Source organism: Chrysemys picta, chromosome 7, assembly GCF_011386835.1.
Source record: "Chrysemys picta bellii isolate R12L10 chromosome 7, ASM1138683v2, whole genome shotgun sequence".
Lineage (NCBI taxonomy): Eukaryota > Metazoa > Chordata > Testudines > Emydidae > Chrysemys > Chrysemys picta.
The window spans coordinates 1041298-1162259 of record NC_088797.1 but is presented as its reverse complement, the minus strand read 5'-3'; the positions used below and the strand labels follow the sequence as shown (position 1 = coordinate 1162259).

The window sequence follows — 120962 nt, the reverse complement described above, 5'->3', positions numbered from 1 at the left end:
CCCGCGCCTCAGGCAAGGCACCCCCCTCAAGGCCAGGGCGCAGTGCCCCTCGCCGGCTCTGACTGCGGGTCACAACTAAGGCGGTCTGGGGGCTGCTTGGCCAGTCCTCTAGGTCCCCCCGCATCAACACCTCAGTGGGCAAATGGTGGTGCACTCCCACGTCCTTGGGGCCCTCCTTGGCCCCCCATTTCAGGTGTACCCTCGCTACGGGAACCTTGAATGGGGTCCCGCCCACCCCGGTCAGGGTCAGGAAGGTGTTGGGCACCACCCGATCTGGGGCCACCACCTCGGGCCGGGCCAGTGTCACCTCTGCGCCCGTGTCCCAGTATCCATAAACTTTCTTCCCATCCACCTCCAGGGGAACAAGGCACTCGCTCCGCAGGGACAGCCCCGCGCCAACCCTGTAAACGGAGAACTTTGAATCCGGAGCATCTGGCCCCCCAGAGAAGCTGGCCTGGGGCCCTTCTCTCTCTTGAGCAGTTGATAAGCTGCCAGCCCCTCTTGCGTGAGAAGCCTGCCCCCCGTCCGTCTGGGCCTCTACCAAGTTAACCCGGTGCGGGTTCGGTCTGCTCAGTCTGTCCTTGAGCTTGGGGCACTGGGCCCGAACGTGGCCTCTTCGGCCGCAGTAATAGCAGCTCAGGTCCCGTGGGTCCCCTCGAGCCGGTCGGTTGTCCCTGATGCTGGGCATTTCCCGGGGGAGGGGATTCCCAATATTCCCCCTTTGGGAGGTCCCAGGGTAACTCTCTCTCTGCATCGCGGCGGGCCTGTTCCTTTGGGGCTCCTCCCTGCCACCCCCTGACCGGCTCTTTACAAACTCATCAGCCAGCTGCCCGGCGTGTCGCGGGTTCTCTGGCTTTCTGTCCACCAACCACAGCCTCAGGTCGGATGGGCACTGCTCATACAGTTGCTCCAGTACCAGCAGTTTAATCAGGTCCTCCTTCGTCTGGGCCCCACCAGCCCACTTGCTGGCGTATCTTTCCATGCGGACGGCTAGTTGCAGATATGAGACCTCAGGGGTTTTATCTTGACTCCGGAACCTTTCCCGGTACATCTCAGGAGTCAGCCCAAACTCACGTAGCAGGGCCTTTTTGAATAGTTCGTAGTCCCCTTTCTCTGCCTCTCCCAGTTGGCGGTACAATGCCACGGATTTGGGGTCCAGTAAGGGGGTAAGGACCCGGAGTCTGTCCGCGGGATCCACCCGGTGCAGCTCGCAGGCCGTCTCAAAGGCCTCCAGGAAGTCATCCATGTCCTCCCCCTCCTTGTATGGGGCCATGATGCACTTATCAAAGCTCCGTGCAGTCCTGGGTCCCCCCTCACTCACCGCAGCCGGGGGTTCGCTGCCCTTCAATCTCGCCAGTTCCAGGTCATGCTGACGCTGTCTCTCATTCTCCTGTCTCTGTCTCTCTTTCTCCTCCCGTTCACGCTGATGCTGTCTCTCATTCTCCTCCCGTTCATGCTGTCTCTGTCTCTCTTCACGCTGATGCTGTCTCTCTTTCTCCTCCCGTTCATGCTGTCTCTGTCGTTCACGATCCTCCAGCTCTCTCAGTTTTAGCTCTTTCTCCCATTCCAGCCAATTCCGCTCCCCGGATGCCGAACGTCGCCGGGAGGATCCTCGGCTGGCCGGCGGGCTTCGCCGGGGGGACCCCCTGCTGGCCGGGGGGTTCACGGCGCCTTCGGTATTTGCTGGGCTCCTCCCCACCCTTCCCCTAGGCATAGGAAGGAGGGGTCTCGGGAAGCCCTCAGCAGCCGGCTGACCACTCCCAGCTGGGGCAGACACTGGTGCCTGCGCTGCATTTGCCAGGCTGCTTCCCTGAGACACAGGGATCAGTTCATTCGCGCGATCTTCCGCCTCCAGCTGGGCAATGAGCTGTTCTTTGGTGAGCCTCCCAACGCGCAGCCGCCTCTGCTTGCACAGCTCCACCAGGTCGCTCTTAAGCCGCTTGGCATACATCTTCCTGCTGGCCACTCACCGGCCTGTGTGCTCACAGCTCCCCACAGTTCCCAGGGGGCCCCCTAGTGTGCCAGCCCTTCTCGAGGTCACCACCTCTCTGCCAGGGTCGAGCTGCAGACTCCTCCGCCCCTGGGACCACTCGCTGCGATCCCCCCAGGGGACCCTGTTACTGCAAAAGTCCTTCTCGCTGGTCACACACTCCCAGGGGTAATAACCGTCTCTCTCTCACTCTTCAGCACGCCTGGTCCCCGTCAATCCCCCTTCGTTTTACTGCTCCCCAGTCACTTACTGCAGGAAGCGCCGTCCACGGGGTGCAGTAGATCCCACCGCTAACACCAGTTGTCACGGAGTATTGGGGGACTCAGGGCCCTGCACCCCCGGCTTCCTGCGATTCACCATGACTCTCAGCCAGCCAGTCAAGCAGAAGGTTTATTTGGATGACAGGAATACAGTCCAAGACAGGTCTTGCAGGCACAGACAACAGGACCCCCTCGGTTAAGTCCAGCTTGGGGTCCCAGGGCATCCCAGCCCGCCCCCCCTTCGGGGGGGTCAGAGCCATCTCTGTCTCCCAGCCATCTCTCCAGCTCGCTTCCAGCACACTGCCTTCAGCGACCCCTCCCACAGCCTTTGTCCAGTTTCCCGGGCTAAGGAGTCACCTGGCCTTCAACCCCTTCCTGGGTTCTCATGTTACACTCCCAGGAATGCGCCCCCGGGCCGATCCCATCCTCCAATGCAGACTATCCCAGCACACTCCCCTGTCAGCATTCACAGACCACAGTGAGAACAGGCCCAGTTCGTCACACCCCTAACCCAGAGTTTCCAGCTCAGACCCGCTCCCACGGCGTCATTAGCGCAGGCTAGAGGCTGCCAAGGTGCCATGCCCTGAAGTCAGGGGAGATGAACCCAGTCAAGGGCCAAGGGGTCCCCCCCAAAGCCGAGCAGTGAATGTGCTAATGCGACTCCTACAGAGAACCAGAGTGGTTAACCACGGGAAGAGCGGAGGGCTAACCACTGAGAGGGGGGTTGGCAAATGTGATACTAGCCCCCGGGGCAGGTCCCTGCCAGCTGAGGAAGCAGGGGCAATTCCTGCCAGCCAGCGACACGACCTGGAAATGTGACATGCTAGTGTGTCGTGCTGAGGTGATGCAGGCACATCAGAGAGTGTGTGTGTGTGTGGGCGCGCGCTCCCACCTGAGCGGCTGCAATAGCTGTGGGATGGGGAAGGGTTCTCAGCTCCTCACCAAGCTCTCACAGCGCGAGGTGTGCGGGGCAATGCAGCAGGGTGAGTGCATCTTTTAGACGACTTCCCTGGGCTCAGAACGACACCCTAGTGAGAGCAGGGCTGCCAGGAGAACCTGCCTCGTGAGCGGAGACTCAAAGAGCTTGGCTTGTTTAGCCTGACAAACGCAGGCGAAGGGAGAGCTGATCGCTGGCTATAAATCCAGCCGAGGGGTAACACCAGGCAGGGAGAGGAGTTAGTTCAGTTAAGGGAAAGTCTCGGCTGGAAATTAGGAGAGGGTTTCTAGCCATCTGTGACAAAGTGGGACTGTTCTTAATGTTTTCTCTGAATACTGTGTGGGTGCCTCAGTTTCCCCTGTGCCTTTCTTAAGTATCTAGGTGGTGGGATAAGGAGGTGTGATTGCTGCAGAGCCCTAGAGGGCCAGTGTGATGCTGTCTGCACAGAGAATGGCCGACACCCTGTCTCCTGATGGCCTGGGCCCCGCCCCTGCAAGGTGCCAGCTGAAGGTGTGGGAGAACAAAGAGATCAGGTGACCTCCTGGCCTGGGAAAGAGACAAAGGCCAGAGGAGGGGCTGAAGGGAGTCTCAGTTTGGAGCTGGCTGGGGAAACGGAGGGAGGGCTCCCCCTCCCCCCCATGGACCTGACTGAGGGGTCCTGTTGTCTGTACCTACAAGCTCTGTTTTGGACTGTGTTCCTGTCGTCTAATAAACTTTCTGTGTTACCGGCTGGCTGAGTCACGGTGAATCGCAGGAAGTGGGGGTGCAGGGCCCTGACTCCCCCATACTCCGTGACACCATCAGAGAAGTGACGTTCTGGAGCAGCCCCCCAAGGGGTGCAGAGGGGGCAGAAAACCTAACTGGCTTCAAGCCTGAGCTTGATACGTTTTTGAGGGGATGGTGTGATGGGGCTGCCTCCGATGGCACGTAGCCGATCTGTGATTGCCAGCAGCAAGGATGCCCCGGGCCGGCCGGAGATGGGACACTGGCTGGGGAGGGCTCTGAGTCTCTGCAGAGAATTCTCTCCCGGGTGTCTGGCTGCTGGGTCTTGCCCATGTGCTCAGGGCCTAACCCAGGGGCGGGCAAACATTTTGGCCCGAGGGCCGCGTCGAGTTTTGGAAATTGCATGGAGGGCGGGTTAGGGGAGGGGGGTTGTGGCCCGGCCCCACCTCCTATCTGCGCCCCTCCCCGGGACTCCTGCCCCATCCAACTCCCCAGTTCCCTGACAGCCCATGGAACCCCTGCCCCCCGCTGCCCCATCCAACCCCCCCTCCTTCCTGACCGCCCCCCAGGGACCTCTACCCCATTCAACCCCCTGTTTCCCTCCCCAACCCCTATCCACACCGCCCCTGACCACCACCCCGAACTCCCCTGCCCTCTATCCAACTCCCCCTGCTCTCTGCCCCCTTACCACGCTGCCTGGAGCACTGGTGGCTGGCGGCGTTACAGCCGCACCGCCTGGATGAAGCAAAGCCACGCCACCACCACCACCATGCAGCACAGAGACCGGGTCAGGCCAGGCTCTGCAGCTGCGCTGCCCCAGGAGCTCACAGCCCCACTGCCCAGAGCGTTGCTCTTGGGGCCAGGAGCTCAGGGGCTGGCAGGACAGTCCCGTGGGCCGTAGTTTGCCCACCTCTGGTCTAACCAATCACCAGAGCTGGGGTCAGGAAGGAACTTTCCCCTGGGTGAGCTTGGCAGAGCCCCTGGGGGAGTTTCGCCTTCCCCTGCAGTTGTTTTGAACTAGTGGCAGTGGTGGACTCTCTCTCATGGGAAGGCTTTAATTAGGATTTGAGGACGTCAGTGACTCAGCCAGAGGCTGGGGTCTAGCCCCGGAGGGGGTGGGTGAGGCTCTGTGGCCTGCGCTGTGCAGGGGTCAGGCTTCATGAGCTGCACGTCTGTATGATAGGGCTGTTTGTGGGCACAGGGCCACCCAGGAGTATCTGGCCTTCGGGGGGCTGGACAGAGGGGATGTGCTATGTGGATAGAAAGCTGGATAGATCGTCGGGCTCAACGGGTAGTGATCAATGGCTCCATGTCTAGTTGGCAGCCGGTTTCAAGCGCAGTGCCCCAAGGGTCGGTCCTGGGGCCAGTTTTGTTTAATATCTTTATTAATGATCTGGAGGATGGTGTGGATTGCACCCTCAGCAAGTTTGCAGATGACACTAAACTGGGAGGAGTGGTAGATACGCTGGAGGGTAGGAACAGGATACAGAGGAACCTAGACAAATCGGAGGATTGGGCCAAAAGAAACCTGATGAGGTTCAACAAGGACAAGTGCAGAGTCCTGCACTTAGGACGGAAGAATCCTATGCACTGCTACAGACTAGGGACCGAATGGCTAAGCAGCAGTTCTGCAGAAAAGGACCTAGGGGTTACAGTGGACGAGAAGCTGGATATGAGTCAACAGTGTGCCCTTGTTGCCAAGAAGGCTAACGGCATTTTGGGCTGTATAAGTAGGGGCATTGCCAGTAGATTGAGGAACGTGATCGTTCCCCTCTATTCAACATTTGGTGAGGCCTCATCTGGAGTACAGTGTCCAGTTTGGGGCCCCACACTACAAGAAGGATGTGGAAAAATTGGAAAGAGTCCAGCGGAGGGCAACAAAAATGATTAGGGGGCTGGAGCACATGAGTTATGAGGACAGGCTGAGGGAATGGGGGGAGGGATAGCTCAGTGGTTTGAGCATTGGCCTGCTAAACCCAGGGTTGTGAGTTCAATCCTTAAGGGGGCCACTTAGGGATCTGGGGCAAAATCAGTACTTGGTCCTGCTAGTGAAGGCAGGTGGCTGGACTCAATGACCTTTCAAGGTCCTGTCCAGTCCTAGGAGATAGGATATCTCCATTAATTATCATTATTATTTAGTCTGCAGAAGAGAAGAGTGAGGGGGGATTTGATAGCTGCTTTCAACTACCTGAAGGGGGGTTCCAAAGAGGATGGATCTAGACCAGTGGTTCCCAAACTGGGGTTCATGAACCCCTGGGGGTTCACAAAATGTTACAGGGGGATCTTGGGAAAAAATTCCCTAATGGCGGACAGAGCTGTCCCTAGGGACCCCAGGCAGCACTGGGCCAGAAGCCCAGAGTCCTTGGACTTCCAAGAGCTAAGCAGATCAAAGGAAGCATATCTATCACACTGAGGAGATTTAAACTTCAAGACTCCTTATAAGAAATGGAAAGGAAGGTGGATATTTTTTGCTGTTTTTAAAATTAAATAGGCAGCTAGTATTGTTATTAAAATTATTATGAAGAACAAGTTGTTTGCCTGGACTGCTCAAGACCTGAATGCTTGTGTAGGAGGAACTCTTTGAATAGGCTTCTTAAATATCTTCCTGCTATTTCACATCTGATACTCCTTGATGAAACATAGGAGCCTTGTCTTATAACAGGCTTATTCAAAACCCTGGGTTTAGCAGGCCAATGCTCAAACCACTGAGCTATCCCTGGAGGGATAGCTCAGTGGTTTGAGCATTGGCCTGCTAAACCCAGGGTTGTGAGTTCAATCCTTGAGGGGGCCACTTAGGGATCTGGGGCAAAAATCAGGCTTATTCAAAGTGATACAAGCTACGAAAGTGAGATCTTGGAAGAGTGTTGCTGTTTTCATAATGTAATAAAAATACTGTAATGATAAATAATAATTAATAATAAATAGTGTGTAATAAACATGTCATAAAAACAAATTTTATATTTCCAAGATCACTGCTTTTATAATTTATACTCAGGTAAAAGAGAAAATCCCTGGAAATATTCATTTTGAGGAGGGGGTTCGCGAGACTTGACATTTTAGTGAAAGGGGTTCACAGGTTGTTAAAGTTTGGGAACCACTGGGCTAGACTGTTCTCAGTGGTGGTAGATGACAGAACAAGGAGTAATGGTCTCAAGTTGCAGTGGGGGGGGGGGGTCTAGGTTGGATATTAGGAAACACTATTTCACTAGGAGGGTGGTGAAACACTGGAATGGGTTACCTAGGGAGGTGGTGGAATCTCCTTCCTTGGAGGTTTTTAAGGTCCGGCTTGACAAAGCCCTGGCTGGGATGATTTAGTTGGGGATTGGTCCTGCTTTGAGCAGGGGGTTGGACTAGATACCTCCTGAGGTCCCTTCCAACCCTGAGATTCTATGATTCTAGGAGAGGATCTAGAGGGCCCAGAGGAGCTGGGGTGTAAGGGCTGCCCTCCCCCACAGCCAGGCAGCTCCCCGCCGCCCCCCGGCTGGGGCAGTCGTGTGCCCGTGCTGGCTGTGTGCAGAGTGCTGTGGCCGGGTGGCCCCATGGTGCACAACCGGCAGCTCTGCTTCCAACCCACCATGTTCCCTCCCCTCACATGTGCCCAGGCCGGGCCCGGGTCCAGCTCCGAGCAGCCTGGAGCAGTGGTGGAGGACGCAGTCTGCCGGCTGCCTTGGTTTGCGTGAGAGCAGGTGGGGGCAAGGTGGGCAGTGTGTGCCAGGCGCAGGATTGGCCCTGCGGGCGTGCCAGGGCAGCGTCTGCCTGGGACCCAGCGGCACGGCAGTCCTGCACCGTCTGTCACCGGCCCATGAACCACAAAGAGAGGCAGTGAGTGCCAGGCGAGGGCTTTATTCACACGCAAGCTGCCCCCACCATGTGCCAGGGCAAAGCACCACAGGCTGCAAGACCTCGTCTCGTGGACCTTGTGCCCTGCCTGCTGTGGAGGGTGCGAGTCCCCCTCAGCCCCCAGCCTAGCGCTGGGCCAGGGTCCTGGTGCCCCCGGCTGGAGGCAGCAGCAGCGCCCTGGGCTGTGGGAAGGGCACCGTGCCAGCCCAGGACAGGGGCCCAGGATGCCCCGAGGCTGTGCAGGAGGGAGTCCTGAGCACAGCCCAGCAGTGACGGTGCCGAGGGGGCAGGGCTCTCCCAGGAGGGCCGGAGCCATGCAGGGAAGCCCAGGCCCTGGCAGACATGGAGAGGGGGCTGGACATGGGGACGGGCTGGCTGGGTCGGGGGACGGGGGGGGACAGGCCGGTGGGCACTCGGGGTCACTGGCAGGTGTTGTAGATCTGGATCTGCTGGTTGATGGCACCCACAATGCCCTTCACCTTGGCCTCTAGCCCGTCTAGCTGGGCTGCCTTCTCCTCCAGCACCCGCTCGTTCTCCTGGTACGACCCCTCCAGCGCTGGGGAGACACAATGCAGGGTGAGCCCTCCCCTGCTGGGAGCCTGGTGTGGGCAGTGCCCAGAGCTGTTCCCGCAGTGCCCCTGCCCCACTCCTCACCTGTCAGGTGCTGCAGCTTGCCCTGAGCATCCCGCAGGAGGGCCTTGGCCTCATCACGCAGCCGCTCCGCCCGGTGCCTGGCCTGCAGCGTGCCACGCGCCTGGCTCTGCACCAGCTCCTGCGCCGCCTGGTACTCGGCCTCCAGCCGCCCCTCTGCCAGCTGTGTACATCCAGACACAGCCAGTCAGAGGGCACCCGAGTCATGAGTGATGTGGAGAAAGTGAATAAGGAAAAGTTATTTACTTGTTCCCATAATACAAGAACTAGGGGCCACCAAATGAAATTAACGGGCAGCAGGTTTAAAACAAATAAAAGGAAGTTCTACTTCACACAGCACACAGTCAACTTGTGGAACTCCTTACCTGAGGAGGTTGTGAAGGCTAGGACTATAACAGCATTTAAAAGAGATAAATTAATGGAGGTTACGTCCATTAATGGCTATTCGCCAGGACGGGTAAGGAATGGTGTCCCTAGCCTCTGTCTGTCAGGGGGTGGAGATGGATGGCAGGAGAGAGATCACTTGATCATTGCCTGTTAGGTTCGCTCCCTCTGGGGCACCTGGCATTGGCCACTGTCGGCAGACAGGATACTGGGCTAGATGGACCTTTGGTCTGACCCAGTACGGCCGTTCTCATGAGGGCCAATGGGGCTCCCCCCAAGGCCAGCACAGACCCCCAGACAGAGCCAGCGCACCTCCTCCTGCAAGCCGTACATGGACCCCAAACAGCGCCAACGCAGCTCCCCCCAGGCCTTACGCGGCCTCTCCCCCACCTGCAGCCCGCAGGGCCTGGACCAAAGAGCCAAGCCCCCTCCCAGTCCCTGGGCCCGCAGCTGGGTTTCCTCTCCTTTGCCCCCACTCACCTGCTTGACCTCCCCGGCCCGGGCGTGCGCGGTGCTGGCCGTGTCCTGGGCCCGAGTGGCCACCAGGCTGTTATTGGCTCGTTTCATCTTCAGCGCACCCAGCTGGCTGTCCAGCCGCTCCACCTGCTCCATCGCGCCCTGCAGCTGGCGCTCTGTGCTCGCCGCCTGCAGCTGGATCTGTCCGGGGGGGGGGGGGGGGGGGCAGGTCAAGCTGGGAGCCCCCCATCCCTGGCAGGGCCCCCCCAGCGCTGCCCGGGCTGGCTGTGATCGTATGAGCGCTCTGTGCCCAGCCCTGGCATTGCCCGGACCGAGGGGGCTTGTCCGTGATACTGGTGGGGACGGCGTACCAGGCAGGTTTGGGCATCGCTGCCCCGTGGTGCAGAAGGGTTCAAATGCCCCTGGACACCGCAGGAGGCAGGAGCTGTGGGGAGGTAACTGGCTGGAACCGACCCAGAGCGACGAGAAAGGAGGAAGGAGGCCAAGCTGGGCTGGCCAGGACTGGAGCCCGGCACGGGCTGTGTGGCACAGGGGGACGCTCAGAGCAGGGGCCTGGCTGGACTGAGCTCCCGGGGGCAGCAGGGGCTGCAGCCCGGCGCCTCGGGCTCAAAGGTGGGGAGGCCACATGACCCCAGGGGCCCGGCCCACGGAAGGGAAGTGCGCAGGCTCAGCCCATGGGGAGGACAGCGCGGCCCGTGGGGCTGGGGGTGCCCGGCCGAGGCTCCCCCGTGCTCACCGTGCTCAGGGTGCCCTGTGTGTGGCGGATGTCGTTGCTGGCACTGCGGATGGCGCTCTCGGCGGCGCTCTGGGCTCGCCTGGCATCCTCCAGCGCCCGCCTTCCCACTTCAGCCGCGTTCTTCACGCTCTCAGCCCGCGACCTGCACCCGGGCACACGGCAACACATGGGTCCCTGGGCTCGCCCCACCGCTCACCCAGCCGCCCTTCCCTGGGGCCGGAGCCCAGCCCACCCTCCCCTGCCCATTACAGCAGGCTCCCCACAGCGTCGTTGCAGGCATGGGGGGCTGTGCAGGAAGTGGGCGTCGCCGGTGGGTAGCCTGGCACCCCGCCCCGTGGTCTCACCTGGCCCTGCGGGCGTCCTGCAGCAGCTGCTCCGCCCGGCGCACATTGCCTGCCGTCTGCTCCAGGATGGCATCCACGTTGGCCAGGCTGCTGACCCGCTCCTTGATATCCTCGGCCAGGTGGCGGATCTGGTCGGGCGAAGCCGGGATGGAGAGCGCCAGCACCCGCCCGGCCACCACCTCAATGCTGTCAGGGTCGGCCCCCTCCTCTGCAGGGCGGGGAGCGGGTCAGCACTGCCGCCCCTTCCCCACCCCCGCGGTGCCCGCCCCGCCCCCACAGTGCCCACCCCATCCCCCAAACAGTGCCCCCAGCCCAGACACCGCCTGCGAGTACTGGCCTGTTCCCCAGACAGTGCCTGCCCCCCATTCCTTCCCCTCCCCACACAGTGCCCTGCCATCCTCCATCCCTGCCCCACACCAACACCCACCCTGCCCCGTGGTACCCAGGACGCTGGCACAGGGGAGGGGCGGGCGGGTGGGGCCCGGCACTCACGGCTCAGGAAGCTCTTGATCTGGTGGATGAGCTCGCGCAGAGCCATGTTGGAGCGCTCCACCCGCGCCCGGGTCTCGTTGGCCTTGTCCAGCGCCGCCTGTGCCCTCAGCCGGGCCGAGTCAGCCTTCCCCTTGGCCTCGGCCACCTGCCCAGAGATGTGAGAGCCACGCGCCGCCCACGGGCACTGCCCAGGGACGGGGGAGCCACGCGCTGCCCACGGGCACTGCCCAGGGACGGGGGAGCCACGCGCTGCCCACGGGCACTGCCCAGGGATGTGAGAGCCACGTGCCGCCCACGGCCACTTCCCAGGGATGGGGGAGATATGGGCACTGCCCACTGACGGGGGAGCCAGGCGCCTCTCATGGGCACTGCCCAGGGATGGGGGAGATATGGGCACTGCCCACTGACGGGGGAGCCAGGCGCCTCTCATGGGCACTGCCCACTGACGGGGGAGCCAGGCGCCTCTCACGGGCACTGCCCAGGGATGGGGGAGCCACGACCCCACACTACCCACGGACGGGGGAGCCACGCACTGCCCAGAGGCACTGCCCAGGGACAGGGACCCCCGCACCGCCCACGGGCACTGCCCACAGATGGGGGAGCCACACGCTGCCCACAACCCCTGCCCACAGACGGGAGCTGCAGCCCACGCCCTGCCCCTTGGGTCGCTCTCCATGCCAGATCCCCCCTGCTGCCCGCTCCCATCCCCGCCCACACCGCGTACCTTGTGGAAAAGCTCCTCCACCTCACCCACGGCCCGGTGCAGCTCGGCCTGGGCGTGCCGGGCCCGCTCCCGCGCGTTGCTGGCCATAGCCACTGCCCCCTGGCAGTTGAGGCCCCCGCAGTGGCGCCTGCCGTCCTCGTCCCGGCAGCCGGCCCCCCCGCAGGGGCTGCTGGCGCAGGGGGCATCCCCGGGGGCACCACACACCTGCGGGCAGCAGGGCACTGTGGGCCGGCCACCCCAGGAGCTGGGGGTAGCTGCCTGGAGCTGCTGTGCCATGGGCTTGCTGCCCCCTGCCCCTGCTGCCCTGCCCCCCCCATCCTCCGCCCCCCCCACTTCCCCCTCAGCCTCCATCCCCTGCCCGGCCCACATTGCCCATCCCCCGTCCCCCTCAGCCCCCATCCCCCGCCTGCCTTGCCCCACTGTCCCCCCACCCCTCAGCCCCCATCCCCCGCCTGCCTTGCCCCACTGTCCCCCCACCCCCCAGCCTCCATCCCCCGCCTGCCTTGCCCCACTACCCCCCACCCCTCAGCCCCCGCCCACCCCCACCTTCTCGTTGATCTCCCGCAGCTGCAGAGTCTGGGCCCTGGTGGCCAGCTCGCTCAGTGCCCGCCGGTTGGCCGCGCTCTGGCGGTTGAAGTCGTCTCTCCTCCGTGCCATCAGCTGCTCCGAGCGGCGCCGGGTGGCAGCTGAGTCACTCACAGCGCTGGGCACCGCCAGGCTGGAGGCATTGGCATCATGCGCAGCCGCCCGTGACTGGGCGTGGGACTGGCGGATGCTGTCGTAGGCACCTGGGGAGGAGCAGACGGGCAGCGTGAGACACCTACCCGGGGCAGGGAGCCTCCTGCTCCCTCGGCGCCAGCCCCCCACAGCCTCCGTCCCGGGGGCCCCCTGCTCCAGCGCCCCCCGAACCCTCCAGCGCCAGCCCCCCCAGAGCCTCTGCTCCCAGGGCCCCCTGGTGCCAGACCCCCCAGAGTCCCCCAGTGTGACTCCTGCCTCCTCAAAGCCCTCACCGCCTCCCCCCCAAACCCCTGGGGCTCCTCGGTGCCGCCCGCAGGGAGACTCTTGCCCCTGTGGTGCCAGCCCCAGAGCTCGCTGCCAGGGCCCGGCTCACCCAGGAAGTTGGAGTTCTTGAGCAGGTGGAGCTGGCGTGCCAGGTCGTGCAGGGTGAGGTTGAGGCCACGGGCACCGCGGTCCAGGGTGCCCAGGGCGCGCTTGGCGTTGTAGTTCTCGTCCTGTGCCGTGGTGAGCTCGCCCTCCAGCTGGGTCAGCGTCTCCGTGGCTTCGCCGATGTGCTGCCTGTGGGCAGGGCAGGGTGAGGCCCTGGGGCACAGCGCCAGCCTCGCTCCTGCCCTCCCCACCCCACCTGTGGGACGCCGATCTCAGCCTGGCCTGGGGCTCAGCCCCACCCCCAGGGCCCTTCGCCCGCTCAGCCCGTGGCCCCGGCGTCCCTGCATCCCCCGCTCACCGCAGCTCCTCCATGGTGCGCAGCAGCTGGGTCATAGCCGCCGCGGTGGCGTTGCGGGCGTCCACGATGGCCCGGGCCGTGCTCAGCTTCTCCTCCAGCTGGCGGAAGTTCCTCTCGAAGGCGCCTGCGACGCCCGTCTGCTGGATGTGTTTGGCACGCAGTGCCAGGCCCCGGATGCGGGCAGCCAGGTCCTGCACCACACGGTCCCAGTCCCCAAAGCACTGGTGGCAGGGCTGGCAGTCGGGGAAGGCGCCAGAGAAGCCGCGGGCGCACTGGTCGCAGCGGACGCCCGACACCCCCTGGCGGCAGGAGCAGTGCCCGGTGGCGCGGTGGCACTGGGAGCTCTCGACCCCGCGGGCGTCGCAGTCACAGGCTATGGAAAGCAGAGACACGTCAGCCTGGCACCCTCGCCCACCTCTCCCCAGTGCTTTGTGCACTTGGCCGGCAGGGAGCCCCCCGCCCCCACACTCACCTCGGCACTGCAGGCTGGGCTCGCCCCAGTGGTTCTCCTGGCAGTCGGCGCAGGTGCGGCCCCCGAAGCCCGGCTGGCACGGGCACTGCCCTGTGAACTGAAGACAGACACTGGCTATGGTCAGTGCATGCGAGTACACGTCGGTGCCACCCTGGGGGCAGGCCTGTAGGTGGAGGGGCAGGGGCAACTGTGATGAAGTGGGACTGTTCTTAATGTTTCCTCTGAATACTGCGTGGGTGCCTCAGTTTCCCCTGTGCATTTCTGATGTCTCTAGGGGGTGTAATTGTTGCAGAGCAAAGGGTCGACACTCTGTCTCCTGGCAACTAATGGCCGGAGTCCTTCCCCCCTGCAAGGGGATGCTAAAGGTGTTGGAGAACAAAAGAATCAGGTGACCTCCTGGCCCGGGAAAGGGACAAAGGGCAGAAAGGAGGGGCTGGTCGGGGGTTCAGTTTGGGGCTGGCTGGGGACGTGGAGTGAGGGCAGACGTGGGTGTCTGGCTTGCTGGGCCCCAGAATGGACCTGGCTGAGGGGTCCGGTTCGTTGTACCTACAAGCTCTGTTTTAGACCATGTTCCTGTCATCGAATAAACCTCTGTTTTACACTGGCTGAGAGTCACATCTGACTACGGAGTTGGGGGGCAGGGCCCTCTGGCTGCCCCAGGACCCCGCCCGGGCGGACTCGCTGTGGGAAATGCACGGCGGGGCAGGGGAGGCTGGATGGTCCGAGCTCAGACCCAGGAAGGTGAAGCCGTGAGAGCTTCTTGCCCTGGGGACAGTCTGCTCCGAGAGAGGAGGCTCCCCCAGAGTCCTACCTGGCTTTGTAGGGAGCAGCTCCAGAGCATCGCCCGGGTGCGTGACAACAACTCAGCCAGGGGGCGGGGGGGGGGGGGAGGGGAAGGACCTTTTCAGCTAGGGGTCCCACCACCTCGCCTCCTCCTCTGGGTGCCAAGGTCTCTTCATCATACCAGCCCCTCACCCATTCCAGGCCCCGTCCCCCCTGCCCCAAACCCTCTGACAAACGTGAGAATATTTGGTCATGTTTTTATGGGGCCTGTCCATGCCTCGGTTTCCCCGCGGTGCTGCCTGGCTCCCCAGTGGGTGGGGAAGGGCTGATTGCTCTCAGGGTAGGGGAAGCAATGTGGCCGTCTGGGCCTTGCTCCCCATGTCACTGGGGCATCTGAGAAAACACTGGCGACTCCACTCGCCAGGACGCTGGCACCGAGCACGCAACACCCCAGAGGGACCTGAGCTCCCTGCCTCCCCTGGGGGGCTGGACAATCCCCAGCTGAGATCAAAGCACTGGGGGGGAAGAGCTGGGGGCTGGCAGGAGCCGGGGCTCTCCCCGGGGCTCTGCCGAAGGAGGGCAGACAGACAGAGCCTGTACCAAGGGGCTGGGCGCTGGCTAAGCAGGATGGCCGATGCTGCAACCTTCACTTCTCTGGGCTGCCCTAAGGACTCCCTGTGCCGCGCCAGGGGACAGCGCTGGGGGAGTCGCTGCAGGCGCTGGGCGAGGGGCATCGGTCCCTGTGCAGTGGGCAGGGCTCTGCCCGGCTCTGTCTCAGGGGCACTCGCTGGGCAGAGCTCGCAGGGCGGAGCAAGGGCTGGAGCCCAGAGCGCCAGTGTAAGGGGGCGGGGAGGCCACATGGCTGACCCTGGAGGGAGAGCGAGACCCCTGGGGGTCTGGTCCACTGCAGGGGGCCCCCAGAGCCGGTCCCAAAGCTGCTGACTCCGGAGGGCATTCTGCGCCAAGTAACTACAACGTGGCGGCTGCAGCCTGCACTGGGGGGGCGCCCAGGCCCCTGGCTGCAGCGAGGTGGGAGATCGCTGTGCCGCTCCCCCCGGACACGGACTCCGCGGTGAGGCTGCACCCGCCCCTGACACCGCGCAAGGACCCGGCCTGCCCCGAAACACCCCAGGGCCCTGCGCCTCCATGCCAGGTGCACCAGTGTGGGCAGCCAGGCGGGCTCTTAGCGGGGGGGATCCAGGAGTGGGGGGAGAGGGTTCTGTGTGGGACAATCTGGGTGTGGGCGGCTCAGGGGGGATTCGGGTGCGGGGGGATCTGGATGCACACCAGGTTGTTGGGGGATTCTGGGTGCGGGGGGATCTGGATGCACACCAGGTTGTTGGGGGATTCTGGGTGCAATGGTGATGGGACTCTGCAGGGGGGTCCAGGTGAAGGTGGTTGGGGCTCAGTGGGGGGGGGTCTGGCTGGGGGGGCTCAGTGGGGTGGGGATCCAGGTGTGGGTAGCTCGTTGGGGTAGTCCGGGTGCAGGGGGAGTGTGGCTCATCGGGGGGGGGGGGTCTGGGTGCAGGGAGGTGAGGCTCAGCAGGGGGGTTGGGCGGATGGGGGAATCAGCTCCCTGTACAGGGATCCCTCCCCCTGCAGCTGAGGAGCGATGGACGCAGGAAGCGGGTGGGTGAGGGGAGGGAAGTGGGCAGAGCTTCCTACAGCCAGGGGAAAAATCTGGGGGTGGGTCTGACACAGCCCCGGATGCCATGCAGGGAAGAGGAAGTCCCATCCTCCCCAGCCCAGCCAGGTCTAGCAGCTGAGCCCAGAGCAGGGTAGGAGCCACCAGCGGGGTCTTCCCCAGTCCCGCTCCCTGTCCCACGGTGATTTACCTCTCTGCTGGCTGCCCTGGGCACCCAAAACATACTGCTGGGAAGGGTCACATGACTGCTCTTGTGGCTTCCCTTTGCTTCCCCATCAGAAAGTCATTTTTCTGCGGGGAAGCAAAGAAATCTGCAGGGAACATAAATTCTGTGCATGCGCAATGGCACAGAATTCCACCAGGAGTAAAACCTGGGGCCGTAGACCTGCTTCTGGGAGCCATGACACACCCCTGCCCTGCCCCTTGCCCCTACCCTAGCCCAGCGCCCCTCGCCCCTTCCTCCCGCTGGCTCTCACCTGGTTGCAGGCTGGGCCCAGCGAGTGCTGGGGGTGGCAGGCACAGGGCTCACAGCCCTTCCCGCTGGCCAGGTTCCAGAAGTTGGGGGCGCAGCGGTCACAGCTCTGCCCCTGGACGCTGGGTAAGCACTGGCACTGCCCGCTACGCCGATCACACTGGCATTCATCCTGTGCACTGCACTTGCTGCGCTCCGTGCCCAGGACGTTACAGGAGCAGCCTGGGAACCCAGACAGCAGGGGCATCAGCAGGAAAGGGGGGCCCAGCTGAGATCCTGGCTAAGGGCATGGGATGGGATGGGGCCCAGCTGCATGGCACTGGCACTAGTACCCATTGGGAGGACTGTGCACCCAGTCCCGGGGGCGAGGGGGGGTCTGTGCACCTGGTCCCGGGGGGGGGGGGGGGGGGGACGACTGTGCACCCGGTCCTGGGAGGGCAGGGGAGGTCTCTGCACCCAGTCCCTGGAGGTGGGGGGAGGAAACTGTGCACCCGGTCCCCGGGGTGCTCAGATGCGAGGGTGACGAGCGTGCTCCAGGAGGAGGGATAGCTCAGTGGTTTGAGCATTGGCCTCCTAAACCCAGGGTTGTGAGTTCAATCCTTGAGGGGGCCACTTAGGGGTCTGGGGCAAAAATCTGTCTGGGGATTGGTCCTGCTTTGAGCAGGGGGTTGGACTAGATACCTCCTGAGGTCCCTTCCAACCCTGAGATTCTATGACTGGCTGGGCAGAGCCAGGGAGGCCGGGCGGGTCCCCCCCCCCCCAGGCCAGTGCCCGCAGTGCCCGAGCCCGGTCTGTACTCACGCCGGCAGCTGTGGCGGGTGGCGTCACCGTAGTAGCCGGCCTGGCAGTGCTGGCAGTGCCCCCCCTCCGTGTGATGCAGGCAGCGTAGGCAGCGCCCCGAGCGCCGCTCACACGCCGCCGCGTCCAGCAGGTCAATGTTGCCATTGCACTGGCAGGGCTGGCAGCGCCCGCCGGCCTGCGAGGGGTTCCCATAGTGACCAGGGGCACACTCCTCGCAGCGCAGACCTGCGGGAACGCCGGGGTCAGCACCAGGGACACCGCAGTGTGGGCTGGAGGGGCTGGCAGCCCCCCTCTGGGCAGCGCCCCCCAGCCTGGCCGGCGCCCCTTCTGGGCAGCGCTGCCCCCAGCCAACACCCCATCCTGCCCCCCACAGGGCCACCAGCTGGTAGATGCTGGGCTGGAGAAGCCAGCAATACCCTCATTAAGTAGAAACAGGATCCCTGTGAGAAGGTATCATCTCAGGCCTGGGTCTCGGGGCTTCCTTGGGAAGGAAAGGGGGTATGGCCATGTGGGGGGGCGGCAGAGAAGGGGGTACAGATTGTGACAAATTGGGGGGTTCTCTTAGTGTTTTGCAGGAATATGGTGTGTGCCTCAGTTTCCCTGTGTGCTGCGTGTGTAATGAGGCGACAGGAAAGGGTTTGTTGTTCCAGGGGACCAGGTGTGACCTTGCCTAGCAGCCAGGATCCCAGACAATGGCCTGGAGATGGGGGACCCAGCGACTGGTGCCTGGGAGGCCCCCTCAGCTCTGGCCAGTGGGAGGGCTGAGGAGCAAGGGGCCGGTTCCAGTGGGGGGGACAAAGGGTGGAGGAGGGGCTGTGGGGCAGGGGATATGGGGGCTCGTCTGGAAGCAGGGGGTGGCTGGATGTGGGACAAGGAGCAGCCGGAGCCCATGGGGATGGGGACAGACCCAGCTGGCCGGGGCTGACACTGGCCAGGCCCGAGGGCCCTGAGAACTGCCTGGGCTCGGTCCAGACGCTCAATAAACCTCCTGTGTGACGCTGGCTGAGAGTCACTGCAGGCTAGAGATGCGGGGGGCATTGCTTCTGGGGGGCCGGGGGGTCCAGCGGGAGTGGTCTCCTGGAAGGGGCCCAGGGCAGAGTCCGGCTGCTGACGGCTCTGAGAGGTGTGATTCCAGGAGGCGCTGGAGCCCAGAGGCTTAACCCCCGAGAAGGGCTGGCACACTGAGAGGGGCTCCTCCCAGGGACCGTACGGAGCCGGGAGTGCAGGAAAGGGGGCCCAGCTAAGAAGTGGGGGGAGGGCAGAGAAGGGGGCTCAGCCGTGCGGGAAGATGGGGGTGTGACCACGTGACCACGTGGGGTTTATTCACCTTGTTATGTTGCATGTAAGTCTCACTGTCCTGTGCTAATACTGGGTGTGCCTCAGTTTCCCTGCGTGCTGCACCAATGCCTCGGTGGTGGGAACTGGGGTGTGAGTTTTGTTGAGGCCCTCAGGGCACGTGAAGTGGCTCCAGCCGCCTGCACTAGGCGATGGCCGATGCCCTTCCTAACCTAAGACCCAGGAGGGGGATGCGACCAGGTGACTCTTGGCCTGGGAAGCAGGACAAAGGCCGGAGGAGGAGCAACGGGCAGGGCAGGGCCAGGCAGCTGGAAGCGAGTCGGTCTCGGCTGGCTTGGGGCGCAGGGGGAGGCAGAGCCCTGGCTCTGGGCTCCCCTTCCCCAAAGATGGTCTTGGCTGAAAGTCACTGATTTCTGTGCTAACAAGCTCTGCCCTACGCTGTGATCCTGTCGGCTAATAAACCTTCTGTTTTACACTGGCTGAGAGTCACGGCTGACTGCGGAGTTGGGGGGCAGGACCTCTGGCAGCCCCAGGACCCCGCCCAAGCGGACTCGCTGCGGGAAGCGCACGGTGGGGCAGGGGATGCTGGGTGCTCGGAGCTCAGACCCAGGAAGGTGAAGCCGTGTGAGCTCCTTGCCCTGGGGACAGTCTGCTCCGAGAGAGACTTCACCAGAGCTCTGCCCAGGTGTGTAGGGAGCAGCTCCAGGGCATTGCCCGGGGCCTCCATGATGGGGTACAATGGTGCGGAGGAGGGGAGGGAAGGGGGGTACGGCCAGGAAGCGGGGCAGGGGAAGGAAGGGGGTACGGCCAGGAAGCGGGGGAGGGGGTACGGCCAGGAAGCGGGGGAGGGGAAGGGGGTACGGCCAGGAAGCGGGGGAGGGGGTACGGCCAGGAAGCGGGGAGGGGGTACGGCCAGGAAGCGGGGGAGGGGAAGGAAGAGGGTACAGCCAGGAAGCGGGGGAAGGGGGTACGGCCAGGAAGTGGGGGAGGGAAAGGAAGGGGGTACGGCCAGGAAGCGGGGGAGGGAAAGGAAGGGGGTACGGCCAGGAAGCGGGGGAGGGGGTACGGCCAGGAAGCGGGGGAGGGGGTATGGCCAGGAAGCGGGGCAGGGGAAGGAAGAGGGTACAGCCAGGAAGCGGGGGAGGGGAAGGAAGAGGGTACAGCCAGGAAGCGGGGGAGGGGAAGGAAGGGGGTACAGCCAGGAAGCGGGGGAGGGGAAGGAAGGGGGTACAGCCAGGAAGCAGGGGAGGGGGTACAGCCAGGAAGCGGGGGAGGGGAAGGAAGAGGGTACGGCCAGGAAGCGGGGGAGGGGAAGGAAGGGGGTACGGCCAGGAAGCGGGGGAGGGGGTACGGCCAGGAAGCGGGGGAGGGGAAGGAAGAGGTGTGGCAGATACCCTGACTGATGGCAGTGAGGGGGGCAGCAACCAGACAGAGAGTGCCTCTCAAGATGGATCAGGTGAGGGTTTGTCTGAAATATCAGAGATGATTCTGAATCCAAACAAAACCCAGAGTGAATTCATTGTGGCTCAGCAGAGTGATGTATCTCTAGAGAGGGCCAGGAATGATGCTCAGAGTCAGGTCCCGGCCTGTGAAGAGAGAGGCAGGTTTTTTATGCAGGATGGGCTGTTGTATAGGGAACCACCTAGGGGAAGGAAGAATTCCCAAGCAGCAGCTCGCAAACAGCTTGTGGTACCTGAGAGTTACCGCAATGATTTGTTGAAGTTGGCTCATGATAGTCCCTTTGCAGGACATCTGGGTATAGGCAAAACGTGTGACAGGCTAGAGCAGAATTTCTACTGGCCTCACCTTTCGGGGTCAGTGAGAGATTACTGCAGGAGCTGTGAGCTGTGCCAGAAGCGTAAGGGGTTAAGGGGGCCTAGCAAGGTGCCCCTCCAGCCTCTGCCCATTATTGGGGAAGCTTTTGCCAGAGTAGCTGTGGATATTGTGGGGCCACTCCCTAAACCTTCCAGAAATGGGAAGAAATACATCCTGGTGTTGGTAGATTTTGCTACCAGATATCCGGAGGCTGTAGCCTTGGCTAATATCGAGGCAGAGACAGTGGCAGTGGCCTTGTTCTCTATTTTCAGCAGAGTGGGTTTTCCCAAGGAAATATTGTCTGACCGTGGGTCTAACTTTATGTCTGTATTTCAAACTTATGCTATGCTGCTGGGTGACATCCCAGACAACATGGTGTTAGCTCTGCCTAGCCTGCTTGATGGCTGTGACGAACTGGGACTGTTCTTGCTGGGGTGTGTGAATGCTGACAGGGGAGTGTGACTAGGATGGTCTGCATCGGGGGATGGGAGCCGGCCCAAGGGAACATACCTGAGCGTGTAACATGAGAACCCAGGAGGGGGTTGGAGGTCAGATGACTCCGGGGCCCGGGAAACTGAACAAAGGCTGTGGGAGGGGTCGCTGAAGGGAGAGTGCTGGAAGCAGGCTGGAAGGAGGCTGGAGAGATGGCTGGGAGGCAGAGATGGCTCTGACCCCCCAAAGGGGGGGGCTGGGATGCCCTGGGACCCCAAGCTGGACCTAACTGAGGGGGGCCCTGTTGTCTGTGCCTGCAAGACCTGTCTTGGACTGTGTTCCTGTCATCCAAATAAACCTTCTGCTTTACTGGCTGGCTGAGAGTCATGGTGAATCGCAGGAAGCCGGGGGTGCAGGGCCCTGAGTTCCCCAATACTCCGTGACAACTGGTGGCAGCGGTGGGATCTACTGCACCCCGTGGACGGCGCTTCCTGCAGTAAGTGACTGGGGAGCAGTAAAACGAAGGGGGATTGACGGGGACCAGGCCTGCTGAAGAGTGGGAGAGAGACGGTTATTACCCCTGGGAGTGTGTGACCAGCGAGAAGGACTTTTGCAGTAACAGGGTCCCCCGTGGGATCACAGCGAGTGGTCCCAGGGGCGGAGGAGTCTGCAGCTCGACCCTGGCAGAGAGGTGGTGACCTCGAGAAGGGCTGGCACACTAGGGGGCCCCCTGCAAACTGTGGGGAGCTGTGAGCACACAGGCCGGTGAGTGGCCAGCAGGAAGATGTATGCCAAGCGGCTTAAGAGCGACCTGGTGGAGCTGTGCAAGCAGAGGCGGCTGCGCATTGGGAGGCTCACCAAAGAACAGCTCATCGCCCAGCTGGAGGCGGAAGATCGCGCGAATGAACTGATCCCTGTGTCTCAGGGAAGCAGCCTGGCAAATGCAGCGCAGGCACCAGTGTCTGTCCCAGCTGGGAGTGGTCAGCCGGCTGCTGAGGGCTTCCCGAGACCCCTCCTTCCTATGCCTAGGGGAAGGGTGGGGAGGAGCCCAGCAAATACCGAAGGCGCCGTGATCCCCCCGGCCAGCAGGGGGTCCCCCCGGCGAAGCCCGCCGGCCAGCAGAGGAGCCTCCCGGCGACGTTCGGCATCCGGGGAGCGGAATTGGCTGGAATGGGAGAAAGAGCTAAAACTGAGGGAGCTGGAGGATCGTGAACAACAGAGACAGCATGAAGAGAGACAGCATCAGCGTGAAGAGAGACAGCGTCAGCATGAACGGGAGGAGAAAGAGAGACAGCATCAGCGTGAACGGGAGGAGAATGAGAGACAAAGACAGCATGAAGAGAGACAGAGACAGGAGAATGAGAGACAGCGTCAGCATGAACTGGAACTGGCGAGACTGAGGGGCAGCGAACCCCCGGCTGCGGTGAGTGAGGGGGGACCCAGGACTGCACGGAGCTTTGATAAGTGCATCATGGCCCCATACAAGGAGGGGGAGGACATGGATGACTTCCTGGAGGCCTTTGAGACGGCCTGCGAGCTGCACCGGGTTGATCCCGCGGACAGACTCCGGGTCCTTACCCCCTTACTGGACCCCAAATCCGTGGCATTGTACCGCCAACTGGGAGAGGCAGAGAAAGGGGACTACGAACTATTCAAAAAGGCCCTGCTACGTGAGTTTGGGCTGACTCCTGAGATGTACCGGGGAAGGTTCCGGAGTCAAGATAAAACCCCTGAGATCTCATATCTGCAACTAGCCGTCCGCATGGAAAGATACGCCAGCAAGTGGGCTGGTGGGGCCCAGACGAAGGAGGACCTGATTAAACTGCTGGTACTGGAGCAACTGTATGAGCGGTGCCCATCCGACCTGAGGCTGTGGTTGGTGGACAGAAAGCCAGAGAACCCGCGACACGCCGGGCAGCTGGCTGATGAGTTTGTAAAGAGCCGGTCAGGGGGTGGCAGGGAGGAGCCCCAAAGGAACAGGCCCGCCGTGATGCAGAGAGAGAGTCACCCTGGGACCTCCCAAAGAGGGAATATGGGGAATCCCCTCCCACGGGGAATGCCCAGCGTCAGGGACAACCGACCGGCTCGAGGGGACCCACAGGACATGAGCTGCTATTACTGCGGCCGAAGAGGCCACGTTCGGGCCCAGTGCCCCAAGCTCAAGGACAGACTGAGCAGACCGAACCCGCATAGGGTTAACTTGGTAGAGGCCCAGACGGACGAGGGGCAGGCTTCTCACGCAAGAGGGGCTGGCAGCTTATCAACTGCTCAAGAGAGAGAAGGGCCCCAGGCCAGCTCCTCTAGGGGGCTGGATGCCCCAGACTCAGGGTTTTTGGTTTATACGGTGGGCGCGGGGCTGTCCCTCCGGAGAGAGTACCTTGTTCCCCTGGAGGTGGATGGGAGGAAGGTCAATGGATACTGGGATACGGGCGCAGAGGTGACGCTGGCCCGGCCCGAGGTGGTGGCCCCAGATCAGGTGGTGCCCAACTCCTACCTGACCCTGACGGGGGTGGGCGGAACACCAGTCAAAGTGCCCGTGGCAAGGGTACACCTGAAGTGGGGGGCCAAGGAGGGCCCCAAGGATGTGGGGGTACACCCGTATCTGCCCACTGAGGTATTGATGGGGGGGGACCTGGAGAACTGGCCAAGCAACCCCCAAAAGGCACTGGTTGTGACCCGCAGTCAGAGCCGGCGAGGGGCCCTGCGCCCTGGCCTTGGGGGGGGTGCCTTGCCTGAGGCGCAGGACCCTAACCTGGTGGGGAGGGAACGCCCAGGGACGCGGCTCAGGGAGGCTGCAGCTTCGGACCCAGCGGGCGAGAAAGAGCAGGTGGCCATCCCTGTCCCAGCTGCTGAGTTCCAGGCCGAGTTACAGAGAGACCCCTCCTTGCGGAAGATAAGGGACCTGGCCGACCTCAATGCGGTACAGACCATGGAACGAGGTGGCCGGAAAAGGTTCCTGTGGGAGAAGGGGTTCCTGTACCGAGAATGGGCTCCCCCAGGGAAAATGGAGTCAGGGGGGATCAGGAGGCAGCTGGTGGTACCCCAGAAGTATCGCCGCCAGCTGCTGTGCCGGGCCCATGACATTCCCCTCTCAGGGCACCAGGGAACCTGGCGTACCCAGCAGAGGCTGCTACGGAGCTTTTACTGGCCTGGGGTCTTTGTTACTGTCCGACAGTACTGCGGATCCTGTGACCCCTGTCAGAGGGGGAGGAAGGCCTGGGACAAGGGGAAAAGAGCTTTAGGACCCTTGCCCAGCATAAAGGATCCTTTCCAGAGGGTGGCCAAGGTTAAAAGGGCGGCTCTAAACCAAGAGAGCCCAAAGCACAGACCTCCAGACTGGAGCGCTGGGAGAAGACCACAGCCCAGTTGGAACCCCAGAGGTATGGGGGTGGGAAAAGGGCACAGGCCGCATAAACCTTCCCACATGCGAACTGCGAGTGCCATCAAGCACCCCCGACCTAAGGGGGGGCGTGGAACGGAAGGGGCCTGGTGTAATTCTCACCAAGGAACTGGAGGGATGCGGGGGCATCCATGGGAACGGGGGTAGGTTCGAACTTCCCCGGGTCACTGGCTAAAGTGACCCTGCTCAGTTCGGTCTCGAAGGGGGGAGAGATGTGACGAACTGGGACTGTTCTTGCTGGGGTGTGTGAATGCTGACAGGGGAGTGTGACTAGGATGGTCTGCATCGGGGGATGGGAGCCGGCCCAAGGGAACATACCTGAGCGTGTAACATGAGAACCCAGGAGGGGGTTGGAGGTCAGATGACTCCGGGGCCCGGGAAACTGAACAAAGGCTGTGGGAGGGGTCGCTGAAGGGAGAGTGCTGGAAGCAGGCTGGAAGGAGGCTGGAGAGATGGCTGGGAGGCAGAGATGGCTCTGACCCCCCAAAGGGGGGGGCTGGGATGCCCTGGGACCCCAAGCTGGACCTAACTGAGGGGGGCCCTGTTGTCTGTGCCTGCAAGACCTGTCTTGGACTGTGTTCCTGTCATCCAAATAAACCTTCTGCTTTACTGGCTGGCTGAGAGTCATGGTGAATCGCAGGAAGCCGGGGGTGCAGGGCCCTGAGTTCCCCAATACTCCGTGACAATGGCCCATTAAGGACCATCAGCTATACAATGGACCCATTGAGAGAAGGCAGATACGCCTTGTAACTCAGCAAAGTATGCAGGGACTGGCCCATGTGACTCCAGACTCCATTTTGCTGTAATTTTCCACGGTAAGAACAAAGGTGTTCTTACACTTGGAAAAGACTATATAAGGCTGATGCCTCATCTCCATCTTGTCTTCAATCCTGCTTCTTACCTCTGGAGGGACTTTGCTACAAGCTGAAGCTTTGAACAAAGGACTGAGGACCCATCCCAGCGGGGGATGTTCCAGAGACTTGATTTGAACCTGCAGTTTATTCCATCGCTGCTGCAAGCCTGAACCAAGAACTTTGCCATTACTGTATGTAATTGATTCCATTTAACCAATTCTAACTCTCATCTCTATCTTTTTCCTTTTATGAATAAACCTTTAGATTCTAGATTCTAAAGGATTGGCAACAGCGTGATTTGTGGATAAGATCTGATTTGTATATTGACCTGGGTCTGGGGCTTGGTCCTTTGGGATCAGGAGAACCTTTTTCTTTTACTGGGGTATTGGTTTTCATAACCATTTGTCCCCATAACGGGTGGCACTGGTGGTAATACTGGGAAACTGGGGTGTCTAAGGAGATTGCTTGTGAGACTTGCGGTTAGCCAGGGGGTGAGACCGAAGTCCTCCTAGTCTGGCTGGTTTGGTTTGCCTTGGAGGTGGAAAAACCCCAGCCTTGGGCTGTAACTGCCCTGTTTGAGCAATTTGTCCTGAGTTGGCACTCTCAGTTGGGTTCCACCAGAACCGCATTGTCACAAGAGGGTACGGCCAGGAAGCAGGGGAGGGGAAGGAAGGGGGTACAGCCAGGAAGCGGGGGAGGGGAAGGAAGGGGGTACAGCCAGGAAGCGGGGGAGGGCCGGGAGAGCAGCATTGAGCTGTAGGCCCAGGAGGACAAAGGCTGTGCAGGGCTATGCCCCTTGTGCCCCCAGCCCGGCACCTCCCTGCAGGGGGCTGAGCTGCCCCACGGCCCTGGGGGTCCGCAGTGCAGCTGGGCAGATTGCCAGGTGTTGGCACAGCCACGCCCACCACTGGTGCCGCCCCAGGGCAGAGGAGCCGGGCAGATGGGGGCCCGGGCCGGAGGAGCCGGGCAGACAGGGGGCCCCAGGGCCAAGGAACCGGGCAGACAGGGGGCCCCAGGGCCGAGGAGCTGGGCAGACAGGGGGCCCCAGGGCCGAGGAGCTGGGCAGACAGGGGGCCCCAGGGTTGAGGAGCCGGGCAGACGGGGGTTGGGGAGCGGCTTGGCCCAGCTCCGGGCAGGGAGAGGCTGGCACTCCAGACCCCAGAGCGGTGCTGCCGGCGGGTGCCTGAGGCCAGCGGGGGGCACTCACCTGTGTAGCCGGGGTTGCAGTTGCAGATCACCTGGCGGGAGCGGCTGTCCTGGCGGCAGGAGGCGGCGAAGTGGCGGGCGCTGCCGGGCCCGTCGGGGCAGGGGCAGGGCCGGCAGCGCTCCCCCGAGGCCAGTGTGGGGTTCCCGTAGTGGCCAGCTGCACATCTGTGGGGGAGGCAGTGAGATCCCGGGGGCAGCCCAGACAAGAGCACCAGGCCCCACAGCCCTGGGAACACCCGACTGCACCCCTTCCCCGAGGGGGGCCCGTGTGGCTTTGCCCCACCCTCCCTTCCTGCCGCTCAACAAGTCAGAGCCCTGGCCCCACGGAGCCAGCACCAGCCGGGGTATGAACCGTCCGTGTAACTCTGTGCCCAGCTGTGCCACAGCAGGGCGCGGGGCAGATTGACCCATGTCGCAGGGGAGTTTTACTGGGACTGGCTGCATGGGGGTGGGAGACACTCCGTGAGGGACGATTAGGGTTACCATATTTAAAAAATAAAAAAAAGAGGACACTCCACGGGCCCTGGCCCCGCCCCAACCCTTCCCCAAAGTCCCCGTCCTAACTCCCCCTCCTCCCTCCCAGCCACGCGGAAAGGGCTGCCCAAGCGCTACCGGCTTCACAGTTTGCCGGGCAGCCCCCAGACCCTGCGCCCCCGGCCGGCGCTTCCCCAGCACAGCTGGAGCCCGGGAGGGGAAGCGCCCAGCCGGGGGTGCAGGGTCTGGAGGCTGCCCGGCAAACCGTGAAGCTGGTAGCGCTTGGGCTTCGGGCAGCCCCTTGCCTCCAGACCCTGCGCCCCCAGCCGGGCACTTCCCCTCCCGGGCTCCGGTGGCTGCCCGAAGCCCGTAGCGCTCGGCTCTTAAGCAGAGCCGAAGAGTCGGGGAGGAGCAGAGCCGCCGCGGCCGGAGGCTCTGCTCCTCCCCTGACTCTTTGGCTCTGTTTAAGAGCCGGGCTGCCCGAGCGCTACCGGCTTTGGGCAGCCCCCATGCCTCTGGACCCTGCGCCGCCGGAGCAGAGCAGCTGGAGCCGGGGAGGGGAAGTGCCCGGCCGGTATTTTTCCCGGACATGTTCGGCTTTTTGGCAATTCCCCCCGGACGGGGGTTTGATTACCAAAAAGCCGGACACGTCCGGGAAAAACCGGACATATGGTAACCCTAGGGACGATACCTGAGCACGTAACGTGTGAACCCAGGTAGGGGGCTGGGGCAGGTGACACCTTCTACCCAGGAAACTGGACAAAGGCTGGAGGAGGAGCCGGATGGCGTGGCTGGAGGGGGTTTCAGTTTGGAGCTGGCTGGGAAATGGAGGGAGACCCAGGGCCGGGGTCTAGGCTCCCAGTCCCCCAAGATGGACCGGACTGAGGGGTCCTGTTCTCTGTACCTAAAAGCTCTGTTTTGGACTGTGTTCCTGTTGTCTAATAAACCTTCTGTGTTACCGGCTGGCTGAGAGTCCCGGTGAATCGCAGGAGGTGGGGGTGCAGGGCCCTGACTCCCCCATACTTCCTGACACCAGCCCCTTGGCACTGCCACCCATTGGGGGGGGAACTGATGTTCTCCCTGGTACCGTAGCCCCTGCCCCAGGAGAACCCGTCTGGCACCACAGCCCCCATCCTGGGAGAACCTGGCCAGCACTGTGGCCCCTGCCCCAGGAGAGCCCCTGGCACCGCGGCCCGTCACCTCTGGCATCTGTCGCCATCCGTGTGGTCGCGGCAGTGCAGGCAGCTGCCGGTCCGTGGGTCGCACTCCTCCGAGTGCCCATTGCACTGGCAGGGCTGGCAGTGGGGGAAGCCCCAGGAGCCAGGCTGGCAGCGGTCGCAGCGGGGCCCAAAGGCGCCCGGCCGGCAGGGGCACTGCCCACTGAAGCTGTCGCAGAAGCTGCTCAGGGCCCCGTCACTGTTGCACTGGCAGGCTGCAAGGGAGAGGCCATGAGAGGGGCTGGGCACTGCCCGGGCACTGCCCACCCAGCCTGGCCAGAGCCCCAGGGCACTCACTGGGGTACAGGGCAGGTGGGAGAGATGCCCCCAGTGCAGAATCCATCTCCTGGGAACCGGGGACCCTCACCCCAGAACAGAGTCCCCCAAACAGGTGTGAGGGGAAGGCCTAGGACCTGTCCTCTGGGGAAGCCTGTTGGGGGAGAGGCAGGGAGCCCTTGTCAGGGGAGGGGTGGTCATGGCGAGGCGCCCCCATTGGGGGAGGGGTGGACAGGGTGAGGGTGGGGAGCCCTGGGCTGGGGAGGGGTGGTCAGGGCGAGGGGGGGGGGGAACCCTCATCAGGGGAGGGGCGGGCAGGGCGGGGGTGGGGCGCCCTTGTTGGGGGAGGGGCAGGCGTCACTCACCTCGGCATCCGCTGGGCCCAAAGCCAAAGGTGCCCGGGGAGCAGTGGTGGCAGCGACGCCCCGTCACGCTGGCCTTGCACTGGCACTGCCCCCCGTTGGGCTCGCACTCAGCGCTCAGCGAGCCCTGGGGGTCGCACAGACAGGCTGGGGGCAGACAGACGAGCGCGTGACCCATGGGCAGAGGGACGGGGGCAGCTTCTGCACAGGCATCCCAGCCCAGGCACCGGGCACACCCCCCTCCCTGGAATACTCCGCCTGGAACCGGGGACCCCCCCAGAATACACTGCCTGGAACTGGGGACCCCCCAGAATACACCAGTGTGAGAAAGTGGGAATGTTCATAATGTTTTCTCTGACTACTGTGTGGGTGCCTCAGTTTCCCCTGTGCCTTTCTTAAGTATCTAGGTGGGGGGATCAGGGTGTGTGATTGTTGCAGAGCCCTAGAGGTCCCCTGTGATACTGTGTGGACAGAGAACGGCCGGCAACTCTGTCTCCTGGCAACTAATGGCCTGGGCCCCGCCCCTGCAAAGGTGCCAAGTGAAGGTGCTGGAGAACAAAGAGATCAGGTGATGACCTGGCCTGGGAAAGGAAAAAAGCCCAGAGGCAGAAGGGCTGGAGAGTTTTCAGTTTGGAGCTGGCTGGGGATGGGGAGTGAGGGCAGACGGGGGTGTCTGGCTCACTGCCCCCAAAATGGACCCGGCTGAGGGGTCCCGTTCTCTGTACCTACAAGCTCTGTTTTAGACCATGTTCCTGTCATCTAATAAACCTCTGTGTTACTGGCTGGTTGAGAGTCACGTCTGACTGCGGAGTTGGGGGGCAGGACCCTCTGGCTTCCCCAGGACCCCGCCTGGGCGGACTCGCTGTGGGAAGCGCACGGTGGGGCAGGGGAGGCTGGGTGCTCTAGGGTCAGACCCAGGAAGGTGAAGCCATGTGAGCTTCTTGCCCTGGGGACAGTCTGCTCCGAGAGAGACTTCACCAGAGCCCTGCCCGGCTTCGTAGGGAGCAGCTCCAGCATCGCCCGGGGACTCCGTGACAACCACCCAGACCCGGAGACCCCCCCAGAATACATTGCCCGTAACCGGGGACCCTCCAGAATACAGTGTCTGGAACTGGGGACCCCCCTCGATATAGACCACCTGAAAACCCCACCCCCCACCCTAGAACCAGGGCAGCAGACAGCAAGCATCTTTCCCATCCTGGGACTGGCTGGCGCTGCCCGGGGAGCGCATGGCAGACGGGGCACTCACGCAGCGCCCCCCCGTGGATGATGGCTGACATGCTGGTGAGCAGGCTGGTGCACACGTCACTGGTGGGCGCCTTGCCCACAGCCCAGGCGTGCTGATCACAGCGGTACCGCTCGAAGGCCTCCCTGCGCGCCATGGCGCCTGCGTCGCCCGCGATGAACATCTCCATGGAGGAATAGCGCGGCACCAGCACCAGCTGGAGGGAAGAGAGGTCAGCCAGCGCTGGGGCACACAGCCGGGCCTGGCCTGGCCCTCCCTCGGCGCGGCCCTGTCCTACCGGCACACAGCCAGGCCTGGCACGGCCCTGTCCCCCGCCCCCCTGCACGGCCCTGTCCTACCGGCACACAGCCAGGCCTGGCACGGCCCTGTCCCCCGCCCCCATGCACGGCCCTGTCCTACCGGCACGGCCCTGTCCCCCGCTCCCCTGCACGGCCCTGTCCTACCGGCACACAGCCAGGCCTGGCACGGCCCTGTCCCCCGCTCCCCTGCACGGCCCTGTCCTACCGGCACACAGCCGGGCCTGGTGTGGGCCATTTCCCCTCCCTCCAGCGCAGCCCCGCACCCTCCCCATCACCCACAGCCGCTGTGGCCCCATCCAGCCTGGCCCCCCCCCAGCTCCGCGGGCTCACCGAGTCGAGCAGGACGCTGGCACCGGGCACCGCCTGGCGGGATGTGTAGCGGGTGAGCTCCAGGCGCAGGGTGTAGCGGACGCCGCGCTCCAGGCAGACGGGCTGGGGCAGGAGCACGTACCTGCGGGAATGGGAGCCACGGCTCAGCTGGCCTCAGCATAGCCCCGGGATGGGGGCACCCCCCACTCCAGCACCCCCCAGGCTAATTCCTCCCCCGTGCCTGGCCCCAGCACCAGGGACAACCCCAACCCCACCCCCTCCTCCCCCGGGCACCCCGCCCACCCGCTCACCTGGCCCTGGGCGGCAGCGCCGTGGCCAGCCGGTCGTCAGCAGGGATGGTGTTCCCACAGGGGCTGCCGGTGGGGATGGGCCCGGGGCGCAGCACCCACAGCTTCACCTCCTCCCACGGCTCCGGGAGCTGAGAGCCGGGAGAGGCCAGTCAGAGCGGGCAGGGGGTATGGGCCTCGGGCCGGAGGGAGGAGCCGGGGGGAGGCAGGGCTGGGCCAGGGCTGCAGGCAGGAACCCACAGGTGGCGGGGGGGCAGTGGCCCAGGGCAGGAGCCTGAGGGGGGGGCAGTGGCCCGGGGCCGCAGGCGGGAGCCCAAGCGGCAGGGGGGGGGGGGGAGTGGCCCGGGGCCGCAGGCGAGAGCCCGAGAGGGAGGGGGCAGTGGCCCGGGGCCGCAGGCGGGAGCCCGAGGGCGGGGGGGCAGTGGCCCGGGGCCGCAGGCGGGAGCCCGAGAGGGAGGGGGCAGTGGCCCGGGGCCGCAGGCGGGAGCCCGAGGGTGGGGGGAGCAGTGGCCCGGGGCCGCAGGCGGGAGCAGTGGCCCGGGGCCGCAGGCGGGAGCAGTGGCCCGGGGCCGCAGGCGGGAGCAGTGGCCCGGGGCCGCAGGCGGGAGCAGTGGCCCGGGGCCGCAGGCGGGAGCAGTGGCCCGGGGCCGCAGGCGGGAGCAGTGGCCCGGGGCCGCAGGCGGGAGCAGTGGCCCGGGGCCGCAGGCGGGAGCAGTGGCCCGGGGCCGCAGGCGGGAGCTGGGGGGCGCTGGCCCGGGGCTAACCTGGGGCTCGTAGCGGATCACCACATCATACTCCATGGAGGCGGGCACGTCGCTGATCAGGAACTCCACGGCTCCGCCCTCTGGCACGTGGGCAAACCCTGCCCCCGTCCACGTGGCTGGCCGGTCCGTGGGCTGCGCCCGCTCCACCACCACACCCTACGCGAAGGAGCCGTCAGGAAAGGCCCCTCCTCTCGCCAGTCTCCAGGGGGCCCCGCCTGGCCCCGCTCTCCCCAAGGGCTGCTGAGCGGGCACAGCCGGGGGCAGGGCTGGGCCCCAGGCCGGCCTGGGAGCTGGGCTCAGAGGCAGCCGGGGTCCCAGTCCCACGGCTCCCAGGGCTCTGGATCCCTGGCCCAGATGTTGCGGGTGCTGCTGGGGGCTCGCCCCCACCCCCAGCCCAGGTTTCCCCAGGGGGCCCTCCCCGGGCAGGCTGTGACGGAGCAGGGAGCAGGGCAGATTTGACCTGGGAATGTTGCAGGGGGGTTGCAGTGGGGATGTGGGACTTCCCTTGAAGGAAGCTACCTGAGCTGTAACCTGAGCCAGGAACGGGGGTGGGGAGAATTAACACCTTCTGCCCGGGAGACTGAACAAAGGAGAGGAGCAGCGGGAGGAGTTTGGAGTTAGTTTCGGTTGGGGCTGGGTGGTGCAACGCAGGGAACCCCAAGCTGGGGTCTAAGCTCCCTGAACCTCCCAGAGGGACCTAATTGAGGGGGTCTGGTCGTACCGACACGCTCTGCTTGAGACTGTGTTCCTGTCCTTAAATAAACCTTCTGCTTTACTGGCTGGTTGAGAGTCGCAGTGAATCTCGGGAAGAGGGGTGCAGGGCCCTAACTCCCCCACAATCCGCAACACAGGCCCAGCCCCACCCCGTGCGCTGGCGGCAGAAGGCCGGGGCTCGCCCCCTCACCTGGCGCAGCCGGGCCTCCTCCGCCTCGTAGGTGCAGTGGTCCAGGCGGGAGAGGTAGAAGCCGGGCTCCACCTGGCTGCAGGTCCGGCCCACCATGTGGCTGCGGCAGTGGCACTGCCCCGTCTCGGCGGCGCACCTGGCAGCAGAGCGGCGTCAGAGCGGGAGCGCCGAGCCCCGCTGCCCACAGATGAGGGTGTGACCCCCACCGCCCCCCAGCCCGGCCCTGCCCCGCCCGTGAGCAGCTCCCCAGCCCCACGGGTTCATGCCCGGGGTGAGGCCGTGGGCCCCAGGCCCAGCACCCACTCACTGGTTGTTGTGGGCACCTCCCACGTCGCAGTCACACGAGCGGCAGCCGAGCAGGTCGTGGCTGAGAGCCCAGTGCTCGGGCTGGGGACAGAGACTGCGTTAGTGACCGGTCCGCCCGACCCACCCGCCTGACCCCTACTCAGCTGGGCCCCACCCGACTCCTGCCCGGCCCCGCCCCACCCGCCAGGCCCCACCCAGCCTGACCCCTGCCCGGCCCCGCCCCACCCACCAGGCCCCACCCAGCCTGACCCCTGCCCGGCCCCGCCCACCTGACCCGCCCAACCCGTCAGACCCCGCCCAGCCTGACCCCTGCCCGGCCCCGCCCCACCCACCAGGCCCTACCCAGCCTGACCCCTGCCCGGCCCCACCCCACTGGCCAAGCCCCGCCCAGCCTGACCTGCCCAACCCCAGCCCGGCCCCACCCCACCCACCAGGCCCCGCCCAGGCCGACCCCTACTCAGCCCGGCCCGACCCACCTAACCCCGGCTCGGCCCAGCCCAACCCACCAGGCCCCGCCCAACCCGACCCACCTGACCCCACCCAGTCAGCCTAGGCCCTGCCCCCTGGTGTGACGGAATACTGTGGGTGTGCCTCAGTTTCCCCTATCTGTTACTCAAGTGTTTAGGGGGTGGGTTAAGGGTGTATAAGCCCCAGGAAGGGGGTCCAGTGGGGCAGCCCTCAGGCACCCCCGGCCTGTGACACACCCTTGGGAGCTGAGGCAGCAGCCGTGGAGCGGCGTTGCCCGTAAGGCCGGCACTCACCAGGCACTGGTCACAGCTTCGGCCGGTCACCAAGCGCTTGCAGAAGCAGTTGCCGCTGACGGGGTCGCACTGGGTCCCATCCGACACTGTCCCCTGGGGGTGGCACTGGCAGCCTGACATGGAGAGCGGGTGAGAGGGTGGCACTGGGCAGCACCACCCCACAGCCCTCACCCCCCCTGCCCCCACAGCACCCCCTGATGCGAGCCCCCCCAGCCAGCGACCTGCCCTGTCCCCCCAGTGCCCCCTGCTGGGAGCCCCCCCAGCCAGCCCCCTGTCCTGCCCCCCCAGTGCCCCCTGCTGGGAGCCCCCCCAGCCAGCGCCCTGCCCCACCCCCACAGCGCCCCCTGCTGGGAGCTCGGCCCCCCAGCCAGCCCCATGTCCTGCCCCCCAGACCCCTGCTGGGAGCTCCCCCCAGAGGCCTCCCCCCACCCAGCTCCCCCGAGCGCCCCCTGTTGGCAGAGGCAGGAATGGCAGCTGGCCATGTGCCCGGAGATACCCACGCTGGCAGCCCTGGGGGTTGTCCCCGCTGAGCCCGAAGAACCCCGGCTGGCACTGGTCGCAGCGTGGGCCCCGCGTGTGCTCCTTGCAGCGGCACTGCCCGGCCAGGAGCCCCAGCGCCGGGTCGTCGTGGGCATCGCAGATCCCACCGTCCAGGGCGCCAACTGGGTCACAGTCACAGGCTGCGGAACCCCAAACGGACAGAGTCAGACGGGCCCAGCACCCCAGGCCCTGCCCTCCCCCACGGGAAAGGCCTCCCTGCCCCCCTACCCGAGACAGGACTCAGTTCTCCACCCACGGCCCCGGGGCCCCTCACCTCGGCAGGCCCCGGGGTCCCGCAGGTCCCGGCTGGGGTCCCTGTAGTAGAAGGGTTTGCAGAGCTGGCAGCTGCGGCCCATGGTGTTGTGCTGACAGTCGTCACAGACGCCCCCGCTGGTGTTGCCCGTGGCCAGGTACACGGCCATGTCGAAGTGGCACCGGCGCGAGTGCTGGTTACAGTTACACCCTACGAGACACCGGTGCCGTCCGGTAACCCCAGCCACGCCGTCCGGCCCCCAGCCACGCCGTCCAGACCCCAGCCATGCCGTCCAGACCCCAGCCATGCCGTCCAGACCCCAGCCATGCCGTCTGGCCCCCAGCCACGCCATCCAGACCCCAGCCACGCCATCCAGACCCCAGCCACGCCATCCAGACCCCAGCCACGCCGTCCAGACCCCGGCCACGCCGCCCAGCCCCCGGCCACGCCGCCCAGCCCCCAGCCTGGCCCCCAACCACGCTGTCCAGACCCCAGCCATGCCGCCTGGTGCCCGGCCATGCCGCCCATCCCCTGGCCACGCCGCCCGGCCCCCGGCCACGCCGCCCAGCCCCCAGCCTGGCCCCCAACCACACTGTCCAGACCCCAGCCACGCCTCCCATCCCCCGGCCACGCCTCCCGCCCCCAGCCACGCCGCCTGGTGCCCAGCCACGCCTCCCATCCCCCGGCCATGCTGCCCATCCCCCAGCCACACCGCCTGGCCCCCGGCCATGCTGCCCATCCCCTGGCCCAGCCCCCAGCCCTGCCACCTGGCCCCAGCCACACTGTCCAGCCCCCGGCCATGCCCCCACAAGCCCAGCCCCCAACCATGCCGCCCGGCCCCCAGCCCTCAACCATGCCTCCTGGCATCCAGCCCCTAGCCCTGCCCCCAGCCCTGCCACGCTGCCCCCAGCCACACTGTCCAGCCCCCAGCCCAGCCCCCCCGCCCCCCCCGGCACTCACTCTTGCAGGCATTGGTGCTGCGCCCCTCGGCCGGGCGCCAGGGTAGGTCATTGTAGAAGCTGTCGCACTTCTCGCAGTTCAGGCCCTGCGTGTTGTGTTTGCAGGCACACCTGCCATGCACCTGCCGAGGGGGCGGGGCGTGAGAGCCGTGCCACGGCCCTGCTAGCCCCAAGCTCCGCCCAGCCCGGGCCCAGAGCACGCAGCGCTGTCCCTGCTGCCCCAGCCACACTCCCAGGGGAGCATGGCCTCCAGCCCCGTTCAGTTCTCACACTCCGCTCTGCACACAGGGGGCCACACCGCGCCGGGGCACGCCCTGCCAGCTGCGAAGGGGACCGAGACCCACTGCCACCACGGGCCAAGCCAGCCCACGCCCGTCAGCAAGGGGCTCGGATCGGGGCGTTCCCAGCGTGGGGGAAGGTCGCGAGGATGGGCAGCGCAGCCCCTACCATGCCCTCCACGTTGGCCCGGGCGCCGGGGGCGGGCGCGCACTCGGAGGCGTGGCCGTAGCAGAAGCAGCTCCCGCGCAGCACCAGCTCGTAGAGGGCGTAGTAATACTTCTCCTGGATCTCCCGCCGCGAGTCCAGCAGGTTGTCGCCCAGCGTGTGCAGCCGGGTCAGGTTCACCCGCAGGTTGGTGACGCGCAGCAGATCTGGGGGCAGACATCACGCACTGCCGGGTGGGGGGGACCCAGCCCATCTCCTAGGGGGCGGCCAGGGAAGCCCGGTGTGGGGAGGGACCCCAGGAGCCCAGGGCGCAAAGCAGCAGCAGCCGCAATTACCCCGAACAGAGCAGAGCAGCACAGGTCCAGGGGCTGGATCCGTCTGCCCCTCCCCAGGACCTCCCGCACTCCCAGGATCCCCCCACCCCACCCCAGGACCCCTTGTACCTCCCCGGGAACCTCCCAGGAACCCCTCCGCCCCCCCCAGGCCAGGCCCGTGGTGCTCTGAGATCTGGGCCGGGATCTCCCAGCGTCGTCCCGCTGGGGCAGACCCGTGACGTGAGCTGGACTCACCCTGGATGGCCGGGCTGTAGGGGTCTCGGATGGGGATGGCTGGGTCCAGGACTCGGTAGATGACCTGAAACACGAGAAAGGCCCCTCAGTCCCAGTGCCGGCCGCGGGACAGTCCAGGGGCCCTCGGCGGGGGTGGGGCGCAGGCCTGTCGTGCTCATTTCACGGGCCCCACGGGGCCCGAGGGTGCTGCCCGGCGTTGCCAGCGGCACACCAGGAACGGGCTGGCCCAGCCCCTGGCTTGGCTTGGGCCCCGGACCAGACGCACCCCGGGGGAGCAGGCCCAGCCCAGCATGGCCCCTCGCCCATTAGCTGGGAGGTTTGGAAGGAAAAGCTCCCAGGTTTGAGCGTCTCCCCCTGGGAGAAGGGACGTGGTTGGGGCTGAGCCGTCCCCCAAAGCGCCCAGGAGGGGATGGGGAGACCGGGCTGGCAAGGAGAAAATGCAGCTTTTGGTTCGGCTACTGACTTCCCGGGCCAGCGGGGAAACAGGCCCAGCCGGCCGAGCAGCCGAGCGCAGCCTCAAACGGCCCAGCGCCAGGCGCTCCGAGCCCGGCTTCCACCCGCCTCTCCCCGGGCCCCCAGGGAGCCTCTGGTTACACAGAAGGTGGGTGAAGAAAAACACATAGGGTGGGCGGGTGGGGCCAGGTTTCCTTTCCCCTTGTTGTTTGGGATCGAGCTGGAGCCGGTGGAGGTGACGTCCTCTGGCTTCCTCCTTTGTCTGGTCAGGACGGCCCTCGGGACTGGGACTGGGATTGGGATCGGGTCGGCCCTCGGGACCGGGACGGCGAAGGCCCAGTGACGTTACGGCGAAGCTGGGATCCCAGGACATGGAGGGGATGAAGCTGACTCCAGGAGCCAGGTTTTCCCCCAGCATCTCTCTTGGAGGACCCCAGAGGAGAGCTGGGGGAACAGTCCAGCCCCATTTCCCACCCCTGATTGGGACTCACTGATTTCCCGCCCCTCCTCTTCTCGTTCCCATGCGAGAGCTCAGCAGGACTGACCCCCAGTGCCTCTGCCCAGTCACTCTCGGGGAAACGTCCACGCCCCGCGCAGGATCTCAAAGGCTCGCGGTCAGCGCAGCATTCGCCCAACCCCCGGACACGGGCCATGGCCAGGCGGGGCCACGTCCAAGGCCCCCCACTCACCTCCCCCTCGCTGGATGGCTCGATGTCCGAGTAGCGGGACTCGCAGATGACATCGTCCACCCTGCGCAGGGGCGCGGGGGCAGCGCTGGGGAAGGCCGAGGCGCAGTCATAGGCGAAGTAGCGATAAACCTGCCAGGTGCGGCCGAAATCCGCCGAGCGCTCGACCAGCATGGCCGCCGGGCGGAAGGTCTAGTGGGAGAGACATGGGGGAGCTGGGTGCCCTGCAGCATGGCACTGGCGGGGCGTCGGGGAGGGGGTGAGCCCACAGGGTGTCGGGAGAGGGGTGTGTGCCCCCAGCATGGCACGGGCGGGGTGTCAGGGGAGGGGGGTGAGCCCCCAGGGTGTTGGGGGAGGGTTGTGTGCCTCCAGCATGGCGCAGGCGGGGTGTCAGGGGAGGGAAGTGATGTCACGGAGTATTGGGGGACTCAGGGCCCTGCACCCCCGGCTTCCTGCGATTCACCATGACTCTCAGCCAGCCAGTAAAGCAGAAGGTTTATTTGGATGACAGGAATACAGTCCAAGACAGGTCTTGCAGGCACAGACAACAGGACCCCCTCAGTTAAGTCCAGCTTGGGGTCCCAGGGCATCCCAGCCCGCCCCCCTTCGGGGGGGGGGTCAGAGCCATCTCTGTCTCCCAGCCATCTCTCCAGCCGGCTTCCAGCACACTGCCTTCAGCGACCCCTCCCACAGCCTTTGTTCAGTTTCCCGGGCTAAGGAGTCACCTGGCCTTCAACCCCTTCCTGGGTTCTCATGTTACACTCCCAGGAATGCGCCCCCGGGCCGATCCCATCCTCCAATGCAGACTATCCCAGCACACTCCCCTGTCAGCATCCACAGACCACAGTGAGAACAGGCCCAGTTCGTCACATCTCTCCCCCCTTCGAGACCGAACTGAGCAGGGTCACTGTAGCCAGTGACCCGGGGAAGTTCGAACCTACCCCCGTTCCCATGGATGCCCCCGCATCCCTCTCATTCCTTGGTGAGAATTACACCAAGCCCCTCCAGTTTCACGCCCCCCCTTAGGTTGGGGTGCTTGATGGCACTCGCAGTTCGCATGTGGGAAGGTTTATGCGGCCTGTGCCCTTTTCCCACCCCCATACCTCTGGGGCTCCAACTGGGCTGTGGTCTTCTCCCAGCGCTCCAGTCTGGAGGTCTGTGCTTTGGGCTCTCTTGGTTCAGAGCTGCCCTTTTTACCTTGGCCACCCTCCGGAAAGGCTCCTCTATGCTGGGCAAGGGTCCTAAAGCTGTTTTCCCCTTGTCCCAGGCCTTCCTCCCCCTCTGACAGGGGTCACAGGATCCGCAGTACTGTCGGACAGTAACAAAGACCCCAGGCCAGTAAAAGCTCCGTAGCAGCCTCTGCTGGGTACGCCAGGTTCCCTGGTGCCCTGAGAGGGGAATGTCATGGGCCTGGTACAGCAGCTGGCGGCGATACTTCTGGGGTACCACCAGCTGCCTCCTGATCCCCCCTGACTCCATTTTCCCTGGGGGAGCCCATTCTCGGTACAGGAACCCCTTCTCCCACAGGAACCTTTTCCGGCCACCTCGTCCCATGGTCTGTACCGCATTGAGGTCGGCCAGGTCCCTTATCTTCCGCAAGGAGGGATCTCTCTGTAACTCGGCCTGGAACTCAGCAGCTGGGACAGGGATGGCCACCTGCTCTTTCTCGCCCGCTGGGTCCGAAGCTGCAGCCTCCCTGAGCCGTGTCCCTGGGCGTTCCCTCCCCACCAGGTTAGGGTCCTGCGCCTCAGGCAAGGCACCCCCCTCAAGGCCAGGGCGCAGTGCCCCTCGCCGGCTCTGACTGCGGGTCACAACTAAGGCGGTCTGGGGGCTGCTTGGCCAGTCCTCTAGGTCCCCCCCCATCAACACCTCAGTGGGCAAATGGTGGTGCACTCCCACGTCCTTGGGGCCCTCCTTGGCCCCCCATTTCAGGTGTACCCTCGCTACGGGAACCTTGAATGGGGTCCCGCCCACCCCGGTCAGGGTCAGGAAGGTGTTGGGCACCACCCGATCTGGGGCCACCACCTCGGGCCGGGCCAGTGTCACCTCTGCGCCCGTGTCCCAGTATCCATAAACTTTCTTCCCATCCACCTCCAGGGGAACAAGGCACTCGCTCCGCAGGGACAGCCCCGCGCCAACCCTGTAAACGGAGAACTTTGAATCCGGAGCATCTGGCCCCCCAGAGAAGCTGGCCTGGGGCCCTTCTCTTTCTTGAGCAGTTGATAAGCTGCCAGCCCCTCTTGCGTGAGAAGCCTGCCCCTCGTCCGTCTGGGCCTCTACCAAGTTAACCCGGTGCGGGTTCGGTCTGCTCAGTCTGTCCTTGAGCTTGGGGCACTGGGCCCGAACGTGGCCTCTTCGGCCGCAGTAATAGCAGCTCAGGTCCCGTGGGTCCCCTCGAGCCGGTCGGTTGTCCCTGATGCTGGGCATTTCCCGGGGGAGGGGATTCCCAATATTCCCCCTTTGGGAGGTCCCAGGGTGACTCTCTCTCTGCATCGCGGCGGGCCTGTTCCTTTGGGGCTCCTCCCTGCCACCCCCTGACCGGCTCTTTACAAACTCATCAGCCAGCTGCCCGGCGTGTCGCGGGTTCTCTGGCTTTCTGTCCACCAACCACAGCCTCAGGTCGGATGGGCACCGCTCATACAGTTGCTCCAGTACCAGCAGTTTAATCAGGTCCTCCTTCGTCTGGGCCCCACCAGCCCACTTGCTGGCGTATCTTTCCATGCGGGCGGCTAGTTGCAGATATGAGATCTCAGGGGTTTTATCCTGACTCCGGAACCTTTCCCGGTACATCTCAGGAGTCAGCCCAAACTCTCGTAGCAGGGCCTTTTTGAATAGTTCGTAGTCCCCTTTCTCTGCCTCTCCCAGTTGGCGGTACAATGCCACGGATTTGGGGTCCAGTAAGGGGGTAAGGACCCGGAGTCTGTCCGCGGGATCAACCCGGTGCAGCTCGCAGGCCGTCTCAAAGGCCTCCAGGAAGTCATCCATGTCCTCCCCCTCCTTGTATGGGGCCATGATGCACTTATCAAAGCTCCGTGCAGTCCTGGGTCCCCCCTCACTCACCGCAGCCGGGGGTTCGCTGCCCTTCAATCTCGCCAGTTCCAGGTCATGCTGACGCTGTCTCTCATTCTCCTCCCGTTCATGCTGTCTCTGTCTCTCTTCACGCTGATGCTGTCTCTCTTTCTCCTCCCGTTCATGCTGACGCTGTCTCTCTTCATGCTGTCTCTGTTGTTCACGATCCTCCAGCTCCCTCAGTTTTAGCTCTTTCTCCCATTCCAGCCAATTCCGCTCCCCGGATGCCGAACGTTGCCGGGAGGATCCTCTGCTGGCCGGCGGGCTTCGCCGGGGGGACCCCCTGCTGGCCGGGGGGGTCACGGCGCCTTCGGTATTTGCTGGGCTCCTCCCCACCCTTCCCCTAGGCATAGGAAGGAGGGGTCTCGGGAAGCCCTCAGCAGCGGGCTGACCACTCCCAGCTGGGACAGACACTGGTGCCTGCGCTGCATTTGCCAGGCTGCTTCCCTGAGACACAGGGATCAGTTCATTCGCGCGATCTTCCGCCTCCAGCTGGGCAATGAGCTGTTCTTTGGTGAGCCTCCCAATGCGCAGCCGCCTCTGCTTGCACAGCTCCACCAGGTCGCTCTTAAGCCGCTTGGCATACATCTTCCTGCTGGCCACTCACCGGCCTGTGTGCTCACAGCTCCCCACAGTTCCCAGGGGGACCCCTAGTGTGCCAGCCCTTCTCAAGGTCACCGCCTCTCTGCCAGGGTCAAGCTGCAGACTCCTCCGCCCCTGGGACCACTCGCTGCGATCCCCCCGGGGGACCCTGTTACTGCAAAAGTCCTTCTCGCTGGTCACACACTCCCAGGGGTAATAACCGTCTCTCTCCCACTCTTCAGCGTGCCTGGTCCCCGTCAATCCCCCTTCGTTTTACTGCTCCCCAGTCACTTACTGCAGGAAGCACCGTCCACGGGGTGCAGTAGATCCCACCGCTGCCACCAGTTGTCACGGAGTATTGGGGGACTCAGGGCCCTGCACCCCCGGCTTCCTGCGATTCACCATGACTCTCAGCCAGCCAGTAAAGCAGAAGGTTTATTTGGATGACAGGAATACAGTCCAAGACAGGTCTTGCAGGCACAGACAACAGGACCCCCTCAGTTAAGTCCAGCTTGGGGTCCCAGGGCATCCCAGCCCGCCCCCCTTCGGGGGGGGGGTCAGAGCCATCTCTGTCTCCCAGCCATCTCTCCAGCCGGCTTCCAGCACACTGCCTTCAGCGACCCCTCCCACAGCCTTTGTTCAGTTTCCCGGGCTAAGGAGTCACCTGGCCTTCAACCCCTTCCTGGGTTCTCATGTTACACTCCCAGGAATGCGCCCCCGGGCCGATCCCATCCTCCAATGCAGACTATCCCAGCACACTCCCCTGTCAGCATCCACAGACCACAGTGAGAACAGGCCCAGTTCGTCACAAGTGAGCCCCCAGGGTGTCAGGGGAGGGCAGTGAGCCCCCAGCATGGCGAGGGAAGTGAGCCCCCAGGGTGTCAGGGGAGGGCAGTGAGCCCCCAGCATGGCGAGGGCGGGGTGTCAGGGGAGGGGGGTGAGCCCCCAGGGTGTTGGGGGAGGGTTGTGTGCCTCCAGCATGGCGCAGGCGGGGTATCAGGGGAGGGGAGTGAGCCCCCAGGGTGTCGGGAGAGGGGTGTGTGCCCCCAGCATGGCGCGGGCGGGGTGTCAGGGGAGGGGGGTGAGCCCCCAGGGTGTTGGGAGAGGGCAGTGAGCCCCCAGCATGGCACGGGCGGGGCGTCGGGGAGGGGGTGAGCCCACAGGGTGTCGGGAGAGGGGTGTGTGCCCCCAGCATGGCGCAGGTGGGGTGTCAGGGGAGGGGGGTGAGCTCCTAGGGTGTCAGGGGAGGGCAGTGAGCCCCCAGCATGGCACGGGCGGGGCGTCGGGGAGGGGGTGAGCCCACAGGGTGTTGGGGGAAGGTTGTGTGCCTCCAGCATGGTGCAGGCGGGGTGTCAGGGGAGGGCAGTGAGCCCCCAGCATGGCGAGGGCGAGGTGGGGCATGGGGACATGCGAAGGGACAGGGCGGGGAGCTCCCAGGAGGATGGCATGTCCCCCATGTCCCGGGGAGGATGGGTCTGGGCGAGGGGCCCCATGCCCGCAGGAGGGTGTCCTGGCCCCGCAGGACGCCCCAGGCTCGCCCCAGACAGGGACCCACCTTGAAGGTCATGATGAGGTGGGTGAAGTGGAACTCGGCCTCCAGGTCCAGGCGGATGGTGACGTGCTCCACGCCTGCAGAGACGGGGCTGTGAGCTCTGTGGGGTCGGGCCCCGGGGTGTCCTCGGGGGCATCTGTCCCAGGCACTGGGGCTGCTGTGGGGCCGGGGCAAGGGCCCCTCGGATCCTGGTCGCTGCCAAGGACTTGGCCGCCTCCGCCTGGCAGGGGGCCCGGCGGCAAAGAGCCAGGCCAGAGTGGGTCCGGCCAGTGAGTCAGCACTTCCCTGCGTGGGAGGGAAGGGAAGGACAGGGCCCCAGGGACCCCCAGACCCACACGGCCGCTGCAGCCGGCCCCATGGCCCCCATGCTGGCAGCCGGCCCCTCTCCTGGCTAGGGGAACATGGGCCATATGGAGTCGGAGCCTGGCCTGTCTCTGCGGTGGGGGGACCCCATGGCCCAGCCCCGCGAGGGGCTGGATGGGGATGGCTTGGCCCAGGGGGGCAGAGCGGGTCAGGGCTCCTGAGGGAGCGGGCAGAGCCCAGCCCCACATACACGGGCCAGGCAGTCTAGGAAATGGGGCTCTCTGCAAGGGAGCTGGGGGCCACGTCGGGTGACAGGGCAGGGCCTGGGGGCAGGGCTGAGGGGCAGAGGGGCTGAGCCAAGCAGGGGGGGGGGCACTGAGCCAGTGGCGGGGCTGAGTCAGAGTGGGGTGGCCTGGGGGACAGGGCTGGGGGGGCAGGGGGCTGAGCCGGGGGGGGGGTCTGGGGGATGGTCTGGGGGGCTGAGCCGGGGTGGGGCTGGGGGATGGGGATGGGGGGCCGGGGGGCTGAGCCAGGGGGACCTGGGGGATGGGGTTGGGTGGCTGAGCCGGGGGGGGGGCTGGGGCGGGGCTGGGGGCAGGGGGACTGAGCCGGGAGGGCTGTGGGGCTGAGCCGGGGGGCTGAGCCAGGGGGGCTGGGGGCAGGGTGGGGCTCACCGTTCTCCGACTGCCACCAGGCCTTCCTGCGGTGGGGGATGAAGGAGGGGACGGCGTTCTCGATGCGGTGGCTGACGGGGTTGGTCAGGGGGGAGTAGGGCCGGCGTGAGTCACACACAAAGCACTTCTTCTCCTCCTGCAACAGAGCCGCTTAGCGTGCCCCCCACCGCCTGGCACCTGCCCCACTGCCTGCCCCAGTACCTCCCGCCCCACAGTGCCCCCCACCCCACAGTGCCCTGCGCCGCTTCCCCCTCCCCAATGCCTGCCCTAGGCCCCCGCCCCAGCGCCCCCCGCCGCCTGGCACCCGCCACCTCCCCCACCCCACTGCCTGCCCCAGCGCCCCCCGCCACCTGGCACCCGCCACCTCCCCCACCCCACTGCCTGCCCTAGGCCCCCCGCCCCAGCGCCCCCTGCCGCCTGGCACCTGCCGCCTCTCCCACCCCACTACTTGCCCCAGCATCCCCCACCCTGCAGTGCCCCCCACCCCACAGCACCCCCGCCCCACCTGCAGGTGGCTGACGATGCAGTAGGGCTGGGGTCCCTGCAGCCCGCATGTGGAGGAGGCTTTCAGCCGCTCCGCTCGGCCCACAAGCAGGTCCCCGGTGACTGGGTGGCAGCTGCCCATGGAACAGCCATGCGGGGGCTCGGGGTACTGGCACAGGCCCCCCCCCAGCACTGTGGAGAGAGGTCAGAGCTGAGAGGGGAGCAGCTCTTGGTTGCCCCAGCAGGGAAGTGCGGGGTCTGCACCCCACCCCGGGCGAGGGAGCTGGGGGTCCGTGCCCTGTCCTGGGGCAGTGGGGCACCTCCCTGCCAGCCACGGAGGACAGTGGGTCCATGCTGCTTCGCCTTCCTGGGGAGCCCAGGACTCCCAGCTGCCTTTGCTTGGGGACGGGGGGGAGGGCGGTGCCCCAGCATGGGACAGGGGCTGCCCTGGTGGGGAGTATGCATGGGGCGGAGGGGGGCTGCCCTGGCACTGTGGGGGTACAGGCACTGATGGGCACCGGGACCGCGCTGCTTCTCTTTGTTCTGCCATCACCCAGGAACTGGGGCTCCCTGGCGCAGAGCAGGGCCGGGGCCGGGGCGGGCGGTCACACAGACGGGGGTGGGGGCTGTGCCGAGGGTCTGGCTCCTGGCTGCTCTGAGCCCCCCCTTGGCCACCTGCCCCTGCCCCTCAGGCAGGGCCAGGAATGGAACAGGCCGAGCCCCTTCCGCTGGCCGGGGCGGAAACAGCTGCCAGCTAGAAATAGCCGGGCCCTCGCCCAGCCGGGCAGGCAGCCAGGGGTGGGGTCTTTGGGGGTGGGGGCTAGCAAGGCCCTGAGTCTGCGTCCCGGGGTCCCAGGGCCCCGACCGCACTGCCCCAAGCAGGGTGCCGGCTGCCCAGCCAGGAAGAGGGACCAGGACAGGAGGTTGCCGGGCCAGGAACCCAGGAGTCCGGGCTCCCTCCTCCCCAACCTGCGACGCTACTGCTCATGGGGAGGGCTGCAGAGGAGCTTGGCCCTCCGGGCCCCAGCACACTCCCTGCCCTCCGGCTGGGGGGCTGCTCACCCTGCCCCCCCACCCCCAGGGCAGGCTGCGTTCTGGGCACCCAGCCAGCTCCGGCCAGCCCCCTCCCCCGCCCCATCCCCTACCACTGAGCTTCAAAGACAGATGAGAACCGGCTGCCCTGGGGTGTGGCCTCGCCACCGCCCCCCAGCACGGGCACAGCATGCACCCCTCCCCCCAGGTCATGGCAAGGGGGCAGCACAGAGCCAGCCCGGCAGGGTTCTGATACTTTATCGAACTCAGGGGCCAAACTGGGGGCGAGGGGTGGCTGGCAGCTGGCACTGGGCACAGAGTAACAAGGGAGTGGTGGCCAGTGCCAGGCTCAGCTGGCAGAGGGGCAAGGCAGAGGGCACAGCTGGGATTGGACCCAGGAGTCCCGACTCAGGGAACGGGCCAAAGGCCTGCAGCTCCTCCCCGCCCCTCAGCTCCCTGGAGGGGATGGGGCCAGGCCCCGGGGGGACGGGCCAAAGATGAAGCACGAGCCCCAGGAGTGCCAGCGGGGAATGACCCGGCGCGACCCCCACCTGGTAGCCCCACCGCAGCCCCCACTGCCCCCTGTCTGGGCGGTGCCCCATGCGGGTGCACAGGGGGGAGGGCATGTGTCATCTGCACAGGGGCCGCCGGGACCGGGGGCCCACAGGACCTGGGGGAATGGGGGGATGGGCAACTGAGGGGCAGGGGCCAGGGGAGGAGCTGCCCTGCCCCAGATGTTCCAGGAACCCCCCCACCCTCTAGCCAACCTACAGCTTTCCTACCCCCACCCCCCAGGAGACAGCGCATCTGGGGCGGGGCGGGACCAGGCTGCACATCTGGGCGGGGCGGGGCCAGGCTGGGCATCACTCAAGGCCCCTTGGCTCCCAGTGCCCGCCCCCCCCCCCCGGGACTCACCCGCCAGCAGCCAGACCCACAGCCTCATCGGGGCAGCCTCGGGTCCCCTCGTCCTTCGCCGCAGGCTCCTCTTCACCCTGCGGGAGAAGCCGGTGAGCGGGGCCGGCCCGGGCCGGATCGGATCCCGCTTCCCCCGGGGACGCGCCCACCCGGCCCCGCTCACCTGCCCGGCCCGGCTCGGCTCGGCCCCGCTCTGCCCGGCCCGAAGTTGGCGAAGTTGGCGAGCGGCCGGAGGGAAAGTGCGGGGCGGATTCGCCGCTGGGATCCGGGGCCGCGGCCAGGGGAGGAGCCGGCCGGGGACTCCCGGGGGCGGCGCCTCGTAGGGGGGCCAAAGGGAAAACGGGACCCCCGGCTGCTCCCCCCCTCGGCCCGTTCCCGGCCCCGGGGCTTCAGAAAGGGCCTGTCCCGGCACGTGCCAAGGGGCCCCGTGCGGCCCGGCAGCGGCGTGTCCCTGTGCCCGGGTTGCCCGGGGCAGCGGGCCGGCGGGCGGGGGGCGCAGAGGGGCCGCTGGCAGGGACAGTTCCCCTGCAAGCAGCCGCCGGCCCCGCCCGGGGAGCCCAGGCCAGGTGCTGGAACTGGGGGTGCAGCACCGCTGGCCTGGCGCGTTTCCATCCTATCGGGGTTTGCAGTTTGGTTCCCCGGCTCAGCCCCGTACACATCGCTCCAGCGACCCTGGTCAGCAGGCGCAGCCCAGGGGACCTGCTGGGCACAGACGCGGGGAGCCGGCGGGCGCAGGCCCAGGGGAGCTGCCGGGCACAGACGCGGGGAGCCGGCGGGCGCAGCCCAGGGGATCTGGCGGGCACAGACATGGGGAACTGGCGGGCACAGGCCCAGGGGAGCTGCCGGGCACAGATGCGGGGAACCGGCGGGCACGGCCCCAGGGAGCCGACGGGCGCATGCCCAGGGTAGCCGGCGGGCACGGCCCCAGGGAGCTGCCAGGCACAGATGCGGGCAGCCGGCAGATGCAGGCCCAGGGGAGCTGTCGGGCACAGACGTGGGGAGCCAGTGGGCGCGGCCCAGGGGAGCTGCCGGGCACAGACGTGGGAGCCGGTGGGCGCGGCCCAGGGGAGCTGCCGGGCACAGACGTGGGGAGCCAGTGGGCGCGGCCCAGGGGAACTGCCGGGCGCGGCCCAGGGGAGCCGGTGGGCGCGGCCCAGGGGAGCCGGCGGGCACAGACGTGGGAGCCGGTGGGCGCGGCCCAGGGGAGCTGCCGAGCACAGACGTGGGGAGCCAGTGGGCGCGGCCCAGGGGAACTGCCGGGCGCAGATGCGGGGAGCCGGTGGGCGCGGCCCAGGGGAGCCGGCGGGCACAGACGTGGGAGCCGGTGGGCGCGGCCCAGGGGAGCTGCCGGACACAGACGTGGGGAGCCAGTGGGCGCGGCCCAGGGGAACTGCCAGGCACAGACATGGGAGCCGGTGGGCGCGGCCCAGGGGAGCCGGCGGGCACAGACGTGGGAGCCAGTGGGCGCGGGCCCAGGGGAGCTGCCGGGCACAGACGTGGGGAGTTGGTGGGCGCGGGCCCAGGGGAGCTGCTGGGCACAGACGTGGGGAACTGGTGGGCGCAGGTCCTGGGCCTCAGCTCCTGTCCAGGCGGCTCCGGCTTTTCCCCCGCGCTGGCAGGGCCGGGCTGGAATGCACGTCCGGCGGGGGGTGGGGGCTGCAGGACAGACGCTGGCAGCCAAGGCCGGATTTCAGTCAAGGGTAGCTGGGCCAAATCCCGCCCCCACCCCACCCGCTACAGCCCAGCTGCTGGGTTTGGGAAGCTGCTTCCTCAGGCCCCCCTCCCCAGTGAGCCTGTCTCTGCGCCCAGCCAGGGGTCCCTGTAGAACCAGCCCCAGTGCCCTGCCACAGAGCCAGCTGCAGCCCCGCAGTGGGCAAAGGGTCCCTGTAGAACCAGCCCCACCCCAGAGGCAGTCGCCTCAGTGCCGAACGAGGGGGTTTGGTGAACTAATGTGGCACTGATCGCTCGGTTCAGCCTCACCTCTGGGCCCCTAGCTACACCGTGGCCCCCGCCGGCTTCACACTGTCCCCCGCCCCGTGCCAGGGGGCTGGTGCTGCCCTGGCTGGCTGCAGCATATGTGGGGCGGGGGCGGGGGTTGGATATTCTCATTACAAAGAGCAGCAGCGAAGTGGATCCCAGCCGTGCCGGCCGCTGTTGTCCTTGGGGGTCAGTGTTAACCCCCGTGGTGCTGGAGGGGGCTGCCCTGGGCTATTGGCTCAGACTGGCAGCAGGCCCAGGCAGGCCGTGTGGCACCGGCCGCGCTTGGGCAATGGCCGCTGGGTCTGGGCCCCAGTAAATATCCCTGCTCGGAGCTGCTCCATGCACGGGCCCTGCTCAGCACCGATTCGGGGCCCTGGCCGGCCTGTGACCCCTCCCTGGAAGGGGGGAGCATGGTGGCACCCCGCAGCGATGCAGCTCACGCTGCCTGCAGGGATGTGGGGACTCTGCAGGCTGCCCTTGGTGGGCACAGCTTGGGCAGCTCAGTCCTTGGGCAAGGCAGCCTGACCCCCATGCCAGGCCCGGCCCTGCCCACCCCGCTCACGCCGGCCCAAGCAGGGCCAAGCCCTCGCGCTGGAAGCAGATGGCCCAGCCCAGAGCTCCCTGGTTCCCCCTCAGGAATGGACAAGCTCCTGGGCTTTGGACCCTGCTCCTGCGTGGGCCCGGGGCTGCCCTGGCACTCCCCAAGCAGTGATTGCCCCAGTCCTGGGCCAGCCTCTGGCCCTGCCACCAGCCAGGCTGCCCCACGGCACCTGCCTCCCTTGGGCGACTCGGACTCCCCCCAGGCTGGAGGGGCTCGGAGCGGCCTGGGGAGGAAATGTGCTGGGGCAAAGGGGGGGCTCGGGCTGCCCCTGGACAGGGTGGGGGCAGGGTGTTCCAAGAGCCGGTTCCACCCCAAAGGGACCGTTCAGTCATTGAGCCCGACCCCCACCTAGTCCAGGGCGGAGCCCCGTGTCCAGCTCACAAGGGCTGCTAGCTCTCGGCCAGCCCCTCGGGGTACAAACCTCTGGCTGGGGGAGCCGGCCCGGGGACAGATCCGCTCCCTGACTGCGTCTGCCCTGAGCTCCTTGCACCCCCTGCTGGCCACTGCTCCCTGGGGGCGCTGACGGACCGGGACAAGGAACCGTTCCCCGGACCTGCTGCCCGGCCCAGTCCCGCTTGCCCAGGCCTCGGCTCCCCACAAAGTGCTGTCCCAAGCCCCTGCTGCGTTCTCACCCTCTCCTGGGTGCATGGGCCCCAGATCTGGCTCGTGCCAGGGCAGGCTGGCTGGGTTTGGGACGGGGCCCGCGGGTGAAGGGGACACACCAGTGTCCGCATTGGCCTGTGACGAAGTGGGGTTTTATTCCTCTGGTTATGTTGCATGTGAGTCTTACTGTCCTATACCAATACGGTGTGTGCCTCAGTTTCCCTGTGTGCTGCACCATACTGCGGGGGTGGGAACTGGGTGTACGATTTTTGCTGAGGCCCTTAGGGCAGGTGAGGCTGCCCAACTGTTTGCACCTGTGTAACCTGAGACCCAGGAGGGGGGATGTGACCAGGTGAGACCTTTGGCCCTGAAGCGAGACAAAGAGAAGGGGGAGGGGCAACAGGGGGTGTCGGAGGTGGGGTGGCTGGAGGCTGGCAGTCTGCGTGGGGGGACTGGCAGGGGGGGAGGCCAGGCCGCCTGGCTCAGGATTCCCAAGATGGACTTGGCTGAAAGTCACTGATTTCTGTGCTAACAAGCTCTGCCCTACACTGTGATCCGGTGGGCTAATAAACCTTCTGTTTTACACTGGCTGAGAGTCACGGCTGACTGCGGAGTTGGGGGGCAGGACCTCTGGCTGCCCCAGGACCCTGCCTGGATGGACTCACTGTGGGAAGCGCACGGTGGGGCAGGGGAGGCTGGGTGCTCAGAGCTCAGACCCAGGAAGGTGAAGCCGTGTGAGCTTCTTGCCCTGGGGACAGTCTGCTCCGAGAGAGACTTCCCCAGCGTCCTGCCCAGCTGCGTAGAGAGCAGCTCCAGCATCGCCCGGGGACTCAGTGAAAATTGGTGGCAGAGGTGGGATAAAATTGCACCCCGTGGCCAGAGCATCCTGCAGTAAGTGGCTGGGGAGCAGTAGAACGAAGGGGGATTAGCAGGCGGGCTGAAGGCTCCTAGAGGTGCGGTTCCAGGAGGCGGAGGAGCCTACGGCTTGACCCTGAGAGAGAGTGGACCCCTGCGAAGGGCTGTCACCCTGAAGCGGTTCCTCCCAGGGACCGTGGGGGGCGGAGAGCACAGGCTGTGAGTCCATGACCACGTGGGGACAGCGTGGAGACGGCCTGTAACCATCTCCTTAAGAAGGACGCCGTAGAGCTGTGCAGAGAGGGCTGCGCATTGGAAAGCTCACTAAGGCACAGCTGATTGTCGAGTTGGAAGAGGAGGATCGCTCTAAGGAGACCGTTCCTCACCCAGCTGGGGCCACGAGGGGCTGAGAGCAGCCAGGCAGCCCCAGGACCCACCTATCCGACCAGCAGGGGATCTTTTATGAATGGAGATCTCCTAGAACTGGAAGAGACCTTGAAAGGTCCTTGAGTCCAGCCCCCTGCCTTCACTAGCAGGACCAAGTACTGATTTTGTCCCAGATCCCTAAGTGGCCCCCTCAAGGATTGAACTCACAACCCTGGGTTTAGCAGGCCAATGCTCAAACCACTGAGCTCTCCCTCCCCGCATCTTCCCGACCGAGTTCCCCATCGGTGGAGCTGAGACGGTTGGAGTTGGAAATGGAGCTGAAACTGAGGGCGCTGGAGGACAGTGAGAAGGAACGGCAGGACCGGGAGAGTCAGAGGCAGCATGAACTGGCGACGGCGGAGCTGAGAAGCAGAGAGACCCCTTCCGTGGTGAGTAGGGATGGGCCCAGGGGGGCTAAGCCCACAGGGACCACCGATATCAAAGTGCTGCCTCTGTTTAAGGAAGGGGATGATATAGGCGCCTTCCTCACTGCCTTTGAGAAGGCTGCAATGTGCACCAGGTTGACCCTGCAGACAGGCTTCGGCATCTCACCCCCTTACTGGGTCCCAAGACCACAGGGATGTTCATCCAGATGGATGGGATGGAAGCAGGGGACTATGAACTGTTCACACTGGCCCTGCTGCGCAGGTTTGAGCTGACCCCCGAGGTGTACAGGAAACGGTTCCGGGGTGTGCAGAAGACCCAGGGGATGACCTATCTGGAACTGGCCATGCTGATGGGGTGAGTGAATGGGGCCGGGGCCCAGACCAAGGAGGATGTGATTGAACTGGTGGGGCTGGAGCGACTATATGAACTCTGCCCCCCTGAGCTGAGGACGTGGCTGGTGGACAAGAGGCCGAAGGACCTGCGCCGGGCGGGGCGTCTGGCTGACGAGTTTGTAGCCAGCAGGTCGGGATATGGAGTCCCAGGGGGACAGGCCCACGTCAGTGCAAAAGGGGGTCACCCAGGGGCTCCCCTGAAGGGAGTCTCGGATAAATCCCTCCCGAGAGGCACAGCCAGTACCGGAGCCGACCGACCGGCCCCAGGGGACCAACGGGACCTGAGGTGTAATTACTGTGGGCAGGGGGCCGCAGATGGGCCCGGTGCCAAAAGCTCAGGGACTGGATGAGCAAACCGACCCCTCACAGGGTTACCTGGGCAGGGGCCCAGCCGAAGGAGGGGCTGGCAGTTTAGCAATGGCCCAAGAGGGAGGAGTCTCCCAGGCCAGCTCCTGGGGCGGTGGGATGCTTGGGATTCAAAGGTCTCAGTCTACCGGGTGGGCGTGGGGCAGCCACTGAGGACTGAGTGCCTCGTTCCCCTGGAGGTGGATAAGAAGCAGGTCACAGGGTCCTGGGATACGGGCACGGAGGTGACGCTGGCCCAGCCCGAGGTGGTGGCCCCAGACCGGGTGGTGCCCAACACCTACCTGACCCTGACGGGCATGTGCAGACCCCCATTTAAGGTACCCGTGGCGAGGATACATCTGAAATGGGGGGTGAAGGAAGGGCCCAAGACGTGGGGGTGGATCATCAGTTGCCAAGGTGCTGTTGGGGGGATGACCTGGCAGATTGGCCGGGCAGCCTCCAGAGCGCCCTAGTCATCACCCATAGCCAGAGCCAGTGAAGGGCTCTGCCCTGACACTGGGGGCGGTGCCCTGCCAGGGGTGCAGGTCTCTACCCCAGCGGGAAAGGAGCCACTGGGGACAGGACTTGGTGGGGCTGCGGCCTTGGGCCCAGCCACTGAGAGGGAGCAGGTCCACACCCCTTCCCCAGACCGAGCTGCGGAAGGATCCCTCCCTAGAGAAGCTGAGGGAACTTGCTGGCCACAGCGTGATGACTCCCCTGGGGGAAGGCTGCTGGGAGAGAGTCCTGCGGGAGAAGGAGTTCCTCTACCGGGAATGGGCTCCCCAAGGGGAAGTGGAACCGTGGGGGATCAGGAGGCAGCTGGTGGTCCCCCAGAAGTATCATCCCAGGCTACTGTACCTGGCCCACAATGTCCCTCTCTCGGGACACCAGAGAATCCAGCGCACCAGACAGAGGCTGCTACGGAACTTTTACTGGTCCGGGGTCGCGGATGCTGTCCAGCAATACTGCAGGTCCTGCGACCCCTGCCAGAGGGTGGGGAAGGCCCAGGACAAGGGGAAAGCAGCTTTGAAGCCCCTGCCCATCATAGAGGAGCCTTTCCAGAAGGTGGCCGTGGACATAGTGGGGCCCCGCAGCAGGGGAGAAATACATCCTGATGGTGGTAGATTTCACTACTCGCTACCCCGAGGCGGTGGCCTTGTCCTCTATCGAGGCAGACACTGTGGCAGACGCGCTGCTGACCGTTTTCAGCAGAGTGGGGTTCCCCAAGGATGTCCTTACAGACCAGGGCTCCAATTTCACGTCAACTCTGCTCTGGTGCTTGTGGGAGAAGTGTGGGGTCCGGCACACCTGGGCCTCAGCCTACCACCCTCAGTCCAACGGGCTGGTGGAGAGGTTCAAGGGGACCCTAAAGATGCTGCTGAAAACCTTTCAGAACCAGCACCTGCAGGACTGGGACCAGTACTTACCTCACCGGCTGTTCACGTACAGGGAAGTGCCCCAGGAATCAAACAGGGTCTCTCCTTTCGAGTTGCTGTACGGGAGGAGAGTGAGGGGACCCCTGGACTTGGTGAGGGACGAATGGGAGGGGAAGGCCTCCCCCGATGGAGAATCAGTGGTGGAGTATGCACTGACCTTGCGGGAAAAGTTTGCTGAGCTCACGAACTTGGCCAAGGAGAATCTAGCCAGGGCCCAAGGGAAGCAGAAGGTCTGGTACGACCGCTCAGTGTGTGCCCGCTCCTATGCCACCGGGGACCAGGTGATGGGTCTCATTCCCGTGAGAAAGAACAAACTACAGGCTGCCTGGGATGGGCCATTTAAGGTCATCAAGCAGCTGAATGAGGTGAACGATGTGGTGGAGCTGTCTAACCGGGCTCACAGCCACCGGGTGAACCATGTCAACATGAAGCCGTACTGGAACAGGGAAAATTTGGTACTGGCCGTGTGTGGCCAGTGGGAGGAGCAGGGAGATGACCCCCTGGTGGATCTGTTCCCTGAGATGGGGCCGGCCCTTCGCTGGAATCAATTCCCCTCTCAGACCCACTAACCCCTGCCCAGCAGGCAGAGATCCGAGGGGTGCTGGGTTCCTACCAGCAGCTGTTCTCCAACCAGCCTGGGCTCCCTAACCTGGCTGTCCCCCAGGTGGAGACAGGAGCCCACCCCCCTATAAGATGCTCCCTGTTCCGGGTCACTGGAAAACAGCCCAGAACCTGGAAGGAGAGGTCAGTGACATGCTGGCTTTGGGGGTGATCCAGACATCCTCCAGCCCTTGGGCCTCTCCTGTGGTGTTGGTCCCCAAGAAGGATGGGTCAATCCGGTTTTGTGTGGATTACTGGAGGCTTAATGCCATCACCAAGTTCAATGCCTACCCCATGCCTAGGCCTGACGAGCTCCTGGACAAGCTGCAGGGGCTCGTTATCTCACGACTATGGATCTCACCAAGGGCTACTGGCAAGTACCTTTGGATCCGGATGTCCGACTGAAATCGGCTTGTATCACCCCTCTGGGGTTATACGAGTTCCTGGTCCTGCCTTTCGGCCTAAAGGGGGCACCTGCCACCTTCCAGCACCTGGTGGATCAGCTACTGAGGGGGATGGAGAGTTTTGCCCTGGCGTATATTGATGACATCTGTGTTTTTAGCCAGACCTGGGAGAATCGTGTGTCCCAGGTTAGACAAGTGCTGGGCCGGCTCCGGGACGCAGGTCTGACTATAAAAGCAGTTGGGAAGTGCAAGGCGGGGATGTCAGAGGTGTTCTACCCGGGCTACAAAGTGGGGAGAAGCTGCCTAAAGCCAGAGCGGGCCCTGGTGGAGGTGATCAGAGACTGGCCGCTCCCCAGGCTAAAAAGCAGGTCCAGGCTTTCATTGGGATGGCGGGGCACTACCGGAGGTTTGTGCCCCACTTTAGCGCCATAGCCGCCCCCATCACCGAGCTATGCAAGAAGAGAAAGCCGGACAAGGTGGTCTGGACCGAGCAGTGCCAGGAGACTCTCTGGGCGCTGAAGGAAGCTCTGGTCAAGGGCCTGGTGCTGGTAAACTCAGACTTGACAAGCCCCTTATGGTGTTCCCCGACAGACACGGGGCTGGGGGCGATGCTAATGCAGGTTGACGGAAAGGGGGAGAGACACCCCAGGAAGCTGCTGCCCCGGGAGCAGCACTATGCAGCCGTCGAGAAGGAATGCCTGGCCATGGGGTGGCAGCGGTATCGCTTTGGGCGGCGCCTCACCGTGCACACCGACCACTCGCCCTGACGTGGCTGCACCAGCTGAAAGGGGCCCATGCCAAGCTCCTGAGGTGGAGTCTCCAGCTTCAGGATTATGAAATGCAGGTGGTCCACATTAAGGGGAGTGCCAACGTTATAGCCGATGCTTCGTGCCAGATAGGGGGGCCGGAACTTCCCCAGGCCACTGGCTAATGGGACCCCGTTCAGTTCGGTCTCAGAAGGGGGAGAGATGGGACGAAGTGGGGTTTTATTCGTCTGGTTATGTTGCATGTGAGTCTTACTGTCCTATACCAATACAGTGTGTGCCTCAGTTTCCCTGTGTGGTGCACCATACTGCGGGGGTGGGAATTGGGGGTGTGAGTTTTGCTGAGGCCCTCAGGGCAGGTGAGGCTGCCCAACTGCCTGCACCTGTGTAACCTGAGACCCAGGAGGGGGATGGGACCAGGTGACACCTTTGGCCCGGGAAGGAGACACAGAGAAGGAGGAGGGGCATGAAGGGGGTGTGACGTTATTGACATAAACTGGGACCATATAGATCATTGTTGCAACCAAGGTCCTGTAGTGGCACCCAAATCTTGTATAAAGGGGGTCAAATGGGGTGTCTAAGACAAGGTTATGGTTTACTGGTTATGATTATGCTGTCTATATGTGTGTATCAGTTTTGTAGTCGAAGTTAGGAATATTGGCTCTATACTGTCTGTATGGCAAACTTATGCTATGCTTCTGGGTGACATCCCAGACAAGCTGAGATTAGCTCTGCCTAGCCTGCTTGATGGCCCATTAAAGGACCATCAGCTATACAATGGATCCATTGAGAGAAGGCGGATACGCCTTGTACCTCAGCAAAGTATGCAGGGACTGGCCCATGTGACTCCAGACTCCATGTTGCTGTAATTTTCCACAGTAAGAACAAAGAGGTGTTCTTACACCTGGAAAAGACTATATAAGGCTGATGCCTGATCTCCATCTGGTCTTCAATCCTGCTTCTTACCTCTGGAGGAACTTTGCTACAAGCTGAAGCTTTGAACAAAGGACTGAGGACCCATCCCAGCGGGGGATGTATTCCAGAGACTTGATTTGAACCTGCAGTTTATTCCATCGCTGCTGCAAGCCTGAACCAAGAACTTTGCCATTACTGTATGTAATTGATTCCATTTAACCAATTCTAACTCTCATCTCTATCTTTTTCCTTTTATGAATAAACCTTTAGATTTTAGATTCTAAAGGATTGGCAACAGCGTGATTTGTGGGTAAGATCTGATTTGTATATTGACCTGGGTCTGGGGTGTCACGGAGTATTGGGGAACTCAGGGCCCTGCACCCCCGGCTTCCTGCGATTCACCATGACTCTCAGCCAGCCAGTAAAGCAGAAGGTTTATTTGGATGACAGGAATACAGTCCAAGACAGGTCTTGCAGGCACAGACAACAGGGCCCCCCTCAGTTAGGTCCAGCTTGGGGTCCCAGGGCATGCCAGCCCACCCCCTTGGGGGGTCAGAGCCATCTCTGCCTCCCAGCCATCTCTCCAGCCTCCTTCCAGCCTGCTCCCAGCACTCTGCCTTCAGCGACCCCTCCCACAGCCTTTGTTCAGTTTCCCGGGCCCCGGAGTCATCTGACCTCCAACCCCCTCCTGGGTTCTCATGTTACAAGCTCAGGTATGTTCCCTTGGGCCGGCTCCCATCCCCCGATGCAGACCATCCTAGTCACACTCCCCTGTCAGCATTCACACACCCCAGCAAGAACAGTCCCAGTTCGTCACATCTCTCCCCCCTTCGAGACCGAACTGAGCAGGGTCACTTTAGCCAGTGACCCGGGGAAGTTCGAACCTACCCCCGTTCCCATGGATGCCCCCGCATCCCTCCAGTTCCTTGGTGAGAATTACACCAGGCCCCTTCCGTTCCACGCCCCCCCTTAGGTCGGGGGTGCTTGATGGCACTCGCAGTTCGCATGTGGGAAGGTTTATGCGGCCTGTGCCCTTTTCCCACCCCCATACCTCTGGGGTTCCAACTGGGCTGTGGTCTTCTCCCAGCGCTCCAGTCTGGAGGTCTGTGCTTTGGGCTCTCTTGGTTTAGAGCCGCCCTTTTAACCTTGGCCACCCTCTGGAAAGGATCCTTTATGCTGGGCAAGGGTCCTAAAGCTGTTTTCCCCTTGTCCCAGGCCTTCCTCCCCCTCTGACAGGGGTCACAGGATCCGCAGTACTGTCGGACAGTAACAAAGACCCCAGGCCAGTAAAAGCTCCGTAGCAGCCTCTGCTGGGTACGCCAGGTTCCCTGGTGCCCTGAGAGGGGAATGTCATGGGCCCGGCACAGCAGCTGGCGGCGATACTTCTGGGGTACCACCAGCTGCCTCCTGATCCCCCCTGACTCCATTTTCCCTGGGGGAGCCCATTCTCGGTACAGGAACCCCTTCTCCCACAGGAACCTTTTCCGGCCACCTCGTTCCATGGTCTGTACCGCATTGAGGTCGGCCAGGTCCCTTATCTTCCGCAAGGAGGGGTCTCTCTGTAACTCGGCCTGGAACTCAGCAGCTGGGACAGGGATGGCCACCTGCTCTTTCTCGCCCGCTGGGTCCGAAGCTGCAGCCTCCCTGAGCCGCGTCCCTGGGCGTTCCCTCCCCACCAGGTTAGGGTCCTGCGCCTCAGGCAAGGCACCCCCCCCAAGGCCAGGGCGCAGGGCCCCTCGCCGGCTCTGACTGCGGGTCACAACCAGTGCCTTTTGGGGGTTGCTTGGCCAGTTCTCCAGGTCCCCCCCCATCAATACCTCAGTGGGCAGATACGGGTGTACCCCCACATCCTTGGGGCCCTCCTTGGCCCCCCACTTCAGGTGTACCCTTGCCACGGGCACTTTGACTGGTGTTCCGCCCACCCCCGTCAGGGTCAGGTAGGAGTTGGGCACCACCTGATCTGGGGCCACCACCTCGGGCCGGGCCAGCGTCACCTCTGCGCCCGTATCCCAGTATCCATTGACCTTCCTCCCATCCACCTCCAGGGGAACAAGGTACTCTCTCCGGAGGGACAGCCCCGCGCCCACCGTATAAACCAAAAACCCTGAGTCTGGGGCATCCAGCCCCCTAGAGGAGCTGGCCTGGGGCCCTTCTCTCTCTTGAGCAGTTGATAAGCTGCCAGCCCCTCTTGCGTGAGAAGCCTGCCCCTCGTCCGTCTGGGCCTCTACCAAGTTAACCCTATGCGGGTTCGGTCTGCTCAGTCTGTCCTTGAGCTTGGGGCACTGGGCCCGAACGTGGCCTCTTCGGCCGCAGTAATAGCAGCTCATGTCCTGTGGGTCCCCTCGAGCCGGTCGGTTGTCCCTGACGCTGGGCATTCCCCGTGGGGGGGGATTCCCCATATTCCCTCTTTGGGAGGTCCCAGGGTGACTCTCTCTCTGCATCGCGGCGGGCCTGTTCCTTTGGGGCTCCTCCCTGCCACCCCCTGACCGGCTCTTTACAAACTCATCAGCCAGCTGCCCGGCGTGTCGCGGGTTCTCTGGCTTTCTGTCCACCAACCACAGCCTCAGGTCGGATGGGCACCGCTCATACAGTTGCTCCAGTACCAGCAGTTTAATCAGGTCCTCCTTCGTCTGGGCCCCACCAGCCCACTTGCTGGCGTATCTTTCCATGCGGACGGCTAGTTGCAAATATGAGATCTCAGGGGTTTTATCTTGACCCCGGAACCTTTCCCGGTACATCTCAGGAGTCAGCCCAAACTCTCGTAGCAGGGCCCTTTTGAATAGTTCGTAGTCCCCTTTCTCTGCCTCTCCCAGTTGGCGGTACAATGCCACGGATTTGGGGTCCAGTAAGGGGGTAAGGACCCGGAGTCTGTCCGCGGGATCCACCCGGTGCAGCTCGCAGGCCGTCTCAAAGGCCTCCAGGAAGTCATCCATGTCCTCCCCCTCCTTGTATGGGGCCATGATGCACTTATCAAAGCTCCGTGCAGTCCTGGGTCCCCCCTCACTCACCGCAGCCGGGGGTTCGCTGCCCTTCAATCTCGCCAGTTCCAGGTCATGCTGACGCTGTCGCTCTTCATGCTGTCTCTGTCTCTCATTCTCCTCCCGTTCATGCTGTCTCTGTCGTTCACGATCCTCCAGCTCTCTCAGTTTTAGCTCTTTCTCCCATTCCAGCCAATTCCGCTCCCCGGATGCCGAACGTCGCCGGGAGGATCCTCTGCTGGCCGGCGAGCTTCGCCGGGGGGACCCCCTGCTGGCCGGGGGGGTCACGGCGCCTTCGGTATTTGCTGGGCTCCTCCCCACCCTTCCCCTAGGTATAGGAAGGAGGGGTCTCGGGAAGCCCTCAGCAGCCGGCTGACCACTCCCAGCTGGGACAGACACTGGTGCCTGCGCTGCATTTGCCAGGCTGCTTCCCTGAGACACAGGGATCAGTTCATTCGCACGATCTTCCGCCTCCAGCTGGGCAATGAGCTGTTCTTTGGTGAGCCTCCCAATGCGCAGCTGCCTCTGCTTGCACAGCTCCACCAGGTCGCTCTTAAGCCGCTTGGCATACATCTTCCTGCTGGCCACTCACCGGCCTGTGTGCTCACAGCTCCCCACAGTTCCCAGGGGGACCCCTAGTGTGCCAGCCCTTCTCGAGGTCACCACCTCTCTGCCAGGGTCGAGCTGCAGACTCCTCCGCCCCTGGGACCACTCGCTGCGATCCCCCCGGGGGACCCTGTTACTGCAAAAGTCCTTCTCGCTGGTCACACACTCCCAGGGGTAATAACCGTCTCTCTCCCACTCTTCAGCAGGCCTGGTTCCCGTCCATCCCCCTTCGTTTTACTGCTCCCCAGTCACTTACTGCAGGAAGCGCCGTCCACGGGGTGCAGTAGATCCCACCGCTGCCACCAGTTGTCACGGAGTATTGGGGAACTCAGGGCCCTGCACCCCCGGCTTCCTGCGATTCACCATGACTCTCAGCCAGCCAGTAAAGCAGAAGGTTTATTTGGATGACAGGAATACAGTCCAAGACAGGTCTTGCAGGCACAGACAACAGGGCCCCCCTCAGTTAGGTCCAGCTTGGGGTCCCAGGGCATGCCAGCCCACCCCCTTGGGGGGTCAGAGCCATCTCTGCCTCCCAGCCATCTCTCCAGCCTCCTTCCAGCCTGCTCCCAGCACTCTGCCTTCAGCGACCCCTCCCACAGCCTTTGTTCAGTTTCCCGGGCCCCGGAGTCATCTGACCTCCAACCCCCTCCTGGGTTCTCATGTTACAAGCTCAGGTATGTTCCCTTGGGCCGGCTCCCATCCCCCGATGCAGACCATCCTAGTCACACTCCCCTGTCAGCATTCACACACCCCAGCAAGAACAGTCCCAGTTCGTCACATCGGGCTTGGTCCTTTAGGATCAGGAGAACCTTTTTCTTTTACTGGGGTATTGGTTTTCATAACCATTTGTCCCCATAACGAGTGGTACTGGTGGTAATACTGGGAAACTGGAGTATCTAAGGAGATTGCTTGTGAGACTTGCAGTTAGCCAGTGGGGTGAGACTGAAGTCCTCTTAGTCTGGCTGGTTTGGTTTGCCTTAGAGGTGGAAAAAACCCCAGCCTTGGGCTGTAACTGCCCTATTTGAACCTGTCTGGTCATTCAGTGACAGACCTGCGGGTGGCTATATTACAACAGAAAAACTTCAAAAACAGACTCCAACGAGAAACTGCTGAGCTAGAATTGATATGCAAACTAGACACAATCAACTCCGGTTTGAATAAGGACTGGGAATGGTTGGGCCATTACAAACATTGAATCTGTCTCCCCTTGTGGGTATTCTCACACTTGTTATCTAACTGTCTGTCTGTGCTGGGCTAGCTTGATTATCACTTCAAAAGTTTTTTTTCTCTTAATTAATTGGCCTCTCAGAGGTGGTAAGACAACTCCCACCTGTTTATGCTCTCTGTATGTGTGTATATATATCTCCTCAATATATGTTCCATTCTATATGCATCCGAAGAAGTGGGCTGTAGTCCACGAAAGCTTATGCTCTAATAAATTTGTTAGTCTCTAAGGTGCCACAAGTCCTCCTGTTCTTCTTTTTGCGGATACAGACTAACACGGCTGCTACTCTGAAACCTGCCCTATTTGAGTAATTTGTCCTGAGCTGGCACTCTCAGTTGGGTTCCGCCAGAACCGCATTGTCACAGGGGGTAGCGGAGGCTGGCAGTCTGCGTGGGGGCACTGGCAGCGGGGGAGGCCAGGCCGCCTGGCCCAGGATTCCCAAGATGGACTTGGCTGAAAGTCACTGATTTCTGTGCTAACAAGCTCTGCCCTACGCTGTGATCCTGTGGGCTAATAAACCTTCTGTTTTCCTGGCTGGCCGAGAGTCACAGCTGACTGTGGAGTTGGGGGGCAGGACCTCTGGCTGCCCCAGGACCCCGCCCGGGCGGACTCACTACGGGAAGCGCACGGTGTGGAAGGGGTGTTGAATGCTCCGAGGTCAGACCCAGGAAGTTTCTTGCCCTGGGGACAGTCTGCTCCGAGAGAGGAGACTCCCCCAGAGCCCTGCCCGGCTGCGTAGGGAGCAGCTCCAGCATCGCCCGGGGCCTCCGGGGCAGAGTGAGCATCGGGCCGCGGCTCCCTTTGGGTGCTGGGGCAGAGCCCGGCGCAGGCACGTGACACGGAGCAGCCGGGGGCACGGGCTCAGGCCTTTATTTGCAGAGTCCAGGGTTGCTACAGACGCTGGCTGGGGCAGAGCCTGGAGCCGCATGAGGGGGCCCCTGCCAGGTAGGGCCCGCACCTGGCTGCCCACTCACTCCCTAGCTCACTGCTGGGCCCCACGGCACTGCCCGCCCAGGAGCCCAGAGCACCCTGGCTGGCTGGCAACTGGCACAGCCCATGGCCAGGGTGGGCACCGGCAGGGCACAGAGCAGGCTGCCAGCAGAACTCCTGGCTCCCCCTATGGGGGGCAAAGGGTATGGGGCTGTGGGGTGGCTGGGCCATCCCTGCCAGTGGAGGGGCCTGCATGCCAGCGCTGAGCCCCACGGCAGCACGGGCACTTGGCTCTGCCCTCCCTGTGAGGCATTGCCAGCCCCATCTGCTGGGGTGTGTAGGAGGGGCAGGAAATAATCCCATGACTGTCTGGGATGCGGGGGCAGGGGCCTCATCACACCATGAACCTGTGTCCCCAGGGGGGGCCCTGTGGAGGGGGGGTGTCCTTGGGGGGCCCTGTTAGGGATGTCTCTCTGCCCCGGGTCCCTGTGGAGGGGGGGTGTCCTTGGGGGGGCCCTGCTGGGGGGGGTGTCTCTGTGCTGGGGGCCCTGCTCCCTATTTCGATTCAGGCAGAGAAGGGGGACGAATGGGACCCAAACCCCTCGGCCATTTGTCTGGTCTGCATTGCAGGGGGAAGGGGGCAGGCACCGCTCCCCCAGGGGAGCCCCCAGCTGCTGCCAGCGGCCCACTGAGCCCGTCCAAGGGTGGCCAGTGCCCGAGGTCACAGGCCCAGCCCAGCAGGCATGGTCAGCCCCCAGCCCTGGGGGGACAAGGCAGCCCGGCGGGGGAAGGGGGGAGCAGGACACTGCAGCCCAGCGGGGGCACCGCAGAGGAAGGCGCGGGGGTCCAGACTGGCAGTCCGGACTGGGGGAGGCACCGGGGGGGTTCAGACTGGTGTGGGGGAGGGGGCCACCGCGGGGGTCCAGCCTGGCTGTCCGGCCCGGCAGGCGGCATCCTGGCACTAGCAGGTGGCGTAGGCATTGGCCTTCTCCCGGATCTCCTCCAGCAGCCCAGAGACCCGTCTCTCCAGCGCCTGCAGCTGCGTGGCCTTGGCCTCCAGCACCTCCTCGCCGGCCTCGAAGCGCCGCTCCAGCTCTGCAGACAGGCGGAGACAGCGGTGAGCCCCCCGCCACGGACGCAGCACCTACGGGGACCCTGCCCCCCCATGCCGGGCCCTCCGCACGCCACAGCCAGCCTGGCCCGCAGCCCCACGCGGCACGTGCCCATACCCCTCCCAGAGCACCCGTCTGAATGGGGCCCGCAGGGACCCTGGCGAGTGGGGCCAGGCACTGCTCCTGCCGCCCAGCCGCGCGCCCCGGGTACCTTCCAGCCTCCTCTGGCTGCCGCTGGCCTTGTCCAGGAGCTGCTGGGCGTCCTGCAGGAGCCGCGTCGCCCGGAGCAGGGCCTCGCCCGAGGCCCCGGCCAGCCCACCCACCTGGCTCTCCAGTGCCGCGTACCGCTGCCTCACCGCTGCCAGCGCCTAGGGCAGAGGGGCACAGGCTGACACCCGGTGCCAGGCTTGGGGGGGTCCTGCCCCCATTGCCCAGTGTGCACTTCCCCCATTGCCCAGTGCTGCAGTGAGGGGGAGGGGGGCGAGTAGATGCTGGGCATAGGGTGGGGGAAGGGCGTGGGCTAGCAGGTGGTGGAGAGGGTGCCGTGTGGGGGAGGGGCACCAGCAGGCAGGCGGGGGAGGGTGTGGCCTGGGGGAAGGGTGCTGTGTGGTGGAGGGGGGGGGAGAGCAGGGGCTGGCATCCAGGGGCCCAGGGGAGGGGTCACATGCTGGAAGCAGCATTTCCAGGCTCTGCATGGCGGGGCCGGGGGCTCTCACCTGGCCCAGCGCCCCCGTGGCCGACACGGCTCGCTCAGCGTTCTCCTTGGCCTCCTTGGCCAGCCCCCGGTTGGCCCTGGACTTGTCCTGCAGGTCAGCCACCTGCTTCGCCAGCGCCTGCAGGGGTCTCAGCACCCGCGCCTCCTTCTCCTGCAGCCCCCGGAGCCTGCGTTCGGCCTGCGTGGGACACAGGGGGATGGGGCCGGAGCCAGCGGGACGGGGGTGCCCAGGTCCCACCCGTCCCTGCAGCGCGGCCGCTACAGGCTGCCCATGGGGCTGTGGCCTGGTCCAGCCCGTGGAAGCCCCCCTGACCCCCGCCTCCAGGCTGAGAGTCCACACAGCCCCAGCGAGTCCCCAGCCTGGCCCGGCCCCGGGGAGAGCCGCTGGGGACGGGAGGGGAGGGCTCCAGCCAGCGGAGGTAAGTGGGGTTCAGGGCGTGGGGATCAGGCCGTTGTCTGCAGCCAGATGAAAAGAGCAGCCGTGCAGCAGGAAGTCACGGCCGCACCGTCCATCGATTGACATTGAACAACGTCCTGTCGGGCTGGCGGGACGGAGACCCCGTCCTACTGCCCCCACCATCACCAGAGACAGCCACAGCTTCAGCTGGCCACGAACAGCGTCTGTCCGCTCAGCGGGTGTGGGTGGGAAACCCTTGTTCCCCCGTGCGCTGTCAGCGCCCCGTGCCCTGGCGTTCGCTGGCTCCTCTCGGGCTGTGCCGGGATTGGTTGGGAACGTTGTCGCGCTGGGCTAGGATTGGCTAGTAAGATGTTAGGGTAACGACTGGCTACGGCAGAGCCAACCAGAACTAAGGGCACTCCATAAACTGGGCTCCCAAGGGAGTTCTTGGGAACCCATCCAGGCCCCAGCCCCAGGGGAGAGCTGCCCGAGCTCAGCTCTCTGCCCATGACACCGGCAGAGACCGGAGCCCCCCAGATGGCCCTGACCCTGGCTGGCCGCAGGGAAAGGCGCTGGGCGTGGGGAGTGGGAGTAACCGGAGGGTAACACTGGGTGAGGCTCTTTCCCTGGGAAAAGGTCCTGCCCCCCGGCAGCAGCCGTGTGCACCCGGAGCCCCACGCACTGGGAACGGGTGGGTGCCTGAATGTGTGCGGATAACTGCGGGGCAGGACACAGCCTGGCTTGGGGGGGCCACGAGGGTCCCCAGGATGGCAGAGCCCCTCACCTCCTTCACGCTGCTCTCCACGCCCCGGACCGCCTCCTTGGTGCTCCTCAGTGCCTGCCCCGCCATGGACACCTGGACCTTCACTCCTGCCAGCACCTCCTGCGTGGCCGCGATCACCCCCCTCACGCCCACCGCTCGCTCCCTGGGGGGCACAGGACAGCGTCAGCCTCAGAGCCCCTCCCCACCACTGCCCCCAGGCAGCTGCTCCGCCCTGACCCCACAGCGGGAGCTCCCCCCACAGCCACCCCCTGCCCCACTCCCACAGCACCCCCTGCCGGGAGCTCCCCAGAACCGCCCCCTGCCTCGCCCCCACAGTGCCCCCTCTGGGAGCTCCCCCAGAGCTGCCCCCTGCCTCACCCCCACAGCGCCCCCTGCTGGGAGCCCCCCCAGAGCCAGCGTCCTGCCCTGCCCCCACAGCCAGCCCCCATCCCCATCCCCACAGTGTCCCCTGCTGGGAGCTCGCCCCACAGCCACCCTCTGCCCCGCTCCCACTGCACCCCCTGCCAGGAGCTCCCCAGAACCGCCCCCTGCCTCGCCCCCACAGCACCCCCTGCTGGGAGCCCCCCCAGAGCCAGTGCCCTGCCCCGCCCCCACAGTGCCCCCTGCTGGGAGCCCCCCCCAGAGCCAGCGCCCTGCCTTGCCCCCACAGCGCCCCCTGTTGGGAGCTCCCCCCCCAGCCAGTGCCCTGCCCTGCCCCCACAGCGCCCCCTGCTGGGAGCCCCCCACAGCCAGCGCCCTGCCCCACCCCACAGCGCCCCCTGCAGGGAAAGGCTGGGACCAGAGTAGCCAGAAATTCCCCCCAGGCGCTCAGCAAGTGCCCCATGCCTGCTCCCGGCCCCAGTAACTCACCTGGCCTGCCCTGCCCGTGTGAGCAGCTCCCTGGCGGCAGCCAGGCCGTGGGCCGTGCTGTTCAGGACTGCGTCCACCCCGTCCAGCTGCTGGATACTGTCCTGGATTTCCTGCAGCAGGTGCCGGATTCTGCTGGGGCTGCTGGGCAGGGAGATGTTCAGCACCTGCCGGGCCACCAGCTCGATGCTCTCCGGGTCGGCTCCCTCCTCTGCAGACAGGGACGGCCCTCAGCGGGGGCGGCAGCCCCAGGCATGCCAGCGGGGGCAGGCCAGGGCATGGCTGGGCACCCGCAGGACTGGAGCAGCCGCCAACTTGGGCCCCGGTTCACCCCATGCCTGCCCGTGGCTGGGCCTGGCGTAGCGGTGCCCTGGGATGCCCACCACGCCAGGCCGCAGAGGGCACCGGAGCTCCTGGGAACCCCGGCCCCACCCAGCTCCGCTCCGGCTCCTACCTGCCAGGAAGCCCTTGATTTTCTGGATGAATTCTCGCAGCCTGGCTGTGGCCTCCTCCATGTGGCCTCTGGCTGCCTGGGACCCATCCAGCGTCTCCTGGGCTCGTCTCCTGGCGCCCCGGGCCAGCTCCTGCATCTCCTGCACCTGGAAGGGCCTCACAGCTGATTGCGCCAGGCTGGTGCCAGCTGTGTGCCACACCCAGTGTGGGGGGAACAAGCAAGGGGGTGCCCAGCTGGTAGCACAGGCCTGTGACTGGCACATTTGTGTGCGCACAGGGCTGCGTGGGGCGAGGGCGGTGCCCGCGGGCGTGCGAGGCTAGCAGACCCTGTGAGAGACACCCTCAACGGGACCCCTGCAGCTTAAATCACAGGCCTGATGCCCGAGACCGTCCCCGCCCCTGCCCACGCCGTACCTTAAGGGCGATGGTGCCCAGCTGCCCGGCCGTGCTTTCCAATTGGCGTGAGACATCCTGGGCGGAGCGCAGGGCCTGCGTGGAGACGGGGAGCGCCCCCCTGCAGCCTGGGCCCCCACAGCGCCGTTGCCCGGAGTCATCCTGGCAGGAGGCCCCTCCACAGGGGGCTTGTTCGCAGCCCTGATCTCCCTGCGCCCCACAGATCTGCAGGGCAGAGAGCGCATGGCAGGGGGTCAGCCGGAGAGCCAGCTGGCCCCAGGGGAGGAGGGCAGAACCCTGGGCTTGCCATTGCATTCGCTGAGGGCCCCACACCTGAGAGGGAGGCGGTGACAAAGGGGGAATGATTTCTATGACTCCAGGGTGTGCCTCAGCTTCTCCCTGTGCTCCACATGGCTACCGGGGGCGGGGAGGAGGGTTCAGTTTGCTCCCAAGGTGGCCCAAAGCCTGTTCTACACTAGGAAATGAAGTCAGTGTTACCACATCGCTCAGGGGTCTGAAAAATCGCCCTCCCGGAGCGACCCGAACTGAGCCCGGTGGAGGCAGCACTAGGTAGATAGGAGAGTTCTCCCAGCGATCCTGCCACCCCTCTAGGGGAGGTGGATTGGGACAACGTGGGAATATTTGGTCATGTTTTTATGAGGCCTGTCCGTGCCTCAGTTTCCCCGTGGTGCTGCCTGGCTCCCCAGTGGGTGGGGAAAGGCTGATTGCTCTCAGGGTAGGGGAAGCAATGTGGCTGTCTGGGCCTTGCTCCCCATGTCACTGGGGCATCTGAGAAGACCCTGGCAACTCCTCTCGCCAGGATGCTGGCACCGAGCACGCAACGCCCCAGAGGGACCTGAGCTCCCTGCCTCCCCTGGGGGGCTGGACAATCCCCAGCTGAGATCAAGCACTGGGGGGGAAGAGCTGGGGGCTGGCAGGAGCCGGGGCTCTCCCCGGGGCTCTGCCAAAGGAGGGCAGACAGACAGAGCCTGTACCAAGGGGCTGGGCGCTGGCTAAGCAGGATGGCCGATGCTGCAACCTTCACTTCTCTGGGCTGCCCTAAGGACTCCCTGTGCTGCGCCAGGGGACAGCACTGGGGGAGTCGCTGCAGGCGCTAGGCGAGGGTCATCGGTCCCTGTGCAGTGGGCAGGGCTCTGCCCGGCTCTGTCTCAGGGGCACTCGCTGGGCAGAGCTCGCAGGGCGGAGCAGGGGCTGGAGCCCAGAGCGCCAGTGTCAAACATACAGCTAAGGGTAGCATAAAATCCCTCCTTACCCTTTAAAGGGTTAAGAAGCTCAAATAACCTGGTTGGCACCTGACCAAAAGGACCAATAAGGGGAGAAGATACTTTCAAATCTGTGGGGGAAGGTTTTTGATTTGGGTTCCTTTGTGTTCTCTCCGGTCAGCGAGGAACCAGGGCAGGGAAAATACATCTCCCTTAGCCATATCTGAACTAAGCATCTAATATTACAGAAATAGTAAGTAATAGCAAGGAAATGCATTGGATTGTCCTTTGTTTTAGCTTGTGAATTTTCCCTGTGCTAAGAGGGAGGTTTATCCCTGGTTTTGTAACTTTAAAATTTTGCCTAGAGGGGAAATCCTCTGTGTTTTGAATTCATCCTTCCATCCTGATTTTATAGAGGTGCTTCTTTTATTTGTTTTTCTTTATAATAAAGTTCTGTTTTTTTAAGAACCTGACTGGGTTTAATGTCCTAAAACCCCAAGGGTCTGGTCTGTGCTCACCTTGGTCACTCTCAAGCCTTCCCAGGAAAGGGGGTGAAGGGGCTTGGGAGGATATTTTGGGGAAACAGGAACTCCAAGTGATCCTTTTCCTGAATCTTTGTCTAACTAACTTGGTGGTGGCAGCAATACTCATCCAAGGACAAGGAAGGATTTGCGCCTTGGGGACGTTTTTAACCTAAGCTGGTAGAAATAAGCTTAGGGGGTCTTTCATGCGGGTCCCCACATCTGTACCCCAGAGTTCAGAGTGGGGAGGGAACCCTGATAGCCAGTGTAAGGGGCCGGCAAGCCACGTGGCCGACCCTGGCAGAAGGGTGGGGCCCATTGTGGGACTGGCCCACAGAAGGGCTTCTCCCAGGGACTGTTTAAAAGCTGGGACCTCGCACCGACCCTGTGGATCCATGACAGAGGGACACCCAAGCCCTGCCCCAGCTCTCTCCCTGGAGGGGCTCCTTGTGGTAACCCTGCCCTGGCGCTAGCCCCTGCAATGCAGCAGCCCAGAACGCTATCCTGGGGCGAGACGGCCAAGGAGGGGGCTCGGGATCCACCCGAAGGGGCAGTTGGAAAGAGTTGTAGGGGAAGGAGAAGGATGTAGAGGCTGAGCTAGTGGGTGGAGCTGGGGAAGGGATCAGATGAGAGAAGAACTGGGAAGTGAGAAGGAGGAAAGGTCTGAGGTCGGGAGAAGCAGGAAAGTCAGACCTGGGTCTGGGAGCAGACACTCAGAGAGGGAAATGGAGGGACGCGCGGGAGAGAGCGTCAAGGCAATCCGCCCGGTGAAAACGGGACCGACGCCAAAGGCAGTTTTAGCTTAAACCAGATCCTGCAAAGGGTCAGCGAGACGCCCCCCGCCTCCACAGAGCCTGAAGCACGTGACCAGAGACTGACCGTCTAGTGAGGCAATACAGGTCAAAGGGGCCCAGTGCCCAGGTGAAGAAACCTGCTTGGGGTCGAACTGGGTGCAAGGGACAGCCCCAGGAGCAGCCAAGCCAAGGAGAGGCAAAGAACAGGCCAGCGCGAGCGGAGCTGCACTGCCAGCCCAGGAGAGGAAAAGCTGTCCAGGCTGCTGGAGAGAGATCTCTGCGGCGAACGCCACGGCTTTGCACCTAGCTGGGCAGCGGGGCCAAGGCCCCACGGGCCCTGAGCGGGGAGCCTAGAGCTGCCCGTTCTAAGCATCATGCCTTGGCCACGGGCTGTCCAATTTCAGCTCCTGCTACCCGTGGGGCTTTCCCGGCTCGCTTCTAAACGTGTCAAAGGAGCCCTTGTGTCCTGGTTTGCTCCGCCTCCCCTCCCAGTTAGCCCAGCCAGGTCAGCCCACTCCTCCCAGCAGGCCCCCGCCCCCACCCCACCTCTCCTCCCCAGGGGCCCAGCCCGACCCCCATCCAGAGCCCTACCCATACCTGGGCTCCTGCCCTGCCCCCATCTGGTCTCTCCTCCCAGTTAGCCCAGCCGGGTCAGCCCACTCCTCCCAGCAGCCCCCCATCCCCTCCCCCAGCTAGGGTGACCAGATCGTAAGAATAAAATATCGTGACTCATGGGGGCGGGGAGCACAAAGCCGTAGGAAGCTGCGGGTCGGAGGTGCACTGCCCTGGCTCCGGCCCCTGCTGCAAGGGGGAGTCTCTGGGCTGGGGCAGGAGGTTGGGGCCCGGGAGGGGGTTCAGGGTGCTGACTCCAGGAGGGAGTTTGGATGTGGGAGGGGGCTCAGGGTTAGGGTGCGGGGTGCAGGCCCGGGCGGCGCTTAACTCAGGCAGCTCCCTGGAAGTGGTGACATCTCCCTCTGGCTCCTAGGCGGAGGCGCGGCCAGGAGGCTCTGCACACTGCCTCGCCCACAGGCGCCGCCCCCGCAGCTCCCATTGGCCACGGTTCCCAGGCAATGGGCACTGCGGAGCCGGCACTCGGGAGCAGCGTGTGGACCCCCCCGGCTGTTCCTGCGCCTAGGAGCAGCAGGGACATGTCGCCACTTCTGGGGAGCTGCACAGAGCTGGGTAGGGAGCCTGCTGGCCCTGCACCAACCGGACGCCTGGCAACCTTTCAATATGGGGACAAATGGCATCCCGATCGTCCATCGGTCGGGACGCAGGACAGGGAGTTAAATATTGGGACATCTGGTGATCCTACTCCCGGCCCCGCCCCTCCTGGGCTCTGGTCCTGCCCCATCTGGGCTCTCTTCCCCAGGGCCCCAGCCCAACCCACAGCCAGAGCCCTGCTCCGTCCTGGGCTCTCCCAGCCCCGTCCCACCCTGCTCACCCTCTCGTTGAGCCTGGAGACGCTGAGCGCAGCCGCCCGTTTCTGGGCCTCCCGCAGTGACCTCCTCTGCGCTGCCAGGGTCCGGCGGAAGGCGTCGCCGGTGTCGCGCAGCAGCCCCTCCACGGCCTGCTGTGTGCGCTGGGCCTGGCCCACTGGGCTGGCTGGCCCCTGCACCGAGGCACTGGCCCGCTGCGCCGCCTGCCTCGAGTTCTCTGAGGAGGACTGGATGCTCCGGTAGGACTCTGCCAGGGCACAGGAGCAGGGCATCAGGCCGGGCCGTGGAGAGCTCTGCCCCTGTGTGGCCAGGGAGACGTGGCTGCCCCACCTGGGGGCAGGGCAGGGCAGGGCTCCCGTGGGGACTCTGTCTCCCTTACCCCAAAAGTTGGCCTCTTTCCAGTTTGCCAGCTGCTCCTGCTGGCGGGACAGGGTGCGGTTCAGCTCCTGCAGCTCCCTGCTCAGGTTGGCCAGGCGGCCCCTCTGCTCCGCGTCCGCCCCAGCCATCCCGTCCAGGCGCCCCTCCGCGGCCTGCAGCTGCTTCCAGACCTCGTCCATGTCCTCCCTAGGGGCACAGCTCAGAGTGGGCACAGGGCGGGACCTGACCCCCCCGTCCCAGCCACCAGGCCCTTCTCCCCAGCACAGCGGCGGGCGCATGGGCGCAGGAGGTGGACGTCCCGAGGGTTGGCCGGCGCAGCTGCTGGCAGTTCCAGGCACAGGTGCAGGAGTCTGAGCCGGCACCCTCGTGCCAGCCTTGGCAGTGGGGCTCAGCCCTGCACCCACACGGGGTCTCCATCTCCTTGGCCTCTGCTGGGCCTGCTCGCGAGGGGCCGGCCAGGCCAGCTGGGGCAGCAACATGGGCATCTGCCCCCAGCCCAGCAGGCTGGAGGGGGGCCCGGGCCAGTCCTGCCGGGTGCTCAGGGGGAAGGGTCCTGTCGCCGAGCCCCTCCCCACCACTGCCGCCCCCTTGCCTGGTGTCGTCCAGCCGGCGGCTCAGCTGGCGCAGGAGGGGGGCACCCTGGCTGCTGCCGTCCCCGACCAGCCGCTCCGTGCGCCTCAGCTTGCTCTCCAGGTCCTCCAGGCGGCTGTCACTGAGCTCGGGACCGGGGCCTCCCTCCTGCAGCGCCCGCGCCTGTTCCTGCAGCTGGCGCAGCCGGCCATGCAGCCGGGCCAGGGCCAGGTCCCACTGGGCGAAGCAGGGCGGGCAGCGGTCGCAGCGGGGGAAGTTGTCGTGGAAGCCGCGGAGGCAGCGGTCGCAGCGCTGCCCTGTGAAGCCGGGACGGCAGGCACAGCGCCCGCTGAGACGCTCACACTGCAGGCTCTCCGCCCCGGCCGGGTCGCAGTCACAGGCTGCCGGAGCAAAGGGGGCATGTCACAGCCCAGCCGCCCGCCGGGACGCCTGCCTGAGTCTGCACACAGCCTGGCACGCCAGCTGCCGGGCCTCGCTCTGTGTGCTTTGACTGCTGACCCCTCCCCAGCCGCTCCCATGGCAGGGGCCTGCTCGCCAGCCGTGCCCCCCACTTAGCTCCTACAATGCAGCGAGGCTCCACAAACGCCCAAAGCCCCACGCCTTTCTCTGGGGGGCAGGGGGCTCAGCAAGGGCCGAGCAAAGCAGCCTGCCCAGCGTAGGGACCCCCCCATGGCTCGCACCCCACCCCCCCCAGGCTCACCCCCATCCCCCCGGACTCACCACCATCCTGCTCCAACTTGCCCCCACCCCTCCGGACTCACCCCCACCCCCCTCCAACTCGCCCCCACCCCTCCGGACTTGCCCCCACCCCCCTCCAACTCGCCCCCACCCCCCTCCAACTCGCCACACCTCCCTGGGCTCACCCCCACCCCCCTCCAACTTGCCCCCACCACCCTGGGCTTGCCTCCCACCCCCCTCCGGCTCATCCCCCACCCCCCCAGGCTCCCCCCCATCTCCCCTCCAGGCTTTCCTCCTGCCCCTTCTTGGTCTAGCCCCCATCCCCCATCCCAGCTCTCCTCCCATCCTCTGTGCCCCCCTCCTGGCTTGCCCCCCCCACTCCCCTCCAGCTCACCCCTCCAGCCCCTCCACATTTCAATCCAGACTTTCCCCCTGCCCCAGATTTGCACTCCAGGTCTCTGCCCACGTACCCCCGCCCCCGCTCACACTCACCCATGCACTCCCGCTCTGGCTCGCCCCAGTGCTCCTCCTGGCAGTCGGCGCAGGTGCGGCCCCCGAAGCCTGGCCGGCAATGGCACTGCCCTGTGAACTGGGGGGCAAAGCTGACACTTAGGTGGAGCAAAGGGGGCCCGGGTACCCCCAGGCACAGGCCTCCCTGGGCTCTGCACAGCCCGATGGCCCCACAGCACAGGGGCCCGTGCAGCGCCCAGCTCGCCTACCTGGGGCCGAGCGCCAGGCCCTGCCGGACGCCCGGCGGCACCCAGGCCCCGCTCCCTGGCACGGGGCACTCACCATGTTGCAGCTCTGCTGCAGGGAGTGGGCCGGGTGGCAGCTGCAGGGCTCGCAGCCCCGCTCCCCCCCGAAGCTCCAGAAGCCGGGGGCGCACTGGTCGCAGTTCTTGCCCACCACGTGGCCGCGGCAGGCGCAGCTGCCCGTGAGCCGGTCACAGGAGCAGGAGCCGGAGGCGCAGTGGGTGGGCAGCGTGCCCAGATGGTTACAGGTGCAGCCTGGGAACAACAACAGGATTGGAGGAGCGGGGGGGGGGGGGACAGGATTCAGCCCCCTCCCCACAGATACCCACAACCCCAGGGCACTGCCCCCGGGTGCCCCCATCTCCCACACTCAGGAACAGGGGATCCTCTCCCCCCAGGCCTTCGCAGTGCCAGGCCCTGGGACCCCAGCCCCGTTCCCTGTGATGTGATGCCAGGGCCAGCCCTGCCTCTCCCCACGGCCCCACCCCACCGGGCCAGGCCCAGCCCAGCCCCAGTTCCCCCACCCCCACTCCAGCTGGAAATTAGGAGAGGGTTTCTAGCCATCTGTGACAAAGTGGGAATGTTCTTAATGTTTTCTCTGACTACTGTGTGGGTGCCTCAGTTTCCCCTGTGCCTTTCTTAAGTATCTAGGTGGTGGGAGCAGGGGGTGTGATTGTTGCAGAGCCCTAGAGGGCAGGTGTGATGCTGTCTGCACAGAGAATGGCCGACACCCTGTCTCCTGATGGCCTGGGCCCTGCCCCTGCAAGGTGCCAGCTGAAGGTGTGGGAGAACAAAGAGATCAGGTGACCTCCTGGCCCGGGAAAGGGACAAAGGCCAGAGGCTGGAGAGTTTCAGTTTGGAGCTGGCTGGGGAAAGAGAGGGGGGCTCAGAACCAGGGTCTGGGCTCCCCACCCCGAAAGATAAACATGACTGAGGGGTCCTGTTTTCTGTACCTCTGGTTTAGATCATGTTCCTGTCGTCTAATAAACCTTCTGTGTTACTGGCTGGCTGAGAGTCCTGGTGAATCGCAGGAAGTGGGGGTGCAGGGCCCTGACTCCCCCACTCCCCGTTCCCCCGGCGCCAGGCCACGCCCCCGGTCCTGCTCCCCTGGCGCCAGGCTGTCCCCCCCAGCCCCGCTCACGTCGGCAGCTGCGTTGCAGGGCATTGCCATGGTAGCCAGGCCGGCATTCGGCGCAGCGGGGCCCGTCTGTGTGGTGCAGACAGCGCAGGCACTGCCCGCTGCGGGGGTCGCAGGCCTCGGGGTCGCTGGGGTCGATGTTGTTGTTGCACTGGCAGGGCCGGCAGCCCCCGCCCTCCTGCTCTGGGGCCCCGAAGTAGCCGGGGGAGCAGCGGTCACAGCGCGGGCCTGGAAGCGACACCAGGAGACACTCAGCCTGCTGGGTGATCTCCGGAGAAACGCCCCAGCCCTGGCCCCCGGGGGGGCGCCCAGCCCCAGCCTCAGGGACCCCGTCCTGCTCTCAGGAGCCAGAAATGCACCTGCTTCCGACCCCTCTGCCAGGAGTGTGCTGCTTGGCTGGAGCCCCTCGGACCTGGCGCAATGGGGCGCTGGGACCTACCCCAGGCACACATCCCTGGGACGGCTGCCCAGGCCCCATGGCCAGCACGTGGGCACCGCATGGGGAACAGCCAGCGGCAGGGCTCTCGGGAACCGCCTGCCCCAGATCACCAGCCCTTCCCGCTGCATTCTCCCATCATCACCATGGGGAGGGGCTGGGAGGTGAGCGGGGGGGCGGGGGTCTGTCTTTGTTTTTTTAAAGGAAATGGGTAAACCCTGAACTCCCTGCCGGCCAGCAGGAGCCCCCCGCCCCACCCCCGACCTCTCTGCCGGCCAGCAGGAGCCCCCCGCCCCACCCCCGACCTCTCTGCCGGCCAGCAGGAGCCCCCCGCCCCACCCCCGGACCTCTCTGCCGGCCAGCAGGAGCCCCCCGCCCCACCCCCGACCTCTCTGCCGGCCAGCAGGAGCCCCCCGCCCCACCCCCGACCTCTCTGCTGGCCAGCAGGAGCCCCCCGCCCCACCCCCGACCTCTCTGCTGGCCAGCAGGAGCCCCCCGCCCTGCCTGCCATGAGCCGGGCTGGCACAGCACCCAGCCCGCAGCCGGGGCTAGTGGCAGCAGCAGATATTGCAATTCCAGTGGGGCAGGCCGTGGGGCTGGCCGTGGTGGGAGGCTCTCTGTGCCCGCAGCCCCTGGGAGCTGGGGGAGGCCCTGCCCTGTGTGACAGCCCAGAGGAGGTGGATGGGCCCTGGAGCCCTGGGCTGGGTCCAGAGAGCAGTTGGAGGGAGCCAGGCCCATCTCTTTCCCCTCCCCAGAGTTGGGGGCCCCCCAATCTTCTGGGTGCAGCGCAGGCTGTCTCTCTTCCCCCCCAGCAGCTCCCAGCGCAGGCTGGGCTGCCTGGCATTGGCGGGGCCGGCCTCGCCGGGTTTGTGTCTCCTGATTGCTCTGCCCGGCAGCCGCCCGTCCTTGGGGTGCCGGGGGAGCCCCGCAGAGGCTGAGCAGAATTTCATGGGACAGAAGGGAAAGGCCCTTCTGGAGCCGAGGGCCCCAAGAGTGGGGGGGCAGTGCCCTGACCCCATTAACCCCGCCCCCCACTGCTCACCTGTATAGCCTGGGGCACACAGACAGACGATTTGATTGGTCTCCTTGTCGGCGTGGCAGGAGTTGCCATGGTAATGCCGAGTCCCAGGGTACCCAGGGCATGGGCAGGGCCGGCACTGCTGCCCGGAGCCCAGCACCGGGTCGCCATAGTAACCCTCCAAGCACCTGCCCACAGCACAGAGAGAGAAACCACCGCGCTTCTCCCCCGCCTCTGCCCCCCGTCCCTCCCGCCAGTCCCCCCCACTGCCCCCGAGTCCCACGGCCAGCCCCCCCACACAGCCAGTCCCCCGCCTCTGCCCCCCATCCCTCCCGCCAGCCCTCTCTGCTGCCCCCTAGTCCCAGCCCCTGCTGCTGACCTCTGGCCAGGCCCCCGCCTCTGCCCTCCATCCCCCTCGCCAGCCCCCCCATCGCTGCCCCCCATCCCCCCAGCCAGCCCCTCCACTATCCCCCCGGCCTACCCCCCACCGTTGCCCCCCATATCCATGGCCAGGCCCCCCACCGCTGATCCTCATCTCAACGGCCAGCCCTCCCTCCCCCCGAGCTAGCCCACACTCTGGCTGCCCCCCAGCCAGCCCCCCACGCTGTCCTCCATTGCATCTTCACCACCCAGCCCTCAAGAGCTGTGCCCCGCCCCGTGGGGCCCACACACCCACCTCTCACAGTGGCGTCCCGTGGTGGCGTCGCGGCACTGCTGGCAGGCCCCGTTGTGGGTGTCGCACTCTTCGGAGTGCCCGTTGCAGTGGCAGGGCCGGCAGGCCGGAAAGCCCCACTGGCCCGGCAAGCACTGGTCGCACCGGCGCCCCATGGCCCCGTGCTGGCATCGGCACTGCCCGCTCACGGGGTCGCAGAGCTCGGAGACCGAGCCCTCAGGGGAGCAGGCACAGCCTGTGGGACAGGCGGGTGGGGCGTCACCCAGCTGGGCAGACAGGGGGACAGCAAGCATGCCCAGAGCACCACGTACCCAGACTGACGCACACAGACGGGGCCGATGCCTGGAGCGTTACTGTGACAATGGGGGGATGTTTACAATATTTTTATGAATCCTTTGTCTGCCTCAGTTTCCCTGGAGGAAGAGCAAGACCCCGAAGGGCTCTGGTACACCACAGGGTTTCCTCCTAGAGACCTCCAAAGGTGGGGGTGTCGCCCCGATCCTGTGGGTCTGTGACAGTCAGTCCTGGGCAGTTGGCTTTCCCCGTCTCCTATCCTCCAGTGAGATGGGTCTGGGTCTGGGTCTGGGTCTGGGACAGCTGGGCGGAGAGATAGGGGAGTCCACATCCCTCTGGGGCCTTGGCTGCTCGGTGCTGGAGTCCCTATTGTCTTCCCCATGTTCCGCACCCCAACCCCCTGCCCCTGCCCGCATCCCCCTCCTGCACCCCAAACCTCTCATCCCCGGCCCCACCCCCAGCCAGAGCCCTCACCCGCCCCCCGCACCTTAATCCCCTGCCCCCGCCCAGTGAAAGTGAGTGAGGGAGTGGGAGAGGGAGCAATGGGGGAGGGGTAATAGTGAGCAGGGGGGGGAAGGGGCGGGGCAGGGGGGTTGTTCAGTTTTGGCAGCCCCATAAGGCAGCGGTAGCTCCAGCCCAGCAGAGCACGATGCCCGGCCTTGGGGAGGGTTGCAGTCACAGCCAGGCACATCCCCCCAGGGGAGCACAAGGTGGGGTGAACGGGGAGACATCCCTGGGGTGGACAGAGCCACGCAGTCACCCATGGCCAGTGCTCCCAGGGTGAGGCTCACTGCAGACAGACAGACAGACAGACAGACAGACACACAGGTACTCACGGCTGCAGCCGGAGGGCCCAAATCCATAGGTGCCTGGCGCACACTGGTCACAGCGCCGGCCGATCACGTGGGGTTTGCACGGGCACTGCCCCCCCACCGGCTGGCACTCACTGCTGGTAGAGCCTTGGGGGTCGCACTGGCAGGCTGGGGAGAGAGGGGGATCAGTGGTGCTCATGGGGAAACTGAGGCACGGGGTGGGACCTCCCCCTTGGCACACACAGGAATAGAACTCAGGAGCTCATGGAGGAGCATTAGCTGCCATTTGCCCCACTCCGCCCCGCCAGCGAGCACTGCCCCCCAGAGTCCCAGCCCGGGGAGCCCACCCCCCGCCCAGCGCCCACCAAGCGTCAGTGGTGCTGGAAAAGATTTTGGAGTGGGGGTGCTGAGCTGCACCCCTCTTACCCCATCCACGCCCCTCTCCGCCCCCTAAAGCTGGGGCCAGAAGCAGAGCCCCCGGGCAGCAGTGGCCAACAGCCACGATGCCGGGCACCCCTACTTCCCATGCCTATGCCCAGTGCCCCTCCCCCAGCCAGCACTCACCCAGTGCCCCTCCCCCGGCCAGCACTCACCCAGTGACGTCCCCCCCCCGCCAGAACTCACCCAGTGCCCCTCCCCCCCCCCCCGGCCAGCACTCACCCAGTGACGTCCCCCCCCCGCCAGCACTCACCAGTGCCCCTCTCCCCCCCCCCCCCCCGGCCAGCACTCACCCAGTGCCCCTCTCCCCCCCCCCCCCCCAGCCAGCACTCACTCGGCCCCCCCCTCCGCTCCCCCTGCCAGCACTCACCCAGGGCCCCATCGTGCAGCAGGGCCGAGATGCTGCAGAGCAGGCGGGCACACATCTCAGCCAGCGCTGGCATGGTCGCCATGCGAAACGCCTCCTGGCACTGGTAGCGCTCCAGCTCCTCGCGGTGCTGCTCCGCCGCCGGGTCGCGGCCATGGAAAGCCGGTAGCTCCAACACTCGCGGCAGAAGAACCAGCTGGGAAGGGAGAAGCATGAGCGCAAACGTGGGGCCCTGCCTGTGGGGCATGGGTTGGGGGGCAGCAGGCTGGGCCAGGCCAGGAATGTGGGGGGCAGGGAGCAGGCTAGGCTGGGCTAGACAGGCTGCACTGGGGGAAGCAGGGGGGCACTGGACAGGCTGTATTGGGGGAAGCAGGGGGCACTGGACAGGCTGTATTGGGGGAAGCAGGGGGGCACTGGACAGGCTGCACTGGGGGGAGCAGGGGGGCACTGGACAGGCTGCATTGGGGGAAGCAGGGGTGTGTGATGAAGTGGGACTGTTCTTAATGTTTCCTCTGAATACTGTGTAGGTGCCTCAGTTTCCCCTATGCATTTCTTAAGTCTCTAGGTGGCGGGGAAAGGCCAGTGTACATAAATCACTGACACTCTGTCTCCTTGGCAACAAATGGCCAGGGCCCCTTCCCCCCCCTGCAAGGAAATAGCTAAAGGTGAACAAAGAGATCAGGTGACCTCCTGGCCCAGGAAAGAGACAAAGCCGGGAGAAGGAGGGGCTGGAGGGGGTTTCAGAGTTGGAGCTACCTGGGGACTAGGAGTGAGGACAGACGTGGGTTTCTGGCTCTCTCAACCCCATAATGGACCCGGCCGAGGGGTCCCATTCGCCGCTGTACCTACAAGCTCTGTTTTAGACCGTGTTCCTGTCATCTAATAAACCTCTGTTTTCCCGGCTGGCCAAGAGTCACGTCTGACTGCGGAGTTGGGGGGCAGGACCCTCTGGCTTCCTCAGGACCCCGCCTGGGCGGACTCGCTGTGGGAAGCGCACGGAGGGGCAGAAGATGCTGAATGCTCCAAGGTCAGACCCAGGAAGGTGAAGCCGTGAGAGCTTCTTGCCCGTGGACAGTCTGCTCCGAGAGAGGAGGCTCCCCAGAGCCCTGCCCGGCTTCGTAGGGAGCAGCTCCAGAGCATCGCCCGGGGACTCCGGGGCAGGTGGCCGCTGGCGGGAAGTGCCCCACAGCTCAGGCAGGGCACCGGCAGGTTTCCTGTCCCAGCCGGAGCTGGCCTGGCACACGGGCTCCAGCTCGCAGCGCCGTGGGGCACTGAGCAGCTGCTGGAAGGACACCCCCTGCTCGGCGAAGCCAGGCGACTGGCTACAGGCCTGGCCTGACATCTCCCTGCCCAGCAGGAGGCAGCCGGCCCATGCCTGGCCCAGGGCGAAGCGGGGGCTGTGAGGGGAGAAGCAGCACAGGCACCCAGCAGAGGCTACCCGGGGGCTCCGGGGCCAGGACCTGGCGCCCCCCCTGTGCAGCCCCTGCCCTTACCGAGTCGATGAGGATGAAGGCGGCCAGGTGGCGCTGGGCCACGCCCGCCCGCTGGAGCCGCATGGCGATCTCGTACTGGTTACTGGGCTCAAAGCAGAAGGGCCGGGGCAGCAGGGCGTACCTGGGGGCAGCAGGACGAGCTGTGTGGGTGGGCCGATGGGGCGAACAATGGGGGCTGTGACAGGGGGCTCTGAGCCCAGCCCAGGGTGGGACAGGGCCCGGGGGGGGGGGGGGGGAAAGTGAGCTCACCCGGCGTTGGACAGGGCCTGGGGGGCGGGGAGGTGAGCCCAGCCCAGGGTGGGACAGGGCCCGGGGGGGGGGCGGGGTGAGCTCAGCCCAGGGTGGGACAGGGCCTGGGGCGGTAGGGGGGATGAGACCAGCCCAGGGTGGGACAGGGCCCGGGGGGAGAGGGCAGGCTGGGCTGGGCTGGGCTGTGCAGGGCATGGCTGGGGTCCGGGCCGTGTGCCCCCTTGGCAGGGCTGGCTCCTAGCCCGGGCAGCAGCGCGTGGGACATGGGCCCGGCAGCCTGGCAGCGAGGACACTGGCGCCGCCGGAGGGTCCCCAGACGGGCGGAGGAGAAAGCAGGGCCCTGGGTCCGGCCAGGAGTCCCCGTGGGCTCTCACCTCGCGGTGTGCGGCAGGCTCTCCTTGTATCGCTGCTCCGAGGGCAGCACATTCCCACAGCGAGGGCTCGTGGGCAACGCCTGGGCACTGACGCTGACGATGGCCTCCCAGTCCTCTGTGGACTGCAGGGAGAGAGGTTAGGGGGCGCCCCCCAGCTGGGTCCCTGAGGGCAGGGGCACTGCCAGGGGGCGGGCCCGTGCTCCTGGGCAGGCTGAAGGATGACGTGGGGGGCAGGCGGGGGCTCAGGTGCTGGCAGGGGTAGGAGCCCTGGGCTGGGAGATGACCAGAGCATGCACGGGCCCTCGGAGCGTTCCTCGGGGCAGCCTGCTCCCGACGTGGGCCCCTGGGCTCTGCGCCAGGTGGTCTCGGAGCTGGGCCCCACACACCAGGGGAGCCCCTCCCCCATCAGCCCCACACCAGGGGAGCCCGGTGCCTAGATGTCCCCTCCCCTGTCAGCCCCACATGCCCTGCAGGAGCCCAGCCATCCCCTCCCCTGTTGGCATCCTGCCCCGGGGCAGCCTGGTGCCCAGCCCCCCTCCATGCCCCGCACACCTCGGGCTCGTAGCGGATCAGGATGTCGTACTCCATGGGGTAGGGGATGTTGTCGATGTGGAAGGACAGGCCAGCCCCGTCCCGCACGCGGGCGAAGCCGGGCCCCGTCCATGTGATCATGTGACCCGCGTGCTCCCGGGACACCACTTCCACGTCGGGCTGGGGGGCAGAAACCTGGGTCAGTGACCTGCCCCTCCACTGCTGCCCCTTGCCCCACCTTGCCCCATCCTTTCCCCCCACTACCCTCAGCCCATCCCTGTCCCCACCCCTCCACCACTGCCCCTTGCCCCCACCTCGCCCCATCCTTTCCCCCCATTACCCTCAGCCCATCCCTGTCCTCACCCCTCCACCTCACCCCATCCTTTCCGCCCACTACCCTCAGTCCATCCCTGTCCCCACCCCTCCACCACTGCCCCTTGCCCCCACCTCGCCCCATCCTTTCCCCCCATTACCCTCAGTCCATCCCTGTCCCCACCCCTCCACCTTGCCCCATCCTTTCCCCCCCACTACCCTCAGCCCATCCCTGTCCCCACCCCTCCACCACTGCCCCTTGCCCCCACCTCGCCCAATCCCTGCCCCCCACTACCCTCAGCTCATCCCTGTCCCCACCCCTCCACCTTGCCCCATCCTTTCCCCCCACTACCCTCAGCCCATCCCTGTCCCCACCCCTCCACCACTGCCCCTTGCCCCCACCTCGCCCAATCCCTGCCCCCCACTACCCTCAGCCCATCCCTGTCCCCACCCCTCCACCGCTGCCCCTTGCCCCCACCTCGCCCAATCCCTGCCCCCCACTACCCTCAGCCCATCCCTACCCCCACTCCTGCTATCCTCCCATGTGTGACAAAATGGGAATTTTTGGTAGTATTTTGTATTAATCCTATGTGTGCCTCAGTTTCCCTTTACAGCCGGCATTGCTGCCCAGTGGTTGGAGGATTACGGCTACGTCTCCACTGCAGACACTACTGTGCGCAGCTACAGCACGGCTTCACGGGGCTCTCCCCTCGTTTCACTAGCCCCCCTCCCCAAGAGGTGGGCACCGTGGTCAGCGCTGTCCACTGGGGGGGAGCTGTCCCTGCGCGGTGGTCAGGTCTCTGCCAGGTTCTGCCTCCGTGGGAATTCTTTCCATACTTGCCTCAGTTTCCCCTAGGTGCTGCAGTGCTGGGGAGGGGAAAGGCCTGGGTGCTCTCTGGGCAGGCTACGCCTGGTGGTGGGGCTCCTGGCCGCCTGGCCTCGGACCCCGGATCCGGGGAGTTTTTGAGAAGACAGTGGCAGCCCCAATTGCTGGGACTGTGACACCGCCCCCCATTCCTGTCCCCAATCCTCTACCCCATCCCCCCCTTGCTCCTTCAGACCCCCCCTTCCCCCGCTCCTCACCTTGTGCTGGGGCTGCCGGCTGCGCCGGGGCAGGGCTTGATGCTGCAGGAGCCGCACGACGCTGCGCTGGCGCCGCAGACGCCCCTTCCGCCCGTTGGGGAGCCCGCTGGAATGCTCCAGGCAGTCCGGGGGGGCCTCGGGGCGCAGCGCTCCCTACAACGGGCCAGGGTCAGACTGGCAAACCGCCGGGGGACCCCTGGGGGATGGGGAGTCGCCGGGGGGACTGATGAGGGGGCAGGAGGTTGCCGAGGGGGACTGGGATTAGCCCGAGGAGACCCCCTGACTGCGGCAGGCTCTGGCTGGCCAGAGGGACGCTGACGCCCGGCTGCGCAGTGTAGCTGGTGCTGGGTCCTGTTGCTCAGTGAGGGGCACAACCCCCAGCCCAGACCCCAGCCTGGCACCAGAGACTGTGCCCCAGAGCCACGGAACTGCACTCGAAGGGGTCCTGAGCCCTGTGGCCCCGGGCCCCTGCACGCTGCCCCTCCCGGGCCCCCACGTGGTGCTCCCCTCAGCCCTGGGACCCTGCACACTGCCCCCCCGGGCTCCGACGTACTGCCCCCCCTCGGCCCCGGGACCCTGCACGCTGCCCCCCCTGGGCTCCCACGTGGTGCTCCCCTCAGCCCTGGGACCCTGCGCCCTGGCCCCCCTTGGTCCCAGGACCCATGAGCAGCCTCCCTCCCCTCCCTGGCCCCGGGATCCTGTGTGCTGCCCCCACCTCAGCCCCGGGACCTGCAGTAGCCCAGCGTCTGGTGCCCGCACTCACCGGCAGCTTGGGGTGGGTGGGCGCGTGGCCTGTGGCATGCTCCGCCTCGTAGCTGTAGTAGTCCAGGGGTGCACAGAAGTAGCCGGGTTGCACCTGGTCACATTGGCGCCCGATGAGGTGGGGCCGGCAGGGGCACTGCCCGTCCTCCATGGAGCACCTGGGGGCGGCACAAGCCCTGTCCGTCCTGGGCTAAGGAAGCCTGCTGTACCCTGTCCGTGTGTCTGTCCAGGGCAGGGGCCGTGGGGGCGGGGGGGAGAGGCCAGCTTTTGCAAGCCATCCGGCAGTTCTACGCTGCGGCCCCGCCGACTCGCCCGTCTATCACCCGCCGGCTGGGGGTCGCTGCAGCTAGAGATCGGGGGTCCAGGGCAAAGCCAGGCTGCTGGAGGCTCAGAGGTGCGGTTCCAGGAGGCGGAGGGGCCTACGGCTTAAGCCCCGACAAGGGGGGTCGCGCTGAAGGGGGTCCTCCCAGGGGCCGTACGGGGCTGAGAGAGCCCGGGGCCTGGGAGTGCCTGACACCTGGCACCCCTGCCTCATGCCCCTCCCCCCAGTCATGGCACTGCCAGTGCCCCCCTCCCCCGGCCATGGTACCCCGGCCATGGTACCGCCCCCTTCCCCCCCAGCTGTGGTACCGCCCCCTTCCCCCCCCAGCCATAGTACTGCCCCTTCCACACACACCCCAGCCGTGGTACCTCCCCCACCCCGGCCATGGTACCGCCCCCTTTCCCTCCGGCCATGGTACCGCCCCCTTCCCCCCCCAGCCATAGTACTGCCCCTTCCACACACACCCCAGCCGTGGTACCGCCCACTGTGCCCGCTCCCCGCAGCCATGGTACTGCCCCCTTCCCCCCCCAGCCATGGTACCACCCCCTTCCTCCCCAGCTCTGGTACTGCCCCCTCCCCCCCCCCAGCCATTGCACCACCCCCTTCCCCGCCCCCGGCCATGGTACTTCCCCCTCCCACCCCGGCCATGGTACCGTTCCCGTGCCCAGCGTGGCACCTGCCTACCTGTTGCTGTAGGTGCCCCCGAAGTCGCAGGCACAGGGCCGGCAGCCGGCCATGTCGTTGCTCAGGCCCCAGAACTCGGGCTGTGGGGAGAGCCGGGTCAGACACCGCATGGGTCACGCCGGGGGCCGGGGAGGGGCCGGGCACGGGGCACTCACCAGGCACTGGCTGCAGTACCGGCCGCTGACAAAGCGCTTGCAGTAGCAGTCTCCACTGATGTGGTCACAGGGGGGGCTGCCCGCGATGATGCCCCGAGGATCACACCTGCAGGCTGGGCACAGACACAGCAGCTGACCCACAGCCCCCACGAATATCCCAACCCCACCCTCGTGCGAGGCCTGGCACACCCGGCTCTGGGGATGCCCAGCCGGATCCTGCCCGGTGCCCGAGGGGTGGTCCCACGCAGCACATGGGGCCCTGCCCACCAGCGGCTGCCCCGAGGAGCCACGACCCCTGCATAGGAGCTGGAACTAGGGGGTGGGGGGGCTGCCGCATCCGCTGGCATGACGGGGTTTCCATCATACCCAGGGTTGGTAGTTTGGTTCCATGGCTCAGTCGTCCCCCTGCCCCTCGTCCCCGCCCCCCGCCGTACACATTGCTCCAGCGCCCCGGTCTCCTGTCTGGGACTCGTGGGGAGTCCAGGGGGAAGCAGGCCCTGGGTCCCCCAAGCTGGACTTTGCTGCAGCTGTCTTCTCCCTGTGCCTGTGTCACACGCTGGCGGCAGAGTGGGGGGCAGGGCCCTTTGGGGGCTGTGACGGAGCAGGGAGCAGGGCAGATTTGACCTGGGAATGTTGCAGGGGGGATTGCAGTGGGGATGTGGGACTTCCCTTGAAGGAAGCTACCTGAGCTGTAACCTGAGCCAGGAACGGGGGTGGGGAGAATTAACACCTTCTGCCCGGGAGACTGAACAAAGGAGAGGAGCAGCGGGAGGGGCTGGGAGTTTAGTTTCGGTTGGGGCTGGGTGGTGCAACGCAGGGAACCCCAAGCTGGGGTCTAAGCTCCCTGAACCTCCCAGAGGGACCTAATTGAGGGGGTCTGGTCGTACCTACACGCTCTGCTTGAGACTGTGTTCCTGTCCTTAAATAAACCTTCTGCTTTACTGGCTGGTTGAGAGTCGCAGTGAATCTCGGGAAGAGGGGTGCAGGGCCCTAACTCCCCCACAATCCGCAACAGGGGCATCTGAGGGGTCCCGCCCACAGAGACTTGCTGCCGGGAGCGAACGGGGTGACCAGGGGGCTGAACGCTCCGAGGTCGGACCCAGGAAGCGCCGAAGCCAGGCAGGCTCCTGGCCCTGGTGAGTGTGGCCCTGAGGGGAGACGCTGCCCCGAGTCCTGCCTGGCTTCACTCAGAGCAGTGCCAAGGCCGTGCCCACACTCACGCTGGCAGCCCTGCGGGTCGGTGTGGCTCAGCCCGTAGAAGGCCTCCTTGCAGCTGTCGCAGCGCACGCCCTGGACGTGTTCCTTGCAGCGGCACTGCCCGGCGATCATGCCCAGCGCCACGTCCGTGTGGCTGTCGCACACCCCGCCATCCAGGGAGCCCACCGGGTCACAGTCACAGGCTGCCAGCAGAGGGGAAGAGAGCAGGAGTCGCATGCCAGGAGCCAGCTCTGTGCCCAGTCCGGACGCCAGTGACCGAAGCAGGTGGCACTGCCAGGGCAGTCAGGATCGGCCATGCCGGGCAGGGCGGGGCAAGGACAGGGGAGCTACAGTCGGTGGGATGGGGAGGGCAGCCGAGTGTCTCAGCACAGCCAAAGCCCCGGGCACACGCCCAGGCCAGGGAGTGCAGCGTGGGGGCTGCCCGCAGAGGGGCTGCGGCTTGGCGTGAGCCCCTCGTGCAGCACTGTAGCCAAAGGGCTCATGCGCTCCCTGGCCGCATCCCGGGGCCATGACCAACAGGGGCGATATGTGCCTCAGTTTCCCCAGGCGTCGCCCTGCCGCACTGAGCGCCACATGAGGTGTGGGCCACGCAGCTGTCTGGGGAGCCGCACAGGGTAGCGAGGGCTAGGGGGACCCAACCGACAATGGGAACCCCAAGGACCCCACACTTCACCCGTGAGGCTGCAGACGGAGAATGAGGGGGCGGTGCCACGCGAGCGCGGAGAACAGGGCTCTGCGACCCAGGGCAGCCCCTGGCACTGAGACACGGGACAGCCGCAGAAGGAGGCTAAGATGGGCTGGCCAGGCTGGGCTCTGGCTGTCCCTTCGCTGCTCTCTGCAGAGCCAGGACTGGAGCCCGGCACCGGCTGCGCGGCACAGGGGGACGCTCCGAGCAGGGGCCTGGCTGGGCAGAGCTCCTGGGGGCGGCAGGGGCTGCAGCTCGGTCTCAGAGCCGGGAAGCGGCCAGCCTCAGTCTCACTACGCACAGGGGTGACCCAGCCCGCTCCGACCTCTGGGCCCTGGGGAGCCCAGGAGCCGTGCAGTGCCCTGGCCTGCCCACGTGCCCGGGGGGGCACAGGCATGCGTCAGGGGGCCCGTCTGGGCTGGAAGCAGACCCGGGGACAGCACATGACTAGTGGGGGCCTGGCGAGCCCCTAGAGACCAAGGGCCGGACATGGGCCGGTGACCCTGAGAGAGAGGACGTCCCTTCTGTGCTGTGGGCACCCGACTGGTGCCAGCTCTAGCTTCAGAGGAAGGGGCGCAAAGCCCCGAGGACCCCTGAGGCGACACCCCCCCCCCCGCTGCCCGGGCCCGTCCGCCAGGCCGCTGGGCACTCACGGACGCAGGCGGTGCTGGCCCGGATGTCGGCCCGCGGGTTGTGGTAGTAGAAGGGTTTGCAGAGCTGGCAGCTGCGGCCCATGGTGTTGTGCTGACAGTCGTCACAGACGCCCCCGCTGGTGTTGCCCGTGGCCAGGTACACGGCCATGTCGAAGTGGCACCGGCGCGAGTGCTGGTTACAGTTACACCCTGCCAACAGATGGGTCAATTAACAACGGCCCGGGCACATCACCCCCTGGGCACTGCCCCCAGCTCACCCTGTGTCCCTGCCCCTGGGCACATCACCCCCTGGGCACTGCCCCCAGCTCACCCCGTGTCCCTGCCCCTGGGCCCTGCCCCCAACTCACCCCGTGTCCCTGCCCCTGGGCCCTGCCCCCAGCTCACCCCGTGTCCCTGCCCCTGGGCACTGCCCCCAGCTCACCCTGTGTCCCTGCCCCTGGGCCCTGCCCCCCAACTCACCCCGTGTCCCTGCCCCTGGGCACATCACCCCCTGGGCACTGCCCCCAGCTCACCCTGTGTCCCTGCCCCTGGGCCCTGCCCCCCAACTCACCCCGTGTCCCTGCCCCTGGGCACATTCACCCCCTGGGCACTGCCCCCAGCTCACCCCGTGTCCCTGCCCCTGGGCCCTCCCCCCAACTCACCCCGTGTCCCTGCCCCTGGGCCCTGCCCACAACTCACCCCGTGTCCCTGCCCCTGGGCCCTGCCCACAACTCACCCCGTGTCCCTGCCCCTGGGCCCTGCCCACAACTCACCCCGTGTCCCTGCCCCTGGGCCCTGCCCCCAGCTCACCCCGTGTCCCTGCCCCTGGGCACATTCACCCCCTGGGCACTGCCCCCAACTCACCCCGTGTCCCTGCCCCTGGGCACATTCACCCCCTGGGCACTGCCCCCAGCTCACCCTGTGTCCCTGCCCCTGGGCCCTGCCCCCAACTCACCCCGTGTCCCTGCCCCTGGGCACATCACCCCCTGGGCACTGCCCCCAGCTCACCCCGTGTCCCTGCCCCTGGGCACATCACCCCCTGGGCACTGCCCCCAACTCACCCCGTGTCCCTGCCCCTGGGCACATTCACCCCCTGGGCACTGCCCCCAGCTCACCCTGTGTCCCTGCCCCTGGGCCCTGCCCCCCAACTCACCCCGTGTCCCTGCCCCTGGGCACATTCACCCCCTGGGCACTGCCCCCAGCTCACCCCGTGTCCCTGCCCCTGGGCCCTGCCCCCAGCTCACCCCGTGTCCCTGCCCCTGGGCACATTCACCCCCTGGGCATGCCCCCAGCTCACCCCATGTCCCTGCCCCTGGGCCCTGCCCCCCAACTCACCCCGTGTGACAAACTGGGACTGTTCTCACTGTGGTCTGTGAATGCTGACAGGGGAGTGTGACTAGGATGGTCTGCATCGGGGGATGGGAGCCGGCCCAAGGGAACATACCTGAGCTTGTAACATGAGAACCCAGGAGGGGGTTGGAGGTCAGATGACTCCGGGGCCCGGGAAACTGAACAAAGGCTGTGGGGGGGGGGGTCGCTGAAGGCAGAGTGCTGGAAGCAGGCTGGAAGGAGGCTGGAGAGATGGCTGGGAGGCAGAGATGGCTCTGACCCCCCAAGGGGGGTGGGCCGGCATGCCCTGGGACCCCAAGCTGGACCTAACTGAGGGGGGCCCTGTTGTCTGTGCCTGCAAGACCTGTCTTGGACTGTATTCCTGTCATCCAAATAAACCTTCTGCTTTACTGGCTGGCTGAGAGTCATGGTGAATCGCAGGAAGTCGGGGGTGCAGGGCCCTAACTCCCCCACAATCCGCAACAACTGGTGGCAGCGGCGGGATCTACTGCACCCCGTGGACGGCGCTTCCTGCAGTAAGTGACTGGGGAGCAGTAAAACGAAGGGGGATTGACGGGGACCAGGCACGCTGAAGAGTGGGAGAGAGACGGTTATTACCCCTGGGAGTGTGTGACCAGCGAGAAGGACTTTTGCGGTAACAGGGTCCCCCGGGGGGATCGCAGCGAGTGGTCCCAGGGGCGGAGGAGTCTGCAGCTCGACCCTGGCAGAGAGGTGGTGACCTCGAGAAGGGCTGGCACACTAGGGGTCCCCCTGGGAACTGTGGGGAGCTGTGAGCACACAGGCCGGTGAGTGGCCAGCAGGAAGATGTATGCCAAGCGGCTTAAGAGCGACCTGGTGGAGCTGTGCAAGCAGAGGCGGCTGCGCATTGGGAGGCTCACCAAAGAACAGCTCATTGCCCAGCTGGAGGCGGAAGATCGTGCGAATGAACTGATCCCTGTGTCTCAGGGAAGCAGCCTGGCAAATGCAGCGCAGGCACCAGGGTCTGTCCCAGCTGGGAGTGGTCAGCCGGCTGCTGAGGGCTTCCCGAGACCCCTCCTTCCTATGCCTAGGGGAAGGGTGGGGAGGAGCCCAGCAAATACCGAAGGCGCCGTGACCCCCCCGGCCAGCAGGGGGTCCCCCCGGCGAAGCTCGCCGGCCAGCAGAGGATCCTCCCGGCGACGTTCGGCATCCGTGGAGCGGAATTGGCTGGAATGGGAGAAAGAGCTAAAACTGAGAGAGCTGGAGGATCGTGAACAACAGAGACAGCATGAACGGGAGGAGAAAGAGAGACAGCATCAGCGTGAAGAGAGACAGAGACAGCATGAACGGGAGGAGAATGAGAGACAGAGACAGCATGAAGAGAGACAGCGTCAGCATGACCTGGAACTGGCGAGATTGAAGGGCAGCGAACCCCCGGCTGCGGTGAGTGAGGGGGGACCCAGGACTGCACGGAGCTTTGATAAGTGCATCATGGCCCCATACAAGGAGGGGGAGGACATGGATGACTTCCTGGAGGCCTTTGAGACAGCCTGCGAGCTGCACCGGGTGGATCCCGCGGACAGACTCCGGGTCCTTACCCCCTTACTGGACCCCAAATCCGTGGCATTGTACCGCCAACTGGGAGAGGCAGAGAAAGGGGACTACGAACTATTCAAAAAGGCCCTGCTACGAGAGTTTGGGCTGACTCCTGAGATGTACCGGGAAAGGTTCCGGGGTCAAGATAAAACCCCTGAGATCTCATATTTGCAACTAGCCGTCCGCATGGAAAGATACGCCAGCAAGTGGGCTGGTGGGGCCCAGACGAAGGAGGACCTGATTAAACTGCTGGTACTGGAGCAACTGTATGAGCGGTGCCCATCCGACCTGAGGCTGTGGTTGGTGGACAGAAAGCCAGAGAACCCGCGACACGCCGGGCAGCTGGCTGATGAGTTTGTAAAGAGCCGGTCAGGGGGTGGCAGGGAGGAGCCCCAAAGGAACAGGCCCGCCGCGATGCAGAGAGAGAGTCACCCTGGGACCTCCCAAAGAGGGAATATGGGGAATCCCCTCCCACGGGGAATGCCCAGCGTCAGGGACAACCGACCGGCTCGAGGGGACCCACAGGACATGAGCTGCTATTACTGCGGCCGAAGAGGCCACGTTCGGGCCCAGTGCCCCAAGCTCAAGGACAGACTGAGCAGACCGAACCCGCATAGGGTTAACTTGGTAGAGGCCCAGACGGACGAGGGGCAGGCTTCTCACGCAAGAGGGGCTGGCAGCTTATCAACTGCTCAAGAGAGAGAAGGGCCCCAGGCCAGCTCCTCTACGGGGCTGGATGCCCCAGACTCAGGGTTTTTGGTTTATACGGTGGGCGCGGGGCTGTCCCTCCGGAGAGAGTACCTTGTTCCCCTGGAGGTGGATGGGAGGAAGGTCAATGGATACTGGGATACGGGCGCAGAGGTGACGCTGGCCCGGCCCGAGGTGGTGGCCCCAGATCAGGTGGTGCCCAACTCCTACCTGACCCTGACGGGGGTGGGCGGAACACCAGTCAAAGTGCCCGTGGCAAGGGTACACCTGAAGTGGGGGGCCAAGGAGGGCCCCAAGGATGTGGGGGTACACCCGTATTTGCCCACTGAGGTATTGATGGGGGGGGACCTGGAGAACTGGCCAAGCAACCCCCAAAAGACACTGGTTGTGACCCGCAGTCAGAGCCGGCGAGGGGCCCTGCGCCCTGGCCTTGGGGGGGGTGCCTTGCCTGAGGCGCAGGACCCTAACCTGGTGGGGAGGGAACGCCCAGGGACGCGGCTCAGGGAGGCTGCAGCTTCGGACCCAGCGGGCGAGAAAGAGCAGGTGGCCATCCCTGTCCCAGCTGCTGAGTTCCAGGCCGAGCTACAGAGAGACCCCTCCTTGCGGAAAATAAGGGACCTGGCCGACCTCAATGCGGTACAGACCATGGGACGAGGTGGCCGGAAAAGGTTCCTGTGGGAGAAGGGGTTCCTGTACCGAGAATGGGCTCCCCCAGGGAAAATGGAGTCAGGGGGGATCAGGAGGCAGCTGGTGGTACCCCAGAAGTATCGCCGCCAGCTGCTGTGCCGGGCCCATGACATTCCCCTCTCAGGGCACCAGGGAACCTGGCGTACCCAGCAGAGGCTGCTACGGAGCTTTTACTGGCCTGGGGTCTTTGTTACTGTCCGACAGTACTGCGGATCCTGTGACCCCTGTCAGAGGGGGAGGAAGGCCTGGGACAAGGGGAAAACAGCTTTAGGACCCTTGCCCAGCATAAAGGATCCTTTCCAGAGGGTGGCCAAGGTTAAAAGGGCGGCTCTAAACCAAGAGAGCCCAAAGCACAGACCTCCAGACTGGAGTGCTGGGAGAAGACCACAGCACAGTTGGAGCCCCAGAGGTATGGGGGTGGGAAAAGGGCACAGGCCGCATAAACCTTCCCACATGCGAACTGTGAGTGCCATCAAGCACCCCCGACCTAAGGGGGGGCGTGGAACGGAAGGGGCCTGGTGTAACTCCCACCAAGGAACTGGAGGGATGCGGGGGCATCCATGGGAACGGGGGTAGGTTCGAACTTCCCCGGGTCACTGGCTAAAGTGACCCTGCTCAGTTCGGTCTCGAAGGGGGGAGAGATGTGACAAACTGGGACTGTTCTCACTGTGGTCTGTGAATGCTGACAGGGGAGTGTGACTAGGATGGTCTGCATCGGGGGATGGGAGCCGGCCCAAGGGAACATACCTGAGCTTGTAACATGAGAACCCAGGAGGGGGTTGGAGGTCAGATGACTCCGGGGCCCGGGAAACTGAACAAAGGCTGTGGGGGGGGTCGCTGAAGGCAGAGTGCTGGAAGCAGGCTGGAAGGAGGCTGGAGAGATGGCTGGGAGGCAGAGATGGCTCTGACCCCCCAAGGGGGGTGGGCCGGCATGCCCTGGGACCCCAAGCTGGACCTAACTGAGGGGGGCCCTGTTGTCTGTGCCTGCAAGACCTGTCTTGGACTGTATTCCTGTCATCCAAATAAACCTTCTGCTTTACTGGCTGGCTGAGAGTCATGGTGAATCGCAGGAAGTCGGGGGTGCAGGGCCCTAACTCCCCCACAATCCGCAACACCCCGTGTCCCTGCCCCTGGGCACATTCACCCCCTGGGCACTGCCCCCAGCTCACCCCGTGTCCCTGCCCCTGGGCCCTCCCCCCAACTCACCCCGTGTCCCTGCCCCTGGGCACATTCACCCCCTGGGCACTGCCCCCAGCTCACCCCGTGTCCCTGCCCCTGGGCACATTCACCCCCTGGGCACTGCCCCCAGCTCACCCCGTGTCCCTGCCCCTGGGCCCTGCCCCCAACTCACCCCGTGTCCCTGCCCCTGGGCACATTCACCCCCTGGGCACTGCCCCCAGCTCACCCCGTGTCCCTGCCCCTGGGCACATTCACCCCCTGGGCACTGCCCCCAGCTCACCCCGTGTCCCTGCCCCTGGGCCCTACCCACAACTCACCCCGTGTCCCTGCCCCTGGGCACATTCACCCCCTGGGCACTGCCCCCAGCTCACCCCGTGTCCCTGCCCCTGGGCACATTCACCCCCTGGGCACTGCCCCCCAGTGCACTCGCTGCACTAGGTGCAAAAGCAGGCAGGAGCAGAGCCGCGGGGAAGCAAGGGGGGTCACAGCCGTGGGGAAACAGGCGGGGGGCAGGGAAGCAGTGGGGGGGCAGAGCCACGGCGAAGCGGGGGGCAGGGAAGAAGTGGGGGGCAGAGCCGCGGGGAAGTGGGGGGGGGGCAGAGCCGCGGGGAAGCAAGGGGGGTCACAGCCGCGGGGAAACAGGCGGGGGGCAGGGAAGCGGGGGGGGTCATAGCCACGAGGAAGCTGGGGGCAGGGAAGTGGGGGGGGCAGAGCCGTAGGGAAGCGGGGGGGGGGGAACAGCCATGAGGAAGCAGGGGGCAGGGAAGCGGGGGGGGCAGAGCCACGGGGAAGTGGGGGAGCACACCCATGAGGAAGCAGGGGGCAGGGAAGCAGTGGGGGGGCAGAGCCACGGCGAAGCGGGGGGCAGGGAAGAAGTGGGGGGCAGAGCCGCGGGGAAGTGGGGGCGGGGGCAGAGCCGCGGGGAAGCAAGGGGGGTCACAGCCGCGGGGAAACAGGCGGGGGGCAGGGAAGCGGGGGGGGCATAGCCACGAGGAAGCTGGGGGCAGGGAAGTGGGGGGGGCAGAGCCGTAGGGAAGCGGGGGGGGGAACAGCCATGAGGAAGCAGGGGGCAGGGAAGCAGTGGGGGGGCAGAGCCACGGCGAAGAGGGGGAGCACAGCCATGAGGAACCAGGGGGCAGGGAAGTGGGGGGGGCAGAGCCGTGGGGAAGCGGGGGGGGGGAACAGCCATGAGGAAGCAGGGGGCAGGGAAGTGGGGGGGGCAGAGCTGCGGGGAAGCGGGGGGGGAACAGCCATGAGGAAGCAGGGGGCAGGGAAGTGGGGGGGGCAGAGCCACGGGGAAGCGAGGGTGGGGCATAGCCGCAGGGAAGCAGTGGGGGGTCACAGCCGCAGCGAAGCGGGAGACAGGGAAGCAGTAGGGGGCAGAGCTGCGGGGAAGCGGGGGGGGCACAGCTGTGGGGAAGCGGGGGGCAGGGAAGCAGTGGGGGCAGAGCCGTGGGGAAGCGGGGGGCAGGGAAGCAGTAGGGGGCAGAGCCGTGGGGAAGCGGGGGGCAGGGAAGCGGGGGGGGCAGAGCCACGGGGAAGCAGTGGGGGGGCACAGCTGTGGGGAAGCGGGGTGCAGGGAAGCAGTAGGGGGCATAGCCACGGGGAAGCGGGGGGCAGGGAAGCAGGCGGGGGGGGGGGCCCGGAAGCAGTGGGGGGGCAGCCTGCTCTCTCACCTCGGCAGGCGTGCGGGTCGCTGCCCCCGGCCGGGTGCCAGGGCAGGTCCTGGTAGAAGTCCTCGCACCGCTCGCAGTTCAGGCCAGCGGTGTGGTGCCTGCAGATGCAGCGGCCGTGAATCTGGGAGAGGCGGCGATGGGGCCCAGGTCAGCGGTGTCCCTGGCGCACGTGAGACGGTGCCACGGCCCAGGCTGGCCCCAGCCCCTCACGCTGGGGGGCCCAGGGCCCTCAGCTGCCATGAGCAGGCCCTGCCGCAGACAGCAGGCCTCCCGCCAGGCCTGAATGGGTCTCATCTGCACTGGGGCAGGAGGAACGGCTGGGGCACAGGGACCCCTGGGGCCGCCCCACACCCCCTGCCACCCGCCTGCTGCCCCAGGCATCACGGGCACAGCAGCCACCCAGGGCTGGGCCTGGCTGCCTTGTGGCAGGTCTTGGGGTGGGGCTCTATCCCCTTGCTGCCCCCTCCCCACCCCACTACCCTCCCCGTGGGGTGGATCCATGCCCCCTTACCATGCCCTCCACGCCCGCTGGCACGCCGGGGGCGGGCGCGCACTCGGAGGCGTGGCCGTAGCAGAAGCAGCTCCCGCGCAGCACCAGCTCGTAGAGGGCGTAGTAATACTTCTCCTGGATCTCCCGCCGCGAGTCCAGCAGGTTGTCGCCCAGCGTGTGCAGCCGGGTCAGGTTCACCCGCAGGTTGGTGATGCGCAGCAGATCTGGGGGCAGGGGAAGCTTAGCACTGGCCCCACCCCAGCCCCCAACCTCCCAGCCCCTGCTGCCCCCAGTCTCCCCCAGCCCCTGCACCGCCTAGCCCTGATGCCTCCCACTCTCCTTGGCCCCCGTGTATGGTGCCCAGGGACCACCCCTGCATCCCCCCGTCTCCAACACTCCCGGGGCCCCTGCGACCCCCTGGCCTGCCTGTGCCTCCCCTGCCCTGGGCATCTCCCTGCACCACCTGTGGCTCTGAACCCGGTGCCCCACAGCGCCGCCCGCAGCTCTGGACCTGGCACCCCACGGCACTGCCCGCAGCTCTGGACGCCGTGCCCCACGGCGCCGCCTGCGGCTCTGGACCCCATGCCCCAGGGCTGCAAGCTCTAGGGCAGGGATCCCAGCCCATCCTCCCGGCCGAGCCCCCCGCCTCACGCCCCTACCCTGGATGGCTGGGCTGTATGGATCCTCCACCGGGATGGACGGGTCCAGGACCTTGAAAATCACCTGGGCAAAAGGTGAGGGGCAGTGTGACGTTCTGAGTGTGATATAATATCTCATTGAAAGGTGACAGGGCCAGAAAGAGTTAATTACCTCCCAGACTGACCTGACCCAGGGGTGAACTGTAGAGACTGGCTAGGGAGATAGGTAAATGAATAGAGCTTTGAAATGCAGCCGGCATTGTTAAGAGATAGAAGGGGAGATGTTTGCTCCGGGCTTGTGATGTAAGCAAACAAGTCTTGTCTATTGCGATGGTTTTAATTCAAAGATCAAAAAAGGAATATTAACATTTAGGAAGAAACTTGAGGGAAATAGTATTATTGTCTCTATGAAGGTTGTGGTAACCTGTATCTGAACTGTTTAATGGGTAAATTACCCTGTGCTAATTGCCAGGATGTTTGGGAGAAGGAGAATTAAGCCTATTGTTTTCTCAGGCCGAAAGGCTGCTGGAAATGTATAAGAACCCTGGGACACGATCCTGCTTCATCTCAGATCTGCTTTGGGTTTCAAGAGGGGGAAACCTTAAGCCACAAGGATTGAGATCCCCAGTCACTGACTGGAGCCACCCTGAATATGGACATTGGACCATAAACCTCAATAAATTGAACCCAAGTCTGTCTGTAAATTGATCTTCCAACCAACTCTCTCTCTCTTTTCTTTTTTAAGCAATTTTAGTTTAGTTAATAAGAATTTGACTATAGTGTGTGTTGTGGGTAAGATCTAAGTTACCGTTGGACCTGGGTATGTGGCTGATCCTTTGGGGTTGGAAGAACCTTTTCTTTTATATGATGAGATCAGATTTTCAGTAATCAGCATCATATGTTTGACAGGTGTGTCTGGACGGAGGCCTGAGGCTGGGCATTTTAAGGGAACTGCGTTGTTTGGACGTCTGAGTAACCAGGGAGGTAACACAGAGGCTGTTTGGGGCTGGTTGGTAAATCTCAGTATTGGAAGATCCACCAGCGTTTGGGGTTTGTCTGCCCCGTTCTGTTTGCAGTTCACCCTGATTGAGTGACCTCAGCTGACTCCCACGGGCAGCACCATCACAGGCAGAGTGAGACCCCAGAGCCCCCCCATCCCGTTCCCCAGGGCGACAGGCGAGGGGCGGCGTGAGACCCCAGAGCCCCCCCGCCCAGGCCTGCCCCCAGCCCTCCCCACGCCCCAGGGTGACAGGCGAGGGGCGGCATGAGACCCCAGAGCCCCCCCCCGTCCCGTTCCCCAGGGCGACAGGCGAGGGGCGGCGTGAGACCCCAGAGCCCCCCCGCCCCGAGCCCCCCTCACGCCCCAGGGCGACAGGCGAGGGGCAGCGTGAGACCCCAGCTCCCCACCTCGCCATGGCTGGAGGGCTCGATCTCGGAGTAGCGCTGCTCGCACAGCACCTCGTCCACACGGCCCGAGGCCTGCACGGCCACACCTGGGAACAGCTGGGAGCAGTTGTAGGCGAAGTAGCGATAAACCTTCCAGGTGCGGCCGAAATCCGCCGAGCGCTCGATCAGCATGGCCGCCGGGCGGAAGGTCTGGGGGGAGAGACATGGGGGAGCTGGGTGCCCCCAGCATGGCCCCGGGCGGGGTGTCGGGGGAGGGGAGCTGGGTGCCCCCAGCATGGCCCCGGGCGGGGTGTCGGGGAGGGGAGCTGGGTGCCCCCAGCATGGCCCCGGGCGGGGTGTCGGGGAGGGGAGCTGGGTGCCCCCAGCATGGCCCCGGGCGGGGTGTTGGGGAGGGGAGCTGGGTGCCCCCGGCATGGCCCCGGGCGGGGTGTCGGGGGAGGGGAGCTGGGTGCGCCCCCAGCATGGCCCCGGACGGGGTATCGGGGGAGGGGAGCTGGGTGACCCTGCAGAGCCAGGCCTGGGACAGCTGCCCTTGGGCAGGACTGGCCCTGCTGTCCCAACCCCCATCCCAGGGGAGTAGCCTCCCCCTGAGCTCCCCCTGAGCTCCCCTCCCACCTCCCCAGCCCAGGGCCCAGTTACCTTAAATTTCATGATGAGGTGGGTGAAGTGGAATTCGGCCTCCAGGTCCAGGCGGATGCTGACATGCTCCACGCCTGCGGAGATGGGACGGACTCACCCCCATGCGCCAGCCCCCCCCCGGGGAGATGGGATGGGATGGGGTCACCCCCATGCACCAGCCCCCCCGGGGAGATGGGATGGGATGGGGTCACCCCCATGCACCAGCCCCCCCGGGGAGATGGGATGGGACGGGGTCACCCCCATGCACCAGCCCCCCCAGGGAGATGAGATGGGACGGGCTCACCCCCATGCACCAGTCCCCCCGGGGAGATGGGACGGGGTCACCCCCATGCACCAGCCCCCCCGGGGAGACGGGATGGGAGGGGGTCACCCCCATGCACCAGCCCCCCCAGGGAGATGAGATGGGACGGGCTCACCCCCATGCACCAGCCTCCCCAGGGAGACGGGACGGGGTCACCCCCATGCACCAGCCCCTGGGGAGACGGGATGGGATGGGGTCACCCCAATGCACCAGCCCCCCCGGGGAGATGGGACGGGGTCACCCTGATGCACCAGACCCCCGAGGAGATGGGATGGGACAGGGTCACCCCCATACACCAGCTCCCCCAGGGAGACAGGACGGCATCACCCCCAATGCTCCACCACCTGCCTGCACCAGCCCCTTTGCCGCCCCCACGTCCCAAGCTGTGGTCCCCGCAGAGGAAGGTGGGGTGGGCTGCGGGGGCCTCTCCCCAAGCCTGGAGGTCCTGGCATTGGGGTCTCCCGAGGAGCAGTCTCCCGGCCCAGGCTCTCCTGAGGGTCCCCTGTGACTCCTGCAGTCCGGGGCAGCACAGGCCAAGCGAGGGGCCATGATCCCTTCCCCTCCCTGCTAGTCTGGGCTCTGTCCGACCGCGGGGAGTCTCTCTCCAGGGACTTGGGGGCCCCCTCACCATTCTCTGACTGCCACCAGGTGGTGTGGCCATCCCGGCCGCCGAGGTACACCACGTTCTGGATGCGGTGGCTGTTGCGCAGAGACGGGGACCGGGAGTCGCAGGAGAAGCATTTCTCCGAGTCCTGAAGCACACAGAGTGTCCCAGTGCTGTCTTGCCCCATGGCGCAGCCCCGCAGCAGGGGCAGACGGGCACTGGGGCTGCCCTTGGACCGACAGACAGACTCACCCCCGGGGACACGATCCAGACCCACGCACGGCACCCACGTGCAGACAGACTCGCACACCCACGGATCCAGGGGACAGACGGACGGACACAACCACCAGTTCAGGCAGACAGACGGACTCACATACACGGATCCAAGGGGTCAGACAGACTCACACACACACACAAAGCCAGACAGACGGACACACCCACACGTCCAGACAAACTTGCACACCCACACGATCCAAGTGGACAGACGGCCAGACACACCCACAGATCCAGGGGGCCAGATAGACAGACACACCCACCCGGATCCAGGGGACAGGCGGACACACGCGCTGACCCTGGCTCGCCCGCAGGCTCTGCCAGCCTGGCTGGGGCTGAGTGTTTGGGGCTGGGGCAGGGGTCTGCATTGCCTGTCTCCCTTGCCCAGGCTCACCAGAGGCCCGAGGATCGGCTGGCGGGTGCCGGTGAGAGCGCAGGGCTGTGGGGTTGAGCTCCCCTAGTTGCCCTGGATGGGAAGAGTCTGGCTCAAGCCAGTGGGGGGCTGTGGGCAGAGGGCCTGGCCCCCCAGGCGCCCAGGCAGAGCGATGGGGAGGGGGCAGCCGGTCACACCGCCCGCAGAGACGAGCGTTGGCCAGGAGCCGGGCCACACAGCACCCGGAGGGCTGGGCGCTGCCCCGAGCACCCCTCGGAGTGGGGTACCTGGAGGTGGCTGACGATGCAGTATTCCTGGGGCCCCTGCAGCCCACAGGTGGACGTGGCACTCAGGTTCTGGGCCCGCCCGATCAGCAGGTTCCCGGTGGCCGGGTGGCAGCTCCCCGCGGAGCAGCCGGGCACATCCTGGCTCCCCGCACCGGGCACCTGGACTGGAGAGAGGCACAGGGCGTGGCCTGGCTGAGAGGGGGTGAGCCCCGACCCCCACATATACCCCTTCCCCCGCACGGGGCCCCCAGGCTCACGCCTTCATCCCCCTGCACACCCCCTGCACACCTCCCTCCACACGCACCCTCCCTCTGTGCACCCCCTGCACCCCCCTCCCCCCGTGCCCAGCACTGGGTCCCAAACCCGCTGACCCGGCAGGGAAACGCCACGACCCTGAAAGCCTCCGAAAGCCCCCGCGCAGCAGCCCTGTGACTGGGGGAGCAAAGGCCTTTGTCTGGCCTGCCGTGACTCTGCCCCCCCTCGTCCCCCAGCTGAGTCCTCCCCGACCCTGGCCCCCCCTGACTCTGCCCAGCCCCTGCCAATGATTACCTGGTGAGGCCGTGCCCAGGCGGGGTCATGCCCGGGGGGGTCATGCCCGGGGGGGGCCAGAGACACACTCCGGAGCAGGGCCCCACATGGGCATGACATGGGCAGTCCCCACCCCCGGGGCAGAGTGCGGGGGAGGAGTCAGCGGGGGGGGGGGCAGGGTGTCTGCCCCGCCCCCCTGCATAGCCCCCTGCTCTGTCTCAGCCCCGCGGCCAGCGCCAGGCACTGGGGGGGGGGGGGGCGGGGAAAGCAGGTGCCGGGCTGGGGGGGCTCAGGGCTGCCCTGGACGTGCCCGTCCCGGGAGGTGGGAGCATGGTCAGGCGCTGCCCTAATTCCACTCCCAGGGCTCAGCGGAGCCGGGACGTCTGGGGATTTACGGCTCAGCTCCAGGGGCCCTTTGCCGCGTGGAGAGGGAGCGGGCGCAGCTGGGCCGAGCTCTGCCCACCAGGACGTCCCCCACACTCGCTGCACAGCCCAGAGCACACGGGCGCTCCCGCCACGCCATGTCATCCGGCCCCCACCGGGCCCCCGCCTCCATCCGGCCCCCACCGGGCCCCCGTCCTCAGGCCCCCCACTCCCTCCGGCCCCCACCGGGCCCCCGCCTCAGGGCCCCCGCATCCATCTGGCCCCCACCGGGCCCCCGTCTCAGGGCCCCCCGCCTCCATCCGGCCCCCACTGGGCCCCCCGTCCTCAGGGATCCCGCGTCCATCCGGCCCCCACCTGGCCCCCGTCCTCAGGGCCCCCCGCCTCCATCCAGTCCCCACCAGGCACATGGGTGCACACACCTGGGGTCTGCGTACGGTGCCCTGGGAGGGGAGGGGAGAAGGTGCCCAGGGCCGCACGTGCGCGGGGACTTACCCAGCAGCAGGAGAGCAAACAGCAGCTCCATGGGCACGGGGGGTCCGGCCTGGGGAGAGCGAGGCGAGAGGGTTACGCCGGGCCAGGCTGGGCGAGGGGAGGTCAGATCTGCGGGGAGCCGTGGGGTCAGGATGCAAAGGGTGGAGGGGAAGGAGACTGCGGGTGATGGGAAGGGGGGTGGGATACTGGCCCAGGCCTCCTTCCTGTCAGCCCTGCAGGTGGGAAGTGCCAGGGCTCCCTGGTCCCGCTAATGCCTGACGCCGGGGCTGGGTCGTGGTCGGCAGAGCCAGGGCGCCCGTGGGGCTGGCTGCCCCAGAGGTCAGGCGCTGCTCATTCACCCCCAGGACAGCATCTGTGCCCCCCCCCAGTCCCTCACCTTGCCAGGCGGGGGAGCGAGGGGATCGGGGGCAGGCAGGAGCTGCCCGTGGCTGGGGGGTCCCACGTCTCAGAACAGGCGCATGTGGCCCAGGGCAATGCTGTCTGCGAGCGCCCCGGGCTAGCGCCAGCCCTAGTGAGGGCAAAGTGCCCCATGGGCTGTGCCACCCCCACCAGTGGCATGTGGGGAACTACCAACCTGGGGCTGGGCACGCAGAGCAGACAGCACAGCTCGGGGCAGCGGCTAAAAGTTGGAGCAGGAGACAGGGATCCTGGACACCTGGGTTCTCTTCCTGGCACTGCCCCGACTGGCCGTGGGGTGCTGGGCAAGCCTGTTCCCCTCAGCCTGCTCCCTCACTGCCCCTGGGCACCCCCCTGCCAGCTCACCCGCGCTGGGCACCGGGCTCGGGGCTGGAGGAGAAATCCAGGCAGCCTGAGCAGTAATGTCGCTGCCCGGGCCGGGCACCGTAGGGCAGCAGGCTCCGCGTGCAGCCTCCTCCCGCTCGCCCCGGTACTCACGTCCGAGCGGTGCAGCCCGCGGCCCTGGCAGCCCGCGCTGGGGGAGGGGGGAGCTGGCTGCAGGCTGGGCGGGGGCAGCCCCCCAGAGCCCCTCCTGCTCCTGCGAGTCCCCGAGCCCTGGGCGGGCAGCGTGAGAACTCGGAGCACAAAAACAAGCTGGCAAACAAGGGAAGCGATGGGTAAAACTCACCCGGCTCCTCTCCCAGGCGCACAGAGTGATTCTTATTCAAATCGGGGCTGGGGCTGTGAAAGGGGCGAACGGTCTCCAGGCTACGGGAATGTCACAGCCGATTCTTTCTGCTCGGCAGTGCACACAGGCCAGCCGGGGTGGGGACGACCGGCCTCTGGGCCCTGAGCCGCCCGGGGCCCCAGGCCAGACTCGCAGCTCACCAGGGGCTAGTTACGGTCAAACCGGTCACGAGCCGAGGGAGCTGCTCCGGTCTCGCCACCTCCTGAGCACACGGCGCGCTTGGGCAGAGACCGGGCTCCCCCGCCCACGCTGGGGGGGGAGAGGGCCCACTCCTTGTCCCCCCGCTGGCCTCCAGCCACAAAGCGTGGGAAGCCGTGCCAAGGGCCGGGGGCTAGGGAGAAAGGAGCAGGCCTGGCGCCCACGTTCCCAGGGTGCTAGCCCCAGCCCGGCAGGAATGTGCGTGTTGTGTCTTGCACCAGGCTCCCTGGCGAAAGCAGCGCGTCCCACAGCCGCTGTCACCAGGACGGGGAGGGGGGCAGGGTGGGAAACAGCCAATATCCCACTCCCAGGTCACTGGGCCGGCACGGCCCGCTCTGGGGGCCGGCTCCATGCCCGGGGGCATCCAAGCTGGCACTCCAGGAGCCGCACATCCGTAGCCCCTTGGCTTGGTGGGCCACTGAGCCCATGAGACTGGGAGGCAAGTGGCCAGCTGGCCGCCAGATCTCTGCAGAGCGGCTCAGTGCCAGGGGCCGGCCAGGCCCCAGATGAGCCCTGCCCTGGGGGCAAGGGGCAGGGCTTTGCAGGAGGGTGGAGCCTGAGTTTGACTCCCAGGCTGGGCTGTGCTCTGGCCACCCCCCTGCCCTGGAGGGCACCACACAGGGACCCCACCACCCCTCAGGCTCCCTCTGTCCCCTGCCCCGCAGCGTCAGGGAGCTGCTTCATCCCTGGCCCCAGAGCTCCATGGGGTCAGAGATGGGGCCTAGCCCAGCAGCCTGCAGGGCTCCAGCTAGCCAGACCCACCCCTTGACCCAGCATCAGTTCTGCCCCCGCGCAGGAGCAGCAGCGGCCTCCCCCAGTCCCGGCGGCCCGAAGCCTGGGGGGCCAGCCCGGCTCAGGGACCCTCCTCTCGCCCCCACGTGGCTGGTCCCTCCTGCCCCAGGGCACTGGGCAGGGCAGAGAGGCCCAGCCCCCGGCCCCGCACCATGGACACTGGCCCAGGCTGGGCACCGTGTGGCCTGTTTGCCAGGGCACATGCTGAGACTCCAGCCAGGGCCCTGGGCCCGGAGCGCTGCCCCAGGGGCATGTTCACCCCCCAGGGAACAGCAGCCCAGTGTCCCGGGCCCACCCGTGAGCCCCAATGGCTCTGTTCCACCCCCACCTGTGCGCTCCCAGAGCTCCCCCCACACCTGAGCTGGCCAGGGCAGGACACCACATGGCAGGGGACACCCCCACAGGGCCTCTGAGAGCAGCCCCGGCTATCATCTGCCAGCGCACAGGGCCCCACGCCCTTCCAGCGAGCTCTGTGCACCTCCAGGCCTCCCACCCCCTCAGCACTGCCCAGCCTCCAGGCCAAGCGCCACTTCCCCCCACTGCAAAGCTGCCACCTCTGGGCGGCAGTGGGGCAGCTGTGTCCCACAGCACACTATTGTTGGCACTGGCTAACCCGTGGAGACTGCCCCTGGGACATGGCCCGGGCACAGGGGTCACACCCCACTCCCCTGCCCCAGGGAGACGATCAGCCCATCCCGCTCCCCGCAGCTCTGCCCACGCAGCGAGAGTGAGCCAGGGGGGCGCTGGCTGGTGCCGCCCGGCCAGGGAACGGCGCGAAGGCAGCCCGCAGAGCCAGAGCTGCACGGTACCTGCCCGGCTGTCGCCGCTCGGCGTCCCTGGCGAGGGCCACGCCCGTCCGGAAGCCCCTGGCAGCGGCCTGCAGCCAGCCGACTCTCCGCTCAGTCTGCTCAGGGCTGGGCTGTTTGTTCCTGCAAAGGTTCCCTCCCTCAGGCTCCTCCTCCCGCCACCGGTGCCAGGTGGGGCGGGCCCGCAGCTCAGCCAAGGTGAGCGGGAGGCCAGGTACAGCGGCTCTCCCCGCCCTGCACACGGGGGAGAGGAGGGCGTGTGCCCCTGCACCCTGAGCTGCAAGCCCTCAGCTCCCTGCTGGGAGTGAGGTGCAGCATGCGAGGGCATGGCGCCCTGGTGCCTACAGAGCACCGCCCGGGCCTGGCACTGCAGCCATGGGGAGGGGCCGGGACCTCAGGCTGTGGCTGCAGCAGGCGGGGAAGCACACGTTGCAGGCAGGCCCTGGGGCTTGGGGCCATGCCATGTGCCAGGGAGTGCCCGGCTCTGCCCCTGCAAGGCACCCAGGCCTGTCCCTACGTACGAGACGGAGCACGTCTCCTGCCCAACCACATGCTTGGAGCCGCGCGTCGGCCACCCTGACACGCGACCGTTGGCGCCAGTCAGTGCCTAGCTGCCTGGCTCCGGGCCAGAGCCGCTGGGTGCTTGGTGTGAGACGGCCCCTGGGAGTCACGCAGCGCCGGGGGGCGGGCACTGTTGCCCAAGGGTTGGGCCCGGCACTCCCTGCTTTGGCTCCCTGCAGGCGGCCCCGGCCCCTGCCCGCTCGCTGGCACCATTAACGCTTTTGATCCTGCAGCGAGCCCCTCCCTCGGTGTCGGGGTCAGCACCCGCTGGGCACGGGCAGGGTGTTCCCCAGCGCGCTGGAGCACGGCCTGGCTCTCCGGGGGGCGCTGCGGGGGGATCGCAGGTGATCCCTTCCCAACGGGCAGAGTGCCCCGTGCCCAGCTCCGAGCTGCCAGCCACATGCAGATGCCCGGAGACTGGTAGGGAGCCACAGCTCCCTGTGGAGAACAGCAGCAAGTCGAGGCCACCACCCGGGCCCAGCCGGCGAGTAGGGGGGGCCTGGTGCCCCAGCCATGGGGGTGTCCCTGACGGAGTCGGGCCCAGCTGGCGAGTGGGGGGGGCCTAGTGCCCCAGCCATGGGGGTGTCCCTGACGGAGCCGGGCCCAGCTGGCGAGTGGGGGGGCCTAGTGCCCCAGCCATGGGGGTGTCCCTGACGGAGCCGGGCCCAGCCGGCGACTCGGGGGGGTCTAGTGCCTCAGCCATGGGGGTGTCCCTGACGGAGCCGGGCCCAGCCGGGGAGTGGGGGGGCCTGGTGCCCCAGCCATGGGGTGACCCTGACGGAGCCGGGCCCAGCCGGCGAGTGGGGGGGCCTGGTGCCCAAGCCATGGGGTGTCCCTGACGGAGCCGGGCCCAGCCGGGGAGTCGGGGGGGGGGGCACAATACCCACTGCCAGGGGCGGCAGGTTTGTATAATTTTTGGTGGTGCCCCCCCACACACCTGCCTAAGGCTCTGGGAGGGAATTTGGGTGCGGGAGGGGGCATGGGGTGCTGGAGGGGGTGCAGGGTGCAGGCTCTGGGCTGGGGCTGGGGGTTGGTGCAGGAGTTGGTGCGAGGGTCGGGCTCTGGGAGGGAGTTTGGGTGCGGGAGGGGTTTGCAGGTGCGGGCTCAGGGCTGGGGCAGGGGTTTGGGGTGCAGGAGAGGGGGCCGGTGATTACCTCGGGCAGCTCCCGAAGGCGACCCGCACCCCACATTGGCAGCGGCTTCTAGGCAGGGGGGCCGCAGGCACCATCCCCATAGCTTCTATTGGCTGCAGTTCCCAGCCAATGGGAGTTGCAGAGTCGGCGCTTGGGGCGGGGGCAGCGTGCGGAGACCCCCTGCTCCCCCCCTCTCCAGGGGCCGTAGGTCCGTTCCGGCCGCTTCCAGGAGTAGCGTGGAGCGAGGCCGGGGAGGAAGCAGCCTTAACCCAGCTGAGCTGCCGGTGGTGGCCAGGGGTCCCCGGGCCCTTTTAAATCACCCAGGGGCGGCAGGTGAGGCTGGGGGAGAGACCCAGCCCCTGGGGCCCTGAACATTCCTGGAGCCTGGGCACCACGGGCCCATATAACTCACCGCCCCTGCCCGTAGCCCCTGGTCACGTGGGTGCCCCCAGCAGAGGGCCCGGCCAGAGAGGGGCTCGCGGACCCCTGCCCGCTAGCTCCAGCATGCCCGTAAGGGGAAGGCCTCGGCTCAGGGCTGGCAGAGCTGCCGGCTCTCACTGCAGGTGCCAACGGCCTGGTTCACTGCCAGCCCCTCTGCCCTAAGCTCTGGGCGCGCAGGTGAGAGGGAATGGGGGGCACAGCCCCTTCCCCACCGCCTGCCCCATTGGCGCATTGACTGGCATTGGCCAGGCAGAGTACAGCCCCGGGGGGCCAGATCCATTTGCTACCGGCTCAGTGCCCAGCCAAGACGCTGCCATGCGGCGCAGGCGACACATCCCATCTCCCTGGGCACACGCTGGCACCTGTGCCCAGCCCCTCCCCTCGTGCTGCAGGCTGCCAGGCAGGGGCAGGCCTTGGCCCCCCAGCACTGTCTGCCCAGCCCCCAGCACAGGCAGACGGCACTGGCAGCGGGTCAGACAAGGGCTCTTTACTCAGGCTTCTGCTTGGGGTGAACGTGCGTCAGTCTCTGCCCGCTCAGCGGGGGCACGGAGCAGGAGTCTGGGGCCCAGGCCACGCTTCGCCCACAGCTGGCTCGGGCATCGGCTGTGGGGCACCAGCCAGCAGGCCCCTGCTCACCGACCTAGAGCACAGGAAAGGATACATCACGCCAGGCTCCGCGGGGACAAGCCTACTCCCTGGGCACCCAGACATACGCGTGTCCCTGCACGACATGCACATGTGCACGCCCACACAGGCACAGCACCCCCCAGACACAGGTGTGTCCCTGCACGACATGTACATGTGCACGCCCACACACGCCCAGCACCCCCCAGACACACGCGTGTCCCTGCACATTTACACGTGCACGCCCATACACGCACAGCACCCCCCAGACACATGCGTGTCCCTGCACGACATGCACATGTGCACGTCCACACACGCACAGCACTCCCCAGACACACGCGTATCCCTGCACAACATGCAGGTGTGCATGCCCGCACATGCAGCACCCCCAGACACACGTGTACATGTGTGCCCGCGCCGGCAGGGAGCTGCACGTCAGACCGGATACGTTGCCTGACAGTAAATGCTAAGCTCTGCACCAGCAAGCCGGCCCCACCCATGCACCCACGGCCGCCAAGAGCCCTCTGCCATCACCCCCGCCAGCCGCACACACCTCCCTGGAGGGCCCTGTGCAGATAGCGGGCCGGCCCCTGCGCCCCCTGGCTGTCGTTGAGGTCGGCGAGCGGCTCCCTGGCCAGCAGCAGGCTGGTTGCGTCCTGGTGCAGCTCCCCCAGCCGGTGCATCACATGTAGCTGCCGCCTCCACCGTGCCACCCGCTGCATCCTGGGCGTGAGAGCAGCACGTCCCAGCCAGGGCACCTGCAGGGCACCACGGGGTGGTGGGGAGAGACAGAGCTCAACACACAGGCACAGACCCACACATGGGGAGGGGCGGGGGGCCCTAATGTAGCGAGGTGGGGGAGGGGCATGGGGCCCTCATGTAGGGGGGGACATGCGGGTCCCCAGCCCATACAGCTGTGGTGCCCTGCCAGGGACAGGGTGGCTCCCGCAGAATAGGGTTACCATATTTTAATTTAAAAAAAGGAGGACACTCCACAGGGCCCCGGGCCTGCCCCAACTCCGCCCCTAGCCCCTTCCCCTTCCCCAAAGTCCCCGCCCCAACTCCGCCCCCTCCCCTGAACGCCCCGCCCCCTGCTCCTCCGCCTCCCCTGCTTCCCGCGAATCAAATGAAACAGGGAGGCAGCAGGTAAGCTGGGGCGGGGCCCAACCCAGCCCAGCCCAGCCCAGCCCCTCCGGCCGAGCGGCTCCTTCTGGCGGCCGGCCGGCCCAGGCCAAGAGGCTCTGGCCCCGGCGTCTCCCGCCCAACTCAGCTCGGCTTGGGCCCTGGGGCGCCGGCCGCCGGCCCCAGCCCCGGCCCGGCCCTGGCTCCTGGCCAAGCACCCCTGGCCCTGCACCGCCGGCCCCGCACCGCCCAGCCCCTGGCCCCGCACTCCCGGCCCCCAGCTGAGCACCCCCGGCCCCGCACCGGCCCCGGCCCCTGGCCCCCGGCCGAGCACCGCTGGTCCCAGTGGCTCGGGCACCCCCGGCCCCAGTCCCAGCGGCTCTGGCCCAGCTCGGCTCAGGCCCCGGTTCCGACCGAGCGGCTCTGGCCTGGCACCAGCACTGGCCCTGGCCGAGCACCGCCGGCCCCAGCGGCTCCAGCCTGGACCCAAGCCCCACGACCCCTCCCTCCCTATTTTCCTGGACATGTCCGGCTTTTTGGGATTTCCTCCCGGACGGGGATTTGAGGCCCCAAAAGCCAGACATGTCCGGGTAAATCCGGATGTATGGTAACTCTACCGCAGAATCACCGAGGGGGGACCACCTTTGTGGGGTCGGAATCAGGTCAAAGCCCGCTCCCACCCATAGCAACCCCAGATGCAGGGACAAGCCGCGCCCCAGCCCAGGATCCCCTCACCTGCTCGGCGACTGCCCGCCCCATCCTGGCCTCTGCCGCCTGCCGCCGGCGCTGCGGCTCCTCGTGCAGGACTCGCCAGAGCTCCTCAGCGCCGGCCCCTGGGAGAAGGGGTGCGTGTCCAGGCCAAGTGCCCCAGGCAGGGGGTGCCCAGCCCTGGCCGGCCCCCAGCCCAGGGCCCACGCTCACCCTGGGCTGGGGGCCGCAGGGGTGCTGCTATTTATCCAGCCAGCCAGGGCCCAATGGCTGGAGCCAACCTGGCCAATGGGCCGGGCCCGGGACAGGCCCATGGGGCTGAGAAATGGACAGGCCCCGACCCAGGCCAGGGGGCTCAGAATCTGCAGCCAGGGCCGTGGGCGCTGGCTCCGGGGGCACCTTACCTCCCACTGCCTCCAGCAGGCCCTGCTCCCCGGGGGTCCTGCACCGCTCCAGGGCCGGCGGGCTCAGGAAGTATTCAGCTCTTTCAGGGCCCAGAAGGCTGCGGGGAAGGAAACAGGTCACACCATGCAGCCTGGCCCACCCGCGATGGGTGTGCCAGGAGTGTGGGGGAGTCAGGGCCCTGCACCCCTCTTCCTGGGATTCACCGGGACTCTCAGCCAGCCGGTAACACAGGAGGTTTATTGGACAGTAGGAACGCAGGCTACAACAGGACCCCTCAGTCAAGTCCTTCTGGGGGGCAGGGAGCTTAGACCCCAGCTTGGGGTTCCCTGCGTTCCACCACCCGGCACCAAACTGAAACCAAGAACTCCCCGAGCCGCTCTCTCCCCTCCCCCCGGCTCCTCCTCTCCTTTGTCCAGTCTCCGGCCAGGTGTCAGGTTCCAGCTCCGGGATCTTCCCCCATCCCAGTGTAACTCCCCTGCCACATTCCCAGGTCAAATCCGCCCGCTCCCTGCTGCGTCACCCCCACCCCCGAGCCCAGGATCCACCCAGTTTGCCATGGCCCACCCCACTCAGCCTCCAGCCCACCACGTCCCTGCCCAGCTGGTGCCCACGAGCGCCCAGGCAGCCAGGCACCGGCCCTGCCAGGACACCCGGCGTCTCCTTTGGGGCCGCGCTGGGATGGGCGTTCCATGGGGCAACCCCACCCCACCCTGCCAGCCTCCCCTGGGAGGGGCTCCCCGTCCTCGCTCACCTGTACAGGTGCTGCCGATAGTCGGGCGGGGGGCCGGCCGGGGGCTCCTCCTCGATCCCCGGCAGCCTCTGGCTGTTGCTCCGCTTGCAGGGGGCTTGGCTGCTGGGTGCTTCCTCCATGGGGCCGGACCCCTGCTGCCCCCGCCACTGGGACTCATCTAGAACAGAGGGGGAGGGGCGAGGAGCAGAGGAAACCCCCGGATGGGGAGCTAAACCCTTTGCCATCGTGCCCCCCTTCACTGGGCTCCACCCCATCCCCACCACACTCATGGCTCCCACACCCTGCCCCACGCCAGCTCCAGGCCCTGCCAACCCCCCGCCTCACCCCAGCACTCGGCCACCCGTCTCCCCTCAGCACACAGGGGCCCCAGGCTCTGCTGGGGAGCGGGGAGAGCCAGCCCCCTGCATGGCAAGGTCCCTGGTGCCCCCGGGCCCCGGCTCCCAGTCACCTGCAGGCCCCGCGGCTCCGGCCTGTTGTGCAGACATTGCCATGGCACCACCGTCTCCTCCCGCCCGGATCACCGGCAGCGGAGCCGGGGAGTGGGCAGGGCCCTGGGGAGGAGTGTTGGGGGCAGGGTGGGAAGGGGGGCTGGGCTGCCCCAGTGGGGGTGGGGGTAGTAAGGAGACGCTGTGGGTCCAGCCCCTCTTGCTGACCCTGGGCTGTGGCCAGGCCCCCACCAGCTGGCTCCTCAGAGCCCCGTAGGGCCAGGGTTTACTGGGGTCCCTGGGGGGGTACGGGGGGCAGAGAAGTGGGGCTGCAGAGCCATAACCCAGGCTCACGCTGCCCCCTGCTGGCTGCCTGGAGCAGGGACAGCTGGGGGCGCCAGCCTGTCCCCAGCCCAGGGGGATGCTGGACACCCCCAGAGCCAGGCAGGTCTCTGTGCTCAGCCCTTCAGCTTCATTTCTGCCACATACACCCGGCAATGAGTGCCAGCTCCTGCCCTGCCCTGACAGCTCTGCCAGCCCGCGAGCGCTTGCTGCTTTTCTGCGCTGACCGGTCGCAGGTCCGGCTGGGCCCAGCTCCCTGGCGGCCCGCCACCCTGCCCACCAGGCCAGGCCAGGGATCTGGGGAATCCGGGCTGCCCAGCGTGATATGGCCAGGGAGTGTCACTAGCATTGCTACCAGGCCCGCCAGGATGGCCGGGCGCTGCCCAGCACGGGCCCCCTGTCTGGGGAAGCTCTCCGGGGTTCACCAGTGATCTGTGTGGGAGACAGAGGCCGTTGGGGGCTCCTCAGTCAGTGGCCGTTCCTGGGAAACGGAGCTGGTTCTGCCCCTGGCCCCGGGCACTGCCTCCCCACAGGACCCCCTGGGAGCCCATCCCCTGCACTTCTCCATCCAGCTGTGGGCCTGTCGGAGCAGGTCTCCACTCAGCCAGGCTCCGCATCATTTCCCCTGCCTAGCTTGGAGCAACAGCTCAGGTTCCCTCTCCTGGGTGGGCCGTGCCCATGGGGGCAGGGGGCATGGTCCCCAGCTGCTCCAGAGCCCCGTGGTTCCCTGGGCATGGCACCGGGGTCCTGGGCCCTGGAGAGCTCGGGCCGTGCTGGGCCCCCTGGGCAGCGTCTCTCGGAGGAATCCCAGCTCCTCCAGTGAGCTGGGCTGGTTCTAGCCCCTCCGTACAGCACCGGTCCCCGATGTCACCTGCTCAGCCACAGGGGCATTGAACTCTTCTGCACCACAGGGCAGCAATGCCCAACCCGGCCCTGCCAGGCGCGTCATCCCCACCGTTATCGCGGCCCGTCCCTGCTGGCGGACCGCCCTTCCCCTGGCGAGAGAGCCAAGCAGGGGGACGTCGGCCAGGGACCGGGGTGGTTTGGCCCCACGCTTGTTCCCCATGGATGCTGTGACGAAGTGGGGGATTTTCTTGTTTTTTCTTGTTCTCGGTGGGGTTTCAATGGTTTGCATGCGGAGAGGGTGGGACTCAGTTTCTCTGGGTATTACTGGTTTAACGAGGTGAGGGGAGAGGGAGTTTGTTTTGCAGAGGACCGGAGAGAGGACGTGGGGACCCAGCCGATGGCCGGGAGGATGGATACCCCAGCGACTGGTGACCTGGTGACCTGGAGACCCAGCTGAGGAGACGCAGCCGGTTCTGGCCAGTGGGAGGACAATGGGCTGCAGAGTGAGGACCCAGTGACCTAACCAGCCGGTTTCAGCCAGCGGACAGAAGCGAGGAGCGGAGGCCCCGGTTTACAACCCTGTTTACCCGGAGAGAAGACAATGGACAGAGGCGGGGCCTGGGGCCTGGGATCTCAGATGCCCAGCTGGGAGCAGGGGGGCTGGGCTGGAGAGGGGGAGCAGGCAGAGCCCACCTGGATGCAGAGAGACTGGGATGTGCTGGGCTGAGGGAGGCCAGGCCTGAGGCCCTGAGAGTTTCCTGTGCTGGGTTCAACTCTCAATAAACCCTCCTGTTTTATGCTGGCTGAGAGTCACTCCGGTCTAGCGAACAGGGGGGGCATCAACCCCTTCGGGGGGGTGGAGGCCCCGGGGGTCCAGAGCGAGTGGACTCCCTGAGGGGGCCCACGGCAGAGACAGACGTGCTAAGGCTCAGAGAGGTGCGGCTCCAGGAGGTGGAGGGGCCTGACCCCGAGAGAGAGTGGACCCCCGAGAAGGGCTGTCACACTGAAAGGGGCCAAGAGTGGGCACGATCTGTGAGTCCGTGACAGATGCCAAACCCCACTGCCCGCCTCGCTAGCTGTCCTGCCCGGTACTTGGCAGATCCTTGCAGCACCATTCTGAGCAGTTCGCAGCCTCCCCGTGGGTGTCTGGGAGGTGGCACTAGCAGGAGCCACAGGAGAGTTTTCATGTGTTCCCCAAGCTCTATTGCCACCCCAAACCTTTGGGTTTGAAACTGGGCTGGGGTCCTGCCACTGCCCTGCCCCCTCGTCTGCCAGGGAGCGAGGGCAGCGACCCCCATCCCCCAGGGGTCAGCCGGCCGCAGCCCTGGCCCTAGGTGGGCAGGGAGGGACCCTGAAGTGCTTGGGCAGATCAGGGTTGGTTTGTCCCCCTCCAAGGCTGGTCGTAGCCCAGCCCTGTCTCTGGGGCTCTGGTGCCCAGGGCTGGAGAAGCCGGGATGACCAGAGTCATGTCCCAAGGCTGGGGCTGGCCCCCATCTCCCCTTGGGGTAACCTGCTGCCCCCAGGACAGAGCCCTCTCAGCCTCCTCCCCACGGGCTGGGATTCAGGCTCTCTTGGGGAGACCCCACCACAGCCCTGGCCCCCCTCGGACCAGGCATCTCTGGTACCAGCAGCCACCTCCCGGCTGCTTTCCCCTCCCCTGCGGCCTCGCTCAGCCCTGGGCAGGGCGACCATGTCTGGCCGTGGTCCTGCCCTGCCTGGGGGCTCAGCCCTGCCCCTGCTCCCCGGGACGGCGTCTGGGCCCATGTGTGTGTGCGGGGGGGTGTGGGGGGGGAATTCCTCTGCCCCACTCAGCCTGGGGTACTACGTGCACCATGAGCCGCCAGCATGGACCTGGCTGGGCACATGCCTGCACTCGTCCGTCCTGGCGAGGCAGTAAAACCAGCTCCCCACCCGGGCGAGTGCAGACACTCGGGGACCCTACCCGTCCTCCAGCAGCTGGCCCACAAAGCCCCAGCCCTGGGCCAGTGACCGCTCTGGTCACAACTGCTGACTCCCCCCCACACTTTAACCCCCCTGCGTATGTGTGAAATGCCCGTCTGATTGCACACACCTGCCGGCCACGCTCCTGCCTGGAGCAGATGTCAGATCCCCTGGGCCCGTGGGGGGAAGGGGCTATGCAAGCCGTAGAGACGTGAGCAGCGCTGAGCAGGGGCGTGTGGAGATCAGCAGCCGTGCCGCGTGACAGCGCAGGAACTGCACCGGGGCTACCCCCAGGCTGCCGAGTCACCGTTACAATGAGCTGTTCCATGCTGACTGGAGCCCCCCAGCGCCCTGCCGGCCACCAGGGTACCTTAGAACCCCTGCCATGAGCGGGGGCTGGGGGGCAGCCATGCCACAAGCCAGGGCCTATTGGAGACCCCTCGGCAGTGCCACCAGCCAAACGTGCACAGGGGAAGGCCCCGGCTCCTGGCTCAGTGTGCGCAGGTGACCAGCACCCAGGCCTGCTTTGCCCGAGGCACTTGGGGCTGGTAGCGAGCAAGGGGGTAAATGCTGTGATCCTTATTGTCCAAGTAAAGGGCAGCAGAACTGTGCCTCCCTCCCCTGCCCCGCCTGGGGGGGTCACCCTCACCCGAGCCCCACTTGCTAGGCCTAGGAGGGATGCCAAATCCAAGGCCATGGGCATCGGAGGGGCTCCCACCTGGTGACGTGGGCACTGCTTAACAAGTCCTAGTCCCTCCCTGGGTTTAAAGGCCAAGCTGGTCAGACGCCATTGAGCGGTTCGGGGGCTGCAGCAGGGCCAGCGTTGCTGGGAAAGACGAATGCAGAGTTAGTGCTAGCCGTGGGGTTCCCCCGCCCGGTGAAATGGCTACGGCCTGGTGAAATCACAGCGGGGGGCACTGCTCGACCCCCGGTCAGGGGAGGGACCCGGTGTAACGCACCCCTGAATTCTGGGCCTTCACACCACCAACTGTGAGTGGGGGGCAGCGGCTTGCCACATTAAAGGGACCTTCGTCTGCTGGCCTGGCGCACTGCCAGGTGGGAAACTGAGGCAGAGGACACAGCCCAAGGCACTCAGTGTGGGGCGGGTGTTGCTTATGGCCACAGGCTTTTGAACTGTTGCAGAGTTTGCCAAATTGATACTGAGCTGGCTCCCTTCCCCCGTTAATCAAACGTCTCCGGCTCTCCCGGGACGCAGTGCGTGCGAGAGGGCGGGGGCTCCCCGAGCGGCCGGGGACGGTGGGTAGCTTTCCCCCCGGACGGGGCGGGGGCGTGAGCTTTTGCTGGGGGGTTGCTAAGAGGAACCCCTGGCTCGTGCTGCTGCTGGCAGAAGAGTACCGGTGTCTCCATGGAAAGATGGCGCCCGTCCCATCCCCACGCACACAAGACGCGGGGACTGGGAAGAGGGAGTGGGGAGCTGCTCTCGGCCTTTCACTCCCTGGGGCTGGTCGACACGGCGCAGTTCATGTGCACGGGGATGTCCCTTCTTCCTGCGTTTCACGCAGACCTCACGCAGTGCTCTGCAGTCCTCGCCCGCAGGTTTCTCGGGAGAGCGGCCTTATTTCTTCCTCTTTCCCACCCCGCTCCATTCGCTGGCCCTATTGCAGCACAGGGGCTAGTGGCGCTCGGGCCGGGGCCTGGCGGACACCAGTGCAGCGTGACAGCAGCACTGCTGGGCAGGAGCGGGCAGTGGGCGTCACTTGGCAAAGCAAGCCTTTGGCGAGGTGCTCTGGGAGTCGGGGAGGGGAGGGTTGGCGTTTCTTTCCCTTGCTGGTGGGAGGGTAAATCCAAGGACACCTGGCTGTTTGATCAGCAGCTGCTGCTACCACAGCCTTCAGCCCCGCGCAGGACCCTGACCCTGGGGAGGGGGAGAAAGGAGAGGGCCCGGGAGGACCTGCTCCACCCTGCAAGCCAGCGCTGCAGCAGAGCGGGCCAAAGGCCTTGGCAGCGGACAAGGGCGGCGGGGGAAGGGCCCCGGAGTCCAGCAGGGCAAGGGGAGGGAGACGCACCAGCACTTCTCCTGCAGAAACCCCAGGCTGCCCCCGCTTGCAGGTCCTTGGAGGACTCCATGGTTGCAGCTCCGGGAAAACACACGGACTCCAGGTCCACCTTGGGGGAAGGGACCCAACCGGAGTCTGACAGTCCGGCCCCAGCCTGCAGTTCTCCTGGGGAGCGAGCACAGCCAGGACCTCCCCCCGCCCCCCGTACCTGGCACCTCGCTGCTCACATGTGGCTGGTTCCTGGTTTGCACACTGTGACCAAGTGGGACTGGTCTTAACGTTTCCTCTGAATACTGGGTGGGTGCCTCAGTTTCCGGCCGACACTCTGTTGCCTGGCAACTAATGGCCAGGCCCTTCCCCCTGCAAGGGGGTGCTAAAGGTGTGGGAGAACAAAGAGGTCAGGTGACCTCCTGGCCCGGTAAAGGAACTCAGCAGAGACGAGGGGCTGGAGGGGGTTTCAGTTTGGGGCTGGCTGGGGACGGGGAGTGAGGGCAGACGGGGGTGTCTGGCTCTCTGAACCCCAGAATGGACCTGGCCGAGGGGTCCCATTCGCCGCTGTACCTACAAGCTCTGTGTAGACCGTGTTCCTGTCATCTAATAAACCTCTGTGTTACTGGCTGGCTGAGAGTCACGTCTGACTGCGGAGTTGGGGGGCAGGACCCTCTGGCTTCCCCAGGACCCCGCCTGGGCGGACTCACTGTGGGAAGCGCACGGAGGGGCAGATGCTGAATGCTCCCAGGAGAGACCCAGGAGGTGAAGCCGTGTGAGCTCCTTGCCCTGAAGACAGTCTGCTCCGAGGGAGAGGAGGCTCCCCAAAGTCCTGACTGGCTTTGTGGGGAGCAGTTCCAGAGCATCGCCCGGGGACTCCGTGACACACACACTATCCAAATGCACAGGCTCAGGAATGGGTACGTCTACACCAGCCAGGGCCTCCAGCTTTGAAAATTCTGCCCCAGTCAGGAGCAGGCCCCTTCTGCTAGGCGTCCGGGCAAGAGCCCGGCAGATGAAATTCAGTGCTGACGAAGGCAAGGTGCTGTGCCCAGGGGACACTGCTGCCTGGAACTAACCAACCACCCGGGCCCAGGGCTCGAGGTCAGTGCAACCTCTGCTCGCTGGGCAGCGGCTGTCAGAGACACGAACAAAGGGCTGAAACGCATAAGCGAGGCTGGGGAGTATGATGTTATACAGCAGCAAACCCTCCCCTGGGATGCCAGGGCTGGTCACCCCCCTCAAACCACAGAGAGGAGAGGCGGGTGGTGGGAATGACCAGGGGCCAGGAGAAACTCCCGTACCAAGAGAGACTGAAAAGACTGGGCCCGTTTTCCTCTCTCACAGCCGGTTCCCCCATCCTTGGGACCTGCCAGGAAACGTGAGCAGAAGAACATCTGTGAAGCCATTTTCGGTGCTTGCCTGAATGGTTCTCCAAGTTCAAAGCATTACCAGAGCCCACCGCGTAGTCAGCAGCCCCTGCGCAGGGAGCAGGCTCTGGGTGTGGGGCGCTGGAGAGACCAGGGCGTCACCCCAACCCCAGGGACACAGAGCGAAGCAAAGAGGCAATGAGAACAATGCATGCCCAGGCCAAGTTTTCATTCCACATACAGGCACCCGAGTTCCAACCCCGCTGCTCCCAGGGAAGCCAAGGGGGAGCACCTCCCCCACCCCCTTTTAGAGGTGCTCAGGGCGTTTGCACAGTGGATGACAGAGGCAGAGCTGGTGTCCAGTGCCGGAAGCTGAACAGGTGGAGGAAGGCACACAGACAAGCCCTGCATGGCACCGCACCTCCCAGCTCCTGCCCTGGGGAGCAGCGTCTAACTGCCAGGGAGAGGGATACGGGAAGCCCTAGTGTCCTTCCCTGGCTCCTGCACCTGCCACGCCTGGTTTGCTGGCAGGACAGGGACACTACAGCACTTCCCTTGCAGAGTCATTCCCGGCCAGCATCTCCTGGACAGCTGGGCCTGCCCAGCCAGGCACCTCAGGCCTTCATGGTCGCTGCAAGAGAGGAAAACGTTAGTGAGCTGTTGGGGACGCCGGGACACGATGCTGTGTTTGTTTGGGTGCATGGAGTTGGACTGGCTGACGCTGCTGCAGGGTGCGAAGGAGAGGCAGGACGGGGGAGCAGGGCTTGTAATGCTGAGTTTTAGAGAATCCAGCCCCGTGCAGCAGCCAGTCACACCTGAGGCTCTGCCCCATTCACTTGACAATGTGTGATTGTCATTAGCACCAACAGCGGCAGCCTGGCCAAGGGTGCGGAAGGGCCCAAAGAGGAGCCGGACGCAGCTGGCTGGGTTCTGAAGCACCATTTTACTGACGGACGGCAGGGCCAGATCGCCTGCTCGCATTTCATAACAAAAAATTCACTTCACTTAAGAGAAAGAGACAGTTTGGTTCTGGCCTGTTTCCTCGTAAGAGTGGGACAACACTACCACTGCCCTTCGCTGAACAGCGGCGTCCGAACATACACAGCACGTGGGGCACCGCCCGCCCGCCTGGCGAACCTCCACCACTGACCGCGCTGCACACAAACTTCACTCCCAGCCCAGGGGCACCAGTTGTGTTCCCTCCTGCAGGCGATCCCGTTCCCAGGCTGACAACAGGGGCGGCAGGCCCGGCACAAAAACCCGCTGGTAGGAAATGGCCCGCTGGCTCTGGGGACTAGCGCTCTGCTGGTATGGGGCTGGCCTGGATTCACACCAAAGAGAAGATCCGTGGCAAAGCTGGTGGCTCCAGTCCAAGCAGAAGCAGGCCAGTCCCGCTGCAGCAATGATGGACAGGTCCAGGGCTCACGCGGTCCCACACAGACTGGCTGCTATCCCCCGGCTCTGTGAATAGTGCCCATCGCAGAGAGGATGCCAGGGTCTCTCCAGACACTAACTGCACCGACATCCCTTGCGTGCTGTGGCAGGAGGTGTATTTCCAAGTGCCCTGTGTGCTCCCAGGAGCGGGGAGGGGTGGTTAGGAGCATGGCTGTTGGCACATCACTGCAGCACTGCGCGCCTGGCTTTGCCTCTGGGGAAGGCCCCAGACGCCCTCTGCGGAGACCTGTGCGCAGCTACAGGAACTGAATGGGATCATTAAGACACCACAAGAGGGATAAGCCAGGGGATAATAAGGCCTTTAAGGGACTCCTCAGGGCAAGGGCTAATTGCCGCCTTAGGGGAACTTCCTTCGGATGCTCACGCTGGGACGAGACGCGCTCCTCCGTCTAGTGCTGTAGATCGGCAGCGCCTGGGCAGGGCTCTGGGCCGTGAGCACGGCAGAGCCGCCGCAAAGCAAGTGAGGACGGACCCCAAAGGCTGAGCAATGCCACACAGCGCAGTGCCCGGGGCCCACGGGGCCCGATCGACTCAAGGGAAAGCTGTCTGGAGAGGGCTTTGCATTTGGGAGCTCTCTGGTGCGTCACAATAGCCTTCACTGAGCTCAATCCCCCAGTCGCACACGCTGGCAGACACACATAACCGGCTTCTTTGGGTTCCCTTAATCCCAGCTCCTTGCTTTTGCACCAGCCGGAGGGGCCTCCCTCTCGGCAGCAAGGGAGCTGCGCTAGCTGAGCTCAGGGCCAGGGTGCCAGCTTTGTAAGCTGCTGTTACACACACGGACCCAGAGCTTGGTGCTTTGCCTGCCCAAGGCTGAGCAGCTCCTAGGGGCACCGCACTGTCAGCCCCTCACTCCCTCACCAGTCGTCACAGCCCGGGGGAGCGATCTGGCCCCTCGGACCCGTCCAGCACAGCTTAGCAAGACACAGGGCGCACCCAAGGGGAAGAGGAGCAGTGGGGGCAGGGGACAATCTGCCATAGGGCACTGTCTCTAGCTGCTGGAAGATGCCCCCCAGACCACAGGGGTTCCAAACATCAGCATCACTTTAAATCCTGCACAACGAATACACTCACTTCTCCAGGAAATAAACTGCAGGTGCCCAAAGCAGCCTGGCACGGAATACATCCCCACTCGTCAGCTCTGCCAGAAACTCATGCTTGTGCATGGAGTTCCCCCCCAGTGCTACAGAGAGAGAGAACATCCTCCTCTCCCAAGGCAGGCCCTGTGTGCATGTGGCTGCACTGGGTGTACAGGCAGCGTCTGTCTCCCTATTCGGAGGGGTTTCACACACCCGCTGGCGAGAGAGAGCACTAAAGCAGGAGCCTGTGGTGGGAAACAGGGCACAGGACTCACACTGACTAGATTTCAACTGGGCAGCTCTGCTGGTCGGCACAGCTCCTGGACCAGACCCTCACACCCCACAATGCTGCTTAGGTCTATACTCAGACAACTACGCACAGGGTCTCCCCCAGGCTGGGCCGGGGAGACGCCTCTCGAGCACTGTGCGACTGAAGGTGCGGAGTGCTGCAGAGGGAATGCAGAGCCCCCCCCCGGCAATGCTTAGTTCTGTTTAAACCACGCAGCTAACACTGGCCCACGCTGCTTCCCCCACTGCCTTCCCTGGGGTGCACTCAAACTCATTTCCCTGGGGCCACGATTTACTTCGCTCCGGGCACGGCACGGCACCCAGCAGCTCTGCCACAGAGCCAGTGCTGTTGCTGAGATAAACCAGACCAACGGAAGGGGCCCGCCGGGAAGAACCAGAAACCCAGCCAAACAACTGCACGTAAGAGGCTGGATTTGTACCTAGGCAAGATCTCTCCAGGGAGGCAGCACTGAGGGGGGGTGTGGAGCCGAGCTGGGCAGTGCACCCACGTCAGCACATCCTGGAACTTAGGGCAATGACACATCAATCCAGCCTGAAGTGTCACCTTCATCCAGGGCCTGTTCCGAGAAGCGCTCAGACAGCGACCATTCACACGCACTCTGCTAGTGCTCACCACGGACATACGCCTGCCCTCTGACACCCACAGGAGCAGGACAGGCGTGCTACGGGGGGAGGGGGGCTATACCATTTAAATACGTACAAAATCATCCCTTCGGTTTCTGCAGCAAAGTGCTCTAGAGATCACATACTGGGGTACTCCTGCAGCCACCTCTGGGGTGGAGCACTCAGCAGGTCTCTGCCCGCGACACTGTACAACACGGTTTGCAGAGAGGAAGCAAAGGAGAAATTCCTCTTACTGAAATGAGAGGCAGGAAGATGCAGCGTGGTCACAACACAGGTCTGCGTTCAAATTTCACGTCTACTCATTAACAGCAGATTTTCAACCAAACATCTGACAATCAGACCCTCCCCTCCTTTCACGGACCCGCGCAGACACATGCTGCTTTCCCTGCGAGAACGGCTGGCCTCGCTAACACACAGAAGGAAGTGCAGGGGCCGCTACCCCGGGTCACTTGTTACTGGTGCAGCCAACTCAGGCAGGTGAAACACAAACGGACTCCTGGCAGGTAAGTAAAAATGGACATGATTCCCCAGGAAGGTGGTTAAGTACAGCCCTCGGCAGCCCTCATTCGAACGACAGGAGCATTAATCCACACAGGACAAGCACTGCTGAGCGTGGCTCTGAATGTGCCCAGGAACAGCACCGCCAGACTAGGCACTTGGGTGATCTACACAAAAGCAGACTGAAAACCACCTGCGTGCAGAGCACTGCAGTGTAACACTTTCAGCACTTACTGGATCGGTTCCTGATACGGCCCTGTGGCTGCCCGAAATGCCAGTCAATCAGTAAAGAACGATCCTGCAGGCCCTTACACCTCTGTGCCAACCCAGCCCCGACGGGCAGGAAAGGGCACAGCACGCAGCCCTGAAAGGCCGCGTCTCCTCTCCTGAGCGATGGTGGGAGGGAAGGGCCCATACCCTCAACTCCAGCACTGTCTGTGCAGCACCCTCACAATGGGGCTCCGTGGCTGACGGGTCTCCAGGGGCTAGCACAACAACACGTGGCATGGAGCTGGATTCTCTCCAGCAGGGCTCCAAGGGCTGCCTGCAGCCCCCCTTGAAACAATGAAGGGGAAGGGGTTTGCGAGTGGGGTATCTGCATTCCCCACCTGCACTGGACCAAACCCCTGAGCGCCCCACTGCACTGCCAGCTCTGCCCACGACCCTTGCTAGCTCAGACACCTGCTCTGCGGGATTCTGGGCAGGAAGAATGTATTGCCGTGCCTATCGCGGACACACACAACCTCACGCACACTCGACCGACCAACCAAGCGGAGAGCCACAGCGGCTTCCAGCTGTCCAGGAACCGGGCCGCCACATCCCACCGCCCCCACCCCTTGCAGGAGAACCTGGGTGGACCCCCCCTTTTCCACAGGCTATAGGAACTCTGAAGTGACGAGCGGGGAGGCCCAGCAGTGCGAAGGCAACAAGCCCCATTTGACGTGTGCAGTCGCAGGGGGAGAGAAGCGTGAGCCGCCTCAGGGACACGGCAAAGCTTTCGGGAGCGAGGTGGGGAGGCAGGCAGCAGAGTGCTGCAGGGGGTAACGCACCCGGGGGCAGCCACAGCTGCTCACCTCTCTGGAGAGGCTCAGCATACGCCGAAGGAAGAGACCTAGGCCTGGATTCAGCCCTGGGTATGAGCAGGTGCATTTCTCACTGGCTTCAATGGGAGCTGGACTCGCCGCCGCAGGCTCCGAGAAGCTGCATGACGAGCGAAGCCGGGCAATGCACTGCCGTGGCCAGAACAGGAGAGAATGCTGCAGTGCCTGTAGAGAGGAGAGGAGGAGGAACAGAGCGCTCCCAACTGGCTGGAGCTCTGAGCCCTCTCGAGACTGGGAAGATCCACTGGAGGGCAGGCTATTCCCCAGCCTGCATGAAACACAGGGAAGGGGCCGAGCAGAGGGAAGGGAGGAAAATGGGAGAGGAGTGATCAAACAGCCCCCGCTCACCCAGTGCCACTCCTGCAATGGGAACACTTTGCAAAATTAAAACACGAGGGCTGTGAAAACAAAGAGTGAAAAGGAAACATTTCCATCCTATACCCAGCCCGGGGCAGCCACTGAAGGGCACGTCCTATGGCGGGGTGAGCACCTGGCCAGCGATGGCATTAGCAGCTAGCAACTCCCGATAGCGCGACTGCTGTGGAGCTCGGGGGGCAGCTGCGCCCTCTTGAAT

General features: G+C 65.4%; 3 protein-coding genes and 1 long non-coding RNA gene across 8 annotated transcripts; all 4 read right to left on the bottom strand.

Moving 5' to 3' along the window:
• Positions 1–7737: 7737 nt before the first annotated feature.
• LAMB2 (laminin subunit beta 2) lies at positions 7738–46566 on the bottom strand. The gene is made up of 34 exons (XM_065552780.1): positions 46103–46566; positions 45940–46016; positions 44015–44184; positions 43510–43645; positions 42536–42609; positions 37333–37521; positions 36191–36254; positions 35625–35827; positions 35179–35299; positions 34240–34428; positions 33926–34105; positions 33426–33538; positions 32666–32745; positions 32359–32494; positions 31455–31610; positions 30694–30821; positions 30404–30524; positions 29778–29970; positions 28532–28675; positions 27874–28105; positions 26201–26364; positions 17197–17421; positions 16400–16617; positions 13496–13592; positions 13024–13396; positions 12670–12854; positions 12105–12346; positions 11559–11762; positions 10835–10979; positions 10343–10550; positions 9999–10140; positions 9266–9442; positions 8405–8564; positions 7738–8306 (listed from the first exon to the last, which is right to left on the bottom strand). Exons 1-34 carry the CDS (start codon positions 46549–46551, stop codon positions 8170–8172), a joined length of 5832 nt encoding a protein of 1943 aa, XP_065408852.1. The 5' UTR covers positions 46552–46566; the 3' UTR covers positions 7738–8169.
• A 9502-nt stretch (positions 46567–56068) lies between these two features.
• LOC135972825 (uncharacterized) lies at positions 56069–105268 on the bottom strand. The gene is made up of 2 exons (XR_010589374.1): positions 104982–105268; positions 56069–56466 (listed from the first exon to the last, which is right to left on the bottom strand). It is a non-coding gene; the product is annotated as an uncharacterized LOC135972825 (long non-coding RNA).
• On the bottom strand, positions 61311–102794 carry LOC101948213 (laminin subunit beta-2). 5 transcript variants are annotated; one of them, XM_065552781.1, is made up of 35 exons: positions 102652–102794; positions 99709–99757; positions 98305–98468; positions 97396–97519; positions 96467–96540; positions 95828–96016; positions 94442–94505; positions 93804–94006; positions 93293–93413; positions 86160–86348; positions 84824–85003; positions 83604–83716; positions 83449–83528; positions 82444–82600; positions 81681–81833; positions 80307–80465; positions 79755–79876; positions 79132–79252; positions 77642–77834; positions 76858–77001; positions 75731–75962; positions 75079–75242; positions 73604–73828; positions 72503–72717; positions 72203–72299; positions 71034–71412; positions 70443–70627; positions 70069–70310; positions 66108–66311; positions 65695–65839; positions 65244–65451; positions 64395–64536; positions 63215–63391; positions 62710–62866; positions 61311–62481 (listed from the first exon to the last, which is right to left on the bottom strand). In XM_065552781.1, the coding sequence occupies exons 2-35, from the start codon at positions 99737–99739 to the stop codon at positions 62348–62350; spliced, it is 5487 nt and encodes a 1828-aa protein (XP_065408853.1). In that variant the 5' UTR covers positions 99740–99757; positions 102652–102794; the 3' UTR covers positions 61311–62347. The 5 variants fall into 5 exon arrangements, with proteins under 5 accessions (XP_065408853.1, XP_065408854.1, XP_065408855.1 ...); XM_065552782.1 differs by lacking the exon at positions 102652–102794 and adding an exon at positions 100793–102626; XM_065552783.1 differs by lacking the exon at positions 102652–102794 and adding an exon at positions 100603–100782.
• Positions 105269–105282: 14 nt separating the features above from the next.
• LOC122172577 (uncharacterized) lies at positions 105283–114167 on the bottom strand. The gene is made up of 6 exons (XM_042844215.2): positions 113975–114167; positions 108394–108550; positions 107642–107739; positions 107265–107362; positions 105961–106165; positions 105283–105423 (listed from the first exon to the last, which is right to left on the bottom strand). The coding sequence occupies exons 1-6, from the start codon at positions 114033–114035 to the stop codon at positions 105416–105418; spliced, it is 627 nt and encodes a 208-aa protein (XP_042700149.1). The 5' UTR covers positions 114036–114167; the 3' UTR covers positions 105283–105415.
• Positions 114168–120962: the final 6795 nt, after the last annotated feature.

Excerpts from the sequence above, each read along its gene's own strand:
- LOC101948213 (XM_065552781.1), bottom strand. The coding sequence starts at position 99,739 with ATGGAGCTGCTGTTTGCTCTCCTGCTGCTGG. Across the intron at positions 79,877-80,306 it reads TGATCCGCTACGAGCCCGAG|TCCACAGAGGACTGGGAGGC; the intron begins GTGTGCGGGGCA and ends CTCTCCCTGCAG. Across the intron at positions 70,628-71,033 it reads CGCCGGCTGGACGACACCAG|GGAGGACATGGACGAGGTCT; the intron begins GCAAGGGGGCGG and ends CTGTGCCCCTAG.
- LOC122172577 (XM_042844215.2), bottom strand. The coding sequence starts at position 114,035 with ATGGAGTCCTCCAAGGACCTGCAAGCGGGGGCAGCCTGGGGTTTCTGC. Across the intron at positions 108,551-113,974 it reads TTTCTGCAGGAGAAGTGCTG|ATGAGTCCCAGTGGCGGGGG; the intron begins GTGCGTCTCCCT and ends CCTCTGTTCTAG. Across the intron at positions 107,740-108,393 it reads TATCGGCAGCACCTGTACAG|CCTTCTGGGCCCTGAAAGAG; the intron begins GTGAGCGAGGAC and ends CCTTCCCCGCAG.
- LAMB2 (XM_065552780.1), bottom strand. The coding sequence starts at position 46,551 with ATGGAAACGCGCCAGGCCAGCGGTGCTGCACCCCCAGTTCCAGCACCT. Across the intron at positions 16,618-17,196 it reads CACCCGCCACAGCTGCCGGC|GCTGCTCCTGTAACGTCCTG; the intron begins GTGAGTACAGAC and ends CTGGGTTCCCAG. Across the intron at positions 8,565-9,265 it reads GGGCCGGGGAGGTCAAGCAG|CTGGCAGAGGGGCGGCTGGA; the intron begins GTGAGTGGGGGC and ends GGATGTACACAG.